The following is a 144,179-nucleotide window of genomic DNA, read 5'->3' as shown; positions in this document are numbered from 1 at the left end:
CGCGCAATTTCGAGCGAATATTTAAGAAAAGGATTTTTTTTTTCCAAGGATGTTAAAATAATTTCATATAACCCGAGGTGTGCAGTTCATTATCTAAATAAAAAGGGTGATGATGTTCCTGATTTTATTTTTAATTTTCGAATATATATTTTATAAAAACTATAACATGGACAATTTTATTGTGTACACGTACGCGTGGCACGATCCACGGTAATTATAAAAAGTATATAATACGAATATACGTACGCGTAATTCGTCCATATAATTGTAAACAATAAGTAAAAAGCGGTAGTAAAATCATGCAATAAAAACGTATTTAGTAAAATCAAGATAATTAAGCCAATAATAAAAACAGTTAAGCGACCGTGCTAGAACCACGGAATTCGGAAATGCCTAACACCTTCTTCCGGATTAACAGAATTCCTTACTCAGGATTTCTGGTTCGCAGAATAATAAACAGAGTCATATTCTCCTCGATTCAGGGATTAAAACTGGTGACTTGGGACGCCTTAAAATTCCCAGGTGGCGACTCTGAAATAATTAAATAAATCTCGTTTCGACTGTCCTTCAATTGGAGAAAACTCCCCACGCGCCCCGCGGGCGCGGTAAAAAGGAGGTGCGACAGCTCTGGCGACTCTGCTGGGGATAACTGTGTAAACTGTAACCCAGAACCATTGGTTCAGTGTTTAAAGAATTCGAGCTTAAAATATCTGTGTTAATTGGCTTTATTTACTATATGATTTTCAACTGTTTATATGCTAATATGCTGAATGTTGCTTTTTACCGCTTTAATATTATTTGAATTGTGAATATATACAACTGCTACGAAACCCCCTTCTTTCTGAGTCTTCTGAATTTATGGTGTACACGTGTGCGTGACCCACCTTTCTGTTAAAGTCATACCAAATAAGACGGAGTTGGGACAAGTAACTAGGCCAGGCAGTCTTTCATGCTCCCGGTACGTTGCCCCCACTTCGGCTCAAACTGTCCGTTTGGGTAAGCCAGGTTTAGAGCAATCAACCTCAGGTTTTACACTTAGAATAACTCAGCCATGTACCGGATCCCTAGTAGGAACGTCTATTTGCATCATACACATTTGGCCTTGGAGACTCAACACAGGGGTTGGGTCTGTCTAGGACAGGTGAACCCAAAACAAAAAGACCATCCTAATGCATCCTACTTGCTATTTGTGCATTCATTTGCCTCGAACATGCTTGTTGACCAGCTTAAATGTAATCATGGTGAGAAGAGAGGAATAAAATGGGTTGTTTTAAAATTTTCAAAAAAAAAGAAAAATAGTTTTAAATCTTGAAATAAAGGTATTTAATAAATAAAAATTTTGAAAATGATTTTTTAGTATAAATTTTCAAAATGAATTTTGACTTTATTAAAATTAAATTTCAGATACAAAATGAGCACCACACAAAGCCCTCATCCACGAGTACAGAAGAATTTCTATTTCAGCTTCAAATGTGGTGGTATGATTTAGGCGAAGATGGTCAAAAATGGGTCGTCAAGCATTTGGGAAATCTCACGGACATTATGAAAGTTAAACCCCGTGATGATCTGATTGCGGTGTTAGTAACTTTTTGGGACCCTGTTCACAATGTCTTTCGTTTCTCTGACTTCGAGCTTACTCCTACATTAGAGGAGATAGCTGGATATGCTGGTTTTGACGGAAGTCTAAGAAATCAAAGCTTGATATTCACAAAGGCTCCTTCGGTACATCGATTCTTCGGTCTTCTGAACATCAGCAGTCAAATCAGGAAAAACAATGTCATCAATGGATGTTGTTCCTTCAACTTTTTGTATTCAACGTTCGGAAAGTCAGATGGGTTCGAAATTCATGAGAAAGGCCTTACCAACAAGCAAAACAAAGACACTTGGCAGATTCACCGTCGCTTTGCCTTCATGGTGGCTTTTCTAAGAGTCATGGTCTTCCCAAACAAAGAGCGAACAATTGATATTCGCACCGCGAAAGTTGTGCAAATCCTCACCACCAAAGAAAATCACACCCTTATCCCCATCATTCTATCAAATATTTATCGGGCTTTGACTTTATGTAAATCAGGAGCAAAAGTCTTCGAAGGATGCAAAATTTTGTTGCAAATGTGGGTGATGGAACATCTCCAACAACAGCCCAAGATCATACAGTATGGGTCAAACAATGATAATTGCATCGAGAGCTATGAGGAAAGAACAAAAAATTATCAGGCTCCAGAAGGGATAGAAGCATGGGTATCTCATCTAAAGGCTTTAACGGCAAATCAGATTGAATGGACTTTGGGATGGCTGCCGATGAGGGAAGTAATACACATGTCAACCTCAAATAGTTATCTACTACTATTGGGATTGAGAAGCATTCAGCTGTATGCGCCACTAAGAGTCTTAAGGCAACTAGGGAGATATCAAGTAGTTCCTGATGATAAAGATTTGAGTATGCAAGTAATCGAATTACACCCAGAAGCCACTATTCCCGAGGCTCTAGTTCAGCAGATGTGGAATGGATGTCGATACTTAAGAAGTGATACTCAAGTCCCAGACACTGCAAAGGGTGAGATAAATCCTGGATATGCAAGGTGGTTTGAAAAACGGTCTCGCGTGGATGATGTACCGGAGCCTGAGCTAAGAAGGCCAACAAAAAGACCCCATGTTCAAGACTTCAATGATAAAATCCAAGAGCGGTTGATCTGGGTAGAAAAGGAAAAAGGGTACAAAGCAACTATCCATGCCCTAAAAGAAAATCTGAGAAGCCTCAGTTTGGAGAAAGATTTGCAAGCACAAGAAGCCGAAGGCGAGAAAAAGAGTCTAGCTTGTGAGAACGAAAATCTTCATGCTCGATTCCAAAGAATGAAAAGAGTTTCTGAGACACCAAAGAGGAACTGGAAGGATCAAAAAACCATCGCCAATCTTTTTGAAAGAATGCAAGATTATGATTCTATTCTTGCAGAAAACGAAAGGGCATTGAGCAAAGCAAAAGAAAGGATCCAGCAATTAAACGAAGAAGCCAGATCTAATAAGGAACACCAAGATAGGCAATCCAAAAAAGACAGGGCACAATTCAAGAAGGAAAAAGACCATTGGATGCGATCAGAAGACCAGCTTCGTGCGCAACTAGAAGAGGCAAGAAGATGCAATAGAGAACATCAACAAGCAGACCTCGACGGGGAAAGAGCGCAAGCAAGATTAGAGCAGGCCAGACTCCAAGCTCTATTAAAATCAGCTCTAGATCGTGAAAACCGTGTCAGATATATAGTCACCACTCGTCAGCAGCAATTGCAGAACCAAGACCAACGTCTCCAAGATTTCAGGGTACAAATCTACGACCTGGCAGTCTGCACTTCTCAAAGTTACGTAAACTGCCAAGGAATGGATTATGAAAGGTTTACAGAGCATGCACCCACTTTTGCTCGTCATCTAGCAATGGAGTTGGAAAGGATGTATCGTACGCTGGGAGGCCATCCAGGTCAAGCCCCACATTGAGCAGATAATCCAATAATTGACAACACAAGTGGAAAGTGGGGCACGTTGTGAGATGTTAAGAATTGTATCTTTTATTTTGATTTAAGTGTGTGTGTTTCAAGCCATTTTCTTAAAGTTTTCAAATGTAATTCCATCTTTGTATAATGAATAAAAGTGATTGCCTTTAAACCGAACTACGCAAGGTCTGATTCATGTAAGGGAATGATACGTAGGCAATCTCTATAAGATTCGACCACCACGATAAAAGATATATATAATAAATAGAAGTGAATAACAATAAAAATTTCAAGAAAGCTGGGACGACACAAGCGGCCGAGCAAATTCATAATAGAAAGGGATTATTTGTGTAGGAGCATTGCATCTCAACGTGTGATTATATATGTGTTAAACTCTCAAAACTAACAAGTTTGTTCATTTTCAGAATTCAAGCAGTTAGTTTCTCTAAAGAGTATACTGGCATATTATCACTATCACACAAGATCAAAAGGACCAATACCTGAAAGTATGTCTATCCCAGATGTTGACACAGGTATGGAGCTAGAGGAGATGGATGTCGGGAAAATGAAAGAAGAGATGTTTAAACTCAAGCAGCAAATGGCTGAGATGTACCAAGCCTGGTCTACAGGACAGTTACCCCCGTCTTACTCAACTAACCCTGCTCCATCAATGACCCAAACTCAGGATAATATTACCACTGAATTATCCCCAAATTTCCCCATTTACCAACACTACCGAGGCACCACCTCTCAGACACCGCAGTCTCCACCTCCGAAACCAGTTCCATATTTTCCTCCACCTATGACTCCTGTTTTCGTAGCACCTCCCCCTGCTACATTCCACAAATCTCCTAGTGAGCCTACATTCCAGGCCCAGGACAACCAATATTACCCCCCGGAGCCTACCCTCAAAGCCTCCGAAATCCATTCAATTACTCCTCGTTTTGACCTCCCAACCGAAATTGACAAGCCAGCCAAAAATGTTGAACAAGAAGAGATGTTCAGGAAGGTCAAGAGTCTAGAACAATCGTTCAGAGATATGCGAGGATTAGGCGGGCAAGTCAGTGTAGCATACAAAGATTTGTGCTTATTCCCCAATGTACAATTACCAGTTGACTTCAAAATGCCCAAATTTGACCTATACAACGGGCACGACGACCCAGTAGCCCACTTAAGGGGTTTCTGTAGCAAGATGCGAGGAGCTGGGGGAAAGGATGAATTATTGATGGCTTACTTCAGTCAAAGTTTAAGCAGATCAGCTTTGGAGTGGTATACACGCCAGGACCATGGGAGATGGTACACCTGGGATAACCTGGCACAGGCCTTCGCATACCATTTCCAATACAATTTGGAAATCATCCCAGATCGATTATCTTTGACAAAATTTGAGAAGAAACACAATGAAAGTTTCAGAGAGTATGGTTTTCGGTGGAGAGAACAGGCAGCAAGAGTGGATCCTCCTATGAAGGAGAGTGAAATGGTAGACTACTTCCTCCAAGCCTTGGAGCCAACTTACTATGCCCATCTGGTTTCAGCGGTTGGAAAATCATTCAACGAAGTGGTGAAGATGGGAGGTATGGTGGAAGAAGGTCTCAAAACAAATAAAATTATGAGCTATTCAGCAATTAAGGCAACTACTCAAGCTATTCAAGGCGGGGTAGGAGGAATCGAAAGAAAGAAGAGGGAGGAAGCAGCGGTAGTTGATTCAGGAATTTGGTCGGGACCTAGAGGTTCACCGCTTTACTATAATCAACAACGACCTCGCCAATCAACTTACCACCATGATTTATCCCAACACTACTATCACCCTTCGGAGTCTCATTTCTCTATTAACCATGCTCAAGCATACAATCAGCCACTTGTTCACGCCAATTGGCGTGCTCCTGTCATACCAAGTACTTACCCACGAGCCTATCCCGGACCAGGTTGCAGGCCGAGGCCAGCGTTCAGGGGGGAAAGAGAACAGAAAAAGAAAACTTACACTCCATTGGGAGAGTCTTAAACTAGTCTGTTCCACAGGCTGAGACAGCTAGACATGCTGAGACCAATACAATCCAAGCTACCCAATCCTCCTCCAAAGAATCTGGATTACACCATTAGCTGTGAATATTGCTCCAGTGCACCAGGCCATGACACGGAGAAATGCTGGCATTTGAAAAATGCAATACAAGAGCTGATTGATACTAATAAAATCGAGGTTCAAACCCTCGAAGCCCCAAATATCAATAGGAATCCAATGCCAGCCCATCAAGAGGCTAATATGATAGAAATCATACAAGCTGATGGGGAGACAAAGAAGCCGTCACAAACTATCATGATGATCAAGTCTCATGAAGCCAAATCAGATAAGCAATTAACAGAGGAGAAGCCGGTACCTAAGAAGAACATAAATGGTGATGGACCATCTATGATAATCGAGGAGGGATCATCGAGCAAAGTTGCCGCAAAACAAGAAAGGCCGAAAGTGATAGTACCAGGGTTGCTAACAAACCCATTGTATTCGTGGAAGGAGCCCATACAGATCGCGTCATCATCACACCTGTGACCCAGCTGCCAGCCATCAACAACAAAGCCATCCCATGGAACTATGAACAGGTGACTGTAATGTACAAGGGAAAAGAAGTCAAGGAAGAAGTGTGTGAGGTGCAAGGCTTGACTCGTTCGGGAAGATGTTTTACGCCCGAAGAGTTAAGAAAAACTAAAAATAGTCCAACACCAATAAAGAGAGCTATGACGGAAGAAGAGGCGGAAGAGTTTTTAAGAAAAATGAAACTCCATGATTATTCTGTTGTGGATCAATTAAAGAAGACGCCCGCTCAAATTTCATTGTTGTCATTACTGATTCATTTAGAGGAGCACCGTCTGGCTTTGATGAAAATGCTGAATGAGGCTCATGTTCCTGAAAAGATCTCCGTAAATCATTTAGGAAGAATAGTCAATAGAATCTTTGAGACAAACAGAATTACATTTGCTGATGATGAATTACCTGTGGAAGGTACTGAGCACAACAGAGCTCTTTACCTCATCGTGAAATGTAAAAACTCCGTAGTAACCCGGGTATTGGTTGACAATGGGTCAAGTGCAAATATCTGCCCTCTCTCCACTTTAAGCAAATTAAAAATTAAAGAGGAGAGGATCCAGAAGAATAGTATCTGCGTATGGGGATTTGACGGTGGAAGCAGAGATTCATTTGGCGACATAGTGTTGGAACTAACAATAGGGCCAGTTTAATTCACAATGGAATTTCAAGTGTTGGACATAACTGTCTCTTACAACTTGTTGTTGGGCCGACCATGGATCCATGCTGCTAAAGCAGTCCCGTCAACACTACATCAGGTTGTCAAGTTTGAATGGGATCATCAAGAAATAGTTATGCATGGGGAAGAAAGTTTAAATGCTCGCAGCAGTACCATTGTACCGGTCGAGGGAACAGAAAATGACCAGGGACCATGGGTATACCAAGTATCCGACACAGTGTCGGTAGAGAAAATTCCAGAGGGGAAATACCTTTCGAATCCAAAGATATCCTCTGCATCAGTCATGGTAGCTTATGAAATGTTAAAGATGGTTTTATACCCGGCAAATGTCTGGGCTTATCTTTGCAAGGAATTATACAACCAGTATCTCTCCCCGAGAACTGGGGAACATTCGGTTTGGGGTTCATACCCACCGTAAATGACGTGATAAAAGCCAGGAAGTTGAAACACCAAGCATGGGTTCTTCCAAAACCAGTCCCACGTCTGTCAAAATCTTTTGTCAAGATCGTCGTTAAAAACCGCCCGATAACAACAATTCCTAAATCCCGGGTCAATCCTGAGGAGGAATTAATTGAAAGATTCGCGAAATTGTTTAATGATGTGAATATGTTGGAAAGCGGAGAAGGGTGTAGCAACGCAGAAGTTCAATTCGTTGGGCCAGAAACAAAGCTTAATAATTGGAAAGCCACTCCTCTCCCCATTCGAAAGGAGTCTTGGTAGTTTATTTTGATTTTCTTTCAAGTTTGTTTGGGTTACTTCAGGGTTGTAATCCCAAAGCTTATCTTACAGTTTGTTTGAAGTGTGCAAACCTTGTTATCTTTCATCATCCAATAAAAAGCAGTTTCCTTTATATTATCATTCCTGATAGTTTTCTTTTCTTTTTCTTTTTTCCTGTACAGTTCTTTTTACGCTGGCTCTAGTGATATGGCATGCATGAGGAATCCCCAGCCCAGTCTTAAAAATCAATCTAGTTCTGAAATATTAATTCAAGAAATATATTGTGATTATGAATCAGAATATGATGAAGATGAGGTTTTTGAAGAGATTAGTAAAGAGTTAATTCACTTTGAGGAAAAAATCAAACCTAACTTGAGTGATACCGAGGACATCAATATAGGGGACACGAGTAATATCCGAGAAACTAAAATAAGTGTCCATCTGGAACCAAAGATCCGAGAGGAGTTAATTAAAGCACTCATAGAATTCAAAGATGTTTTTGCATGGTCGTATGACGACATGCCGGGCCTGAGCACTGATTTAGTGGTTCACAAATTGCCCACTGATCCAACGGTGCCTCCTGTCAAGCAAAGGCTGAGAAAATTCAAGCCTGACATGAGTGTGAGAATTAAGGAAGAAATCACCAAACAATTGGAGGCAAAGGTCATTCGAGTCACTCGATATCCTGTTTGGTTCGCTAATATCGTTCCTGTACCAAAGAAAGACAGCAAAATTAGAGTATGCGTCGACTACCGCAATCTCAACAAAGCAAGTCCAAAGGATAATTTCCCATTACCCAATATCCATATTTTGATCGACAATTGTGCCAAGCATGATATAGGATCTTTCATGGATTGTTATGCCGGGTATCATCAAATTCTAATGGATGAAGAAGACGCAGAAAAGACGGCATTCATCACACCATGGGGAACTTATTGCTACCGGGTAATGCCATTCGGTTTAAAGAACGCCGGAGCAACCTATATGAGAGCAATGACCACAGTGTTTCATGATATGATACACAAGGAGATTGAGGTATATGTGGACGATGTGATCATAAAATCAAAGCATCAGGCCGACCACGTTGGGGATTTGAGGAAGTTCTTCTTAAGACTTCGAAGGTACAACCTCAAGCTTAACCCTGCCAAATGCGCATTTGGAGTTCCATCTGGAAAATTGCTGGGATTCATAGTCAGTCGACGAGGTATCGAGCTAGACCCATCAAAAATCAAAGCCATCCAAGAATTGCCACCTCCCAGGAACAAAACTGAAGTAATGAGTTTGTTGGGAAGGTTAAATTACATCAGCAGGTTTATTGCTCAGCTCACAACAACCTGTGAACCAATTTTCAAATTGTTGAAAAAGGATGTTGCGGTCAAATGGACCGATGAGTGTCAAGAAGCGTTCGATAAGATAAAAGGGTACTTGTCAAACCCACCCGTGGTGGTCCCGCCCGAGCCAGGAAGACCTTTGATTCTTTACTTGACAGTCTTGGAAAATTCATTTGGTTGTGTATTGGGGCAACATGACCTCACTGGCAGAAAAGAACAGGTCATCTATTACCTTAGCAAGAAATTCACAGCCTATGAGGTTAAGTATACTCATCTGGAAAAGACATGTTGCGCCCTGACTTGGGTAGCTCAAAAGTTGAAACACTATTTGTCGTCCTATACTACTTACCTCATTTCTCGTCTGGATCCATTGAAATATATTTTTCAAAAGCCTATGCCAACGGGAAGACTTGCAAAGTGGCAGATATTGCTCACAGAATTTGACATCATCTATGTGACTCGGACTGCAATGAAAGCCCAAGCACTGGCTGATCATTTAGCCGAAAACCCGGTCGATGAGGAATACTAGCCATTGAAAACCTATTTTCCTGATGAAGAAACAATGCATATCGACGAGGTGGAGCGAATTGAAAAACCTGGCTGGAAACTTTTCTTTGATGGAGCCGCTAACATGAAAGGAGTCGGGATAGGAGCTGTAATCATTGTTGAAACAGGGCATCACTATCCAGTTACAGCTCAATTGCGATTTTATTGCACCAATAATATGGCTGAATATGAAGCTTGCATTTTGGGGTTAAGGCTAGCCGCAGACATGGGTATCCGAGAAATCTTGGTCATGGGAGATTCGGATCTTTTGGTACATCAAATTCAAGGAGAATGGGAAACCCGAGACTTGAAGCTCATACCATACCGACAATGTCTACATGATCTTTGTCAGCGGTTTCAATCAGTGGAATTCCGGCATATTCCGAGGATCCGTAATGAGGTTGCCGATGCATTGGCTACTTTGGCATCAATGTTGCACCATCCAGACAAAGCTTATGTGGATCCACTACATATTCGAGTCCACGACCAGCACGCTTATTGCAATATGGTCGAAGAAGAATTTGATGGTGAACCATGGTTCCACGACATCAAAGAGTATATCAGGATGGGGATATATCCCGCACAAGCCACAGGAGATCAAAAGAGGACCATTAGGCGATTAGCAAATGGATTCTTCTTAAGCGGAGGAGTTTTGTATAAAAGAACACCAGATCTTGGATTATTAAGATGCATAGATGCCAGACAAGCTACAGCTGTCATGTCTGAAGTACATTCGGGAGTTTGCGGACCCCACATGAGTGGATATATGTTGGCAAAGAAAATACTCCGAGCTGGTTATTATTGGCTTAACATGGAGCGAGATTGTATCAGTTTTGTGCGCAAGTGTCATCAATGCCAAATACACGGAGATTTGATTCATTCTCCACCATCCGAATTGCACACAATGTCGGCACCATGGCCCTTCGTTGCTTGGGGCATGGATGTGATTGGACCGATTGAGCCAGCAGCATCCAATGGGCACAGGTTCATTCTAGTAGCCATTGATTATTTTACCAAATGGGTTGAGGCCAAAACATTTAAATCAGTGACCAAGAAAGTTGTGGTCGATTTTGTCCACTCAAATATCATATGTCGATTCGGAATCCCGAAGGTGATCATCACAGATAACGGTGTTAATCTTAAAAGCAACTTAATGAAAGAAGTATGTCAACAGTTGAAGATTACACATCGCAACTCTACCCCATATCGGCCCAAGGCGAATGGAGCAGTAGAGACAGCCAACAAAAACATAAAGAAGATACTTCGGAAAATGGTAGAAGGTTCAAAACAATGGCATGAAAAGATACCATTTGCATTATTGGGATACCGCACTACTGTTCGCACTTCAGTAGGAGCAACTCCTTATTTGTTGGTATATGGCACGGAAGCAGTAATTCCTGCAGAAGTTGAGATTCCTTCCCTTCGGATCATCGCCGAAGAAAAGATTGATGATGATGAATGGGTCAAAACCCGTCTGGAACAGTTAAACTTGATTGATGAAAAACGATTGGCCGCAGTATGTCATGGTCAATTATATCAAAGAAGAATAGAAAAAGCATACAACAAAAAGGTGCGTCCACGGAAGTTTGAAGTGGGTCAGCATGTGTTGAAACGTATTCTTCCACATCAGGTTGAGGCAAAAGGCAAATTTGCCCCGAATTGGCTAGGACCATTCATTGTGACCAGAGTATTATCAAATGGTGCACTATGCTTAATAGACATTGAAGGCAAATGCATAGACATGGCAATTAATTCTGACGCGGTAAAGAGATATTATGCATAACTTTTTGAATGTTTGTATTTAGTATTATTTCGAAGATTGGAATGACAAAGGCAATTTATTCTGCTATCCAAACACTATACCATTTGTTTCCCCTTCGAGCCATATTTGTTTCTTTCTTACCCTCTCTTGGAATCAATAAAAAAAATAATAATAAAAAAATAAAAAAAAAAAAAATCATCACTATTATCTAGTGAACTACGTTTGACCTGATTCCTCAAAGAAGGATACGTAGGCGCCTCACGGCTCGGTCATAGGGTGCAATATACATAATGTGCACAAAAAGAAACATCAAGCGACCTCAATCACGAAAACTGGGGCAAGAATTGTATTGGAAATAAGAAAAGATTCCAAGAGTTGTAATTTTAAACCCATACCAAAACTGTTTAGCTTTTGATACCTTTCCATTTCCAACCACATACCAAAAAGACCTTTCGATCAATCTTAGAAAAATGCTGAGTCGAACAAATGAAGATGGTTCATAACACTCTGGTACAAACAAGAAAAGAAAGTAAAAATGAGAGAGTCTTATAAGTGAAAACCCACACGGGCACCATAAGGCGATGGAAGTTGAGAGAAAGTAAAATGAGAGAGTCTTATTGGTGAAAACCTTCGCAGGCACCATAAGGCGAAAAAGAAGTAAGAAATGAACAAATAAGGAGGGTTTATCGGAAAACTCTTTGAGATACTGCAAGTCCAACAGGTCTGCAAAATGAAAAATAAAGGACTCGGAATTACGGAAATTTTGGGGAAAACCAAAAAATGAGGCAATTGAAAGGAGATTGATTAAAAGACTGGGTTGATTAATCCAAAATGCATACCCTGATCATTGGCGCCAGTGACTCCAATCAGATAAGTTTAATCCTTTTCCAAACAGTCATCCAAATTCGGATTTTTCTTTTCATTCTATAATTGTCGAAATCAGCGTGTTTCGTCACTAATAATCTTACTTTTATAAAGCTTTGAGATAAGTTTTATTCCAAATAAATAAGAAGGAATGTCAAAGTATACTACCAAGATTCAAGGTTACATGATACATAATACGGCCATGAAAGGCGGGAGATAAAATAATAGGATATGGGTGTAAGAAAAGTGAAATCAAAAGTGGATCAGCAATGTCAGGAGGGACATATGATTACAGCTAAAAGGATTTGAAGGAAAACATACAGAAGGGAATCCTATAGTCAAGGATCAATCACAAAGACAAAACAGTCTTTTTCAACCATTCCAAGGCAATAAAACAAGACGAAGAAGAAGCCCCACCATCGGCAGGAATACCCCAGTGAACCACCCTGCTTTAAACTAACGAAGTTTTCTTTGATTTAAAACAGGGGCAAAAACAACATTGGTGTCAGGAAACACTTGGTAGAGGATAGGAGAATTAAAGAAGTCAGGCGTCCACCTGGAGAATGAGGATGAAGAGTTGAAGAAATCAGCCGTCCACCTGGAGAATGAGGATGAGAATTAAAGAAGTCAGGCGTCCACCTGGAGAATGAGGATAAGAATTAAAGAAGTCAGGCGTTCACCTGGAGAATGGGGATAAGAATTAAAGAAGTCAGGCGTCCACCTGGAGAATGAGGATGAAGAATTGAAGAAGTCAGGCGTCCACATGGAGAATGAGGATAAGAATTAAAGAAGTCAGGCGTCCACCTGGAGAATGAGGATGAAGAATTAAAGAAGTCAGGCGTCCACCTGGAGAATGAGGATGAAGAATTAAAGAAGTCAGGCGTCCACCTGGAGAATGAGGATGAGAAAAGAAGAAGTCAGGCGTCCACCTGGAGAATGAGGATGAAGAATTAAAGAAGTCAGGCGTCTACCTGGAGAATGAGGATGAAGAATTGAAGATGTCAGGCGTCCACCTGGAGAAGGAGGATAAGAATTAAAGAAGTCAGGCGTCCACCTGGAGAATGAGGATGAAGAATTAAAGAAGTCAGGCGTCCACCTGGAGAATGAGGATGAAGAATTAAAGAAGTCAGGCGTCCACCTGGAGAATGAGGATGAGAAAAAAAGAAGTCAGGCGTCCACCTGGAGAATGAGGATGAAGAAAAGAAGAAGTCAGGCGTCCACCTGGAGAATGAGGATGAAGAATTAAAGAAGTCAGGCGTCCACCTGGAGAATGAGGATAAGAATTAAAGAAGTCAGGCGTCCACCTGGAGAATGAGGATAAAGAATTAAAGAAGTCAGGCGTCCACCTGGAGAATGAGGATGAAGAATTAAAGAAGTCAGGCGTCCACCTGGAGAATGAGGATAAGAATTGAAGAAATCAGGCGTCCACCTGGAGAATGAGGATGAGAATTAAAGAAGTCAGGCGTCCACCTGGAGAATGAGGATGAGAAAAGAAGAAGTCAGGCGTCCACCTGGAGAATGAGGATGAAGAATTAAAGAAGTCAGGCGTCCACCTGGAGAATGAGGATGAAGAATTGAAGAAATCAGGCATCCACCTGGAGAATGAGGATGAGAATTAAAGAAGTCAGGCATCCACCTGGAGAATGAGGATGAGAAAAAGAAGAAGTCAGGCGTCCACCTGGAGAATGAGGATGAGAATTAAAGAAGTCAGGCGTCCACCTGGAGAATGAGGATGAGAATTAAAAAGAAGTCAGGCGTCCACCTGGAGAATGAGGATGAATAAGTTAAAAAGAAGTCAGGCGTCCACCTGGAGAACGAGGATGAAGAAAGAAAAGAAGCAGTCAAGGCACCCACCTGGAGAACGAGGGAATGCAATTGAAGTTTTGAAATCAAAAGCCCGCTCATATGATAAAGGAGCACATTTAGAATCAATAAAGCAGAGAAGTCCAACAAAATCCCCAGCAAGAAACAACAAGAGTCCCAAAAGAAAATACGGGACACAATGAAAAGGAATACGGAATAAGCCAAATGCCCAAGAGTCACCAAGATATCAAGACAACAAGAAACGCAAGGGCATGATCTAGATAAGATTTTTATAATTCATGTACCATAGTCTAGTTTAGCTTTTTTGTATTTCCTTTGAAGTAAGGTGTAATAAGGAGGTCAGCAAGCAGTAAAAACAGCACGAAGCAGCAGTAACATCACAGCCCCAAGGTAGTCCCAGCTACCCAAAACTTCCCGAACTACATTGACCTGATTCCTTTATAGCCAAGGATATGTAAGAAACCTTTGAAGCAGAGGTTCGGTCAAATCTTTCAAAAATGCTTCCCACGGAGTATTCGAACGGGCAAAAATCGCTGGTATCCGCTCACTTTATCTTTGCACGAAAACTCTTCGAGTTTCCGCACAAAGAGGGGCAGCTGTGAGCACGTGATTTTTGCCTTACGAAAACTACTCCAAAATAAATCAAAAAATAAAATAAATTTCTTTTACTGTGTAATTCTTGAATTTGCGTGGTGTTAAATATTTGTGTTATGTCCGTAAATGTTTACTTTGTCATAATAAAATGAAAATTAAAATAAAATACATGTTGCATGCATATAGGATTTAATTATGTATTTGAAAGATAATTTAAATAAAATCACCAAAATATGCATTTCGTTCTATTTTTTTTTATATTCCACTGTGTGATTAATGTTTTATCTGTATGTTGAATAGTTGTTATGAAGTGATTAATATTTTGTGTAAGGTTAAAAATTGTTTTATAATTTTTGTTAGGATTTTTTAATGATAAATAATAAAATAGAATAAAAAAAAAGAATATATAAGTTGTAAAATAAAAATTGGACCTGGATTGAAATCCAGGCCCAAATCAAATTACCCCCCCCACAGCCCAATCCAACATCCCCCTGTCCGGTCCAATTCGAACAAGCCTAAACGACGCCGCATGAGATACCTCAAACCCCACCCCTAACCCTAGCCGCCCTAGAATCCCACCGCTTGAAACCCGGCGGCATCAACGCCGCCGGTCACCAAAATAACACCCTAGAACCCCCTGAACATCCTCTACACAAATCTGACCTTAGTTTCCTTCGAATCAGACCCCAACTCTTCGAATACTAAATCAAAGGTGGGTCTGAAAACTCAAACCTTTCCAATGGCTTCCAAAATAACACCATAGTACCCCCTAGCATGCCTCGTTATGGATCTGAAGTTTGTTTGGCTCGAATCAGTTCCGAGCTTCTCGAATCTTCTTTAGAAGATTCAAAGAAGATTCGGACCAAACAAGAACAAACTCAGATCTATTCTAAACTGACACCAAATGACCCCTAGGCTACCCTCACCCGTGTTTTGTATTTGGTCCCCCCCCGAATCTGACCAAAAATGGTTAAGTCCCAAATCGAACCTTCAAAAACCCTAGAAATACCAGACTTTTGGATTTTTGCCCAAATTAGATAAAGATTGAGGTTTAATCGACCTTAGTCGAAGTATTTTCAGTGGAAAATACTTCGACTAAGGTCTGTTTGATTTCAAACAAAGTCCGAATCCAAGTTGAGTCCGAGTCGGAATAAAATTGAAGGATTCAAAGGTATTTTTTCTGTTTCTTATGTGTATTCTACATGTATTCTATGTTTGTTTCTTTAGTCTGTTTAATTTTTCATGATTTTCTAGTCAATTCTGTTATACTGTCTCATACTCGTCTATTTGATCAGAATTATACTATTGTTTCTGTTGTTTATGAATGTTCATAATATGTGTAATCGAGTCGATTAAGTTCATCGATTAGTTGTTTTGTAAATTCTTATTGTCATTAATGCTGTTTGTAATACCCTGTTTATCTGTTTGGAATTGTTTATTGTCATTGAACTCAGTCAATTAGTTCTTCCCAATTAATTGATTCTCGTTTAATAATTCAGAAAGTTTGTCAATGGTGTGTATATATTGTTTTCTGAACAGGGCATTGTCAGTATATTGACAATGCTCCTGTGTATGTTTGATCTTGATTCAATGTTTAAGTCCAGTCTGAATTGTTATAATGATTTCATTGATATGTTGTTATGGTGTTAGTTCTGAATTCAGTGTAACTTTACAAATGTTGATTAGATGTAATTGTGTTAGAAGGTTACATTCTTAGTTAGGATTCAGTCCCAAACTTTAGGATTGGTTATAGCTGCTTAAACAGATTTTAAAATCTGTATTGTTAGATTCTGAATTTAAGGCAGTAAAAACAGTAATTACAGTAGGAAATCTGGGACATTTTCTGGGATAAAACAGTAAAGGTAATGTGACATAATTGTGGGCTGAAAGTGGTTTGTTAATGGTTTTAATTTAATAGGATAGTGGGAAACAAAGGGTAATGGGCTGCTGAAAAACAGGATAATAGCACTCAATAGGATTTAAAGTATTCAAAAGTAGTTTTAATGGAAACTTTTTGATTTTAAAAGGAGAAAAGGGTCCAAGAAGCACTAAAAGAGCATAGGACCAGCCCTGTATAAATACAGGGAGCTGGACTGATTTAAGGGACAGACTTTAAGAGATTTGAAGAGAAAAAAAAATCAGATTTGAAGAGGAGAGTCCTTCAGAAGAAAAAATAGGAAGAAGAATAATAGGAAGAGAAAAATCTAATTTGAAAGGAAAAAGAAATCAGATTTTAACATTAGCCTTTCAGGAAGAAAAAGAGAGTGTGAGATTGAGAGAAAAATCAGATTTAAAGATCAGTTTTCAGAGAGATACATTTGAGAAAAACAGAAAGAAAGAAAGAGAGAAATAGAATCAGAAACAGAAATTTGAAAAGAAAACAGAAACAGAAAAAAATCAGAAACAGGAATTTGAAACAGAAAAGAAAACTGAAATCTGAAATATTGTCCTTTTGTTGAATCTGTTAGGATTTATTTGAATCCATAGTTCAGTTGAAATCTGAAGTTTTCTTTAAAAATATCGTCACTGTTCATCTGGGTTCCTCGGGTTCTGTTTGTTGCTCAAATCTGCTGAATTATTTGGCATTTTCTGCTGATTTTGTTACTGCTGAAACTTACTTCTCCTACCTTTATTTCCAGGTACTTATCTTTTAGATTCTATGTTGGAAAAGATTCAGCATGACAAATCAATGAAGCTTGAATTGCAATTCTGTTTTCCATTTGTCCAAGTTCATTAGTCTAAATTTCATTTTTTGTTAGTTAACTAGTAGTAAATTAAATTTGATAGCTATGAGTTAATTGTCTTATTTTGAAATTCATATAAAGCTTTGTAATAACGTTAGCCATTCCGAAATCTCATTAGTTTAGTCATATTTGAACTGTCAAGGTAGGAAACATGGCGTAAAGTTGGCCATTATTTAAATTTTATGGTGTTGTTAGCTAAGTAAAGAATAATGTAGAAATATCAAGAAACTACATTACTAAGATGGTATTGGTGGTATTTTTTAAATAGACGCGTGTATAACCATTGGCGAAAGGTAATACAATATAGTTTGTTACGATGTTTACAACATATAGTCAGGTTGCATGTAAGGCAATATTGTTGAATCGATTTGCATAATAATTCCCTTTCTTATCAACTTGATGCTTATCTACCATCGCAAATAAATTAATCAAAATAATTTCGCCCATTAGATAAAAATGAGTATATGAAAAATAAGATGAGATGTACAAAAACAAATTGCAACACTTTATATCAATGGTAATTAGAAATAGAATTTGCACTAAATAAAAATAATAAAAATTCTTCAAAAAAGTATTTCTTCCCTTCATAAATCATTTTTGTTAGTTTCATATGCAATTCATTCTTCGACATCATATGTATGTTGTATTTGCTAAAAATCATATTTTTCTTTTCTTCGAATTTGAATAGTGTGGATGAACATAATTAATACTCGGAAATTATAGTCAACGGACAATACTTAATAAATTGTGAATTCTTTTAAGATTTTAAAGGCATACCCTAAAATATGAATTTTACAGGAATTTCATATAAAAAATGTGTAGATATAATAAACAATTTTGTGGAAAATCCATAATATTATTACAAAAATTTTACACAATTAGGGATGTGTTCGCGTACCCTGATTATATTTTTAAAAGCAAATTCGGATTATGCGTACGCGCAATTTCGAGCGAATATTTAAGAAAAGGATTTTTTTTTTCCAAGGATGTTAAAATAATTTCATATAACCCGAGGTGTGCAGTTCATTATCTAAATAAAAAGGGTGATGATGTTCCTGATTTTATTTTTAATTTTCGAATATATATTTTATAAAAACTATAACATGGACAATTTTATTGTGTACACGTACGCGTGGCACGATCCACGGTAATTATAAAAAGTATATAATACGAATATACGTACGCGTAATTCGTCCATATAATTGTAAACAATAAGTAAAAAGCGGTAGTAAAATCATGCAATAAAAACGTATTTAGTAAAATCAAGATAATTAAGCCAATAATAAAAACAGTTAAGCGACCGTGCTAGAACCACGGAATTCGGAAATGCCTAACACCTTCTTCCGGATTAACAGAATTCCTTACTCAGGATTTCTGGTTCGCAGAATAATAAACAGAGTCATATTCTCCTCGATTCAGGGATTAAAACTGGTGACTTGGGACGCCTTAAAATTCCCAGGTGGCGACTCTGAAATAATTAAATAAATCCCGTTTCGACTGTCCTTCAATTGGAGAAAACTCCCCACGCGCCCCGCGGGCGCGGTAAAAAGGAGGTGCGACACACCAAATGGTCAAATTCGAGTGGGACAGACAAGAAATTGTGTTACATGGGGAAGATCCCTCATGCGCCATGAATGATGCCCTTGTACCCTTTATAGAGACTAAAGATGATAGGGGACCATGGGTTTATCAGGTCTTTGACACAGTTCCGGTGAGCAGGGTGCCCGAGGGTAAAAGCATGCCATGTCCCAGGATGCCAGTTGCGACCGTCATGGTAGTGTCAGAAATGCTGAATAACGAGTTCTTGCCCGGGAAAGGTTTAGGGATCGAGCTTCAGGGAATTACTCAACCTGTGTCTTTGCCCAAAAATCTGGACACCTTCGGGTTAGGGATCAAGCCAACAGCGGCAGATGTTAGAAGGGCACGTAAATTGAAGAAGAAAGCTTGGGTGCTTCCTAAACCAATTCCTCGATTGTCTAGGTCCTTCGTCAGGCCGGGTCTCAAGAAATAGTTATTGGCAAAAGTGTCAGGTTCGTTGATTGGGGCAGAGGGGAATTTGGATAAAGTGTTCGAGAGAGTATTTGCTGAAGTAAACATGGTTAAGGCCGGAGAAGGGTCAAGCGGAGCAGACATACAGTACATCGGACCACATGTCAACATCAACAATTGGGAAGCTACTCCTCTTCCAGTCCGAAGGGAGTCGTGGTAGTGGGTTTTGTTTTTCCTTTTTGTCACCTGGATTATTCCAGGGTTTGTAATCCAGTTGCTATGTTCCGTCTGTTTGGATGAGTTAAAACCTTGTTGCCTTTACATTTAATGAAATTCAATTTTCTTTGTCCCTAATTCTCTTTCCATTTTTCTTTTCTTTTCTTTCCTTGTACAGTTCTTTTTATGGTGATATCAATGACATGACATGCATGAGGAATCTTCGGCCCAGTTTTAAAAGCCAATCTAGCTTGGAAGTAGTAATACAAGAGATCGAGTGTGATGATGGGGTGGATTGTAACAATGATGAAGCTTATGAGGAAATTAGTAAAGAATTAAGTCACTTTGAAGAAAAACCCAAACCTAACCTAAATGACACAGAAGCAGTTAATCTAGGGGACCAAGACAATGTACGGGAAACTAAAATAAGTGTTCATCTGGAGCCACAACTCAAGGAGGAGATAATTAAAGTGTTGCATGAGTATAAAGATGTTTTCGCATGGTCATATGATGATATGTCGGGTCTAAGCACCGATTTGGTGGTCCATAAATTACCCACCGATCCAGCACTCCTTCCTATCAAGCAGAAGTTGAGAAAGTTCAAAACGGACATAAGTGTGAAAATCAAAGAAGAGATTACCAAGCAGTTTGAGGCAAAAGTCATTCAGGTGACACGGTACCCCACTTGGTTAGCCAATGTCGTGCCTGTGCCAAAGAAAGATGGCAAGACCAGGGTGTGCGTTGATTATCGAGACCTTAACAAGGCAAGCCCAAAAGATAATTTCCCATTGCCCAACATCCATATACTGATCGACAATTGTGCCAAACATGATATTGGATCTTTTGTGGATTGTTATGCGGGTTATCATCAGATTCTAATGGACAAGGAGGATGCAGAAAAGATGGCATTCATCACGCCGTGGGGAACGTATTGTTATCGGGTCATGCCATTTGGTTTGAAATATGCTGGGGCAACTTATATGAGGGCTATGACAACTATCTTCCATGATATGATACATAAAGAAATCGAGGTATACGTGGATGATGTGATCGTGAAGTCTAGACAGCAATCCGACCATGTCAGAGACTTGAGAAAATTCTTCCAAAGGCTTCGCAGGTACAATCTTAAGCTCAATCCTGCGAAATGTGCTTTCGGGGTGCCATCTGGGAAGTTGTTGGGATTTATAGTTAGCCGGATGGGTATTGAATTAGACCCGTCAAAGATCAAAGCTATTCAGGAGTTGCCACCTCCAAGAAACAAAACCGAGGTGATGAGTTTGTTGGGAAGACTGAACTATATCAGCAGGTTTATTGCTCACCTCACGGCAACGTGTGAACCAATTTTCAAATTTTTAAAGAAAGATGCCGCGGTCAAATGGACTGATGAATGTAAGGAGGCTTTTGATAAGATAAAGGGGTATTTGTTAAACCCACCTATGTTGGTTCCGCCAGAACCAGGGAGACCTTTGATTTTATATCTGACAGTCGTGGACAGTTCATTCGGCTGTGTATTGGGGCAACATGATGTTACGGGCAGAAAGGAGCAGGCTATCTACTATCTCAGCAAGAAGTTCACATCTTACGAGGTTAAGTATACTCATCTGGAAAGGACATGTTGTGCCCTAACTTGGGTGGCACAGAAGTTGAAACATTACTTGTCATCTTACACTACTTACCTCATATCTCGCTTGGACCCATTGAAGTATATTTTTCAGAAACCCATGCCCACAGGAAGGCTTGCTAAGTGGCAGATCTTACTTACAAAATTCGACATTATATATGTGACACGGACTGCCATGAAAGCACAGGCATTGGCCGATCATTTGGCTGAGAACCCCGTTGATGAAGATTATGAGCCTTTAAAAACTTATTTCCCTGATGAGGAGGTAATGCACGTTGATTAATTGGAACAAGCTGAGAAGTCAGGATGGACACTTTTCTTTGATGGGGCTGCAAATATGAAGGGCGTGGGAATAGGAGCAGTACTTATTTCGGAAACAGGTCAGCATTACCCTGTTACAGCTCGGCTTCGTTTCTACTGTACAAACAACATGGCAGAATATGAGGCGTGTATATTGGGATTGAGATTAGCTGTGGATATGGGTGTACGGGAAGTCTTGGTCATGGGTGACTCGGACCTACTGGTACACCAGATTCAAGGGGAATGGGAAATGCGGGACTTGAAGCTTATACCGTATCGACAGTGTCTGCATGAGCTTTGCCAGCATTTTCAGGCCATAGAGTTCAGGCATATTCCAAAGATTCATAATGAGGTTGCTGACGCTTTGGCTACTTTGGCGTCAATGTTGCACCATCCAGATAAGGCTTATGTTGATCCATTACAGATTCAGGTCTTTGATCAGCATGCTTACTGTAATGTGATAGAAGAGGAAATCAATGGAGATCCGTAGTTCTATGATATCAAAGAGTACATCAAAGTGGGTGTATATCCAACACAGGCCACCGGTGATCAGAAAAGAACAATTCGACGGTTGGCAAGTGGGTTTTTCCTTAGTGGAGGGGTACTGTACAAAAGAACACCAGATCTCAGTTTGTTGAGATGTATAGATGCACGGCAGGCCACAACTATCATGACTGAAGTGCATTCCGGAGTTTGCGGACCGCATATGAGTGGGTATGTTCTAGCATAGAAGATTCTCCGAGCGGGTTATTATTGGCTCACGATGGAGCGGGATTGTATCAGTTTTGTGCGTAAGTGTCATCAATGCCAAGTACATGGAGATTAGATTCATTCTCCGCCATCAGAACTACATACGATGTCCGCACCATGACCTTTTGTTGCGTGGGGCATGGATGTTATTGGGCCAATTGATCCAGTAGCATCAAATGGGCACAGGTTTATCTTGGTAGCTATAGATTATTTTACCAAATGGGTGGAAGCTAAGACGTTCAAGTCTGTGACTAAGAAGGCTGTAGTTGACTTCGTGCATTCAAATATCATCTGTCGATTTGGGATCCCAAAGGTAATCATCAAAGATAATGAGGCTAATCTTAATAGTCATTTGATGAAAGAGACATGTGAGTAGTTCAAGATCACTCACATGCATTCTAATCCGTACCGCCCCAAGGCAAATGGTGCGGTTGAAGCAGCCAATAAGAATATAAAGAAAATACTCCGGAAGATGGTTGAAGGGTCCAGACAATGGCACGAGAAATTGCCTTTTGCATTGTTAGGATATCGCACCACCGTTTGTACCTCGGTGGGGGCGACTCCTTACTCACTGGTATATGGTACCGAGGCAGTAATACCCGCAGAAGTGGAAATCCCATCTCTGCGAATCATTGCAGAGGCTGAGATCGATGATGACGAATGGGTGAAAAGCCGTCTTGAGCAATTGAGTTTGATCAACGAGAAGAGATTGGCATCAGTGTGTCATGGCCAACTGTACCAACGAAGAATGGCAAGAGCATACAACAAGAAAGTACGTCCAAGGAAATTTGAAGTCGGGCAATTAGTACTGAGGCGGATCTTGCCTCATTGGGCTGAGGCAAAAGGAAAATTTACCCCAAACTGTCAGGGACCATTTGCAGTAACCAGAGTGTTGTCTAACGGAGCATTGTATTTGACAGATGTGGAAGGAAAATGTGTAGAAATGGCCATCAATTCTGATGCGGTCAAGAGATACTATGTATGATTTCTTTATTTTATTTTATGAATGTATTTGTTTGTATCTGGCGTATCTTAAAGATTGAAATGATGAAGCCATTTTGTCCTGCTATCCAAACACTCTTATCCCTTGTTATCCACTTCGAGCCTTACTTATTTTTCATATCCCTCTTCCGGAATCAGCTGCGCTATCAGAGAACACAGGTGCCGAACATAAAGGACAAAAGAGAAACTAAAGGAAAAGAAAGAAAAGAAAAGAGGGAAAGAAAAGAAAAGAAAGAAAAGAAAATGAAAAGAGAAGAAAAGAAAAAAAAAGAAGAAAAGAAAAGAAAAAAAAAAGAAAAGTAAAAAGAAGAAAAGAAGAGAAGGAAAAAAGAGAAGAAAAGAAAAAGAAAGGAAAAGAAAGAAAAGCAAAAGAAAGAAAGAAAATCACAACAACAAAAGTTAAATACAGTGAACTACGTTTGACTTGATCCCGAAAGGGTACATAGGCAGCCTTACCCCGAGGTTCAGTCATACCAAAACAAAAATCCAAAAAAATCCCCAAGTAAGAAACTAGGGCAGAATTTGTGATTGTTATGAAAGTTGGATTCCGAAAGTTGTAATTTGAACCCATTCGATTTGTTTTGAGCCTTTTATACCTTTCTTTCTAAACCCAATCCAAAAGCCTACATTACAGTCCAAAGAAAGACCTTCTGATCAATCTCTAAGAAATGCAAGGTTGAGCAGGTGACGGTAATTCGTATCAGTGTCGACACTCTGGTTCAAACAAGAAAGAATGAAAGCAAAACTGAGAGAGCCTTAGCGGTGAAAACCCTCACGGGCACCGTAAGGCGACGGGAGCTGAGAGAAAAATAAATGATAGAGTCCTATTGGTGAAAACCCTCGTGGGCACCTTTAGGAGAAAGTGAGTTGGAAGATGGTTAAAAGGCAAAAGGTTTGTGAGTGGAAGAATGTTTTGTGGTACCGCAGGAAAACAAGGTTAAGGTCTGGGTAATTCAAACAATTGATGGAATTTCTGGGCAATGAAGCATGGCAACTGAGAGTTGTTTAGTCGGATTGTTTGAGCCGATTAATCCGAAATGCATGTCATGGTCATTGGTGCTAGCTGTTCCGGTCAGATAAGTTTCTTTTCTTTACTTCATTTTAGTAGTCATCTGGTTTGGATTCTTCTTATCCTTAACCTGTTAAAACCATTGCATTTCATTCTCTTTTGGGGGATTTTGTTTGTCTAAATGTTCTAATGTCAGTTATGTTCCAAAGCAAGTGGGAAAGGATTTCAAGGCTCACTACCAGCTTCCGGAATTGTAAAGCACAATGTGGTCAGAGCATGTCAAAACAACATGAGGTAAAATGGAATAAGGGAAGTCGCCGGAAGTTGCATCGGCAGAATATTTGGGAAATGTTATGGGAAATATGAAGGTTCAAGCAAAAGGGCCGGAAAGATGAGACAACAGTATGGGTACAAAGGCATTCAGGTGGTTAGAAATTGGGGGAACGTGGAAGTCGGTTGGAAAGTCAGGCATTTCCGCGGATATCGGGCAATACAAAGCAAGGCAATGGAAGGACGATGTAGTAAGAATGACATCAACTAACCACCATTTTTTTTAAAACTAACGAAATTTTCAGTGATTGAAACAGGGGCAGAAAATTGTTTGTCATGAAGAATTCGCCATGAGGGAAGAGCGGCTCGCAGGTTTAGGATAAATGCAAGTTGTCAGGAGTCCGCCTGGAGAACAGAGACATACTTTTCAAGTTTGATGTCAGGAGTCCGCCTAGAGAATAGAGACGTTCAATTTCAAATTTAGTAGTCAGGAGTCCGCCCGAAGAATGGAGACATGCAGTTTAAATTTTAAAAGTCAGGAGTCCGCCTGGAGAATGGAGACGTTCAGTTTCAAATTTAGCAATCAGGAGTCTGCCTGGAGAACGGAGTCACACAGTTCAAGTTTTGGGAAGTCGGGAGTCCGCCTGGAGAACAGAGAAACGTATTTTGAATTTCAGTAGTCAGGAGCCCGCCTGGAAAATGGAGGTGTTAGATATTTTAAGTAGTCGAAGTCAGGAGCCCGCCTCGATAATAGAGGAGTAGTTTCAATTTTAAGTTCGGCAGTCAGGAGCCCGCCTGAATAACAGAGGAATACATTCAAGTTCGAGTTTATTTAAGTTCAGCAGTTTTGAGAAAGGGAAAAACATCTCAGTCAACCAGGGAATAGCAACATGGATTTTTATCGAGAAAGAACAAGGCAACAAGGAAGTACAAGAGCAAGTTTGAAGAATTTAGATAGGATTTTTATAATTCATAGAGCATAGTTAGTTTACTTATTTTATCTTTGACACGATGTAATAAGGGAGGTCAGCAGCAGTAACAGTAACAAGCACAGTGCAGTCACAGTTCCTGGTAGTCCCAGCTACCAGACACTCCCGAACTACACTGACCTGATTCCTGTTTAGCCCAGGATATGTAGGCAACTCCGAAGCAGGATGCGGTCAAGCTTTTCAAAATGCTTCACATGGAATTTTCGAACAGGCAAAAATTGCTCGTATTTGCTCACTTGTCTTTGCCCGAAAACCTTTCGTGTTTCCGAGCAAAGAGGGGCAGCTGTGAGCACGTGATTTTTGCCCTATATATGAATAATTCCCAAAATCCCAAACAAAATAATTTTTCTTTTATTTTTACAATTTTTGTGCATTTTGGTGTCATCTTCTGATAATTGTTGCATTTTATTTGTGCTCGTTAATTTTTATAAAATACAAAAATACGCATTTTTCTGCACTTAGGATTTAATTTTATACTTAAGTATTAATTAGGGATTAACCTGTTTTGGAATAGGATACGAAGAAAATGACAAAAATAGTCCACTTTAACGTTTTTATTATTTTAATTGTGAGACAGTCGCAAATAGTTATCAAGTTAATTTTAGACGTTAATTGGTTGTAGCTTAATTGTTAGTTTAATTTCCCATCTTTGGGAAAAATAAGAAAAAATAAATACAAAAATACAAGATTGCAAAATGAAAAATGGAAAATTATTGTCAAAAGAATATAGAGGGGGTCTTGTTTGAGACCCGAAATTTGGGCCAAATGCACCAAATATTTCAGGCTCAAACGCATCAAACACTTTAAAATGAGTCCAGCCCAAGTCCCTATCCGGTCTGCCCCCCCTTTAAATGAAACGACGTCGTTTCAAAACTAACGAGGTCCGGAACTAACGAGGTTTCCAGTATATAAGTATCCAAACCGTTCCCCCCTACCCCCATTTCCATCGTCTTCTTCACCCTACCCTTCTCCCCAAACCCTAAACCGCGCCGCCCTAAAATTCCTTGTCGGCGGTGAACGCGAACTACGCCGTTCACCCTGGAATTAACACCATGGGTTCCCCTCACCCTCCTCTTGCTATTACACCCGATGGTTTGCCTCGAATAAGGCCGGAACTCTTCGAATCTTGATTTGAAGTTTTCCGGCCAGGTGACAATTTGTCCGAATCAGCCCAAAATCACACCCTACAACCCCCAGTCCTTCCTCAACACTAATCTATGGTTGTTTTCTTTCAAATCACCTTGAAACGACCCAAATCTTAGATCTAAGAATTGCTGACCAAACCCTAAAATCAAATCCTTTTGATTTCGAACTGTAGCACCCTTAACCATGTGTTCTCGTGTAAGAACACATGGTTAGGGATGTTACGCGTCAAAAATCTGAAAGGGTTCAGATGTTTACGAATGGTCGGAACCCCTTTTTGCCTTTGTGAGTTTTTCTTTTGTTTTTTTACTGCTTCTTTTGCTAGCATGATTAAAATATTATTTGCAGTCGTTGTTTCATTATTGTTTTGTTAATTTTATGGTTTAATTGTGTTAGTTTATGTCCTGTTAATTACTGTTAATTCTGAGATTGTTAGTTGGTTGAATGATTATAAGTTCATGGTTTAATAATTAGTTTTAAGTTCATTTAATGTTAATCGTGGTAGCTTAAGCTCAGTTTAATTTCATTTTAGCTTATTTGAGTTGGTTAATTGAACAGAATTGGGTCAGTCAGTCTGATTAGTTGGTTTCTGATTGCTAGCTAATTAATTTTAGTTAGTTTCTGATTGCTAGTTAATTAGTTTTTAGTTAGTTTCAGATTAGGTTAGGGTATTGGGTATAGTTGTTAAGGATAAAGGTAGGTTCAGTAATTCTGAAAGGCTTTCAGGGGTAAGCTGGGTATAGAAAAGGGCAGTTCTGATAGGAATAGTAATATCAATGTATAGGGAAGGGTAGTATGGGTATTGTATGGGTAGAGGAATGCTTTAGGGCCTTCTAGAATGGGTTTCAAGTGTAAATTTTAATAAGTGTACTGCAGTTACTTGTTTAGCAAGATATAAATAGAGGGACCAAAGTGAAAATAAAGAGGGACTAATTAGAAAATCAGAACTTAGTTTATTCTCTTTGGGTTTGCCTATAAAAGGCCATAAGATGCCTTGGGAAAGGGGGCTGCTCTCAATCTTCTGCCTTGAGCCTTAAAATTTTAATTTGAGCTTTCATTTTTATTCTGTTAGCATTTCAATTCTGAGGGTATTCAGAAAATAAAAACATCAAAATATGGAAATCTGAAACAGTTTCAGAATCCCCTTACTAGTTTTGGACTTCAGCTGTGAGGGACAGGGGTATGTTAGACTGATCTGTGGGAATTGGCTTACATTTCTGATTTTTGAAGTAGTCTGTCTGTGTTTCTGTGGCATCACATTGTTGGGTTTGTTGCTGTTGCTGTTCAAAGTACCTGACTCTTCACCTTTTCTCTATTTCACATTCCAATTTCCAGGTACATTTCCCTGAATCTCACTGATGTATGTTCGTTGAAGTTGAATTGAAGTGTTCCAAGGCCTGTTATTCAACTGAAAGTAGCCTGTATCTTTAATGATAGTAGTAGTGTAGTCTCTTGTTATGTAATTAGCAGAATGTGTATAATTAAACTTGTTCAGTAGGGTAGATTACATGTTGAATGATGCATAGTTTAGAACTGTTGAATTGGACATTTGAATAAGCTTTGAGCTTGGGCCTGGGCTGATCTGAAAATTTGTGTGAGTTCCCTTAGTCATCAGAAGCAATTAGATCTGTGTACATGACATGAAATTCATGAGCAAGTTTGATGACATTTAGCTTAGTCATTGGTATTTTGTCATTTTAGTGTAATAGAAGGTTTGCTTTTGTTTTAAGATTCTGAAATCGTTTGGAAGATCATAATTATGGTAAGTAAAGTTGGTATAGAAATCAGTTGAAAATCATGAAGCAAACTCATTCATAATTGACTTAATTCATTAAAAACAGCAGGTCGTGATAGGCAATGTGTAGGATAGATCATTTATGGATTATGAGAATTCACGTTTTCAGTATAAGGATTCATTGTTACAATAAGAATAAACCTATCTTCATTGGGCCGCTCGGATCACGCTAAGGCCACGGGCAGGCCCAATTCTCCTTTAAATTTGGTCCTTATTTTATTTCATTACAATCCATTTCCAAATTAACTAGTCTTTTAGAGGCATACAAATAAGTAGAGAATCGTAGCTATTTTGGAATTACTGCTAGCCTTGCCGGAATAAATCACGTGCGCAAACTGTCAACAGTGGGCTACTAAAATGATTAGAAATTGGGATGGCCATTTAGCAAATTCCATGGTCCTCTTTAAAATCATGTTACATTAGAATTTTTAAGCACGACCTCCTTAAGAATTACCATCCTAAACTCGGGTGTGCATTGATGCGACCCAAATCCAAATCTCGATGAAGCCGAAAGGTGTCGATAATCGCGGGTGCATTGATTGCGACGTGGTTCGAAACAAGTTTTCGTGACATCGTAATTATTATAAATAAATAATGATAGAAAAGAGGTTTTTTGCAAATTGAGACGGGCCTTACCGCACAAAATAAATAAATGTGGGGCCCTTAGTAAATAATTATCGAAATATTTAGAACTTGGAAAGGTTGTTTAGTGAATTTCACCGCCTTCCCCAAAATAACAATACGTTAGTATCTTTAGACACGATTTAATTAAATTACTTTCTTAAAATTAGAGTGCGCATTGATGAGACTCAAATCCAAATCTCGACGAAGTCAAAATGTGTTGATAACTACGGGTGCATTGATTTCGAAGTGGTACGAAACGCGTTTTCATGACGTCACAATTCTTCTAAAATATAATTATAATAAAAGCGGTTCAAAACTAATAAAAGGCACACAAGCTAGCATGTATTAAAATCAGATAAAATCAAATACAACAGTTAAGCGACCGTGCTAGAACCACGGAACCCAGGAATGCCTAACACCTTCTCCTGGGTTAACAGAATTCCTTATTCAGATTTCTAGTTCGCGTACTGTTAACAGAGTCATAATTTCCTTGGCTCGGGATTCAATCGGTGACTTGGGACACCATTAATCTCTCAAGTGGCGACTCTGAATAATTAATAATTCAATCCCGTTCCGATTTTCCTTTTAATGGAAAAACTTCTTTACGCCCTTTGCGGGGTTTAGGTAGTGAAAAAGGAGGTGTGACAGCTTATTCCCTTACAGCCCATTATCAAGTGTCTTGTGCCCAAAGGTATGGGCAACTTATAATATTCAATTAATCCCCCATGCTTTTATGTTTTGTTCCCCACTAATACTAAACAATTCATTAGTTTAGTGTTTTACAGACAACCCACTTAAACTAGCCATTTTTAACCTTTTCAATCCCCAAAATACCCTCCTAAAGCCCCTGGAATCAATATCCTACCCAATCCCTTTCACTCTGCATTGAGACCTTCAACTATAACCTATTCAAACCTACCCATTAACTAAACTGAATCCAACTAACTACCACAGCTATAACCAATTCAACTCAGTTAATAATCCATTCAACAATTCAAACTAGAACTCAGGTCAGATCAACTAGCATAAAGACTAATGCATGTGAACAAAATCCTATTGAACTACCAAGGTCAAATTTCAGACCATGATTGGCACGGATACAGGGGGATGACTAACTAAGTTCCCAATTCTAAATCAAACAAGATGCATGAAATACTCTCGCACACTGGATAGGCACAACTGCATTTACAATGTAAAATGACGAATAACAAAACAAACAAGGAATCATACATCACAGAAATGAAGCAATTTGAACCAATATTCATGGTTTTAAATTAGCCTTAAACACAAAAATGTAAGGACCTTAAGGATATACTGAATGGAACCCTACGGCTGAAAACAAAACAAACGACACCAAACAACTTGACGAGAAATACTAAAATACAGGCATGAATGGATTAATCGACGAAACTGTTTAAAACACATGTTAATCAACAGCAGGAAACTGGACCAAGAAAAGGTTCGAAAGAGGAGGGTAATTAATTGACAAACGTAGCAAGGAAAATTAATTAGGCAACAACAAACAATAATCAGAGAAGAAAAAGGAAAAAAGGAGAAATACCTCAAAAATCAGAAACCAAAATGAACTCCGTTCTCACTGACTCTTCGTCTTGAAATTTTGAAGCCAAAACGGACCATAATCGAGTGTTCTCGACGGAGAACACTCGACTAAAGTCGGTTAAGACCTCAAACCTTTAACCCTTATGGTTAACAGACTGAAGCTGGTTCCTCTAGGGTTTGCCTTCGATTTGAAATTTGAAAGGCTTTGACAAGAATTGGACAGAACCTGGGTGATATTTGGGATGGGGTTAGCTAGGTGGTTTAGTGGTGTGACTTCGGGTTTAATTAGATGAACTAGGGTTCTGGTCCGATTTTCGATCTGATATTCGAAACAAACGGCTAGGATTCGAGGGTGACGGTTAGAGGGGTTAGGTTGGGAAGGTCGAGGGGATGCTGTGGTGTAAATTTGGGGCTGTTTGGATGAACTAGGGTTAGGGGCCAGTTCTTCGATCTAAGATTCGAAGAACTCGGGGATGATTCGAGGGCGATGGGGTGGGGATTCGAAAAGAGGATGGTGAGGTGGTTCCATGGTGTAATTTTGGGACTGTTTTGACCACCAGAATCGCCGTGAGGCAATTTCCGGTGGGCGGAGGACGGTGGTTGAAGGCGGCAGACATGTTTGGTCTTTGAAGCTCAGAGACGAAGGGGAAAGGGGGGGTTTGGTTTAGGGGGCATGGGGGTAAGGAATCAAGGTTATATACGGGGGGTGTTTTAATCCTAGCCGTTGGATCAAGCCCGACCAATGGCCTAGATCAGTTTATTTAACAGACACGGCGTCGTTTGGTTTAGTGTTGGGGCGGGGTCGATCCGGGTGCAAGTGGGTCGGGCCAGGGAATGGGTAGGGCCGAGGTGATCTGGACCGTTGATCCAGTGAGATCAACGGCCCAGACTAAGACTGGCAAAAATGACGTCGTTTGGACGGTCGTGTTGCCAGCCTAATTGGACCGGGTAAACAGGGTATTTGGACTGGGCCTGGACTCTCTTTTACAATTGGCCCAGTCCGATTTTCTCTTGTTTTTCTTCTATTTTCTTTTTTTAATTCAAAATTCCTAAATTGAGTTGAAAAACCAAGATTATTTAAAAAGATATTAATTAACCCTTAACAATAATTAACACTCAAGATCGAAAAATAAAATCGCACAATTAAACAATAAAATGACAAACTACCGGAATTCATATTTTTTTGTGATTTTCATTCTTTAAAATAGGACGTGGTTTAATTAATTTAAAGATGCATAATTAATTCCTAAATGAACATGCAACACATATTTTGTATTTTTCTTATTTAAAGTAGAAACAAACATGCGCAGACAAAAATACAAATAAATTGCAAACAACACAAAGCCATTTTGTTTTGAATTTTTGGGAGTAGTTCTCATAGGGCAAAAAATAACGTGCTCACAGTTGCCCCTCTTTGTCCGAAAACACAAAATGTTTTCGTGCAAAGATAAAGTGAGCGGATACGAGCGATTTTTGCCCGTTGGGGTACTCCGTGTGAAGCATTTTAAAAGATTTGACCGAACCTCTGCTTCAAAGGTTTCCTACATATCCCTAGCTAAAAGGGAATCAGGTCAATGTAGTTCGGGAAGTTTTGGTAGCTGGGACTACCATGGGACTGGGATTTTGCTGTTACTGTTGTTGCTGCTGCTGCTGCTACTTACTGACCTCCTTGTTACACCTTGATAAAAAAAAAGAAGTTATACTAAGTTATGGCCTATGAATTACAAAGTTTTATTCTCAAACTCGGTCATGTGACTGTTGTTGCCTTATTGCTTTGCTGTATTGTTGTCTTGCGTTTCCTCTGATGTTTCTTTGCTTCTGACTTGACTCGTATTCTCTCTTGATTGCCGAATTTGAATTGCTTATTTCCTTCTTGTGAGCTTCGAATTATTCTTTCTTCGAAGCTTGAACTGCCTTCTTTTGACTAGTGTTTCCTTCCTTCCGACTTCTGAATTATAACATATGCTGGGGATTTTTTTTGTAACCCTCCGCTTTTCAAACTTCAATGTATTCCTTTGTTATACGGGCGGGCTCGCAGCTTCAAAACTTGAGAATAAAATGCCATTCCTTTCTTCAGGCGGGCTCCTGACTTCAACATAACTTTGAAAATAAAAACGCCATTCCTTTCTTCAGGCGGGCTCCTGACCTCAACACAACTTTGAAAATAAAAAAACGCCATTCCTTTCTTCAGGCGGGCTCCTGACCTCAACAACAACTTCGAAAAATAAATCGCCATTCCGTTCTTCCGGCGGGCTCCTGATTTCAACAACAACTTCGAAAAAATAAATCGTCATTCCACTCTTCAGGCGCGCTCCTAACTTCAACAACAACTTCGAAAAATAAATCACCATTCCGTTCTTCAGGCTGGCTACTGACTTCAACAACAACTTCGAAAAATAAATCGACATTCCGTTCTTCAGGCGGGCTCCTGACCTCAACAACAACTTCGAAAATAAAATCGACATTCCGTTCTTCAGGCGGGCTACTGACTTCAACAACAACTTCGAAAAATTAATTGCCATTCCGTTCTTCAGACGGGCTCCGGGCTCCGTTCCGTTCCGCTCTATCATTTTATTTTATTTTTCAGATGGGGATTGGAGTGCCGCCGATATGACTCTCTCTGCTGGGGATTCTTTCGGCTACCAATTCATTTCCAGCTTATGATCCTCTTCTCTGCTGAGGATCAGAGTGTTATCCCCGACTTCCGTTTGCGTGACTTGGCACTTCTCAGATACTGATTGGGAGGTCTTTTTTGGACATCAATATGGGTTTTTGTGCATGGCTAAAAGAAAAAGGGTAAAAGGTTCAAGATAATTTTGATGGGTAAAACATTACAACTCTTGGAATCAACTTTCTTTCCCAAAATTATAAACACAACTTCTGCCCCAGTTTTTCTTGCTTGGTAGCTGCTGGCTCAATAGGTCCAATGACATCCATGCCCCAGGCAACAAATGGTCATGGTGTTGACATTGTATGCAATTCTGTTGGCAGAGAATGAATCAAATCTCCGTGTATTTGACACTGATGGCACTTTCGCACGAAACCGATACAATCACGCTCCATAGTGAGCCAATAGTACCCTGCTCGAAGAATCTTCTTTGCCAATACATATCCGCTCATATGTGGCCCACAAACTCCAGCATGTACCTCTGTCATAACTGTCGTGGCTTGACTAGCATCTATACATCTCAGCAATCCCAAATCTGGTGTTCTTTTGTACAACACTCCTCCACTGAGGAAAAATCCATTTTCCAGTCGCCGAATGGCTCTCTTTTGATCTCCGGTGGCCTGCTCCGGGTATATCCCCATCCTGAGGTATTCCTTGACATCATAAAACCATGGCTTCGCCATCCAGTTCTTATTCAATCATGTTACAATAAGCATGCTGATCTCGGACTTGAATATGCAAAGGATCGACATAAGCTTTGTCCGGATGGTGCAACATCGATGCTAAAGTGGCCAAAGCATCGGCGACCTCATTACGAACTCTTGTGATGTATCTAAACTCCACTGATCGAAACCGTTTACTCAGATCAAGCAAGCATTGTCGATATGGTATGAGCTTCAAATCCCTTGTTTCCCATTCACCCTGAATCTGATGCACCAGGAGGTCCGAGTCTCCCAGGACCAAGACGTCCTGGACATCCATGTACGCAGCTAATCTTAAACCCAAAATGCATGCTTTGTTCTTAGCCATATTGTTGGTACAATAAAAACGAAGCTGAGCCGTAACAGGATAGTGATGCCCTGTTTCAGAAATAAGCACAGCTCCTATTCCGACTCCTTTCAAGTTAGCAGCCGCATCAAAGAAAAGTGTCCAGCTCGGTTTTTCGGCATGTTCTAGTTCATCAATGTGCATCACCTCTTCATCAGGAAAATAAGTCCTCAGTGGCTCATACTCTTCATCGACCGGGTTCTCAGCCAAATGATCGGCCAATGCCTGAGCTTTCATCGCGGTCCGAATCACATAGATTATGTCAAACTCTATGAGCAAAATCTGCCATTTTGCAAGTCTGCCTGTCGGCATAGTCTTTTGAAAGATATACTTCAATGAATCCAAGCGTGAAATAAGGTAAGTAGTGTAGGATGACAAATAATGTTTCAACTTCTGTGCCACCCAAGTTAAGGCGCAACATGTTCTTTCCAAGTGAGTGTACTTAACCTCATAAGCTGTGAACTTTTTTCTAAGATAATAGATGGCCTGCTCCTTCCTACCGGTGACATCATGCCGCCATAGTACACATCCAAACGAATTTTCCAAGACTGTCAAGTAAAGAATCAAAGGTCTCCCTGGTTCCGGCGGAACCAGCACAGGTGTGTTTGTCAAGTAACCTTTTATCTTGTCAAACGCTTCTTGACACTCATCGGTCCACTTGATCGCAGCGTCGTTCCTTAACAACTTGAAAATAGGCTCACAAGTTGTCGTGAGCTGGGCAATAAACTTGCTGATGTAGTTCAGCCTTCCTAACAGACTCATCACTTCAGTCTTGTTCCTCGAAGGGTGCAACTCTTGTATGGCTTTGATCTTTGATGGGTCCAACTCGATGCCTCGTCGACTGACTATGAATCCCAATAGTTTTCTGGATGGAACATCGAGTGCACACTTGGCGGGGTTGAGCTTGAGGTTGTACCTGCGAAGCCTCTGGAAGAATTTCCTCAAATCCCTGACGTGGTCGGCCTGATGCTTTGATATTATGATCACATCATCTACATATACCTCAATCTCCTTGTGTATCATATCATGAAACACAGTAGTCATTGCCCTCATATAGGTTTCCCCAGCATTCTTTAAACCAAATGGCATTACCCGGTAGCAATAAGTTCCCTAGGGTGTGATGAATGCCGTCTTTTCTGCATCTTCTTCATCCATTAGAATCTGATGATACATGGCATAGCAATCCACAAAAGATCCGATCTCACGCTTGGCACAATTATCGATCAAAATGTGGATGTTGGGTATTGGAAAGTTATCCTTCGGACTTGCTTTGTTGAGATTGCGGTAATCGGCACATACTCTGATCTTGCCATCCTTCTTCGGCATAGGCACAACATTAGCCAACCAAATAGGATATCGGGTGACCCGGATAACCTTTGCATCCAACTATTTGGTAACCTCTTCTTTAATATTCACACTCATATCAGTTTTGAATTTCCTCAACTTTTTCTTGCCGGGAGGGAATGCTGGATCAGTGGGCAATTTGTGGACAACTAAATCAGTGCTTAACCCTGGCATGTCGTCATATGACCACACAAAAACATCTTTGTACTCAATGAGTATTTTGATTAACCCCTCCCGGATTTTTGGCTCGAGGTGGACACTTATTTTAGTCTTTCGGAAGTTGTCTGTGTCCCCTAAATTGACGGCTTCTGTGTCATTTAAATTGGGTTTGGGTTTTTTTTCGAAGTGAATTAACTCCTTACTAATTTCTTCGAAGGCTTCATCCTCATCATCATATTCGGATTCGTAATCACAATCTACTTCTTGAACTATCATTTCAGAATCAGATTGATTTTTAAGATTGGGCTGAGAATTCCTTATACGCGCCATGTCATTAAGACCAGTATAAAGAGAACTGTACAAAAAAAGAAAAGAAGAAAAAAAAATTAAAATAAAATAAGGAATGAAGAAGAAACTTTTTATTTTATTGAATTACAGGATAACAAGGTTTTACACTTTGACGAACACAACAAAATAAAGAAATCTGGACTACAACCCTGGAATAATCCAGAAAACGGGAAGGAAAATCAGAGCCAACTACCAAGACTCCCTCCGAATGGGAAAAGGAGTAGCCATCCAATTGTTAATTTTTGCCTTTGGCCCCACAAACTGCACATCCGTCTTGTTGGACCCATCCCCAACTTCTACCATGTTGATTTCGGTGAATAATCTTTCAAAACCATCATTTAAGTCTCCATCTGCACCAATCAATGGCCCTGTAAACTTGGACAGCAATTGGTTTTTGATGATCGGCCTGACAAAAGATCTTGACAGGCGTGGGATTGGCTTGGGAAGGACCCAACCTCTTTTCTTCAACTTGCGGGCCCGTCTCACATCCGCCACTGTAGGCTTGAACCCCAACCCAAAGGTGTCCAGATTTTTGGGCAAAGAAACTGGCTGAACAATACCTTGAAGATCAGCCCCTAAACCTTTGCCTGGCACAAACCCGTTCTTCAACATCTCCGAGGCTACCATGACAGTCGCAACTGTGATCCTGGGAAGTGGAAGGTCCTCGCCTTCAAAAATTTTACCCACTGAAACCGTATCGAAAACCTGGTAAACCCACGGTCTCTTATCATCATCAGTCTCTATGAAGGGCACGATGGCATCACTTACGGCGTTTGCATTGTCTTCCCCGTGTACTATGATTTCTTGCCTATCCCACTCGAATTTGACCATCTGATGTAATGTAGAAGGCACTGCTTTGGCGGCATGGATCCAGGGTCGCCCAAACAGAAGATTATATGACACTGCTACGTCCAGCACTTGAAAATCCATGGTAAACTCGACCGGACCAATTGTTAATTCAAGTACGATGTCACCCACTGTGTCTGTACCACCACCATCAAAACCTCGAACTTGATGTTGTTCTTGTGAATTCTGTCACCATCGACTTTCAGTTTGTTCAAGGTGGTTAAAGGACAAATATTGGCACTAAAACCATTATCAATCAGTACTCGAGTGACCACCGAGTCTTCACACTTCACAGTCAGATAGAGGGCCCTATTATGTTCTGTACCTTCCACGGGCAACTCGTTGTCTGAAAAAGTGACCCTGTTGACCTCAAAAATCTTGTTTGCTATTTTCTCCAAATAGTTCACAGAGATCTTATCCGGAACGTGGGCTTCATTCAGAATTTTCATCAATACCTGGCGATTCTTATCTGAATGGATCAACAAGGATAACAATGAGATCTGTGTCGGGGTCTTCCTCAACTGCTCCACAATAGAGTAATCTTGCGCCTTCATTTTCTTTAAGAATTCTTCTGCCTCTTCCTCGGTAACTGGATTCTTTGTTGCAATTGGATTGGACCTTCTTAACTCTGCGGGTGCAAAACACCTCCCCGAACGAGTTAGACCTTGGGCTTCACACACTTCTCCTTTGACTTCTTTCCCTTTGTATATCACCGTCGCTCATTCATAATTCCAAGGAACAGCTTTGCTGTTGATCACTGGAAGCTGAGTTACCGGTTTTATAATGACAGGCTCTGTGCGAGCACCCTTCACAACCACAATAGGTTTACTTGCAACCCTTGGCACTACCACTTTAGCTTTCTCTGGTTTCACTGCAACAATGCTTGACGACCCTCTCTCGGCTACCACAACTGGCTTATCATCTACCCCTCTCAACTGGACCACTAATTTCCCAATGGTTAATTTTTCCTTTGAGCTGGTTTCGCTGGAATGGATCATCATTACCGTCTGTGAGGGCTTCCTAGGCTCCCCCTCTTTGTGTATCAACTCAATCATGTGTGTCTCATGGTGAGATGGCAGTGGATTCGGATTAATATTTGGTGCTTCTGGTGCTTGAACCTCGATGCGATGAGTATCGATAAGCTTTTGCACAGCTGTTTTCAGCTTCCAACATTTCTCTGTATCGTGCCCTGGGGCCCCTGAACAATACTCACAACTCACCGAATGGTCAAGATTTCTAGGGGGGGAATTTGGCATTTTGGGCTCAACTAGACTCAACATGCCCAACTGCCTCAATCTGTGGAAAAGACTGGTATATGATTCCCCCAGTGGAGTGAAAGTCTTTTGCTTCTGTGGCCTCTCATTCTTGAGGGCTGGGTTTGGTCAGAAACCTGTCCCGAGGGGATTTCTGTAGGCCCTTGGGGGTGGATATGTGTTTTCTGGAGCTGGGTAGGGATTTTGTGGAGATGGCGCACGCCATTGTGCGTGTGCCGGAGTTTGGGTATAGGTTTGTGCATGATGGACGGAAAAATGGGGATCTGGCGGTGGGTAGTAATGTTGTGGAGGGCTATATGGAGTATGGGGGTAATTTTGGTGGTAGGGTCGTGGTTGGCTATAGTAGGGTGACGGGCCTCTAGATCCGAACCAGGCTCCGGACTCAACAGTAGTGACATCTTCTTTCCTCTTCTTCCTAAGTACCCCCCCAGTGCTGAATAGCTCATGATTTTGTTGGACTTAAGCCCCTCCTCGACCATGCCTCCCATTTTCACAACTTCATTAAAAGATTTGCCAATTGCGTACACCAAATGGCCAAAGTAAGTCAGCTCCAGAGCCTGCAAAAAGTAATCGACCATCTCGCTTTCTTTCATTGGGGGATCTACCCTTGCTGCTTACTCCCTCCACCGGAACCCATACTCTCTAAAACATTCACTGTGCTTCTTTTCCAGTTTGGTCAGGGACAGTCAGCCCGGGATGATCTCAAGATTATATTGAAAGTGACAAGCGAATGCTTGGGCCAAATCGTCCCATGTGTACCACCTGTTATGATCTTACCTAGTATACCATTCTAGCGCTGATCCACTCAAACTTTGGCTGAAATACGCCATCAGTAATTCATCTCTTCCGCCCGCTCCCCTCATCTTGCTACAAAAACGTCTCAGATGAGCCACCGGATCACCGTGTCCATTGTACAGGTCGAACTTGGACATTTTGAACCCTGCCAGTAATTGTACATTCAGGAATAAACACAGATCTTTGTAAGCCACGCTTACCTGACCTCCTAGCCCTCTCATATCCCTGAAGGATTGCTCTATGCTTTTCATTTTTCTGAACATCTCTTCCTATTCAGGATTTCTGGCCGGTTTTTCTGCTTTCTCCGGTAGGTCAGCATGTGGATCATGTGGATAGGCTCCAGGCGCTTTGAAGGTAAGCTCCGGGGGATAATACTGGTTGTCCTGTGCTTGGAACAAAGGTTCACTCGGGGATTTTTGGAGTGCAGTTGGTGGAGATGTCACAAAGACAGGGGTGATTGGCGGAGGAGGGTATGGAACTGATTTTGGTGGTGGAGCTTGTGGCGTATGAGAAGTAGTGCCATGGTAGTGCTGATAAATGGGAAAACCCGAATCGGTGGTGGAAGGATCCTGAGACTGAGCTAATTGTGGGGTAAGAGCCGGGTTAGTAGGGTAAGTTGGCGGTGATTGCCCTTTGAACCAGGCTTGGTACATTTCGGCCATCTGTTGCTTAAGCTTGAGCATCTCCTCTTTCATTTTATAGACGTACAACTCTTCTACCTCAACACTAGTGTCAACATCTAGAATAGACATGATTTCCAGTATTGGTCCCTTCGATCTGGTTTGGTAATGGTAATGTGCCAGTATCCTCTAGATAAACTAACTGCTTGAATTCTCTGGAATCAACAAACTTGTTAGTTTTCAGAGTTTAACACATATGCGATTACACATTGGGATGCAGTGCATCTAGGCAATTAACGATTTCTATCATGCATTTCCTTCGGTTACATGCATCATTCCGGCCTCCCATAATTGTGTCCCTTTTTTAAGCTTCCTTTATTTTATCCTTCTTTATTCATTTTGCATTTTCCCTTCTTTCTTTTTTAGTGGTGGTCAAATCCTATAGAGATTGCCTACGTACAATGTCCATGTATGAATCAGACTAGGCGTAGTTCTGCCCTATAAGTGCGAAAAGCTAAGATAATAACTTCGATTTTTCATTAATAAACATTCTATTACAAACCCGATACTTTTTTGGAAAGGAAAATAACAGACTCAAAACCAAACCAAGTACAAACTCGATAACTACTGACAGACTCTGACGCGAAAAAAAGACAGACTCTAACAGACAACAGACTCTAGGAAAGAAAGAAAAATGCAGATTCAAAATATGAACACATTAAAGTTTTAAATTTGGGTGCCCGCGGGGCATCATTCAACCTCGCCGTGGGTTTAGGGGTGAGGTTCTTTTTCAGCTGTTCCAATTCATACATGATTTGCTTCACAAATATCATCACCGCCGAGAAGAAGGTAGTACGAGTCATGTTTTCACATTCCTGACATTTCCGGGTAATAGCACGAGCAATAGTAAGAATCTTGCTCTTGGTTCGGTCCTTTCCTAGGAGTAGGCGTTCTATATGATCCCCTCTAGCCTTCAAAACCCGAGAATCATGCAGATGTTGTTTCCGTAACTACTGTATTTCATCTTTCATTGAAGCCATCAGATTATAGCAGTGTTTACTCTCGGTTTCAAAAGCCTTGGCTTATTTAGCCGCCTTGCTCTCTAGGGTGACTACCTTTCTTTTTAGACCGGCAATGATCTTTTCATAATCCTTCCTCGCCTGCTATAAGTACCGTGTGCGCTCTTCGGTTCTTCTTGCCCATTGCGCCTGGAGTTGTGCTATGTTACCCTCCGATTACTTTAAGTCATTTCGGCACTCACTGATTTCTTTTTTCAACCCTTTTATTAATTGCTCATCCGATTGAATCCTTTGTTGGTTGTCGGCATCTATCCTCATTTGTCGGATTTGGGCTTTCAGCGCCTCATTTTCTTGGGCCAATTTTTTTTTTCTATCCCTGATCGGCGTCAACTTGCAGACTATTTTCAAATCCCAGGTTTTGAATCTGTTGCTTTAGCTGGCCTATTTCTGCCCTGTAACTCTCTTCTTTTGCCAACCAATCCCACTGTTCTTGCGACGCCTAGATGAACTCCTGGAGATGAAGCCTTTTGGCCGGTCTCCCAAACTTGATTTCTTTCCTAAACCAAGCAAGGTATTCCGGCAAAACTTCACCTTTGGACCGATCACGTACACATATTGGCCGTTAAGTATTGACACTCGCTCCAAATTTGTCGGACTGCTGCTTCAGGAAATTGTCAATTGGGCCCGATCTCGACTACTTGGCCACTAAGATCTTCATCTCTCGGAACTATTTGGCATCTCCCTAACTGTCTCAAGACTCGATACGGGGCATAGGGCTGAATACTCCGGAGTCCCATTAAAAGGAAATGGGGCCCAGTGGCTGGCATATATATGATTTCATCCACAGGCAACCACCCTAGTGTCCACTGTATTTGGCTGGCAGTGAGGGTTCGAAAGAATGATGTCCACGTCGTAACTCCCTCGGGTAGACTGACCCCCTTGATTCTTGTGTAGAACTCTTCTATGCAAGTTTTTTTCGAAGAACCATAACTCAAAAGCTGGGAACGGTGGCAGAGATGCTCAGTCATCCATATTTGTAACAACAAGTTACACCCCTCGAAAAAGTTCCCTCTGGCTTTGCAGGCTGTGAGAGCTCGGAAGATATCAGATACTATCATAGGCGCAAGAGAGATTTTATCTTGAGTGAGCAAGGTACTGACGACCCCGGCTATTTTCAGATCAATATTTCCGTCTTTCCGTGGAAATACCAAAAGGCCCAAAAAGGTTATCATAAACGCCACTCGTCTATGCTCGTCCCATTTCTGACGGTTACTTTTGCTGCATAACTGGTTACCCGGGTTGTTGAATCCTCCGATATGACCATATCTGTCGTATATGACGCGCGGATTACAAAAACCTGCGGCCAAATCTGAGTTATGGACCGTCCTGGGTATCTTTAACGAATCTAAAAACATATGCACAGTGACTGCTCTTGGAGAAACCAGGTATTTTTGCCTCAATGGAACTTCAGCATTTCCGATGTACTCAGCTATTTCCTCCAAAGTCGGAGTAAGTTTGAAATCGGAGAAGTGAAAGACATTGTGTGTCGGGTCCCAGCAGGTGACCAAAGCTCTTATGACATCCCCCCGAGGCTGGATTTTCAACAAACCCGTAAGACCTTTTAGATATTTCTTGACCTCATCTTGCCCTTCACCACCTAGATCATCCCACCATAGCCGCAACTTGAAAGGTATTTTAGTCATTATTGAAAAAGGTTCATTTTGCATCGTGCTCATCCTGCACATTTATTAAGGTGATTAAGAAATAAAATTTATTTGACTCAACAAATTGACTATATTTTTTTTATTTTTTTATTTTCACAGATTAAAAGGAAGACCCGGTTCCGCACACGGCTTTTCAGCACTTCGGGAACGAAGATTTTAAAGCTGGGTGAGTCAACGGGTCAAAAATCAAAAAATAACTTAAAGTGGTCGTTTATGCAAAGTCAGCCTTCCGGCGTCCCTTTCGGGAACATTCAGCTATTCTTGCCAAAAATGGCATCACCCGACTTATTTATGACGAAAAATTAAAATTTTGACATTTTTGTGGCTATTTTTGTAAAAGGGGAGGTTGGACCCGATGAGGGTTGCCTACGTATCCCGCACCCTGTGAGAATCAAACCGGCGTAGTTCGGGCCGATAAAACAAACTCTTTTTTGAAAAACAGACTCTTTTCATTGGCAAATAAAACTATATATATATATTCAACAACAGGCGGTTAACTCTCCTTAACCCTCATTTTTTTCAAAAACAGGCGATTAACTCTCCTTAACCCTCATACTGCTATTTTGCTTTCCTTAAAAAGTCAGTCAGCATGCAAGTCCAAAGCAAATAAATGCACAAGTAAAAGCAAGTAAGATGCATCAGGATGGTCATTTTCATTTTTTGGTACACCTGTCCTAGACAGACCCAACCCCTGTGTTGAGCCTCCAAAGTCAAATGCACGTGATGAAAACAAACGTTCCTACTAGGGATCCGGCATGAAGCTGAGTTATTCTAGGTTCATAACCTGGGTATTTGTTCTAGACTGTGTACCCGAGCGGACAACTCGAGTCGAGGAGGGGGCTACGTACCAGGAACCAAAAGGCCATCCGGCTTAGTAACTTGTCCGACCTCTTTCTTATTTCAGGTATTGACACTAACAGAATAGGGAGTCTCGACCAGCAAGCTCATCCCCGGAGGTAAGAAGAGAAGGGTTTCGGCACAGTTTATATACAGTTCAGATAATATCAAAGCGGTAAAAGCAGCATTTAGCACATTAGGCCCAAACATGTAACAAAATCAGATAAAGCCAAATATAACAATTTATCTAAGCTCGAATTTTGAACCCTGAACCAGAGATTCTGGGTTATAGTCCCCAGTAGAGTCGCCAGAGCCGTCACACCTCCTTTTTACCCGCGCCCGCAAAGGGGCGTAAAAGGGAGTTTTTTCCAATTAAAGGACAATCAAAACGGAATTTATTATTTAATTCAGAGTCGCCACTTAGGAGATTTATGGTGTCCCAAGTCACCGGTTGAATCCCGAATCAAGGAAAAGATTGACTCTGTATTACAGTCCGCGAACCAAAAATCCGAGTAAGGAATTCTGTTAACTCGAGAGAAGGTGTTAGGCATTCCCAATTTCCATGGTTCTAGCACGGTCGCTCAACTGACATATTCGGCTTATTTATTTGATTTTAATACATGTTGAACCTATGTGCAAATTTTAACTGCGTACCACTTTTACTAATATTATTTTTACCGAAAATTGTAACATCGTGGAAATACATCTCGAACCACGTCACATCAATGCACCCATGGTTATTGACACATTTCAACTCCGTTGAGATTTGGATTTGGGTCACATAAATGTGCACCCGAGCTTAAGAAGGTAATATTATTAAAATACGCGCCTAAAGAGACTAACGCGTTATTATTTTGGGGAAGGCCGTGAAATTCGCTAAACGGCCCATCCCGAAATCTAAGTATTTTAATATACACAATTATTGTGGGCCCCACAATTTTGCATGTTTTATTCGGCGAGGCTCATCTTTTTATTTTAAGGCCGATCCTAAAATGACTACGATTTTCTACCTTTATTGTCTCTACCGATAAAAGAGAGGTCCTAATTTATTTGTTGTTGGACTGAGGCAAACCACATAATAAATCTATACCAAAGCCATCAGGCTCTAAGATAAACCCAACGAAGAGTGTGTTACGCTCAGGCCCACGCCCGTGACGGTTTATGCGCTGATTTCAGCCTAGACCCAAATATACACGGCCATCAGAGATGGACCTGGGCTGCTTATTAAAAGACTAAAAACTATATTGAGTCAAAAAACCCTAACGCAACAATTCGAATTGAGCAATTATTCCTGAGTCATCTCAAGTTCATTTACTTGATTCAAGTTAGTATTGATTGTTTTGATTGTAGCTTCCTACTCGGGCATGCAAGTAACTGAAGGTATTTATTTGAAGGTGTTGATCAAACTAAGGGAAGTTATTAACTAAAGCAAACTACTAGACTTAACGAACCAATTTCATGAATCTGAGTACTCACGAGACCTAACGTTAATTCAACGATAACAATTCAGATGCACACATTAGCTAAGTCCATGACACTTATTCTCATGTATATGTTAAACAACGGATAGCCATATTGATTTCCAGCTCAAACTATTTTTAGTTCTAATAGTTTAAACTAAACATAATCAAGCTAAATTATGCTACAGCTAATACCATTCCAAACAATAGTCCAAAAGTCCACTACAGTTCTAATTACACAGCCCAAGTTTTAACAACAAAATACAAAACTAAACTACGTTAGGCAACCCATAACAGTTACTGTCTATGTTAACCATAAATACAACTGAAATCCAAATAAACAGGGATCTGATGAACACTTTTATATCATCAACTCCATTTCAAAGCTACATTATGGTGGATTCGAATGTGTACCTGGGATTGGAACAAAAATAAAGTAGAAGAAAAATCAGCAGCAGTAATACGAGCAGCAATATAACAGCAGTTCGCAGCAGCAATTTGAAGTTCCAAACAGCCACAAACACAACCAATTCAGCCCAAAACACACTTGAACACAGTCCGGAATGAAGTGTGAAACAACAATCACAGCAAATACCCAAATAAACTCAGAACCCCTCTAATCACACAACAGTATCAAGATTAATTCATTTCTAGTCTCAACCTACTCAATAAAGGGTTTCAAGAATTGAAAAGAAAACCAAAAGCTCACTCAAAATGCCATGAAATAGTAGTTTTATCTATATCCTATTGCCCTTTTTCCCCAGCTCTTAACTCTCTTCCTCTCTTTTAACTCTTTCTTTTTCAGATTCTCTTTCAGGTCCTAAACTCTTAAAATTCTCTCTGAAACTGTTGTTCAAACTCCCCCCCTTTCTTTTCAGGTCTGTTTTTTCCTCCCCCTCTCTATCTAAAAATGACTCTATATATAACCCCCAAGGCAGGCCTGCCCCCTCTATCTTATCAGATTTTTTGCCCATGATATTCCCTTACAGCCCATTATCAAGTGTCTTGTGCCCAAAGGTATGGGCAACTTATAATATTCAATGAATCCCCCATGCTTTTATGTTTTGTTCCCCACTAATACTAAACAAATCATTAGTTTAGTGTTTTACAGACAGCCCACTTAAACTAGCCATTTTTAACCTTTTCAATCCCCAAAATACCCTCCTAAAGCCCCTGGAATCACTCGTAGTTGGCAGGCTTAGCTAGTTTTTTCCATTTCTTGATTTTTTGATGTAATACCGGGACTGCGGATCGGAACCTTGGTGGAACAGCATCTCGACCAGCTCTTCACCTCGGCGTACTCCATCATCTCACTCACTTGTGAACTACACGTGGTCTGATTCCTTTATAGCCAAGGATATGTAGGCAGCTCAGATACCAGGGCTCGGTCACATTCCCCTCTCTCTTAGTTTTAGTCTCTTCCCAAATAAGGGTCGGGTCAAAAAACCTGTCTAGTCATTCTATGTCTGAAAACTCTTTGCGTTTCTAGTCAAAGAGGGGCAGCTGTAGACATGTGATTTTTGACCCTCCCCAAAAATTTTCATATTTTAGTACGTAAATATTTAGTTTAGTCCTAATATAGCTATATCAACTCTTTTTTACTCTTTTACTTTTATTTTATTACAAGAAAACGAAAATTACAAAAAATAATAATAATAGTTTCATTAATATTTTGTAGTTATTTTTAATCCTGAAAAATACCAAAAATAGTGTTGTTTTAATGGTCAGTCTTATTTTAATAGTTATTTTATTTAAGTAGGACTAATTAATAAATGAGATCGTATTTTAATCTCATTCGCGTGGAAAGAATAAAGCTTGGGCTCGAGCAACTCATTTTTAGGGCTAATTTTGGACCTAACCCATAATTTTCAAGCTCATACCCCTAACCTAATCCCTACCCCTATATAATAGGACCTACACCTAAAATATAAGGAGACACCTAAAACCTTACGATCCGCCGTTTTTCTCTGAAAAAAGATCAAAGACACACAAAAATTAAAAAAGACTGTAAATCAGACGTTGACCAAGACCTAGCTAAGACCTAAAAATTGGAGACTCCCCGCTCCCCCCGAAGTTCACGGCAGACCCCAAAAAGAAGAAAAACTCATCTTCTTCTTTGAAAATCCGCAGATCCCAAAAGATAGACCCATATCTCTTTCTCTTGGAGAAAACCAGCAAACTCCACCTTACAAGTTTCACCAGCAACAATAGCCATACCCCCTTTCTTCTTTTCTTCTTCCTCATCATTAATCACTAATTTTTCTTCTATTTAAACCATGTAAAAAGACTCCTTGAAATTCCATGAAAAGCCATAGAAAAGTAGCTCAAAAGCTCCGAAAAGAGAGCTGAAAAATCTGCCCAGAAATAGCCATTAAACCCAGCTGAAATCCACCACTAAACTTCCATTAAACTATCAAAAATCAGCTGCAACAGCTTGAAAAAATGCAGCAACAGTGGCTGCAAGAAACCAGTCAAAAATTGATTGTTTTAACACCTAAAACCTATCCAAAATCCATTCAATGACGAGGTATTCTTGTTCGAGTTTGAGGATTTGTCGAGGTCGACGATATTGTTCCGGTTCCGAGCTGTTATACAAGTTCTTCTTTATCAATATATTGACAAGCATTTGGCAACATTGAAGGTCTGTTTCCTTTTCATATGGTCAATTGGTTAAATTGACATCAATATATTGTATATTCCCATGATTGTAATCAAACACGGTTCTTATTGCTTTGTTTTAATTATTTTGTCTCATCTTAGTTTCTATTTTTCTTAGTTATGTTATTGACTTTGCACATAATCTGTTTGTTTAAATTGCTCAATGGTGAATTTTGTTTGATTTGCTAAATAATAGTTTAATTTGTATCATGTCTATCCTATGGTGTAGTGTAGATTGGACGTTGCTCCAAAGTTTAGGATAATAAGACTCGGGTTTGATGAAATGAGCCATAGAAAATAGGTTTAGAGTTGGACCGTTGGGTGGTTTTGAAATATAGCATTTGGACTTTGATTTAAAAATTGGAAGATTTGGACCTTAATAATTGTTGGGATTCAGTTGTTAGGCTATAGAGTGTTGGTACATGCTGACCTATTTACTTCTTTAACTAATTTACTCTATTCTCCAAAAATTCGTTCAATAACCATGACTTCACAATAATCTCAAAGTTAGAAATAATTCATAAACTTCGTAGTTTGCTTTAGGCGCGATTAATAAAATTATCGTGATCACGAGTACGGTTCTCGTGGCGTGGTCACGATGCATAGATCCTATTCGGGTGTGCATTTCATGTGACCCGACCATAACTTTGAATAATAATAAAAATAAACATATTGTAAATCGCGGGTGCATTTCATGTGGGGCGGTTTGTAATGTGTACTAAAGTGACAAGTGTACGACATCGTGACTGGTTCCAGAAATAATTCCATAATTATTTTAAAATAATTTAAAACCGGTTAGAAAGTTAGAAATGCACGATAGATTCTAAATATGTAATTAATCAGATAATTAGGCCAATTATTAATAGTTAAAGCGACCGTGCTAGAACCACGGAATCCGGGAATGCCTAACACCTTCTCCCGGGTTAACAGAATTCCTTACCCGAATTTTTGTGTTTTGCGGACTATAAAACAGAGTCAAACTTCCTCGACTCGGGATTTTAAACCGGCGACTTGGGACACCATAAATTATCCCAAGTGGCGACTCTGAATTTGAATATAAATAATCTCGTTTCGGTTTTTGTCACTTTAATTGGAAAAACTACCCTATACCCTCTCGGGTTAGAAAAAGGAGGTGTGACAATAATGATACGTACCCCAATTTTTGTTGTGTTTCAAGATTGAATTTATTTAGCCTGAGACATTTTTTATCATGGTAATCATGGTAAATCAAAGAAGCTGCACTAGTGGCTAGTGAGTTGAAAAGTTTGATAAGCCACCATCTCTTTCCAGTTGCATAATTCTTCAAGGCCTTCAGCATAATATGCAATTTGTGCTTTACCCTCCTGAGTATCATTTCCTAACATTCTGGGTTTGGAAAGATTTACAATATCTTAAAAATACGATGAATTGATTCCGAAATTGATCCAAAAGTCAAACTGTTTGAGCCTTGCACTCTAAATAGTCGTTTAAGATATCTGATTAAATTATCTTATTTTTTCCTTGAATGAGTAACTAATGACTGTATGCTTTCTTAGATAGTAAGGTAGAATTAGAACATTAGTAATTAACGTCTTCTTGATTTTCTAAGGCAACAAATATTTTGAACCAATTTATTTAAACTAATTTGGCAGATTAAATAGAACCGGAGAAAATATATTGTACTACAAGCCTGTGGATTAAAGGCTACAAATTTTGTCACGACCCAACTTTCACTGGAGCCGGGATGGCGCCTGACTCTACTTGCTAGGCAAGCTAACAGTTTCACAATATTAACGAATTCAATAAAACAGTATTTAATAAACTCAACAGCGGAAATATCATGAAATAACTATGAAACAATATTAATACCACTACAACCATCCCAATAATCTGGCATCAACGAGTACATGAGCACTGACATGGGCTGCTTTCCAGACACGCCCCATGACCCCTTGGTCGCGCCCCATGGAGGCCTTGCAAGCCTCACAATGCCTAGCGCCATGGTCGGCCCCGCGGTCTTGGCTGCGCCAAGTGACAAGCGCGCATGCGCCTCTGTCGCCCCACCAATGCCTCTCGCCAGCGCCAGTGGCTCGCCAATTACAACAGCGATGCGCGCACTGACAATGTCGCGCGCGCAGATCCTGATGTCTCGCCAGCACCCAGCTGCAGGCCCATTCTAGCAGCGCCTCGCGCACAGACCCTGATGCCAAGCACCAGCGCCCAGCCTCAGGCAAAAACAACAAGTGTCGCGCGCGCCAACAGCACCACATGCGCAGACCCTGACCCGCAAGACAAAGTTATTGCCATCGGACTTGTTTCTATATTGTAATAAACTAAGTCCTTTTCATTGTAATTATAGGCTAGTTTACATTGTTTTCATTCAGTGTGCTTCTACATCTTTATTAGGATAAGTCATGTAACTTTGGTTTATATTATTGGGGGGATCAAGCAATCAAACATTTTCAAGCAATCAATTTTCTGTACTGATGTCTCTCCCCCTCGACGCTGCATCTTTTGTAATCAGCTTTCATTCATCAATAAAATCATCATCATTCAAAACTCAATTCTCTCTCAGCTTCCGCAATTGCTCGTGACATTGGTTTTCCCCCACGGCACTGACAATCTAGTCTAGCATGCGGAGGGGGACCTCATTGGCGGACAACAACCGCACTGACATCGGTTGCTTAGCCTTACGTTGCCCTTCCAAAGAACATCAGGAAGGCGTCGTGTAACAGTTGGTATCAAAGCCTAGGCTCGACATCGAACGAGGGAACACATTTGCCATTATCACCATTTCTGACCATGGGGAATCATGGGGAGCGCCTAGCATCCCTAGAAGAGACGGTTGACCGATTACGACCCATCGTGGATACGGTGCCTGATCAAAACAACAACCTAGTGCAAAGGTTGGACGACCTGGACCGCAGAATGCGGCAGGCGGAAAATGACATGGCAAACATCAGTCGTGACTCTGAGGATGACCGGCAAACGGTAGCCATTGACACTGCCAATATTCATGGAAAATTTGAGAACCTCCAACAGGAGCGTGCCGACGATTTAGCCCATCGGGAATAAGAGGCAGACAGACTAACTGCCATGCAGCAAACCATAGACAACTTGACAGGCCAGCTCAACATTGTCAATGCTGCCCTATAGAGCCTACTTCGAGGAGGCGACAACCACATTAGGGGTGCAGCAAACCTCACCCCCATTCCACAAAAACTTAAGATATCGGAGCCAAAGCCATACAACGGATCCCGGGATGCTAAAGAAGTGGAAAACTTCATCTTTGACATCGAACAATACTTCAATGCCATGGGCCATTTGGAAGAATCCAAAAAGGTAGCAACTACGGCCATGTATCTTCAGGGCGATGCCAAACTTTGGTGGTGAGTCAAATACGAAGCCATCAGGGCCGGTGAAAATACTCTCCAGACATGGGATGAGCTGAAGGCAGCCATACACCTGTAGTTCTTCCCCGAAAATGTATAATACAATGCAAGGAGAAAGTTATGGGAGCTCCGCCACACAAGATCAGTGAGGGAGTACGTGTGCGAATTCTCTGTACTCATGCTAAACATATGCTACATGGGGGACAAAGACAAACTCTTCGCATTCATAGAAGGTTTGAAACCTCATGCCCGTATGGAACTACAAAGACAACGAGTAGACACTCTGCCCAGGGCCATTCAAGCTGTAGAATACCTTGGCGATTATCACTTGGGAACTCAAAACGACAGGCCCCAACCGCTTATCCGAGGGGGATTCAACGGGAACCATCCTAGCAATGGTGGCCCAAGCAAAAGTGGGGGAGATCGGAGTGCATCCAAAACTAAGACTCCTCCCTCCAGCAGCAATAGTGTTGCATCCATCAACAACAATCAGGGGAGAAAGCCTCCCTCAGAATGTCGTCATTGCGACGGGGCACATTGGAACAATGAATTCCCAAACATAAAGATCAATGCTCATCAAACTGTTGAGGATGAATCAGATGAATCAGACACATCAGAAGAAGACCAGGTAGGCGCCTTCAATGCAATTGTTGGCTCTATCCCACATGCCTTAGCGGGGACCAGTGCATGTCCTCCTAAGAAAATCTCAGTCCCAATCACCAAGAAAGGGAAGGAAAAGATGGACAAGAGGCCTCCTAAACAAGTGAGGACACTAATGTTCATCGAATTGAAAGTGAACGGCAAGCCCCTTCACGTATTGATAGACACGGGTGCTACCCACAACTACTTGTCTTCAACTCAGGTAGAGCGCCTGGGTCTAGTTGTGCAAAAGAGAAAAGGTCGCGTCAAGGCTATCAACTCGCTACCCCAGACATTGGGTGGAACAGCTACAAATGTCCCAGTAAAACTTGGCCCATACAAAGGAAGCGTCGACCTGCGCATCGCAATCATAGATGACTTCAACATCATAGTGGGTTTGGAGTTTATAAGGCAAACCAACACCATACCGGTACCATATGCCAACATGCTCCTGATGTTGGGAGAAAACGGGGCCAAGCCCTACACCATACCATGCATTCCCATAAAGATTGCCGCTGGAAACATCTCGGCCATGCAGTTAGAGAAGGTAGTCAACAGACATGAACCCCTGGTTCCGGCTACCCTTCGCAACAACAATTAGCCATCATGTCATCGACCTCAAAAAATTGGTGACGCTCCTCAGCGTGTGAAGATTTGTCAGCCATGCCACAAGGACAAGTCGGATCACTCATCACAGACGGGACCCTTGCAGCCATTACATGTCCCACAGAGACCATGGGAAAGGGTTTCCCTCAAATTCATCACGGGATTGCCCCAAGTCGGTAATCGTGCATCCATCTTGGTTGTCATAGATCAGTTTTCAAACTATGCAACTTTCATAGCATCCCCACAAAACATCTCAGCAAAAGATACAGCTCGACTCTTCTTCTCGCACATTGTCAAACATTGGGGCATGCCCAAAGACATTGTTAGTAGGCGCGACTCACGCTTCACTAGCAACTTTTGGACCCATCTCTTTAGGTGCTTTGGGTCAACATTGAGTCACAACTCAGACATCCATCTGCCATTGGATGGCCAGACAGACCGGTTCGATGACATGTTTGAGGAATATCTCCGCAACTTTGCAACCGGATCACAGAAGCATTGGGTGAAGCTCTTAGATGCTGCTCAATTGTGTTTCAATTCTAAAAAGAGCCATCATACAAACAAAAGCCCTTTTGAAATTGTTACCGGATAGCAACCGCTTCTCCCGCAAACGGTGAATGCATCGGCCATGCCGAAATCTCCTCGAGCTACCAACTTCTCGAGCGAATGGGAGCGCAACATGGGGATAGTGCGGAGCTATCTCGTCAAAGCCCAAGAGCGGGCAAAAAGGTTCACCGAACAAAATCTTTGCTTTGTCCAATATCAAGCAGGGGACAAAGTAATGTTATGCATCCCAAAGCGATACTTGTTTGCAGAGAGGACCCATGACCCTCGCCTACAACAAAAATACATCGGGCCCCTACCCATTGAAAAACGCATTGGGAAGTCCATATATCAGGTGAAAACTCCATCCTGGTGAAGATCCATCCAGTCTTCCATGTCAGCCGCATGAAATCATTGCATCGCTACCACAACAAGCTCAAAGAACAGAGGGGCGCAGACCTCCCAACCATAAACCACTAGAACAATCATCATCATCGTAAGGCTCCGAGGACGGTGCCAACTCAGGTGGGGGAGAATGTCATGGGCTGCTATCCAGACATGCCCCACGGCCCCTTGGTCACGCCCCATGGCGGCCTAGCAAGCCTCACAATGCCTAGCGCCATGGTCGGCCCCGTGGTCTTGGCTGAGCCAAGTGACAAGCGCGCATGCGCCTCTGTCGCCCCACAAATTCCTCTTGCCAGTGCCCAGCGGCTGGCCAATGACAACAGCGTCGCACACATTGACAATGTCGTGCGCGCAGATCCTGATGCCTCGCTAGCGCCTAGCTGCAGGCCCATTCCAGTAGCGCCTCGCGCACAGACCCTGATGCCAAGCACCAGCACCCAGCCTCAGGCAAACACAACAAGTGTCGCGCGCGCCAACATCATCGCGCGCGCAGACCCTGACCCGCAAGACAAAGTTGCTGCCATCGAACCTGTTTCTACATTGTAATAAACTAAGTCCTTTTCATTGTAATTATAAGATAGTTTACATCATTTTCATTCAGTGTGATTCTAAAGCTTTATTAGGACAAGTCATGTAACTTTGGTTTATTTTTTTAAGCATTATTAGGGGGGATCAAGCAATCAAACATTTTCAAGCAATCAATTTTCTGTACTGGTGTCTCTCCCCCTCGACACTGCATCTTTTGTAATCATCTTTCATTCATCAATAAAACCATCATCATCATTCAAAACTCAATTCTTTCTCAGCTTCCGCAATTGCTAGTGACATTGATTTTCCCGCACGGCACTGACAATCTAGTCTAGCGTGCGGAGAGGGACCTCATTGGCGGACAGCAATCGTACTGACATCGGTTGCTTAGCCTTACGTTGCCCTTCCAAAGAACATCAGGAAGGCACCGCGTAACAGCACTACCAAATATCAAAATACAAGGCCAAATTCTCAGTACAATTGTTTGAACAATAGAACAGAAATAACTAAAGTAAATGAAAGAGAACTTCAAAGTCTGCGGACGACATAGCAGTTACCTCGTAGTCTCCAAAGTTGGTATCAACACAACTCTAGCAATTACCACATCTGGAAGTACCTAGATATGCACATGAAGTGCAGAGTGTAGTATGAGTACAATCGACCCCATGTACTCAATAAGTGACAAACCTAACCTTGGGCAGAAAGCAGTGACGAACTCAGAAAAACAGTCAGAGACCAATATCAATAATCAGTAACAGCTCAGGATATAAAGGAAACAATATAGTAAATAACTCAATGATATCATGTTCAGTTCGTTCACATTACAGGAATTTAGACATGTTTTCCAAGTATAACAATTAAAGTCCAACGCGGATAAATATTTTATTTACTAGATAGTATGAGGAAAATACATCTCTATGCCTCCATGTCAAATATATATATGTCAAATCAATATCGTCACAGTGGGACTATCAAGTATGACCACACTCAATACACTCACGGTGTCTGGCATAAAACCCCTCAATATCACACACACAACAATACTCAGCATTGTACAGGTGACTGGCATAAATGCCCATCACCAAAGCACGTATAATTGTGCCTGCACTCACTATAAATGTCAGACTCCAGAGGGGCAGATCCTGGCCCAAGCGCTAATTAATAGCCAATATGGCCTTTTACGGCATGCAACACAATCCAAATCAATCAATAGCCAATATGGCATATTGCGGCGTGCAACTCAATCCATATATCACTCACAATACGGCTCTACGGCCTACATCAGTCAACAACCTCTTAAGTCTCAAGGGCTTAGAATCTCATGGAACTCATCCCAAACAGTATTACAAATGGAATACAACAACGTGTGATATAACAAACAATTAGTGTACAAAGACTGAGATATGACATGAAAATGAGAAATCATGACTGGTTAAATAACTGCAATTACAACATACAACTCAAAATAGCAAGAATATCTCCATTATTTCTCAACCAAATAAGCAAATAGCATAAACATGATTTCTAACATGAATCATAACTCAAATAATCAAGCGAGTAAAGAAAACACGAATATAATAGAGCATAATAGTAAAATAGGACTGGTAACAGTATAAAGTCCACTTAGATAATGAATACTCTGGTGCATGCATGCATGTCCGTCATTTAGCATGTGCGTCACCCCAACACATCTCATATAGCCTAGTTCTCACGGCTAATTACCCTCAAATCGAAGTTTAGATATATTAGTTACCTCAAAAATGCAAATCAATACTTCAAAAATCTCTTCCATGCGAATCGACCTCCGAACGACTCGAATCTAGTCACAAATAACTTAACATCATCAAATAATACCGTAGGAAACAACCTCAAATAATAAAACTTCAATCTTTATCAAAATCAAAAGGTCAATCCCGGACCCTCACCTCGAAACGTGACAAAACTTACAAATTCCGAACATCCATTCAATTACGAGTCCAACAATACCAATTTCACCCAATTTTGACCTCAAATCGACTTTCAAATCATCAAATTTCATTAAGAATTTTTTTTACTAAAATCCCCAATTTTTTCACTTAATTTCACCAATTAAATGCTAAAAAAGGATGGAATTATGGAATATAAACAAATCCGAGTAAAAAAATACTTACCCCAATCCAAATCCTGAAAATCTCCTCCAAAATCGCCCAAAATCGAGCTCTCTAACTTAAAATGTTATATATTAACCAAAACCCTCGCAATAATGTTAAATAGTCTGGCCATATATATTCATCACGATCGCGGGACCTACATCGCGATCGCAAAGTACAATCAATCACTGCCCCAAAAATGGCCTACACGAACGCGAGACCCAGGATGTGAATGCGGTGCACGACCATCCCGACTCTACGCGAACACGGGCGGCATCCCCCTATCGGGAAGGCTTATATCCTGACGCCCAGCTGAATTCCCCCTTCTACGCGAACGTGACTACCCTTGCGCGGTCGCGATGGCCACTACCTTCCAAAGCTTCACGAACGTGTTAACACTTCGGGAACGCATCACTACTTCACGAATGCGAAGAACATTTCGCTTTCCATCCATAACACTATATGCGATCGGTGCTCCTTTCTTGCGATCACGAAGAAACCAGACATCAGAATCAGTTATGCCAAAACATGGAGAAATGGTCTGAAATCAATCCAAAACACATCCAAGGCCCCCAGAACCCGGTCCAATCATACAAACCAATCCTAAAACATAACACGAACCTACTCGAAGCCTCAATTCACATAAAACAACATCAAAATCACGCATTGCACCTCAATTCAAGCTTAACAAACTAATGAACTTTCAACTTACAAAACTCATGCTGAATCATATCAAACCAACCCGGAATGATCTCAAATTTTACATCAAGTCTCAAATGAGACAACGGACCTATATCAACTCTCGGAACCAAAATCTGAATCCGATACGATCAAAATCAACTCCTAGTCAAACCTATCAACCTTCCGAACATTCAAATTTCCAATGTTCGCCAAAAAGCTCCCTATAAACCTATAGACCTCCATATCCAAATCTGGATACACGCCTATGTCACGACCCAAACCGATGGGCTGCGACGGGTGCCCGAGTCCTACCTGTCAAACACCCCTAAGCATGCATCTCAGATATAAACCTGAATAACATCTGCTGAATTACAGGAATAATATACATGAAGGAAACCTGCCCAAAAGGCATATGTACATGTACGTGCAACATACGTAGGGCGAGACGACAAGGCTGCTATACACAACTATATACGTCAAAACTGGAAGCCGGCAAGGCCACATACTATCCAACTAGACATATTGTCTACACGTACCAAAATCAAAAGCAGCTCCAGATCAAGTGGAGAACGACAACTCTCGATGATCAAGCATCCTAAGAAGGGGGACCGTGAGCTTGCCTACCTGCACCTGCGGGCATGAAACGCAGGCCCCGAGAAATAGGGCGTCAGTACGAAAATTGCACTGAGTATGTAAGGCATGAAAATTAGTACGTAAATGACATAAATGAAACATGGAATAAAGAAATTCATCTGTAAATCTGAATAACTTTGTAAATTTTGAAATATTTATAATGTCATGCATAGGTATGGGTGTACATAATGTTAGCAAGCCACTGAGGGCATCCCATTATATCGTCTCGGCCACTATGGGCAACATCATCAACATATACCAACTGATCAGGTGGTGGTGCGTATATAACGCCATAACCTTTTCCATATCCCATATACATATATATACGCGTATATAATGCCGCCTGGTCATGGATCAATGCACATGTATAAATGAATGAAATGCATGAAAAATATATAATAATCTCAATATTCCTTTCGGATAAACTCTTTCAATTGTATATTATTCTAAGACCCATGAACAGAAGATATAATAATATGTCACATGGGGAATCAAGAACACAGAGAACCCTAGTATTTCTATGAATAGAGTCGTTTATAAAAATCGTGTGTTTGCTCGTTTCTTCTGTATAACTTGGATCATGCCAAAAACAAATAAGGGTGACCTTAACATACCTGGAGTAGGAAAACTCCGTATAATATTCTTGGCGAAGATTGCACTGTACTCTTTTGTAATCGCAAAATTTTGATGGGATTACGTTTCTGTTACTTGAGGTATTTTGAACAAAATGAAACTCTCAGGAAGTATTTTGATGGAATTATTTTGAACTAAATGAAGTTCTGTTTCTTATTTTGGACAAAATGAAGTTCTGTTTCTTTGAAGTATTTTGGTGGAATTATTTTTGTGAATTAGGAAGAATGGAACACGTCTCTTGCTTAAGCGTGTTTAACGTTTTTGGCTTTTTTTGTCCAAATGGAAGGGACAAGATGTGATATTAAAACTTACTTGGATATTCTAATTGTCCAAATTAAGTCATTCCTTAATTTGCTGCCTTCTACCATGTTACTTTTCTTGGGGGCTTAATCTTATCTCATTTTTTTAATAATTAACTAGGTAATGTCTTGTTAGCCAATAATTAACCAATTATTCGCATAATTAAAAATTGTTTCAAATTACTAAAAAATACTACTTATTTTTAATGTACTTTATACATTATATTACCATGGTCATATGGTACCTTGCATGGTACTAGTTCATAATTATCGGGTATTATCGCTCGACCTGTATTTTATCCCAAATTGGTCACGTTCAATGAAACTTGTTTTCTTTAATTCGTGTACCCTTTATCCTTCATGACACTTACTTATTGCTTATTATAAATAGAGTAAATACGTTAACCTCAAGATAATCTTATCCCCGAGTCTACACCGATCAACTGAAGATGAAACTTTTAATGTATGAAAATGCAAGATGTAACATTCTTCCCCCTTAGAAACATTCGTCCTCGAATGTTCAACTCCCCGGGATCTATATAACTTTGGTAGGGTCGCCTTTTCAACAACGCTATTACCCACTCTTCCTGTAGAAACTCAATAATTTAACGTCATATAGGGCCATAACCATCAATAACGATAATGTCCTCACACGACCAACGACAATAACCAACACAAGAATTTATACACGTACCTTATTGTTGTGATGTCCTAATCGGACCCTTCTCCAGAGGAGTAAATAAGTAGGGATATCTATACTTCATGTCTTCCTCGGCCTCCCAAGTCATTCCTTCCACATTGTTGTTTCTCCAAAGTATTTTCACGAAGGCTACCTCCTTATTCCGTAGCTTACGGATTTGTCGGTCTAGAACGGCAACCAGAATTTCCTCGTATGATAAGTCCTCTGTAATTTGTATATCATCAGTGGGCACAACTCGAGTAGGATCGCCAATGCACTTCCGTAACAGGGATACGTGAAAAATTGAATGGACAGACTCCAATTCTGAGGGCAATTCTAACTTATAAGCTACTTAGTCACTCTTCGAATGATCCTATAAGGCCCAATATATCGTGGGCTAAGTTTTCCTTTCTTGCCAAACCTCATCACACCCTTCATAGGTGACACCTTTAAGAATACCCAGTCATTAACCCCGAACTCCAAATTTTGTCGCTGCACGTCAGAATATGACTTCTGACGACTCTGAGCTGTCACCAGTCGATCCCGGATAAGCTTTACTTTTTATTAGCTTGCTGAACCAGGTCTGGCCTATGTAATCCAGATTCTCCAACATCAAACCACCCTATAAGCGACCTACACTTCCATCCGTAAAGAGATTCGTATGGAGCCATCTGAATACTCGAATGGTAGATATTATTATATGTGAACTCAATAAGCGGTAGATTATCATCCCAGCTACCTTTGAAGTCCATTACACAAGCCCGTAACATATCCTCCAGTGTCTGAATAGTACGCTCAACCTATCCTTCTGTCTGGGGATGAAATGTTGTACTAAGACTTACTTGAGTCCCCAATCCTTTTTGGAAGGACCTCTAGAAGTTAGCTGTAAATTGAGCTCCTCTATCCAAGATAATAGAAACAGGGACATAATGAAGTCGTACTATCTCCTTAATATAAAGCCTTGCATAATCCTCTACGGAATATGTAGTCCTAACGGGCAAAAATGAGCTGACTTTGTAAGCCTATAAACAATCGCCCATATCAAATCGAACATATGTTGGGTACGAGGTAAGCATACGATGAAATCCATATTGATTACTTCCCATTTCCAAGTCGGAATCACCATAGCCTGCAATAACCTACCAGGTTTCGGATGCTTAATATTAACCTGCTGACAGTTAGGACACTGAGAAACAAACTCCGCTATATCCTTTTTCATTCCGTCCCACTAATATGCTTCCCTGATATCATGATACATCTTTGTTGCTCCTGGACGGTTAGAATAACGAGAATAGTGAGTTTCTCCCATAACCTGCCGATGCAGCCCTGCAACATTAGGCACACATAATCGCCCTCGATATTTGAGGACCACATCTTCTGTAATTTCAAATGGTGTCTTCTTCTTCTAAAGGGTGGTATCCCTATAATGAACTAATACAGGATCCTCGTATTGGCGTTTCTTTACTTCGGTTACTAAAGGGGATGTTGTCGTATACTGAATAGTAATTCCAATATCACCTGAGTCCAGAAACTGAACTCCGAGATTAGCTAGCTGATGAACCTCGTGGGTTATTCCCCTCTTTTCTAGCTATAAATATGATAGGCTACCCATAGATCTACGGCTAAAGGCGCTGGCTACTATGTTCACCTTCCCCGGATGGTATAAAATATCAACGTCATAGTATTTAAGTAGCTCCAACCATCTCCTTTGATGTAGATTCAATTCCTTTTTCTTGAAGATGTACTGGAGGCTCTTATGATCCATATAGATATCAACATGAATGCTATACAAGTAGTGCCTCCACATCTTTAGTGCATGAATCACTACGGACTAACTCTAAATCGTGGGTCGGGTAATTCTTCTCGTGCTTTCTTAGTTGTCTAGAAGCATAAGCTACAACTTTACCATGCTGCATCAGCACACAATCCAATCCAACGTCTGAAGTGTCACAATAGATAACATAACCATTGGTCCCTTCTGGGAGCGTTAGAACCGGTGTTGAAGTTAATCTATCCTTCAATGCCTGGGAACTTCGTTCGCAAGCATCGGCCCACTAAAACTTGACTCCCTCCTAAGTTAACTTATATAGGTATTCTGACCTTTCACAATTCATGAAATTTCCCTCTTCGAAGGCCCAAACTTCATCCTTTATTTATCACAACTACGCCCTTACTCCACTACCAGGGCAGCATTTCATCTATTCCAAATGTTACTAGTCTTAGACTCTTTTGAGTTCATTCAGGCTACACTGAGCCTTCTATAACTTAGAGAAACCATCAGCTCTCTTATGAGATTAACCCCAAGGACTTATACATTCTCGTCACCTTTCACTCATCTTTTCTTATCTTTCTCGTGCCTTCCTAAAACCTTGTCGCTCTACCATACTTTAGCTTGCGACCTACACACATTTATTTATACTTATTTGCAACCTTTCTTCAACTTACTTGCACCATAGGTTTCCTTATGTTATTCTGGAACATCAAGCGAGACACCACATACCACTTTGGTCAAAGGTGCTACAAGAGAAGAAAATTCAATTACAAGTTTCATGTAATAACCTGCCAAACGGAGAAGCTACGAACCTCTGTCGGTGTTGTGGGTCTAGGCCAAGTCTTCACTACCTCAATCTTTTGTATATCCATCTGGATGCCTTCACCCGAAATGATATGCCAAAGGAAAGTTATAGAGTTCAACTAGAATTCACATTTAGAGAATTTTGCATACAACTTCCCTTTTTTTGTAGAACTCTGAGCACCGTACGCAAGTGATCTGCATGCTCAACCTCTGAACGAGAATATACCAATATATATCGTCGATAAATACAATTATGAATAGATTTAAAAAGGTCATGAATACACGATTCATCAAATCCATGAACATTGCTGGGGCATTAGTCAGATCGAACGATATAATACGAAACTCAAAGTGCCTGTATCTGGTCCTAAATGCTGTCTTTGGAATATCTTTATCCTTAACTCTTACTTGATGGTACCCGGACCTCAAGTCTATCTTTGAAAAACACTTGGCACCTTGTAACTGATAAAATAAATCATCAATCCTCGGTAGCGGGTACTTATTCTAGATCGTCACCTTATTCAATTGTCTGTAATCAATACACATCCGTAAGGAACCATCTTCCTTCCTCACAAATGACACAAATGCTCCCCACGGGGATGTACTAGTTCTGATAAAGCCTTCTTCAAGTAAGTCCCTTAGTTGTTCCTTTAACTCTTTCAGCTCTGCGGGGCCATTCTATAGGGAGGAATAGATATTGGATGAGTATCTGGTAGTAGGTCAATAGCAAACTCAATTTCTCGCTCTGGCGGAAGACCCGAAAGTTCATCGAAAAAAACATCGTGAATCTCACTAACCACTGGGATGGGCTTAATGGTTGGTGACTCTACTTCCATATCCTGAACACGAACTAAGTGATAAATACAACCCTTACTGCTCATCTTCCTTGCCTTGAGATAGGAAATAAATCTACGTCTCGGCGATGCCGTATTACCTTTCCACTCCAAAATAGGCTCCCCTGAAAATTGAAATCAGACTATCTTTGATCTACACTTGATGTTAGCATAACATAAGGCCAACCAATCCATACCCATTATAATATCAAGTTCTACCCAACCGAACACCACGTACCTTATTCTTGTTTATTATCAAATCTATCTCGGGCCATTTCGGGCCACATCCATATATATAGGTAACAATATTAAAACATAACTTGCATAACTAACTTAGAAAAAGGTTTATATACATAGGGGTCGACCAGGTCGTAGACATGTCATACCCAAAACTATATACAAGATACTATTTGCAAAACCTCTAAGTAAACATAACCATAGTATATATACAAGTAGGGACAGAGCTCTCTCCTTCCTTATAAAACAACCTAACACGTGTCGAACCGTGAATTGTTAATATTCCTAGAAGAATTGGAGCTTACCAACCAAAAGCTGACACCTGGAGGAAGTCTAGAGTAGAGGGTCCTTGCCTCATCCTATATGAGAGCCTCGATCGGACACATTTCGAAGTGGAATCTTCATGTCCTTATCAGTTACCTTCCTCCTCTTGGCCCAACTACTATCTTCTTCCTCTGCGTATCCCATAACATACACCGACGAACCTTAATTGATGGACTCCCAAGACTGTGGACTATCTGGAACCTCAGAAGAGCTGGTGTCTGCAAATACCTTGACATATTTTTGAGCCTGAGGGAATCCCAGCTGTGCCAATCTATGCACTACTCCCCTCATACCCTGATCAACAGGCTGTGATAATGAAACTAAGGGCCTTGGTGAGGTCGAAACTTCCCTCACCCCATCTGCTGTCGGAGTGGTCGAAACAGCTCGAACGGATGACTCATATGGATCCTATGATGGATCCTCCTCAATAGAACCCATGATCTCCGATGGGTCTGAATCCATAGTGTAACTTATATCTTTTTCTAACACTTTCGTAGCATTCTGACCCGTACTAGCGGATTGCACCTATCATCTAGTAGTAACAGGCATCGCTAAAAATGTAAATAAGGTAAAGATTATGAGGGGATACTCATGACTCAGTTCTATCGCACAATCTGGATTAGAAAGAAAAGTAACCATCCTAAATATCTGGTAGCCTCCTGTCTATAAGTGTGGTGCACAACACACCCATAAACAAGACTCTACTACATACGGTCTATAGACAACCCTAGGACAGAACTGCTCTGATACCACTTTTGTCACAACCCAAACCAATGGGTTGTGAAGGGTGCCCGAGTCCTACCTGTCAAACACCCCTAAGCATGCATCTCAGATATAAACCTGAATAACATCTGCTGAATTACAGGAATAATATACATGAAGGAAACCTGCCCAAAAGGCATATGTACATGTACGTGCAACATACGTAGGGCGAGACGATAAGGCTGTTATACACAACTCAGACATCTAATAGAAATATAACTGTACAAAGACGGGACTGAGCCACATCATACCCATATATATACAAACATATCGTACCAAAATCAAAAGCAGCTCCGGATCAAGTGGAGCACGCTAACTCTCGTTGATCAAGGATCCTAAGAAGGGGGACCGTCAGCTTGCCTACCTGCACCTGCGGGCATGAAACGCAGGCCCCGTGAAATAGGGCGTCAATACGAAAAATGTACTGAGTATGTAAGACATGAAAATCAGTACGTAAATGACATAGATAAAACATGGAATAAAGAAATCCATCTGTAAATCTGAATAACTTTGTAAATTCCAAAATATTTATAATGTCATGCACGTGCATATAAATGTCATGTCATGTATAGGTATGTGTGTACATAATATCATCAAGCCACTGAGGGCATCCCATCATATCGTCTCGGCCACTGTGGGCGACATCATCAACATATACCAACTGATCAGGTGGTGGTACGTATATAACGCAATAACCTTTTCCATATCCCATACACATATATATACATATATATACGCGTATATAACGTCGTCTGGTCATGGGTCAATGCACATGTATAAATGAATGAAATGCATGAAAAATATATAATAATTTCAATATTCCTTTCGGATAAACTTTTTCAATTGTATATTATTCTGAGACCCATGAACAGAAGATATAATAATATGTCACATAGAGAATCAAGAACACAGAGATCCCTAGTATTTCTATGAATAGAGTCATTTATGAAAATCGCGCGTTTGCTCGTTTCTTCTGTATAACTTGGATCATGCCAAAAAGAAAGAAGGGATGGCCTTAACATACCTGTCACGCCCTAAACCTGGGGAGGCGTGGCTGGCACCCGGTGCTGTAGTGGCCCAAGCGAACTACTCTGTAATTCATTCATTCTTTTTTATAACTATCATTGGTCAACATAGCCACAACTCGTAATGTATAACTATAAGTGGGAAAACGTTGTATTAATGAATCATTTTTCGTAAAACATGAATACATATGGGTCGTCAAGGCCTCTGACATACTGTACAAAATGAACCTCTGTCTACAAAGTCTCTAAAATTATTTGACATCAAATGGGACAGGGTACCGGCCTGCCCATAAGTCTGTAGCAAAACTCTGACACGATGACTCATAGACTCGGCTGCACTCCGAATGAGGTGGAGTCTTACCGATGCTTCGCCGAATGCCAATCTCGTCTACTGTGAGGGCTCGTCAAATTGATTATCTATACCTGCAGGCATGAATGTAGCGTCCCCAACAAAAGAACGTCAGTACGAATAATGTACCGAATATGTAAGGCAATATATTGAAAGCTAAAACTGAACTGATAATATAATAACTGCAGGTAGCTGGAAGTCAAAGATAATCTGATGGTATGCTTACTTGCTGATACTGACTCAATTCTCTCAATATAATAAGTAAAATAGTTGTCCGACCCTATAAGGCTCGGTAAATATATATATAGCTATATAACTGCTCTGCCGTAGTAGGCTCGCTCATAGGCGCTCGGCTATACTAGGCTCTGTATCTCGACCAACTGGGCTCGCTCATAGGCGCTCAGCCACAGTAGGTTCGGTATATAACTTACCATCTAATCAGAGGTTGCCCAATAGGGGCCTGCCCGTCGATTATAGCTCGATGGTAATAAAAATACTATAATACTGTATATAGTAGGCTCGATGGGATATAGATTTTTTTTTATGCTTCGTTATCAAACGCGTGTAATTATGAGATCATGCCAAAATAAAATAAAGGCTTAGCCTTAACATACCCGACAAGTACACTTCTTATATCTTCATCTGGATCACCAAGTTTTTCAAGAACCACCTAAGTAGTAATTATAGTGTGTAGGATGATAAATTTTGCTTTTATAGAAGCATCTGAAGGACTAATGCAACAAGACATCTCAATTTCGGTTCTCTATCTGACGCCACATCCAGAGCCGAGAATAGAAAATCTTGGACAACATCCACACATCTAAATACTTCATATGGAAAATATAATACCTTCTCATTCTCACATGTGCCAGCAACTTTTCCACATAATTCATGTATCAACTGCAGTGCTTCTATTTTAACTACTAGAGGAGAAGTGACATGAAGAGCTCTTGTAAGAAGGATACCATACATTTCCAGATGTTGTAGAACTAGCCCAGAAGTTCATTCCTCTCATTCTCAGCCTTTTTGAGTTCATAAAATTAGATCAAGTTTGATCAATATGATTATTAATATGATCATTATCTACTATGATATCAAAATCATCCATTTCATCTGAAATGAATTTGATAAGGGGTGGAAGTACTTTATTAGAATTATCCCTAATTGAATTAGTCACTTCACTAGTTTCCATGGCTATACTGTTGGATCTCCTATGTGTTCCGCTGATTCAATGAAGACAATTATGGAGTTGAAAATGGACCCTCAAGCAGCTAAAGTACTGAGATTGCCAGAAAGGCGTGAATTTTTCTTTTAAGGGGATAAATGACAATGAAAGATGAGGTCGACTATTAAAAAAAAAACATTAAGAGTCATCACTTATAACATATATTGTTGCCACGTAATTCCCTTGTGGGGGTGTTTTAATCTTTATCTAGTTATCTTTAATTAGTTAGGTAATATCCCATTATTCAATAATTAACCAATAATCCACGTAATTAAGAATTATCTCAAATTACTTAACATACTACTCATTTTTAATATACTTTACCTGCTATCATGATCATGTGGTACCATATAAAATAAATACATATACTATTATTTTATTAAAATATCCATGTAAAAATACATATATTTCATCAACTTATAATTTTTCCAATCTCATATAAAGAGTAAAAATTCCCGTATGCTTAATTCTTAAAATGGTAAAAAAAAAACCTTATTTTTGTGTGAGAAAATAATTACTATCTTTACAATAAAGAAAAGACAAAATTACTCTTATTGTCAGTTGGCCCAACATTCTAACAAAATTGGGCCTATATTTTCTCTTCTTACCCGGTATGGCCCAGTTTATACATAAGTTGAAAAATTATTTTCATCGATTAGCCACATTACTGTCCCCACTCTTTTTCTAGATGCAGAGGAATTTTTTCCATTCCCAAATTAGTTTTCTCTTTCAGATTTTCTCCTCACCCCTCTTTCTTCGAGTTCTTCTTTAGATTTTCTTGCTCCGTTTCATCTGTATCTTCCTCTTCCACAAAATAATAATGTTGAACAATCCACACCAGATCTATCTTTTGTAGTCTTTTTCTTTTCGATTCAATGCTCGCCAAAGCCGATTCCAACTTTGACACTAGAGGATCCTTTTATTCCCGTTCGAAGAAAAAAAAAATATTGAGTGATTATTTCTTTTGATTCTTGTCTTGTATTCTAAGTTATGAAATCTCCTTTTTTTGGTAATTTTCCTTCTTCTTCTTCTTCTTCTTCTTCTTCTTCTTCTTCTTCTTCTTCTTCTCCTCATTTTTAATGACTTCCGAAGGGAGGAAGAATGATGTATATGTTGTATATAACTATATATACTTTGTATAATCATGTATAACCGTGTATACTTATGTGTATTCTCATAATTATACAGAATTATACATGATTATACACAAGTATACAAGATTATACATATTATACATATTATACAACATAGATATATTTGTGTATAATTAACGTATGACTATATATAACAATGTATATAAGGTGTTTAATAATGTAAATTTTTATTTTTTCCAGTGAAATAAGAATTTCCCTTACAAAACTTTGAATTTTGCAAAAAAAAAAAATATAGACTTTAAGGATGAATATATTTTTTACTTCAACTTCCTAATATTGTGAATTTTAGGAAATTCTATAAAGAGGGAAGTAAAAAATAAATAAGAATGAAAATGGAAAAAAGGAAAAGATAAGAATGAAAGAAAAAAGCAGAATCTGATTTAGGCGTGATTATGGGTGTAGTTGACGAAGTTCGACGAAATTTGCGACTTGTTTTCATAAAATTGATAATGTTTGTGGGCTACTGGATGAAAACTGTATTTGTGGGTTAGGCGGGTGAAAAGTACTTTCTCCAAGTGTATTTTCATGTAAATTTCCCTAAAGAAAATATCATAAACTTCCTCATATTATATGTATAATTTAAAATATATTCAAAAGTAGTAATATTAATAACTATATAAAATTATATTTTTTTCAAATTTTTTTTTTCTACAAGAAATGTTCCACTCAAAATAAATACCATATCAAAATGTATCTAACAGTATCAAGGTTGTTAATATTACGGGATGTAACAATACCTGGAGTAGGAAAACTCCGTATAATATTCTTGGCGAAGATTGTACCGTACTCTTTTGTAATCGCAAAATTTTGATGGGATTACGCTTCTGGTACTTGAGGTATTTTGAACAAAATGAAGCTCTTATGAAGTATTTTGAACCAAATGAAGTTCTGTTTCTTTGAAGTATTTTGGTGGAATTATTTTGGACGAAATGAAGTTCTGTTTTTTTGAAGTATTTTGGTGGAATTATTTTGGTGAATTAGGAAGAATGGAACACGTCTCTTGCTTAAGAGTGTTTAACGTTTTTGGCTTCTTTTTTGTTCAAATGGAAGGGACAAGATGTGATATTAAAGCTTACTTGGATATTCTAATTGTCCAAATTAAGTCATTCCTTAATTTGCTGCCTTCTGCCACGTTACCTTTTTTGGGGGTTTAATCTTATCTTATTTTTTTAATAATTAACTAGATAATGTTTCGTTAGCCGATAATTAACTAATTATCCATATAATTAAAAATTATCTCAAATTACTTAAAATACTACTTATTTTTAATATACTTTATACATTATATTACCGTGGTCATATGGTACCTTGCATGGTACTAGTTCATAATTATCGTGTATTATCGCTCGACCCGTATTTTATCCCAAATTTGTCACTTTCAATGAAACTTGTTTTCTTTAATTCATGTACCCTTTATCCTTCATGACACTTACTTATTGCTTATTATAAATAGCGTAAATACGTTAACCTCAAGATAATCTCATCTCCGAGTCTACGTCGATCAACTGAAGACGAAACTTCTAGCGTATGAAAACGCGAGATGTAACAGCCTAAGTCCAAAATCAGAATATGAAGCTATTGGAATCATCAAAAACCATTTCAGAGTCGTCTACACAAAAGTCAAACTTCCCTCAACTCTTACAACTTAAGCTTCCAACCTTGGGACTAAATGTCCCAATCCACACCAGAACCTCCCCGAAATCAATCCAACCATCCCGACTAGTCACTTAATCATAAATGAACATAAAAGAGGTAATAAATAAGAGAACGAGGCTACAATACACAAAACGCCTGACCGAATCGTTATAAATTTTCTTATAAATTACAAGAATTGAAGCGTTTCATATCAAAGTTATTTTTCTCTATAATAGTTATTGTTCATGGCTCTGTCAAGGCACTCGTGACGAATAGATCGAATACATTTAAGCTCAAAAATATAATTCAAAATTAAGTTTTTATGCTCTTGAATCAAAATAAAGTCAAGCTCAACAAAATAGTTTAAATTCCTATGGAAAAGAATGGAGATTAGATTTTAAAATTAAAATCAAATAGTATTATATTTGTTTTCTCAATCTTCTAATCTTATATATTTTCTTAACGCAAAATTTGTTGTTAGAATGTGAGTAGTAGCATGAATTCAAAATCTGAGGTGCAACGTAACACCTCTGACCAGTCTTGGAGGAGGTGATATCAGTTTGTAAAGATGGCGGCGCTCTTTTCCATTATCCATTAAAGAATTGAAGACCTTTTTTTAAGATAACGTGTCAGTCTCTGCGGGATGGACGTGTCGACACCCCACTTCTTCCTTGCTTCTTACATTTTTGGCTGCGACCCCACTCTGGAAAAAGATCTTTGCTCAGACACTTCCGTCTTCCAGCTTCCGCATTCTGCTTCCAAAATCCCCATCACTCACAAAGTAAACTCTCTCTCTCTTATTGCTTTCTTCTTTTGCCTTTTTTTTTTATTACTTTTGAACTCTGCTAAACTTCAAATTAATTATGTGCTTCTTAATTTCCTTGCTACATTCAGTGATGTGTGTGTATTTATTTATCCGTGTTTCTATTTTTTGGTCTCGGGTGGTGAGTGGGAGGGTCTTGGACCTCTTGGTTTGAAGGCTTGATAATTTGACCGTCTTAAGTGTGTCTTCCTTTCCGGTTTATCTTGAGAACTAGAAAGAACTGCATTGTCATTCACTCTTTTTCCCTTATTTTTGAAAGATTTTGTGCGGAGCGTGGATTTAAGGCTTTTCTAGTTTGGTGTGATACGTGGAAAATGTTCCTATAATAGGACAAGTTATGAGTTCCAGCTTTTACGCACTTTCAATGTAAAAGTTTTTACACCAGGTTAAGTTCCATAAACAGTCCATAATAAGTGGGAACAATAATCTGGCAGGTAACTTGCTACGACATGTTTCAATACACTGTTAGTGTAAAAATTCTTCATTGTTAGTGCATATAAGTTAAGTCCTACAAGTTATTTATAGCAATTGCCAACCTGTATAAAAGTTATGGCATCTTAGTTTGTCATTATATATGGCTGAAATTTAAGTCAATATATTGAAATACCAAAAGATTAAGCATACCTTGTTTCTGATATACATTTGAAGCCATTTGGGATGTCCCATAATGTTTTTGTCAAAAAACAAAAAAAAATCTTTAAAACTGAGTCAGTCACCATGGTGCTATTGAAAACAGAGAATTTTGAATACGGACCTATGTCAAGCCAACAGTTAATGTTGGGTTGGGGACCTCTCTTTTATCATAAGTATCACCGTTCATCCCTTTTTAGGCTTCGGAAAAGAGTCTCTTCAGAATATAAGGGACTTAGTACTAGATTTAGATTCATCATGTATACAGTTATGTCATTAATTAGGAAATTTTCATTAGTTGCCCATCCTGCAACTTATAGTGTTAGTAAATCATTGCTCCATCATACCAAAAATTTGATATTAAAAAAAGTATCGTTAAGATTAATTTCAATTTTTGCACTAATTAAGATAATTAATGATAGTGTAATTTACTTCCTAACTTGCATCTGACGAATATAAGGGGAAAAAACAAAGTTACATCTTATAGTGTAGTTGGAGAGGTGGACTGGAACAATGACGATGACTTTAAAGTTAAGAAATTGAAATTCTCTGTCAGTCTCAAGGAGCTTAGTCATAACTCATATCAAAGAAGCTTCCATTATTTGATCGAAGACATATCTTGTTGCGGAAGCCAAATGTATATAGTGTGAATAAGTCACAACTACTATACCAAAAATTATGACAGCTACCAAATAATAAATAAGATAATAAAGCAATAATAAAGGGAACACCAGAATTTACGAGGTTCGGCTAATTTTGCCTACTCCTCGGACACAACCAAATATTTTATTCCACTCCAAAAATACAAGTGAAATAATACTAAAGAGAGAAGATACAAATGCCTTAAACAGATGAGAAGGCAAATGAGAGGTGTGTTTCAATCCTAAACATTAGGCCTTCTTTTATAGGGGAAAAATCCCCCCAAACTTAACTCCCAACCAATGTGGGACTTTGGCATTTTGCCAAACTTCAACAAATCTCCACCTTGGCAAAATTCCACATTTTCAATTCTCTCTCAATAACAAATTTTGGTTGTGTCTTCATCTTCAATCTTCAGTGTTCAACAATGTTGATCAAATCCAAACAATGTTGAAACTTGACCGCAGTCACCACCTTTGTCAGCATATCAGCAGGATTCTCTGTAGTATGAATTTTCTTCACCGTGACTCCACCTTCTTCTATGATTTCTCGTACGAAATGATACCGAACATCAATGTGCTTCGTCCTTGCATGATAAACTTGGTTCTTCGCTAATTGAATAGGACTTTGACTATCACAAAAAATTGTGATACCTTTTTGTTCAACACCAAGCTCCTTTAGCAATCCTTGAAGCCAAATTGCCTCTTTCACAGCATCTGTAATAGCCATGTACTCTGCCTCTGTTGTAGACAAAGCAACTGTTGACTGCAAAGTAGACTTCCAACTAACTGGTGCCTTTGCAAAAGTAAACACATAACCAGTAGTTGATCTTCGTTTGTCCATATCACCCGCAAAATCTGAGTCACAATATCCAACTACAGACTGATTGTCTTCCTGCTCAAAAACTAACCCGACATCTACAGTATTATGAATATACCGTAGAATCCACTTCACAGCTTGCCAATGCTCCTTCCCTGGATTGTGCATATATCTGCTAATAACTCCAACAGCTTGTGAAATGTCAGGCCTTGTGCAAACCATTGCATACATCAAGCTACCAACAACATTTGCGTATGGTACCTTTGACATATACTCTCGTTCAGCTTCATCCATTGGCGACATAGTAGTACTTAGCTTAAAATGGGAAGCAAGTGGAGTACTAACTGGCTTAGTCTTGTCATCTATGCCAAAACGTTGAAGTACTCTCTTCAAATATTCCTTTTGAGATAAACAGAGTTTCTTTGAACGTCTATCTCTAATTATCTCCATGCCAAGAATTTTCTTTGCCTCACCCAAATCCTTCATCTCGAACTCCTTCTTCAGTTGAATCTTCAACTTATCAATTTCTTCCAAATTCTTGGAAGCTATCAACATATCATCAACATATAGGAGAAGATATACAAAGGAACCATCTTTAAGCTTGTGCAAATACACACAATGATCGTATTTGCTTCTCTTGTACCCTTGCCGCAACATAAACTCGTCAAATCGCTTGTACCATTGTCTAGAAGATTGTTTCAATCCGTACAACGATTTTTCAAGTTTGCACACCATATTTTCTTTTCCAGCAACTTTGAATCCTTCTGGCTGAGTCATGTAGATTTCCTCCTCCAAGTTTCCATGTAAAAACGCAGTTTTTACATCCATCTGAACTAGTTCCAAATCCAATTGTGCTACCAAAGCCAACATAATTCTAATGGAGGAATGTTTTACAACTGGAGAAAACACTTCATTGTAATCAATTCCCTCCTTTTGAGCATATCCTTTGGCCACCAATCTTGCTTTGTAGCGAACATCTAATTGGTTAGGAAATCCTTCTTTCTTTGCAAATACCCATTTGCACCCAATTGCTTTCTTTCCCTTCGGGAGATTGGCCAATCTCCATGTATGATTCTGATGAAGGGACTGTATTTCATCATTCATGGAAATCCTCCACTTATCTTCTTCTGAACTTTGGACAGCGTCTTTATAAGTAGTAGGAACATCATCAGCTACAATTGAGGTTGCACAAGCAACCGTCTCTATGAGACGAACAGGTTTCGTTATTGTTCTTTTTGGCCTGCTGGTTGCTATTGATTCAAGTTGTTGTTGAGATTCCTGAGTTGGAATCTCCTCTACTGGCTCTCCTTCCAGAGGGTAATCTTCATTTGTTTCCTCCTCTGCTTCTTGTGTAGGAAAAATAAATTTTCCCTCAAACTCCACCTGCTTAGAAGCACCTTCATTTTGTTTGGTATCTTCTGTTACCTTATTTACCATAGCAAATTCATCAAAGGTAACATCTCTGCTGAATATTACTTTCTTTGTCATAGGGCACCATAAGCGATATCCTTTGACTCCAGAAGTAATTCCCATAAAAATAGCCTTCTTTGCCCTTGGATCCAATTTTGACTCTGTCACATGATAATATGCAGTTGAGCCAAACACGTGCAAAGAGTTATAATCTACAGCAGGTTTTCCGTACCATTTTTCAAATGGTGTTTTGCCATCAATAGCAGCAGATGGTAGACGATTAATGAGGTGACATGCATATGTAATTGCCTCAGCCCAAAATTCTTTGCCCAAGCCAGCATTGGACAACATACACCGTACCTTCTCCAGCAAGGTCCGGTTCATACGTTCTGCCACTCCATTCTGTTGTGGTGTATGTCTAACAGTGAAGTGTCGGACGATGCCATCATTTTCACAGACCTTATTGAAATGATCATTTTTGTATTCACCTCCATTGTCTGTGCGAATGCACTTGATCCTCCTGCCTGTTTGATTCTCCACCATCGTCTTCCATTTGAGAAAAATTCCCAGCACTTCATCTTTGTTTTTCATTGTATACACCCACACTCTTCGAGAAAAATCATCAACAAAGGTTACAAAATAGTGCTTCCCACCCAATGAAGGTGTTTTGGAAGGACCCCAAACATCAGAGTGTACATAATCCAAAATGCCTTTAGTATTATGGATCGCTGTACCAAATTTAACCCTTATCTGTTTCCCTTTGACACAATGCTCACAAAACTCCAAGTTGCAAGCCTTTACTCCTTTTAACAATCCTTGATCTGATAGAGTTTTCAAGGATTTTCCTCCAGCATGTCCCAAGCGCATGTGCCATAGCTTGGTTGCTTCTGCCTCTTTGTCGTCACTGGATGTTACTGTCGCTGTCCCAATAACTGTACTGCCACGATAGCGGTACATATTATTATTCTTCCGATTAGCCTTCATTACCACTAGTGCACCGGAGCATACTCTCATCACTCCATTTTCTGCAATGATTTTGAACCCTTTTGATTCTAGGGCTCCCACAGAGATGGGATTCTTCTTCAAATCCGGTACATATCGAACATCTATCAATGTTCTGATCATTCCATCATGGTTCCTTAATCGTATTGAACCAATGCCATATGAGGTAAGAGGGCTGTTATCCGCTGTGTGGACGACTCCATATTCTCCTTCTTGAAATTCCACGAACCAGTCCCTGTTGGGACACATATGATAGCTACAAGCCGAGTCCATCAACCATATGTCTGAAGATGTTGATGACTCTGTTGTAACTAATGAGAAGTCTGAATCATCACAATCAGCTACATTTGAATCCATAATGGCCTTTCCATTGTTATGTTTGGCCTTATTCTTCAACTTCGGACAGTCTTTCTTCCAGTGCCCTTTTTCTCGACAAAAGGCACATTCATCTTTGCTGGGTCTGGATCTTGACTTGGATCTTCCCTTCTTTGTCCTCGTTTGATTTTGAGGACGACCCCTCACAAATAGTGTTTCTCCTTCTCCGCCCTTCTGTTTTTCTCGCTTTCTTTGTTCATAGCTGTACAAAGCCGAACAAACTTCTCTGAGAGAAACTTCGTCATTTCCATGGAGTAGAGTAGTTTCAAGGTGCTCGTACTCATCAGGAAGTGACGCCAACAACATCAAGGCCAAGTCACCATCATCATAAGTTGTATCCATATTTTGCAAATCTGTAACCAACTTATTGAAACTGGTGATATGTTCATTCATCGTGGTACCAGGAACATAGGTGAAGTGAAACAGTCTCTTCTTCATGTACAATTTATTTTGACTGTTTTTCGTCAAAAATTTATCCTCCAGTGCTTTCCATAATTTACTTGCAGAAGTTTCCTTTGTGTATGGATATTTCTGCTCTCTAGCAAGGTAGGATCGAATGGTATCGCAAGCAACACGATTGATAATTCTCCAATCTTCTTCTCCAATAACATCTGGTTTCTTTTCTTCAATGGCCAGATCTAGCCCTTGTTGAAAAAGGACATCTAGAACCTCGCCTTGCCACATCCCAAAATGTCCGGACCCGTCAAATATTTCGACCGCAAATTTCGCATTTGACACAATTCTTGTCATAAGCGAAGATGTCAATGATGACGTATTGTTGACACTTGATGTAGATTCTTCTTGTTTATTGTCTCCCATCTTTGACACAAATATTATTTAATAGCTGACGACACAAATCAAGATTATTTCCTTTCTGGTGTGGAAGATCAGACTAAGCTGCAACCACAGAGCATACTCAGACAGAACCTTGACTCAGTTACCAAGATAAATCTTTTCTGATGTGGAAGATCAGACTATGCTGCAACCACAGAGCATACTTAGACAGTATCTTGGCTCTGATACCAATTGTTGCGGAAGCCAAATGTATATAGTGTGAATAAGTCACAACTACTATACCAAAAATTATGACAGCTACCAAATAATAAATAAGACAATAAAGCAATAATAAAGGGAACACCAGAATTTACGAGGTTCGGCTAATTTTGCCTACTCCTCGGACACAACCAAATATTTTATTCCACTCCAAAAATACAAGTGAAATAATACTAAAGAGAGAAGATACAAATGCCTTAAACAGATGAGAATGCAAATGAGAGGTGTGTTTCAATCCTAAACATTAGGCCTTCTTTTATAGGGGAAAAATCCCCCCCAAACTTAACTCCCAACCAATGTGGGACTTTGGCATTTTGCCAAACTTCAACATATCTGATATCGTTTGTAAATTTGCGCTGAATTTACTCAACTTGGAAAGATGATGCTGGCTGGTGCTGGTGTAAATAGGTTGACGTTCGAATGCCATTCAGGATGTTTTCCTTCACGTATTTTTGTTAAATGTTTAGCAGATATATATTCCAAGCCTTTTTAGTGCTGAATATTACTTCTGATTCACCCGGTCTCAAGTTAGCTGGTAAACCTTGGTTTCACTGATTTTACTACACTGGACATTTTCAGAGATGACTGAACCGATTGGGTAGTGGCAAGTCTGCAACTGTTTTATTTCCTCTTGCATTATAACTAAGGACAAATGCCTTCTAGTTTTGTTGCTCCCAAGTTTGAGGAAACGGTTTTCCCAATATTTATGGTATATTTTTCTAGGTTGTGGTTCAGTGTTATTGCCTTAAACTGGTTTTCCTTATAGCGAGAAAGTTCTAAATATTGTCAAATATATCTGGTGCACTCTTATTGAAGGCTGTAATTTGTTCAGTCTGTGAATTTACATCTCTACTAGGATTTTGAGGACTTGAACGTTTATGCAGATGGCGTATATTTGACTAATTTGGGAAGTATAGATGGCACTGTTTCTTGAATTGGTCAACACTGTTATGATCGTGCTGATCAAGCCTTTGTCACTGCTCAAATTCACTTGCTTCTTTGGTGTGAGAACGATATGTATTGTTATCCAAACCTGGACAGAGCTGCTGAGAGCTGCTATGGGTTTTCATGCCAGCTTACTCTGGAGACTGATAATTTGGGCTATTGCTATTCTGTCCCTGCCAATACGAAGTTTAACTGCTCTACAGAGGGAAAGGATGGTCAGTTACATTTTGCAAGAATTTCTTGTGTTTCCTTTTAACATTTTAGTTTTTGAGATGTTGCTGAAACATGTTTTTTTTCCCCCATTTTGTATGTTATCTTTATCCTGCTGCTTCGGGTATTTATTCTTCCTCAGATTCTGGTCCGCCTCTTGTTAGTAAAAGACGCATAACAAATATACGTATGGATCAGATGTGTGTGTGTATATATATATATACCCAGTTACTCTTGTTCCCTTGTTAATTGTTTTTGATTGGAGACCCTCAGTGTTTCTCCTCAGGGGGCTTCTAGTGGAGACCTGAAGGTTCTTTTTTTCTTTTTTTTTTTTTAATTGTTCTGAATTTCATAGTTTTTAAAGGATGCTTTTATAATTTAAAAATAGCGTTCTGAAATTTGATGCTTGAATTTCAATGTCAAAATCATTTATAAGGTCCACTTGATAATGCTGTCATTAATTTTTCTTCCTCGGTATCAAAGCTTCTAAATGGAGAGATCTGCAAGCTGGAATTGTGTTAGCAGAAGAAATCTGAAGGAAGAGGAATAGGGATGTTGACAAGATGCTTTAGCTAGACCTTTTGTGGAGGGGACCCATAACCTTTTCTACCATAGAGGATCGGTTCTGCTTTTCCGTCTTATCCAACTTTTACTTTATAGCTTGCACGTAGTCCTGCATATTCTCTGTAGATTTCACAGGCAGCTCTAATTTCACCTGCTGTCTTCATGGAATGATTTCTCAAGTGAGAGAGTTATGTTTAAGTACTTTAGTATCATTACAGCACTTCCTGTCCTATTCCCCATTGAACAAAACTTTAGTGCCACATTAACTTTGAAATTCTCTGCCGTGTTAGTAGTTGAAAGCTACTAGATTCTTTCCTATAAAAATCTGTTCCACTCAAATTGGCAGGTTCTTCATTCAGACCTTGGCAGTAAAAACTTTTAGTTTATTAGGATATTACGGGATGCAAGAATTCACCTATAATGGCTGTCTTACCATACTCTCCTTATATCTAGCTTTTCCTTTTGGTTTAGTGTCACATATATCTTGTTACTGATATGTGTTAAATGTATACTCTTCATGTTGAGGAGTTATGGTATGACTTGATTTTCTCAACTGACGTGAGTAGAATACATGTGCAGCTGGAAATGCATCTTCAGCAAATGCAGACAGAGATAGAGAACCTAGTATGGGAACGGAAGGAACTTAAGAAGAGACTGCAGGTAGCCATTAAAGATAAAAAGATAATGCAGGTCATGTTAGCAGAACTTGAGGATGAACATGATGAGGCGATACTCAAAATTGAGCAACTGGAGGGCCAGGTTGATATATTTATTCCAGTTTTCTTTGTCAATTGGAGGGCCAGGTTAATATTTTATCAAGTGTTAACATTCTGATTTAACTTAGGAAGGAGAGGAGCTGAATAGACAAAGAGTTTACATAAACACCACTTCCCTCTATGAATTAGAGCTTCGTTTGGAATCTGTGTGTTTCAGGGCATTGGATGAATAATGGATGTTTAGAAATATAGGGACCAAGAATGAGAACAACGAGCCATGTGATTAATGTGACCATTCAGCATCCTGCAAATGGGTGTTGGGTCGATAGTTAATTTAGAGGACAAAGGCGAAAGGAAGGATAATACTCTATGAATAGGCAGTTCTTTGTGTTTTGCACCCTTGATGTATACACCTTTTTCTGATTTGCACCTTATCCTCTTATGTTTTACGACATACCCAGCCTATTTATTTCTTTACAAAACCATAAAAGATTGTTTTGATTTAAAAAGGGCCTTCCATATCTAGACTTCTAGGGCAAGTAAGAGCGCAAAATAGGATGCGGAATATTAGAAGAAACTTTCAGACTCATCGATCGGCTACCTTGTGCATTTATTACAAAATACTATCAGCAATATATTCAAAAAACTAGAACCTAACCAAAAGCCACAACTACATGCTTCAACGACTCATATTTCCCTTCTTGTTCTTGCTTTTTCACTTCACATCGTATTGCGTCTGAAAAGTCCTAAATAGCATTTTACTTGATTATTCTTCACCAAACCTTCCTGTTTGCGTAGCTGTGTCCTTGACGTTGATTTCTCATCCATTTCTTATGAATTTCATTATACCAAATTAACCTAGAAAAATTACGTATCAACTAATGAATGGGGTATTTAAATCTTACAGCTATTCAATTGCCCTTGGAAGTGTTTAGGACCCCAACCCAAGTTGACTAAAGTTAATAGTAAGGGAAGTCAATAAAGGCAGGGACGCAGCTTTAACTGCTCATCTACCACTATTTGCTGATTTTCCTCGTGCATTTGATCGAAAGCATGATAGTGCAGCTTTTAATTACACTATTAAACTTTTAATGTATTGTCAGCACTCACAAGTTACTTCTTTCTGTTAATTATTGAATCAATGCAACTGAGCTTGGGGTAGCTGCTGGATGTCCATCCCATTAATGTGGATGAGTTGGGATTCGTTCCTTAAGTGCTGTTTACCCTGCAATTCTTTGGGTGATGGGTGGATGTCACACTTTTGGTTTTGAATGACCTTTTTATGTTCAGATCTTTATTTCTTGCTACTTGAGAAATGTTGGACTTATTAAGAGAGACATTGAGGTAGATTGATCACTGAAAATTTGTAGCTTCGAAATCTGTTGTAATGGTCCTCTGAGTTCCAATTTTTCGTCTGCTCTTGATGATGCAACTTTTGAGACAGGAAAGACTGAATTTTGTATTTGATGTGATAGCTTCAGGATCTGAAGGCGCAAAATGAACGGTTGAAAGAAAGTCATGGTAAAGCACTTTGGGACCACAGAGACCGTGTTTATATAGGCAATGGCCAAATATTGCATGGCGACGGAATTCCATCTTGGAGATCAAGTGGCATCGAGAGTATGACCATTGACCACGAAAGAATGCAAGAGGATGTTCTGGAAGATAAAAGCAAAAGTGAAACTACATTAAACCATGATTTTATGGGAGCTAGATCCTGTCGATATGTCAAGCCATGTATTCCAACCACCTCCGACGATGTTGCCACAAGTAATGTGTTACAACAACGAAGGGAGCTAGCCTTTACACAGACCCTTTTTAGTGCAATACTGTCACTTTTAGTTGGAACGATCGTATGGAAAGATGAAGATGCATGCATGCCTCTTGTCCTCGCGCTATTTACTGTCGTTGGCATGTCCTTATGGAGTGTTGTCCAGTTTTTCTCAACCATCAAGAACAGACCCGCATCTGATGCAGTTGCTCTCTTGAGTTTTAACTGGTTTTTACTTGGAACGCTAACATATCCCACGTTACCAAGGATCACTCCTGTATTTGCACCAGCTTTATGGAGCCTCTCTGACAGGGCTGTGGAGTTGCTTGGTTTCTAATCCTAAGCATACACTACATTGCTATATTCCCTTTTCTGGAACTCAGTGTGCGTTGTTCTTGCAGCTTGTACAGTATACGTTTACATTTATCTATCTTCTTTCTTTGGGCTGTGTTATGATGAGGAGTTTGGTTTTTGCTTAAACAGTTGTACAATATCTGTCTTGGCAAGCATAAATTGTTGCGGAAGCCAAATGTATATAGTGTGAATAAGTCACAACTACTATACCAAAAATTATGACAGCCACCAAATAATTTTTAAGACAATAAAGCAACAATAAAGGGAACACCAGAATTTACGAGGTTCGGCTAATTTTGCCTACTCCTCGGACACAACCAATATTTTATTCCACTCCAAAAATACAAGTGAAATAATACTAAAGAGAGAAGATACAAATACCTTAAACAGATGAGAAGTCAAATGAGAGGTGTGTTTAAATCCTAAACATTAGGCCTTCTTTTATAGGGGGAAAATCCCCCCAAAATTCAAGAGCCCACCGATGTGGGACAAATTTGCCAAACTTCAACAAATCTCCACCTTGGCAAAATTCCACATCTTCAATTTTCTCTCAATAACAAATTTTGATTGTGTCTTCATCTTTAATCTTCAGTTTTCAACAATGTTGATCAAATCCAAACAATGTTGAAACTTGACCGCAGTCACCACCTTTGTCAGCATATCAGCAGGATTCTCTGTAGTAGGAATTTTCTTCATCGTGACTCCACCTTCTTCTATGATTTCTCGTACGAAATGATACCGAACATCAATGTGCTTCGTCCTTGCATGATACACTTGGTTCTTCGCTAATTGAATAGCACTTTGACTATCACAAAAAATTGTGATACCTTTTTGTTCAACACCAAGCTCCTTTAGCAATCCTTGAAGCCAAATTGCCTCTTTCACAGCCTCTGTAATAGCCATGTACTCTGCCTCTGTTGTAGACAAAGCAACTGTTGACTACAAAGTAGACTTCCAACTAACTGGTGCCTTTGCAAAAGTAAACACATAATCAGTAGTTGATCTTCGTTTGTCCAGATCACCCGCAAAATCTGAGTCACAATATCCAACGACAGACTGATTGTCTTCCTGCTCAAAAACTAACCCGACATCTACAGTATTATGAATATACCGTAGAATCCACTTCACAGCTTGTCAATGCTCCTTCCCTGGATTGTGCATATATCTGCTAATAACTCCAACAGCTTGTGAAATGTCAGGCCTTGTGCAAACCATTGCATACATCAAGCTACCAACAACATTTGCGTATGGTACCTTTGACATATACTTTCGTTCAGCTTCATCCATTGGCGACATAGTAGTACTTAGCTTAAAATGGGAAGCAAGTGGAGTACTAACTGGCTTAGTCTTGTCATCTATGCCAAAACGTTGAAGTACTCTCTTCAAATATTCCTTTTGAGATAAACAGAGTTTCTTTGAACGTCTATCTCTAATTATCTCCATGCCAAGAAGTTTCTTTGCCTCACCCAAATCCTTCATCTCGAACTCCTTCTTCAGTTGAATCTTCAACTTATCAATTTCTTCCAAATTCTTGGAAGCTATCAACATATCATCAACATATAGGAGAAGATATACAAAGGAACCATCTTTAAGCTTGTGCAAATACACACAATGATCGTATTTGCTTCTCTTGTACCCTTGCTGCAACATAAACTCGTCAAATCGCTTGTACCATTGACTAGAAGATTGTTTCAATCCGTACAACGATTTTTCAAGTTTGCACGCCATATTTTCTTTTCCAGCAACTTTGAATCCTTCTGGCTGAGTCATGTAGATTTCCTCCTCCAAGTTTCCATGTAAAAACGCAGTTTTTACATCCATCTGAACTAGTTCCAAATCCAATTGTGCTACCAAAGCCAACATAATTCTAATAGAGGAATGTTTTACAACTGGAGAAAACACTTCATTGTAATCAATTCCCTCCTTTTGAGCATATCCTTTGGCCACCAATCTTGCTTTGTAGCGAACATCTACTTGGTTAGGAAATCCTTCCTTCTTTGCAAATACCCATTTGCACCCAATTGCTTTCTTTCCCTTCGGGAGATTGGCCAATCTCCATGTATGATTCTGATGAAGGGACTGTATTTCATCATTCATGGCAACCCTCCACTTATCTTCTTCTGAACTTTGGACAACGTCTTTATAAGTGGTAGGAACATTATCAGCTATAATTGAGGTTGCACAAGCAACCGTCTCTATGAGACGAACAGGTTTCGTTATTGTTCTTTTTGGCCTGCTGGTTGCTATTGATTCAAGTTGTTGTTGAGGTTCCTGAGTTGGAATCTCCTCTACTGGCTCTCCTTCCAGAGGGTAATCTTCATTTGTTTCCTCCTCTGCTTCTTGTGTAGGAAAAATAAATTTTCCCTCAAACTCCACCTGCTTAGAAGCACCTTTATTTTGTTTGGTATCTTCTGTTACCTTATTTACCATAGATTCATCAAAGGTAACATCCCTGCTGAATATTACTTTCTTTGTCATAGGACACCATAAGCGATATCCTTTGACTCCAGAAGTAATTCCCATAAAAATAGCCTTCTTTGCCCTTGGATCTAATTTTGACTCCGTCACATGATAATATGCAGTTGAGCCAAACACGTGCAAAGAGTTATAATCTACAACAGGTTTTCCATACCATTTTTCAAATGGTGTCTTGCCATCAATAGCAGCAGATGGTAAGCGATTAATGAGGTGGCATGCATATGTAATTGCCTCAGCCCAAAATTCTTTGCCCAAGCCAGCATTGGACAACATACACCGTACCTTCTCCAGCAAGGTCCGGTTCATACGTTCTGCCACTCCATTCTGTTGTGGTGTATGTCTAACAGTGAAGTGTCGGACGATGCCATCATTTTCACATACCTTATTGAAATGATCATTTTTGTATTCACCTCCATTGTCTGTGCGAATACACTTGATCCTCCTGCCTGTCTGATTCTCTACCATCGTCTTCCATTTGAGAAAAATTCCCAACACTTCATCTTTGCTCTTCATTGTATACACCCATACTCTTCGGGAAAAATCATCAACAAAGGTTACAAAATAGTGCTTCCCACCTAATGAAGGTGTTTTGGAAGGACCCCAAACATCAGAGTGTACATAATCCAAAATGCCTTTAGTATTATGGATCGCTGTACCAAATTTAACCCTTGTCTGTTTCCCTTTGACACAATGCTCACAAAACTCCAAGTTGCAAGCCTTTACTCCTTTTAACAATCCTTGATCTGATAGAGTTTTCAAGGATTTTCCTCCAGCATGTCCCAAGCGCATGTGCCATAGCTTGGTTGCTTCTGCCTCTTTGTCGTCACTGGATGTCACTGTCGTTGTCCCAATAACTGTACTGCCACGATAGCGGTACATATTATTATTCTTCCGATTAGCCTTCATTACCACTAGTGCACCGGAGCATACTCTCATCACTCCATTTTCTGCAATGATTTTGAACCCTTTTGATTCCAGGGCTCCCACAGAGATGAGATTCTTCTTCAAATCCGGTACATATCGAACATCTGTTAATGTTCTGATCATTCCATCATGGTTCCTTAATCGTATTGAACCAATGCCATATGAGGTAAGAGGGTTGTTATCCGCTGTGTGGATGACTCCATATTCTCCTTCTTGAAATTCCACAAACCAGTCCCTGTTGGGACACATATGATGGCTACAAGCCGAGTCCATCAACCATATGTCTGATGATGTTAATGACTCTGTTGTAACTAATGAGAAGTCTGAATCATCACAATCAGCTACATTTGAATCCATAATGGCCTTTCCATTGTTATGTTTGGCCTTATTCTTCAACTTTGGACAGTCTTTCTTCTAGTGCCCTTTTTCTCGACAAAAGGCACATTCATCTTTGCTGGGTCTGGATCTTGACTTGGATCTTCCCTTCTTTGTCCTCGTTTGACTTTGAGGACGACCCCTCACAAATAGTGCTTCTTCTTCTCCGCCCTTCTGTTTTTCTCGCTTTCTTTGTTCATAGCTGTACAAAGCCGAACAAACTTCTCTGAGAGAAACTTCGTCATTTCCATGGAGTAGAGTAGTTTCAAGGTGCTCGTACTCATCAGGAAGTGACGCCAACAACATCAAGGCCAAGTCACCATCATCATAAGTTGTATCCATATTTTGCAAATCTGTGACCAACTTATTGAAACTGGTGATATGTTCATTCATCGTGGTACCAGGAACATAGGTGAAGTGAAACAATCTCTTCTTCATGTACAATTTATTTTGACTGTTTTTCTTCAAAAATTTATCCTCCAGTGCTTTCCATAATCTACTTGCAGAAGTTTCCTTTGTGTATGGATATTTCTGCTCTCTAGCAAGGTAGGATCGAATGGTACCGCAAGCAACACGGTTGAGAATCTTCCAATCTTCTTCTCCAATAACATCTGGTTTCTTTTCTTCAATGACCAGATCTAGCCCTTGTTGAAAAAGGACATCTAGAACCTCGCCTTGCCACATCCCAAAATGTCCGGACCCGTCAAAAATTTCTACCGCAAATTTCGCATTTGACACAATTCTTGTCATAAGCGAAGATGCCAATGATGACGTATTGTTGACACTTGATGTAGATTCTTCTTGTTTATTGTCTCCCATCTTTGACACAAATATTATTTAATAGCTGACGACACAAATCAAGATTATTTCCTTTCTGGTGTGGAAGATCAGACTAAGCTGCAACCACAGAGCATACTCAGACAGAACCTTGACTCAGTTACCAAGATAAATCTTTTCTGATGTGGAAGATCAGATTATGCTGCAACCACAGAGTATACTTAGACATTACCTTGGCTCTGATACCAATTGTTGCGGAAGCCAAATGTATATAGTGTGAATAAATCACAACTACTATACCAAAAATTATGACAGCAACCAAATAATTTTTAAGACAATAAAACAACAATAAAGGGAACACCAGAATTTACGAGGTTCGGCTAATTTTGCCTACTCCTCGGACACAACCAATATTTTATTCCACTCCAAAAATACAAGTGAAATAATACTAAAGAGAGAAGATACAAATGCCTTAAACAGATGAGAAGGCAAATGGGATATGTGTTTAAATCCTAAACATTAGGCCTTCTTTTATAGGGGGAAAATCCCCCCAAAATTCAAGAGTCCACCGATGTGGGACAAATTTGCCAAACTTCAACATAAATGAAATATTAGAGTAATAATTAACCGACGCGACAATCTTACCCCTTTGTATGGACTTCAAGTGACTATATATAAATTACCTCTATTTGTGTGGCTCATGTAGGGCGCTCTATGGCAAAAATTTACTTGCATTTTATGTTTGTACTAAACCATATTAACTTGTTATGATAAGTAATAAATTAAGGTAGAAATATATATTATTAAATAATTATGATTTAGTGATAATAGTGTACGTAAGACATTATGTATTTATTGAATTGATGTTAGACACCATGCGCAATGACTGTCATAAATGGAAACTTCTTTCTCCACGTCTGCCTCTTCCAATCTTTGCATAATATTATTTCACCTTTGTCCAATATGAAATTCCATAGACTATCCAACATTAAGTGCTGTGGTTATTATGAGGTAAAAGAGTACAACAAACTTTATTCTAACCCAGGCGACAAACGGAAACAAAATCAAGTTACTATTGTGATTAAAATGATAACGGAGTTATCATTTACGCTATCAGACAGCGAAACATTTGATATTAACTTTGCACTTGTTTAGCTTTTTGCTTATTGATATTAACTTTTCGAAAAGTTTCAAAATGAGGTTGACTCTCTATTTACCTATATAACCTGAAATTAATTCAAACACTTCATTATAATTCATTGAATCCGTATCATGTTTTACATGATTGTATTGATAAACGTAAACATATCTCTAGTACACATTCAAATGTTCATATAAATAATCGAGGCATCAAAGATATATGTTGAAACAAAATAGCTTATCTCTCTCGCAAGGATTTGCAAATTAATGAGATGAAAAATGCTTAGAGTCATTCACCTCCCAAAAAGCTTGTATTTAAATCAATCCTCATTTTCGGACCCTCCTTGTTTACCCATTATTTTGACCTTGACACCCTCGTACAATTACTAAATTGACTTTTCACTCTATTAGTTTGTCCAATCCTCGTTGAAAATAAGTAACCAACTTGTTATCTATGTAAATGGCTTTATCACCACACATTTGGATGGAAACTTGTAAGTCTCGTGATAAATTAGATTTAACATTGTTATTCTAATATGTTGAAGCAAATTACATACTACTATTTTATCAATTAATGATATCGATCATAAAAATTTAATTATAATTACCTCACAAGTAAATTAATTGTATAAATATTTCTTACGCGGACGTTGCACAGAATAGAATTTTTTTACTATATTTTAAGTACTCAATCATATAAAATGACAATTCCGAAGTGTATCAAATAGTGAGAGTCTCTGAACCGGGCCAGAAAAGTGTCCTCTTGTCCGGCCCGGAGCGTCTCTTCTGTTAAACCCCTTAAACCCTTGGACTCTCTTCCCTCATTCTTCTCAACTTCCTCTACAATGGAGTCTCTTCTAGGGTTTATCGAACCACCAGCTGACGACGAAATCGCTGAAACCAACTCTCAGGGATTCAAATTGGTTCCGTGGATAAGCTGGGATGAATGGAACTCTGTTCGAGATTCCCTTTTCTCTTCTTCTCCTCCTTCTGTTGCTTTTGCTCTTCAAAGGGTAACTAACTCCCAAAAGAAAAAACACTTTTTCCCTTCTATATTTTTTGCCCTAATAATTTTTTCTCTTGCTATAAATTTGAATTGAATACTTTTTTGGGGGAATATTAGATATCGACGTGGAGGAGCAGAGGGTGCATTCCTGTTGCAGTAGAAGTTACAGCTTCAATTATTGAAATTCAGCAAAAAGATGCTTTTTTCAGGTCACTCTTTACTGATTCAACCTTTTTTTGCCTCTTTGTGTCCCAATCTAAGTTGCTCGGACACGGGTGAGGGTGTCCGACACGGGTGCGGATCTAGAGGTCGTATCCTTCGAGGTGTAGATTCTAAGATTCGGGGATACGGATCCTAGTATGGATACGGGTACGGAGATCCGGCTAAAAATAATTCAAAAATTGTTTGACCATATCCGGTACGGATCCCATACCCACACCCGTACTAGTGTCGTGTCGACACGGGTGCGGCACCTAAACTGCCGTGTCGGAGCAACTTAGGTCAGAATAATGCCTCATTGAACTTTCCTTTTTAACCTATCCCGAAAAGAACGACAAAATAATTTAACTCTACGCTTTTCATTATAGCCATACAAATACTGGGTATGTTGTTGTTGTTGTTTAGGACCATAAGTTTCAATTTTCTGAAAATTCCTGCCTGGTCAAACAAGATCACATAAATTGGGATGGAGGGAGTATACGTTAGGAGTGAGTTGTTATGTTGATTTATCCTCTTATGTATATTGCTTGGGAGTCCTAAAATGAACATTGTTCTTGGTAATTCTTTTTTGCAGGAAGGACCTAGGTGGAAATGCTTTGCAATCAGAAGAAATGCTTTCTATGCTATATTGCATGGCAATTATGAGGTACATTTGTCACTAGTTTTTTTTTTAAAGAAAATTTTCCTCCGTTTGTGTGATTTGCGAGAATGCCCTTTTTTTTAATGGTAATATAACACCATTGTTAAAAAATTGTGATGTTATTTACACTTTGTTTTCTTTGTATTTTTAGAAGTTAAATAAATTTATTTTATTCATATACACCAAGATGGTCTAAAAAAAGTATATACGAGATAAGTGTAGGCTCAACTACATTCATCTATCAAATTTTCCCAACTATCTAATACAAACAAGTTATCCTCTCTTTATGCCAAAAAATAAAAGTGAAAAAGGGCAGCCCGGTGTACAAAGCATCCTGTGTTCACGCAGGGTCCGGGGAAGGGCCACACCCCAAAGGGGTGTGATGCAAGCACCAGTGGCTGATACCACGGCTCGTATCATTATAATAGTTGTGAAATCTTCTATTCTTTCATTATAGTACAAAAAATGACACAATCAGCAGTGTCTTCTTTGCAGTCTTGTTGGTCGAACTTCTCGTTGTACACTTTTAAGTTTATTCTTTATTTAACTTTTCATCTTTTCCCTCTTATTTGTGAGGTTGTTGTGGCTAAAATGGTGGTATATTAGGATAGCAGTTGTGTGTGGGTGAGTGCTTTGTTAGCTAGCAAAATCAGCATAATAATGATAACTACTTTTCAAGGCTTGTAAATGGCGTTGTTGAGAAGACCCGCAACAAAACAGAAATCTCTATAGGTGAGGCAGCCAATGATATTGGAATTCCACGTATGCTGATTGACGTTCGCCATGGTGAGTGTTTATGCATATTTACAACTTCAAAACTGGCAATTGTTGATTGTTAAATGTAAGTCAGCCTTATAAGAAAAGTTGTTAAAAGTGTACGTCAGTTTTCATTATCCACCGAGTTTCGAACCATGCGCCACTGGCCCTCGGAGATTTCTCGGTCATAAAAAGAAAATGTAAGTCAGTTATACATAGCATCAACGAGTAGATTTCTAACCAAAAAAAAGAGTAGAATTATTGCAGTCTTAGTGAGTGAGTAAGCTAGTAATAGAGATATAGCGATGCATCAACTTGTCCTCCTTCTGCATCTGCTGTAGGCTAAAAATAATTGGAAGCAATATACGATATGTTACTTATTGCATCAGTTAGCAATATTGGTTTGGCTGTGGCTTATGATTTTCCAACGGAAATTCAAATTTGAAAAAGTTCCTTTCTTAAAGTGGTTGCTATTTCCTTGTAGAGGGCTCTCATCGTGATCTTCCTTCACTGCAGTTGGTCCGTCTTGCCTCTACCAAGGTAGATATCTTTCTTTCCCTCTATAACCTTTTGCTTAAGTATGTATCGTTTATTATATTATTACAGTCGAAGCTATGACTTCCTGATGTTCTATTTATCAGAGAAAAAGGTTCTTGAAGTTCCATTCCACTTTGACATCTATAGTAGTATATAGTGTAGTGGTGGATTCTCTTCTAGAAATACAGAGATATTGTGGTTTGTAGTGATAAAACTAATCGGAGGAGGCCAAATTATGTTTGCTGTAATCTAAGGTCTAGCTGCAACACTAGGTGTGAGATGATTTGCTTCAGGCTCGGTGTTCAGGGTCACTTTGGAACCTGTGCTAGCAGGCTGGATAAGCTGTCCAGTAGATTAGCTGAGGTGCTGCGATTTGGCCCAAACATCACCGATATAAAAAGAGACACATGCAGCATATCCTCTTCTTTAGCCGTTTAGCGATAGATTTCTCATTCTCTAGTTATTGGAAAATGATTGATTCCTAAGTCTCTATATTATTTGTAGCTTTGTGGCTTGTGTTATTCTTGTGATGCAGTCTTTTCTGCCTTAGTAACACTTATGAGATCCTCTTGGATAACAGCAGGTTTTCCATTTTCTCTTGTTATTTCTGTAGGATCTAGGTTTTCTGCAGTATATCTCAAAAAAAATGGATATAGGTTTTCAGCAGTGATTTAAAATGAATTTGGAGCCGACTGAGTGAACTATTTGGTCTAAGAACAGACATTTCATCTCTGCTTGCATGATATCGGCTGAATAAGCTGCTTTTGAGTGGTAGATATCTTTGATCTGATCTGGACTGGGAAGCTTGCCAGTTGACAATATTATATTTTCAGGTTCTCAGACTATGAATAAATGTAAATGAGATTGACCTTAGCTTGTTTGGTTTTTCCTAGCAAGCATCAACTAGATGTGGAAGAAGATAAAACTGAAGGAAACATTTTCTGGAGGACGATTTTTTTTTTTGGGACAATGAAAATCATTGTAAAAAGATAAAATAGAGAGAACGGAAGGAAGCATGATCTTGCATCACATTTGTTATACTGAATAGCCGTGGACATTGTGGAGAAGTGTTGAAATGCTATAATGATTAGGTCATAAAGATGAAGCTCTTTGCTGGAAACCTTCCTTGCACTTGATTGCAATGGTTTAGACAACATGTGACGTAGGCATGTCCATGAGCTGGGTGGAGCAGAATCCAGCTTGTTTGCTCGGACTGGGGTGCGGGTATCCAATCTGGGTGCGGATCTAGATGTCGAGTCCTCCATAATCCAAATTTTAAGATTCCGGAGTATGGATCCAAATATACGGGTATGGGTGCGGGGATTCAACTAAAAATAATTCAAAATTCTAAAAATAGATCTATAAAAATATCCTAAATTATGAGAAATATTCTGTGGTTGTGGAGTGCAGTTAATAATTCAATCTTTCATTTTGAGAATTTCTCAAGTTGTAGGCACTAGGCACTAGCAGGCAGCATCTAAAAGTCAATCTTTCATTTTTCATTTTTCCTCAAATTTGTCCATGGATTGTGGTCAAAGTACCCGATCTCGATTGACCAATACGAAACCCACACCCTGACCAGTACCAATGTCGTGTCAACACGGGTGCGGCGGCTAAAATGAAGAGTCTTTACAACATAGGCGACTATTGAGCATCCCGTGGCCTTGTTATAATTCCAAGCGCATGTGGGTTTTGGCTGGACAAAGTTGTTCTATCTTTTTCTTTTTCTTTCCCCATACCAATAATTCAAATTTCTATCCTTGAACCTTGTACAATCTTTTGAATCACTTCAAGGCCTTTAGCTACTGTCATTTGTTCATGATTCATCCATCCAAACTCTATACTTCTACAATTGATTAAATTAAAGCTAGAAAAGGTAATCTATTTTATAGAATGGAGAATAAGGAGTAAACCAAAAATAGAACATGGTGACGAGTAGACATTAAGTTTCTTTTCCTCATGTCTGTAAGAGTGAGTCAACTGACAAACAGAAAGTCCCAGCTGGATCATGTTTTAAATGATGTCAATAATTTCAGGCACTTGACTGGTTGAAATCATATTATTGGGAACCGCAAAGCAAAGCAATTCGAAGGGATCCAACAGCCAATCTGAGGAAAGAAATCAAACACAGATTACTAGAGATGGCTTCCTTAGTGGAAATGAAGCAGACTACTAGATCAAGTACTTCAGAAAAGCGTGAGTGAAGTTCTAACCTCTTGTTATATTATGGTGGTTTTGCCTAGTGATATTATCCATTGTTTAATCTTCTTGCATGAGGATTATGATCTCCTTGATGTCTGGTACATTAACATAGTATGTTTGTAAGCACCTGTAGGTGTGGTGCAGAGTATACGAATATAATCTAAATTAAAACCATCAAAGCACATTGTATGAATGTAAATATCACCATTACAACTGTCCTTGACGTGTTTTCATTATTTTTTTCATGTTTGAAAATGATTAATGGTCACATCAATAGTTTCACTTTCAAATACATATCTACATAACAAACTAAACAATCATTCAAAAATTCCATCACTAAATTTGCTACACAATTCACTTTCAATGAAGAGAAAGCTCTTTCCGCTTGCAACATCGACCGGTAATATCATACAATCACTAGATGTTAATGATTTGTCTATTGTATTAAGTTTCGCAGATCACGATTTGCACCAGGTTAGTAACTAATAGAAAAGAAAATTAAAAAGTAACATTTGCTTAGAACAACACCCATTATTTTTCTTGTCTTATTTTTCTCTCTGTACTTCCACCTCTGAGACATTCAGGGGATGGCAACTGGATTTCACTAGATGGCACATCACTGAATGGAACCTCTATTTTGCTCTTAAATCTCATTGAACTATTTCTTTTCATTGAGGTGCAGGTTCTTTCTCCTCATCTTGGTAAAACATAAAAGATATCGTGATTTTGTTGATAGTTAGTTTTCCTGATGTTTCTGTAGAAGTTTTGATTCTAATCACTGGAGGATTCCATTTTTCGTCATAGATATTTTGCTTGAACAAGTGTTCACGGCTGCGTAAACTTTGTTCTTGCTGTCTATTGCGAAGTTATTGTCATAGTTTGATACTGTTTCACGCCTGTATGTGTTGAATGGTTTTGAGTTGGTCCTGCAGCTGGAATTGTTCTCATTAAAAACAAAGGAAAAGGAAAAGGAAGTATACTTTGTGCATGGAGTTGATTGACATTATGATCAGCCAATACAACTTCTTGCTGGGCTTACTCTTTTGTTCCCCTTTTCCTTTTGATAAGATAAGTAGTGCAAAATTTCCGCTTTTCTCCTAGTTTTCCGATAAGTTTGGTTCAATTATACAGGAATCAGGCCGGCGCAGCTTTGTGCAAGAAACAAGTTTCTCCCTGTCACCTCTGGGTTGCTACCATGTTCTGGTAATTTTATTCAGCTTCAAGCCTCTAAGTCCACGGTTCATGTCTGTGGCAGTGTTGCTGCATCTACTTTTATGAAGTGTGCTTTAGAACAATTTCTCTACCTGTTTTGAAAATCTATCGCACACGAAAGTTTGCCACTTACAGTGATTTGCTGTTGTTAGAGATAGCTATGTAATTGTCCCACATTGGAATAGGAGTAGTATCCCCTTTGTATAGAGTAGCTATAAATAGCACCTCTTGTATTGCATCACATACAATATCAATATATCATATAAATAGCACCTAAGGATTATATTTATTGTTAGAGATAGCTATGTAATTGTCCCACATTGGAATAGGAGTAGTATCCCCTTTGTATAGAGTAGCTATAAATAGCACCTCTTGTATTGCATCACATACAATATCAATATATCATATAAATAGCACCTAAGGATTATATTTATTGTTAGAGATAGCTATGTAATTGTCCCACATTGGAATAGGAGTAGTATCCCCTTTGTATAGAGTAGCTATAAATAGCACCTCTTGTATTGCATCACATACAATATCAATATATCGTATTTTCTCCCGTGCCTTCTCACATGGTATCAGAGCTATCGTGAGAGATTTATCGCTGTGCATAAATTCCAGCGATTCCGGGAAGTAAAATCAGTCACCGGAACCCTTTTTTTCCGACGACTTTCAAAGTTGTTTTGCGTCTGTTTTGTCTCGGTCAGTGTTGCGCACAAAATCCAACACTACCACAAGAGTAGTCACTGTCCGGCGACCAAATCCCAGTGAAAATCTTCGGCGGTACCGTAGCTGTCCAAAGAAAATTTTCCGGCGAAGTTCCAACGTTGCGTGGGCCACCTTCCGGCCATTTTTTGGCGACGACTCTTCAGGACAGATTGTTTCCCTTGCAATTTCGAGCCTACCATCCAGGTTACACCAAATTCCGACCACTTTTTTATTTTTCCGGCGTGAATAGTGATTTCAAAAAGTTGACTTCCGGCCATTTTTTGAAAAAAGTTCCTTCAGAACAGTTGGGTCTTCTGGTAATTCCGATCCTACCCCTACTGTTTTTATTTCATTCCGACCACTTTGAATATTTTCCGGCTGCAACAGTAACTTTCCAACTGCTACAGTAGTTTACTATTCTGGTTCAGTGTTCCTTACTCTATTTTCAGTGGATTACAGTTGATTATTTCTCTTATTTGGTAATAATTTACAAGATGTCTTTGGGAATTGATGTTTTTGGGTCTAAAAGCATGAGTTCTGGAAACTCTAATGTTATGATTACCTCGGAACCTTTAATGGGAGGTTCAAACTACTTAGCTTGGGCTTCATCTGTCGAGTTGTGGTGTAAAGGTCAAGGTGTGCAAGATCATCTGATTAAACAGTCTAGCGAAGGAGATGAAAAGGCGATAGCGCTTTGGGCAAAAATTGATGCTCAATTATGTAGCATCTTGTGGCGTTCTATTGATTCTAAGTTGATGCCTTTGTTTCGGCCATTCCAGACATGTTATTTGGTTTGGGCAAAGGCTCGTACGTTATACACTAATGATATATCTCGCTTCTATGATGTGATATCACGGATGACAAACTTAAAGAAGCAAGAATTAGATATGTCTACTTACTTGGGTCAGGTACAGGCAGTCATGGAGGAATTTGAGACATTGATGCCAGTTTCTGCTAGTGTGTCAAAACAACAAGAGCAGCGACAGAAAATGTTTCTAGTTCTTACACTCGCTGGACTTCCTCATGATCTTGATTCAGTACGAGACCAGATTTTGGCGAGTCCGATTGTCCCTACAGTTGATGAATTATTCTCTCGATTACTTCGCCTTGCTGCAGCACCAAGTCGCCCAGTGATTTCATCACAGATACTTGATTCCTCTTCCTCTGTTCTTGCATCCCAGACAGTGGATGTTCGGGCATCTCAAGCTATGGAGAATAGATGAGGAGGCGGTCGTTTTGGGAGATCTAGACCCAAGTGTTCTTATTGTCACAAACTTGGACACACTCGCGAAATGTGTTATTCCTTAAATGGCCGTCCACCCAAAAATGCCTACGTTGCTCAGAGCGAGACTACAGGTAACCAGGGCTTTTCTGTATCTAAAGAAGAATATAATGAGCTCCTTCAGTATCGAGCAAGTAAGCAAACATCTCCACAAGTAGCCTCAGTTGCCCAGACTGACACTCCTATTGCTGGTAATTCTTTTGCTTGTGTTTCCCAGTCTAGTACTCTTGGACCATGGGTCATGGACTCAGGCGCTTCTGATCATATCTCTGGTAATAAATCACTTTTGTCGAATATTGTATATTCACAGTCTCTTCCTACTGTTACTTTAGCCAATGGATGTCAAACTAAGGCACAAGGAGTTGGACAAGCCAACCCATTGTCTTCTATCACCCTAGATTCCGTTCTTTATGTACTTGGTTGTCCTTTTAGTCTTGCATCTGTTAGTCGTTTGACTCGTGCCCTCAATTGTGGTATATATTTTATTGATGTTTCTTTTATTATGCAGGACCGCAGTACGGGACGAACAATTGGTACAGGTCGTGAATCAGAAGGTCTTTACTACCTTAACTCGCTCAGTCCTTCCACAACATGTCTAGTTACAGATCCTCCAGATCTAATCCACAGACGTTTAGGACATCCGAGTTTATCCAAACTTCAAAAGATGGTGCCTAGTTTATCCAGTTTGTCTAGATTAGATTGTGAGTCGTGTCAGCTTGGGAAACATACCCGAGCTTCCTTTACACGTAGTGTTGAGAGTCATGCAGAGTCTGTTTTCTCCTTGGTTCATTCTGATATATGGGGTCCTAGTAGAGTCAGTTCAACCTTGGGATTTCGTTATTTTGTTAGCTTTATTGATGATTACTCAAGATGTACTTGGCTTTTCTTAATGAAAGATCGTTCTGAGTTATTCTCTATATTCCAGAGTTTTTGTGCTGAAATCAAAAACCAATTTGGTGTCTCTATCCGCATTTTTCGCAGTGATAATGCCTTAGAATATGTATCTTCTCAGTTTCAGCAGTTTATGTCTTCTCATGGAATTATTCATCAGACATCTTGTCCTTATACCCCTCAGCAAAATGGGGTTGCAGAAAGAAAGAATAGGCACCTTATTGAGACTGCTCGCACACTTCTAATTGAGTCTCGTGTTCCGCTGCGTTCTTGGGGCGATGCAGTTCTCACAGCTTGTTATTTGATTAATAGGATGCCTTCATCTCCCATCAAGGGTCAGATTCCACATTCAATATTGTTTCCCCAGTCAGCCTTATACCCTCTTCCACCTCAGGTTTTTGGGAGCACATGTTTTGTTCATAACTTAGCCCCGGGGAAAGATAAGTTAGCTCCTCGTGCTCTCAAGTGTGTCTTCCTTGGTTATTCTCGTGTTCAGAAGAGATATCGTTGTTATGCACCTGATCTTCATAGGTACCTTATGTCAGCTGACGTCACATTTTTCGAGTCTAAACCTTTCTTCACAACTGATGTCACTTCTGCTGACCACCATGACATATCTGAGGTCTTACCTATACTGACTTTTGAGGAGTTTAGTAATCCTCCTCCACCTTCAACCATAGAGGTTTCACCCATACCAACTTTTGAGGAGTCCAGTGTTATCCCTCCTAGTTCCCCAGCCACAGGAACACAACTCTTGACTTATCATCGTCGTTTGCGCCCTACATCAGGCCCATCTGGTTCTCGTCCTGCACCTGACACGGCTCCTACTGCGGATCCTGCTCCTAGTACACCGATTGCACTTCGAAAAAGTATACGGACCACACTAAACCCTAATCCTCATTATGTTGGTTTGAGTTATCATCGTCTGTCATCTCCCCATTATGCTTTTATATCTTCATTGTCCTCGGTTTCCATCCTTAAGTCTACAGGTGAAGCATTGTCTCATCCAGGATGGCGACAGGCTATGAGTGACGAGATGTCTGCTTTACATACAAGTGGTACATGAGAGCTTGTTCCTCTTCCTTCAGGTAAATCTACCGCTGGTTGTCGTTGGGTTTATGCAGTCAAAGTTGGTCCCGATGGCCAAATTGATCGACTTAAGGCACGTCTTGTTGCCAAAGGATACACTCAAATATTTAGGCTAGATTACAGTGATACCTTCTCTCCAGTGGCTAAAGTGGCATCAGTTCGCCTTTTTCTATCCATGGCTGCAGTTCGTCATTGGTCCCTCTATCAGTTGGACATTAAGAATGTCTTTCTTCATGGTGATCTTGAGGATGAGGTTTATATGGAGCAACCACCTGGTTTTATTGCTCAGGGGGAGTCTCGTGGCCTTGTATGTCGCTTGCGTCGGTCACTTTATGGTCTAAAGCAGTCTCCTCGAGCCTGGTTGTAAGTTCAGCACGGTTATCCAGGAGTTTGGCATGACTCGTAGTGAAGCTGATCACTCTGTGTTTTATTGCCACTCTGCTTCAAGTCTATGTATTTATCTGGTAGTCTATGTTGATGATATTGTTATTACGGGCAATGATCAGGATGGTATTACTAATCTGAAGCAGCATCTCTTCCAGCACTTTCAAACTAAGGATCTAGGCAGATTGAAGTACTTTCTAGGTATTGAGGTTGCTCAATCTAGCTCAGGTATTGTTATTTCTCAAAGGAAATATGTGTTAGACATTCTTGAGGAAACAGGGATGACAGGTTGCAGACCTGTTGACACGCCGATGGATCCGAATTCTAAACTTCTGCCTGGACAGGGGGAGCCGCTTAGCGATCCTGCAAGCTATAGGCGGCTGGTTGGTAAATTAAATTATCTCACAGTGACTAGGCCCGACATTTCTTATCCTGTGAGTGTTGTAAGTCAGTTTATGAATTCTCCCTGTGATAGTCATTGGGATGCAGTTGTCCGCATTATCCGGTATATAAAATCGGCTCCAGGTAAAGGATTACTGTTTGAGGATCGAGGTCACGAGCAGATCGTTGGGTACTCGGATGCTGATTGGGCAGGATCACCTTCTGATAGACGTTCTACGTGTGGATATTGTGTTTTAGTAGGAGGAAATTTGGTGTCCTGGAAAAGTAAGAAACAGAATGTAGTTGCTCGGTCTAGTGCAGAAGCTGAATACCGAGCAATGGCTATGGCAACATGTGAACTAGTCTGGACCAAACAATTGCTCAAGGAGTTGAAATTTAGTGAAATCAGTCGGATGAAACTTGTGTGCGATAATCAAGCTGCACTTCATATTGCATCAAATCCGGTGTTTCATGAGAGAACTAAACACATTGAGATTGATTGTTACTTCGTCAGAGAAAAGATACTCTCAGGAGATATTACTACGAAGTTTGTGAGATCGAATGATCAACTTGCAGATATTTTCACCAAGTCCCTCACTAGTCCTCGCATTGATTATATATGTAACAAGCTCGGTACATATGATTTATATGCTCCGGCTTGAGGGGGAGTGTTAGAGATAGCTATGTAATTGTCCCACATTGGAATAGGAGTAGTATCCCCTTTGTATAGAGTAGCTATAAATAGCACCTCTTGTATTGCATCACATACAATATCAATATATCATATTTTCTCCCATGCCTTCTCACAGCTCTTTCCTCCTTTGTAGCTATTTTAGGAAAACTGAGGATTCAACATTGGAACTATTAAAGCTTCGTACAGTGACAATTTTATGCATTGAGTGCATTAGCAAGTTGATGCTTTGAAAAGATTAGTGTATCCTTTGAGGATTACAAATGCTCACAGTCACATCCTTTAGGATTCAGGACTGTTACCACCATTTAGGTTCTTTCGAAGGTTCTATTTATTGTAGAGTTTAGCATCTTGTTTGGTCAATTAACTCTCGTGCAGTGATATCTGTATAAATACTGTGTGGCTTGAAAATTAAAATGGTACTTAGAATATAGAGTTGCTTCCTGCAAAGTTTGTTATGTATGATGCTTAATTGATGAAAGCGATTTGCTGATTATTGATGGCATATGCTTTAGCATCTGCATATTTATTTTGTTTTAGGTGATCTTAAGTTTTCTGGAATAATTTGTGTTTCAGGTTCTAAGAAACAGCTTACCAGAGCTACCAAAGCCGTTCTTCGGTTATATACTTCCTCTTCTTCCGAAGTGATATCTGTGCTTTTGGAACTTATGCTGCAGCCATTAGATTCCCCAAATGGGGAGTTAGTGAACGCTTTGAAATTCCATGATATCATTGACAGCCACAGTGCATATGATTATTGGAAACCAATACTGAAAAAACTGTCAAATAGAGAACCAGAGTTGCTTCTGACTCTTCTGCAGGCAGCTCTTGACAAAATCGAGACTCTGGAGGCCATGAAACATGAACTTGGTAAGTGAAATTCTGGTTTGAGACGTCTAAGGAAGCATTTTTTAGACTTTCGTTATTACTTGTGCTTGGTCTTGTTGTAAGATGCACTTAGTAATATACCTGGGACTCAGGAACATGGAATTATGCATGTTCTAGTATGCAGTCAACTTTGAAATTGATAAACTAGGCGCTGGGAGCTACATTAAATAGTGTGTTCTGACTGTATTTCCTTTCAGATCTCGTTTCATCTATGCTAAATATTCCAAATGCTTCAAGCAGTCGGTTGGTTCGCAAACTAGTGATACAGGCATTATATATACAGGGATGATATGTATAAAAACTGTTCAGTGGAGATTCTAATACCAAATTGCAGAATTAGCTTTAAATGTTTTATATAGTAATACAAGGCGCCTTACTTCAATTGTATTTTCTCACTTTAGGTGCTCTTACCAAATATGAATATTCTTATTCGATATTCTATCCATTATCTTATAAGTTATCCAAGTAGTATTATTTATGGAAAAATGAAAATGGTGACCAGACATTATACTAATAATGCAGAGCGGCTAGAATGATTGTATTAGTAAGGCTAAGTTTTATGCCAAGTTATTTCTTACATGAGAGACCAGACAAGCCACGGGTGTTTTAGTTCATCAGAGTACATTTGAAGTTGAATCTTAGTTGAACCAGAGTTGCTATGATGCTTCTCTAGTTTTATTTTAATTTTATTTGCTTGATTAACAAAATGGGTTTTAGCGTATTATTGATGACTTGTTTCTCTAATGAATCAGTGTCAGGTGAAAATTGCTTTTCAGGAAATGAAAATGAATCTCTCCGACTTCAACTATTATTCTATCTATGTGAAGAGGTAGTTGGAAATCTGAAGACACTGAAGCCTCTTAACCGTAGTGATTCTGCTGCTGACAGGGAAGATTCTTCAAGAAAACTTGGTCTTCCAGAGGCAACGCTGCAACAAATATTACGTAAATGTTTACTTTTGTCCTCTCACACCAATAATCAGCTGATGGATTCAGTTCTTGTCATTGCTCAGATTATGGGAAGGAATTCTTTATTCCATAAGTTAAATAAGCTCTGCTCACTGAGCGTATTTGATTCAGAGATTATTCACTCGGATCCTTCCACCAGTAGTTCAGAAAGCTTCCTACTATCCAAGGGGGAAGATTCTCTTCGCCAGGCTGCTCAGAAGCTTGAATTAATTAAGCACCAAGTTGTGAAGGGCAATAACGTGAAGACAGCAGATGCCGGGAGCAGATGGGTAGTTGCAGAAGCATGGAAACCATGCCCCACTGGTATGCTGCCCCACACATTTGGTTCTACTGGCCGTCTTCCGATTCTTGATTTTGTTGATGATTCAGCAGAAGTTGCAAAATCATCCGACAATGATATCCCAGAAACTGATAAATGTGGATGCAAGCGGGATGCTTCCTCTGCGATTGAATGCTTGGACGACCATCCTAATATGAAGAAAATGAGGAAGACAGAGGAGCCTGGTGATAGCAACAACGACAGGGATTTTCTCTCGGATAAAAATGACAACGACGACATGCCTTTGGAAGGTTCAAAAGGCCACCTGCTGATTGGTGGAGTGTGGAGAAAGGTTTCAAAGGAGGAGCTGCATGATATTGCAAGAGCTGTGAAGATTTTGATTTAATCAAAGCCTTGTGAGACGGCTTCGCTTTGGCAGGGGGGTGAGAGCAAAATGAAAAGGTCTCTGTTTCTGTTGCACGTCTGCCATCAATTTTGCAGCTTGTAAATTTTTTGTCAGTGGATTTTGCTTGTAATCTCCAAGAAATTTTAATTTATCTGTTACCTGCTTGACACCACTGTTAAATTTTATAGATTAATAATACAAATTTGATTATGCTAAAATTGGCATTGTTTTATGCTAAAATCTAAGTGTAATATTAATACTTTTATTTATTTTTATTTTTTTGGAAAAAGAGAAATTTCATTAATAACAGTTATGGAGGCATTACATCATTATTAGTAATAGTCGGGATAATACTAAGATTTCCAAGCACTGCTAGTGTATTACATTAGAGCTAGATACTAGTCTAGTAATAGATGCTTCGTTTTTGTCATCATGGATCACCCTCTTTACTGTATCCGGAGGTGAGTGCAAAATAGTTGTAGTAGAGCTTAGGTGTTGTTGCTTGGAGCCCAATTTACACAAAAAGTGCGCTACTTTGTTGTCTTCACGGAAGTTGTGCCAGACCACTGGATTCCCCAATTTCTTCAACAAGTACCTGCATTTCAAGATAATATTAGTATAAGCAGGAGAGATATTGTGTTGAAGCAGCTGGATTATGTCCGTTGAGTTAGTGTCAATCTCCAGTGGTGCTAGTCTTTTGTCATGTGCCAATTTTAAACCTGCATGAAGTGCTTGTAATTCTGCATGAGTAGAGTTGTAGGCTTTGATTTTGTTAGTAAATCCTACAATCATGTCTTCGCGACTATTTCTTATTATACCCCTAATGGCTCCCGTGTTTTGGTTACTCACGGAAGCATCTATGTTTAATTTGTAGTTGTGGGGTGGTGGTGGGTTCCATTTAATGTGTACCGGAATTTTGTGTGTTGTGCATTTGTAATTGGAGGCTAGTAATTTAAACTCAATAGCTCGTGTGTTAATCATATGATAATTTAGGTTGTTTGGGTAATTGTGGAAGCAATTGTTGTTTCTATTTAACCAAAGGTGTCATATTGCAAAAGGAAAAACATCCTCCCAAGTAATGGAGTTGTGATTAACCGGTACTTGAAGATCTTTGATAGCTAAAAGCCAGTGTTTGTTGTGGGGGATGGTGTTGATGTCAATGCCTGTGCTGTCACAAATTGAGCATGCTATAGTGCATTCCAGGAAGATATGAGTTATGATTTCTTCTGCCATCTTACAAATCAAGCAAGTATTGTCAATTGAGACACCAATTTGGTGAAGGTAGGAGTTAGTGGGTGGCCTATTTTTTAAGCATTGCCATAGGAAAAATTTGATTTTGTTTAGGGTATGCAGTTTCCAGATCCAATCATAGTCAGTGGTCTTTTGGATGTGTTGGTGAAGTAATTTGTAAACTGAGTAGGTTGTGAAGGTGCCATTTGTGTTGAGTATCCAAATGGGTGTGTCTACTGCAAGGGGGTTTTGTGAAAAAGGGATGGGTGATGTCAGTAGTAATATTTTTGGGTAGCTCGAATGATATTTTGGACCAGTTCCACTGATTGTTTAGCCAGATCTAGTCAAGGGTTAAGTTGCTATCATTTTTGTTAAGAGGACCCTGAATGATTGAGCGGATGTTTATTTTGTTTGGGGTCCAACAACCATAGTAGAAGTTTATGGATTTACCATTGCCAATATCCCAAGACAATCCTTTGTTGATGGTTTCCCATCCTTTTAGTACATTTTGCCAATGAAGGAGGTGGTCTTGATATTAGGCTTATTGTTTTTTTTTTTTGAATTAGAGTATCTACCCACATTGTTGATGGATTGGTAAATAGTCTCCATGCAAGTCCCGCTCGAATGGCCTGGTTTTTGTGCCATGCCTTGGGTATCCCTAGGCCACCTAACTCTTTTGGAAGGGTTACAACATCCCACGAAATGTAGTGTATCTTTTTTTTAGTTGTAGTTGTCCCCCATATAAAATCACGCTGGATTTTATCAATTTGGTGAAGTACCTTTTTTTGAAGGGATATGTACTGCATATTATGGTTAGGGATAGCATTGAGGGCAGCTTTTGCAAGGGTTGCTCGTCCCGTAAGAGTGAGAAAATTTGTTTTCCAGTTAGAGAGCTTGTTTCTCATATTGTCAATTATAAATTGGAAATCAGATGGTTTGAGCTTGTTATTGGTAATTGGGAAACCCAAGTACTTTCCAAATTGGTTGGTTGGGTTAACGTTAAAAAGATCTATTGCATAGTCTTTTATGGCAGTTGGGCAGTTACTGGAGAAGAGAATTTTGGATTTGGTATTGTTAATTTTGTGGCCTGATAGGGAACAAAAGGTTGCTAAGGAGTGGTGAATTGTATTGATAGTTTTTCTATTTGCTTGGGCCATGAATGTCAAGTCATCTGCGTAAAAGATATGTGATACATGAGGTCCTTCTGGTCCAATTTTAATGGGGTTTCACAGGGTAAGGTCCACTTGGTGATGTATATAAATTGAGAGTAATTCCATGGTTAAAATGAACAGATAGGGGGATAGGGAATCCCCTTTTCTAATCCCCCTCGAGGGTTCAAAGAAGTTTGTTTGAGCACCATTTACTAAGAATGTTATTCTACTTATGACTATGCAGTTCATGATCAGGGATGTGATTTTTGGTGGGAATTTGAAGAAAACAAGGGACTTGTAGACAAACAACCATTCTAGCCTGTCAAAGGCTTTTTCAAGGTCGATTTTAATAATTAGTTGTCATTCATCCCTTTTCTTTTTTTGAACTGGTTTATAACTTCTTGTATAATAATGGCATTATCACATGTTCACCTACCTTTTAAGAAGTTGACCTGACATGGGCTGATTAATTCAGGAAGGAAGGGTTTGATCCTGTTAACAATTATTTTGGTGATTATTTTGTATGTGGTGTTGCAGAGACCTATTGGTCAGAAATTATTAAGGTTATTTGCATGTTTGAATTTGGAAATGAGGCATAGTAAGGTTTGATTTATTTCCCCGGGGATTCTAGATAGGGAGAAGATTTCTTTACATAATCGTGTGACAGAGGGTCCCACAATATTCCAGTGACGTTGATAGAATATTGGGTGCATCCCATCTGGTCCTGGGGCTTTGTATGGCTTGAATGAATATACTGCAGAAATGATTTCTTGGGTAGCTAGTGGCCTATCTAAGGAGGAGAGATCTATATTCGAGAAATTTGTGTGGGCACTTTTAATAGTATTCCACTCCGATAGTGTATTACTGGTAGTGAATATATCTTTGAAATATTGGTGTGTATGTTCAATGATTTTTTGGTGATGCGTAATCCAATTATCCGCATTATCTTTAAAAAAGGATATACTGTTACGCCTTCGCCTATTTAGGACAGATATGTGAAAGAATTTAGTATTTGTGTCGCCCTCATTGAGCCAATTCATGCGTGATCTAATCTTCCAGTGATCTTCTTCCAGTCGAAGGATGTTGTTACACTCATTAATTAGTGTGTGCTCTAAAATTTTATGGAAAGTGCTATAGGTATAGCTTGCCGAGTTTTGGATTCCCTTAATTCTAGCCAGTAACCTTTTTTTATTGGCAAAGATATTACCAAAATTTTGAGTACTCCATTCACTGACATTATTTTTGAAACAAATTAGGGCATCATTGAGGTTTCTATTATCCCAGCTTTTCTCAATGACTTTACTAAACTCAGGGTGGCTTAGCCAATATTTTTCGGGTCTAAATGGCTTATTTGGAATTTTCCTAGTATTAGTAAGTCTGAGTAGTAAAGGATTATGGTCTGAGTATGTCTTAAGGGAGGTGAGTAACTAACACTGAAGGGTATTGTTCCAGCCAAGATTCGTTTGCAAGGCATCGATCAAGTCTTTCTAGTATAAGACCTTGCCTCCTATTTCTGTGGTTGGACCACGTGTACCGACAACCTTTGAATCCTAGGTCAATTAAGTTGCAGTAGCTTATACAAGACCTAAATTTGGAGGATCTATTCTTATTAATATTCCTTCCTCCCCATTTCTCATTTTGATTTAGGACATCGTTAAAGTCACCACCTATTAGCCAAGGTCCTTTGTAATTGTCAAAAATATTCTTTAGGCTATTCCATAACTCTAACCTATTTGATAAATAGTTACTAGCATAAATTGAACTAAAAAGCCAAGGGTTGTGATTTGGTAATACCTAGACTAGAGCATGAAGTTCCTGATCAGTCTGTCTAACATGCTTCACTGCTACCATTATGACTACCCACATGATGACCATACCACCAGCTCTGCCAACCGCTGGTATTTCTATTGAGTTCAAGAAATTGAAATTTGTCCTAAGAGTTGCATGGTTGTCTATTTTTGTTTCCAGTAGGGCCACCATGCATGGGTTGTAGTTATTAATGAGTTCCTTAAAGTTGCGTCTGAAGTCTACATTTTTTGCGCCTCTTACGTTCCAAATGATTATACTGGTGGGTGTATTCATGATAGGAGAGTAATTTTGGAGAATAGTTGCATGGTTATTTCCCTTCATGAAGGGGCTGTCCCTCAGAGTAGGGTTCAGTAGCACTGCATACTTTGCTGTTGCAGTATTGATCGATGGAGTTATCTCTATTGAGCACCTTTGTAGTGCCACTGGGCATCGTAGTATGTATTTCTTGTCCTCCCTCTCCGGGAATAACATAAGGGTTATATCTCTTATGGTTGAGATTTATGTGAATGAACTTCTTCCCGAAGGGTGGGGGTCACAACTTCTTCTGCTTTTGCACTTCCTGGTCCAGATTTGGACCTTGTTCCATCGGAGGGGCCACATGGGGATGGGGCTAGTCTTGTTGAGGTGTCCAAGGAAAAAATAGAGGGTTCATTTCTGTCACCTCCTGTGATGGAAAAAGGGTAGTTCGAACATTTGGTTCATGTTCAGGAGGGGGTTGAAGTGCTGTGGAAGGTTCCAATAGTTGTGCATTGTGTGGTAAAGAGCAGGGGCTACTGCTGGGGTTAGGGGGTCGAGAATATTTGCCATCCACATATGGTTCATGTAATTGTCCATGGCCATTCTCATCCCCTCTGCCACTACTTGTGCTAGAAAGTTTGGATTTTGGAAAATCACCATGACTTCCTGTCCCTCTATCAACATGGAGAAGAAGAGAGCTTGGCCTTGGAGACCCTGTTCGATCCATGAGGTAGGTTGGTGGTCCCGGTGTTGTGGTTGGGTTGCATAGACTAGGTTTGGAATGTGCATGGGGTTGTTTGGATTGTTGAAGTTCATCGTGGGAGCTTGAAATGAGCTCCTGGGCACTTTATGAGTTAGTAGTGCCAGACGTGACCTTTTGTTTAAAGGTAATAGTATATTTGGCATTTTGTTGTTGTGAAGTATTTATTTTTAATTTTCCGGAGGGCTGCTGTAAAGATAGGGGAATGATTGTGTATCTTTTGTTGTAGATTCAAATTGAGTGTGATTGGTTGGATTAGGCGTGTGAGAGTATATAGTGTTTGTTTGGTTAGGCGTGTCCATAGGTGTGTCCATTTGGACAATGTCCACTGACAAGTGTTTGCATGTGTGTTGGAAATTATGTTTCCATGAACTCATTTTCCTTCAATTGGAAGAAAATATTTTCCCTGCCAGGAGCGAAAATATTTTCCAATCTTCACTGTCCTATTCCCCACCGTCACCAATCCCCACCCATCCCTACCCCCTACCCCCACCCCATGCCCACACCTACTTACAACCCAACCCTATTCCACCCCCTGCCCTACCCCCACCACTCGCACCCCACCCACCTTGCCCCCACTCCACCCCCTGCCCCACCCCCACCCAACTCCTTACCCTCACCTTCGCCCCCAAACCCCCCACCCTGTGCCCCTTTCCCCCTTCTCGCCCCCTCCCCCAAACCTCCCATCACTCCATAGTGTTTGCCTAAATTATACCCGTATTTTCTTAAATTAATATTTTTTACTCACTAATCAAACACACAAAAGTATTTTTTGAAAATATTCTCTACTCACCAATCAAACATGGAAAAATATAAGTGATAAAACCATCATTGTCAAGGAAGACATTTTCCTCCGTACCAAATACACAAAATTCGGCTTCAAATGAGAAATTCAAGATTTGTTTATCCAATTTTTGTTTATTATCCCATATCTTTCATCATTTCATTTTCCTCTTAAAAATGTTGTTTACTGGACATAATTGAAAGTGGTAATCATGAAATTTATGTATCATATTTGCTATGTTAAGCTAGGTATATTTGAGGCCTAAAGTTATCCAGACCTGTTCTGGTTCTTCTTAGGTCTCTCCATATTCTTTTTATATATACATATATACATAGCATATCAATTTCTAATACAGCAAACGGTGATTTTGAGATTGAAAGCTCTATGCCTTATTTCACAGGATTTTCTGGAAGAATTCTCGACAATCAACATCATGGCGAAAATACTACACCTCAAAATGGCACAGAGAGTGCAATTGAGACAATTGTCAATCTTCTCATTCGCTATACGACGGTGGGTGCCATAGGCATGGGTGTGGTCTAATTTTCTGGACTGGAAGCAAATTAAACTCGCTTGGAAATGGAGCAAGATTCACAAGAATACATGTAAGGAATCTCGAGAAAGCTGAGGCAAGTCCAACAAGAAATCAATCAAATCAAGGCATGGATTTCAAATTATCAAGCATTTGGGAGACAATGCGTGTGGATGGGGCTCTGGTCAAGGCAATTAACTATGACTGAGGCCAGTTGATGCTCGAAGATGTAAACACATTGCTGACTAAGGTCGCAAAGGATTTCTCGCGGTATTTTGGCATTGAAAATTGTAATTTCAGGTTATTATATTTATAGTAGTGAATTTGCCCGCGGTCATACACCTTCGTCTAAAATACACGCAAAAAATAATCCAAGAAGCTGACAGCCAATTATTCTAATCTTCTTTGTACTATTGGAAGCATTTGCTTTTAAGGCAGAGAATAATGGCATAAAACACAAACATATAAGGGATGCATTTGCAGCTGTAATTTGAAGATAGACGGAATAATCGAGAGCTCGTCATACGCAAATCAGAACATCTGACATACAACATATTTGTCAAAGGCAAACCAGAATATCTAATATACATATTTTACATAGTCAGGCCTCAAGGGTAAAGCAATACAGTTCTCTCGAGCAAAGTAATGTTTATTTTTGCTTTCAAGTAAATGTGGTACTAATATTTCCACTCATAAGGGTTTACTAAGGCCCTTAGATGAAAACTCATGCAGTATTGTTAGTTTTCTTCTAAATGTATAATATTAGAAAATAGCAGAGAGCCGATGAATATTTATCTAAGAAAAAAATTTGGGGAAAACAAAAAAAAAAGAGAGAAGAAAATATACATATGTAGATTTTTACACCAAAAGCATTTATGGTCGAGGAAAATTTAGGATGAATAGACTTGACCCATTAGCCATGGTGTTGGTCCCTTTAGTTTCACTTTTGCTTCCGAATTCACATTTGCTTCATAAAGAATCTGTTACCATTTGAAATGGTAACTTCAATGTCAGTCTGTCATATTGGCAATTTAATTTTCCTATCCAACTTCCATGGCAAAGGCATTTGAAGGGAAAAAATTGAGGCTAAAAGTCAATACCTGATGCATAATGCACCAGAAATTAAACACCAAAATTATTGCTAAAAAAAGAAAGACCATATATATTTTACATTGGGATCAAATATTTTAAACACATTAGTTCGGATACAATCAAAATAATAGGCTAAAATCAGTTTCAATCTTTTAATTTTTACGTTCCTTGAAACAGGAAAAAAATACCCTGGTTTTCTATTGATGGTATGAGCATCAGCATATGAGGAGGTAAACCCAATACATTTCCTTGGTTCTCCACTTGTTCAACATCTGCATTAATTCCACCATTTCCCCTAGTGTAACGAACAAAAATAGTGTCATCTTGATTCCTACTTCATCTTTATCATGGCAGTTGCAGCATATAATGTTGTCCTAGCCAAAGAATAAGTGAATACCACAATAATGTATCTCTAGCTCTTTGTTTTGTTACGCTTAATTCATACACATAGTCATGATTATTTTCTCTCTTGATGCGACACTAAAGCTAAAACTTTCAAATTAGAATTACTGTTTTCGAACAAAAATATAACTAAGATCTTTAATACAGTTCCATTAAAAATCCATTAACCGAGCCAAAATCATCCTTCATCAGCTTTCAACTTTGACCATTAAATCTTTCTATCCTGGCTGAAACCAACCTCAAGCATAACTACAGGAGAGTAAACTTAAATTAACATTCATCACACCAAACTGTGCACTGATTCGCCGGGTTGAAATTATGCAATATTTATATTATCATTAAAAGACAAAAGATCTAAAATATTCAGTATCCGGACATGTTATCATCATCCTCCAAGTAGCAATACCACATTGAGCATCATGGAATTGTGAATTAAAGAAAAACAATGATTTGCTAATGGAAAAATAACTCTAAAACAATAATCATAACCAAAAGAAATTTCATATTACTTGTCCAATACTTCCAAAAAGTTCTTGGAGTTCTTCAACGGTAACATCAGAAATATTTGAGTTACTGGGCTACCCTGACCACCACCACGGACATCAGATCAAAAATTTCCACCATTACCAACATGGCTAGCAGTTGAGGGGATATGATGCAGGTCCACTACTGTAACTTTCAGGCAGAGTAATTGCATCTTTGGTATAGTCGGCGAAAGCTGTGAATTGGTAAAATCACAAAATGAGAATTTACTTCCTAACCTGAAGCTTATGCAATGTCATTAAACAGGAAAAAGGAATTAAATATAAGAATTATAACTATAATTATGTGAAGATTAAAATGGAGTGTCCTTTCGGGGATAGAAGATTGAAAATAAACCAAGTTGCAATTGCGAATAATTCTATATTATGGTAGGATATGGCAGATTGAGGACATTAGAACAATTTTAATCATTCAAACAACAACAATCATTAACACTAATATAACCAAAAGCTATGTCTAGATTAAACTAATTATCTTTTGTCTTCTACATTTAGGTTTTTTTCTTAGCGCAAAGTAAACGGCAACTCCGAATAGCTGCTATTATCAAAGAAAAATTGTTGCAATTTCTTGGTAGAAGAACACAACTGCAAGTAAAGTTAAATAACTTAACCAAAATTAATGTGTTTCGAACCTCACAATGGGGAAATCGAGAGGAGAACGGCGAGTCGTCTTCTCTTTTTCCCGCGCCATAAGCACGATTTGTGAAGTCGCTGAAAGGACAATTCATATGTCCGTCTCCCAAAAAGCATATAAACAACGGTTTAGAGAAAAAAAGGAATTAAATATAAAACCAATGAATGATAACAATGGTTGATCTTTTGCTACAAAAACTGGAAAAAAATACTTCTCTGTGATTGAACCTGCAAGAGAAAGTAAAGACAGATCACCAAAAGCTTAAATATTTTGGTGACGGCATGTATTGATAAAACAGGCCAAGATCGTTTTTCCTGTTAAAATAAATAAATCAAAAGAGCAAAACCTGAAGAATATCAGATTTGAAGCAAGAATTTTTTATTGAATTAAAAAGAAAAATGAAAAAAAAAAATAAGATACCCGTCTTTTCCCCCTTAGATTACCAAGTTGAGTTGAATTCCAAGTCATATCACATACAGTGCAATTTTGACATGGACCTTGATGGATTTCAAGAAGAAAAGTCGAACTCTCTTTTTATCCATGGAGGAAAAGTGGAACCCTCTTTTTATCCATGGAGAGAAAAAAGAGATATTAGCGTTTGAAATTGTTGTCATTCAAAGAGGAAGAAGAAAGGGTTTTGGTAGAAATTAATGGGCTATTACTACCAATGAAGGAAGAATGAAACGGTTGGGTTTCTCAATAAAATTAATAGTTAATAGGTAAAAGAAAGAAGAAGAAATTTATTACTCCATTGAACTGAATAAGGTAAATAGGAAAAAAGAAGAGAAAACTAAAAAAACGGAGAAAAAAGATAAAGGCAGTTGTTGATCAATTAGGCATGCCACATCAGCAAGCTAACATCCCTGTTGTATATATAGACTAGTAAAATTGTCCGTGCTTTGGGCGGTAGTAAAAAAAATGCTGACATAATTTTTTCCTAATATTTGAGTATTAAAAACATTTAGTCCTTAAGAGCAAATATGGAGTAGATTTCATGTTTTAACCCATGTTATCACTAACACTTATTTTTACTTATTTCTTTAATTCATTACATGAGCATATTTTGCTTTTTCTAAATCTTCCTTTTCTTTTTCTTCTTCTGCATTGAAAGTAACTAAGAGCCCATATGAACATAATTTTTTTTTTCTTTTTTTCAAAAAAGTTTCACCTTTTTTCGAAATCAGTATTTGTTCATAAAATTTTCAATTTTCACTTGAAGATGCATTTTGAAAATTTTCGAAAATTTGAAAAATTTCAAAAAGCTGTTTTTCAAAATTTTCACTCAAATCACTTACAAAACTTCAAAAACAACCCAAACTGAAATTTATGTCCAAATACAACTCTAAATTTCAAATATCATTTTCATTTGAAAAAAATTATACCATTTTTTTAAATTTTACAATTCTTATGTCCAAACGCCTACTAAAGAGACCCCAAAGCATAACAATAGTATGCAAGTAAAGGGATTCAAAGTATTAATGAGCCGATACAGTTCAGGGAATTGATTGATTGGTCGTATGCATTATTCATTTTTCAATGCCAAAAAATTTGAATGAACCGCCTTGTCCTGTATGTAAAAAAATTGTAATATATATCATAAGCTAAAGAAATTTTAGATGCAAAAACTTAAGCACCTTTTCTGCTGGCACCCAAATGTATATGTATTCCAGCAATCACCATAATTTAAAGGATCAATACAAGAAGAAGTTTTTGATGGCTTCCCAGTTATCAATCAACATTTAATTTATTAACAAATGTATTAACTGAAAATTAGTAAATATAATAATTGGGGGGAGGGGGGAGTTAAAAAATAATTAATAATTATAAATAAATAAAAAAAGAGATAGAGAGTTGGAGCGATCTCTTTTTGAAAAAAGAATTGCCAAGTGAGATTCATATATGCATATATACCACAAACTTCATAATTGTTTTCTTTAACTTCTATAACTTCTTTTTTATCCATTGTTCCAACAGAATGAGGCGGACAATTGTCATTCTGGATAACTTATTTAGTCCTTTACATAATATTTTTTCAAATAACACCTTCAGTCAATTATATATTATAACGTGGCAGAAATTGAGGAAGATAAAGGGTTTTCGATCAAGAAATTAAAATATGCCAAGAAGAAAATAAATGAAAAAGCTAAGAATTTAAAAAGGGATGAGAGATATTTTTTATCATGTGGTTAGTTTGACGTGTTGATCTTATGTAAAAAAAACCCTAGAAAATAGATTGAAGACAAAGAATGAAGCTGCAAACTCTTGTTTCTATTACTTTTTCCTTCAACAGTTGAATTCTCAAGTGGGATGGTACGTGTACATGATTGCATCTATTTACAAACATCAAGACAGTCATGAGCATAGGAAAGTTGAGGCGGCATCTGCCGCGAGGTTTTACTTCCGGTGGTGGGCACCTTTCTCATTTCTGCAAAATTAAAATTACATACAAAGAAGAATAGCAATACTTTAATTTAAGCAATCATATCATTGTTAATAATTTCATAAAACGAAGAAGAGCGATATCGCAAGACAGAATAAATGGAGACATACCTGTACTGTAGTGTGTTTAAAATTGATGCACTTTCCAATTTCCATGGGTAGATATGGAAGAAGAAAGGCGGTGAAATACCTGGTCATTATATTTGGAAGCCTAAACTAAATGTAATTAATTTGAGTTTGACTTTTTAGAAGCATAACGGTTAGCATTTTACATTACTTACCAATGTGACCTTTCATATTAGCATTTTACGTTACCAATGTGACCCTTCAGAAGCAAAACTATTAGTCTTTTTCCGAACCTGTTTTTATAGCAGAATGAAGAAGAAATGCAGGAAAAAAGAAAAAATAGATAAATACTAATGCTAATCTGTCATGACCCCAAATCGGCCCGGTCGTGATGGCGCCTCTCGTGAAGACAAGGCCAGCCGACACAACACTCACCTTAACCCTTTAAGCATTAAGAGTTATTTTTAAGTCTATAAATTAAACAATGTTTCATAATAAAATCCTGGAATAACAGTGCGGAATAAAATATCAGTCCGACATCGGGGTGTCACTAGTCATGAGCAACTATCAAGGTCTGAATACAACAAAAGTCTAAAAATGTACTAAATACAGTAACAATAATGAGGGGAAGGAAGAAGTGTTGCGAACGTCATGCAGCCACCTTGCTAACTCTGATGACTCCGCGGCTGAGCTATCAACACCCGCTACCGGGTTCCGATATACCTGAATCTGCACACGAGATGCAGGGAGTAATGTGAGTACTCCAACCCAGTAAGAAATAAGAGTAAATAAAGGCTGAGCAGTAGGAAACAATGAATCCACATTTACGCTGGGTTCAATAAACACAACAGGATTTCAAATCATAATACGAGTCAATCTTCCCTTTTAAAATCCATCTTTTAGTAAAAATCATCTTTGAAATACCTTCCAACAGTTTCAGTAGGGGTTCAATACCATTTAAAATAATAATAGAGATTAAAGTCATAATCGGCCCCTCGGGCAAAGCATAGTTCGTAAAACAGCCCCTCGGGCAAAACAGTAATCACAAACACTTCATAACTTGAAAATCTCAGTGGAAATAACCAATGTCAAATCAGTGATTAATTTCTGAACATCTCATAAACCCCAGTTTAAATAAAAGTTATTTTAAAACATTTGTGCAACTTTCCGACAGAGGCTCAATATAAAGATGAGTGAAAACAGTCAATAAATCAACATATTCGATAGAAACACATTTTAAGAGGAGTGAAATCAATAAGTCCATAAACAGGCCTCTCAGACAAAACACCACTCATATGCATGTATATATCTATCGACCCTCGAGATAGCCTCTCTGTCACTCGTGACTCAACTCTTACCAATCAGTACTCGCACTCAGCATTCACGCTCAATTGGTACCATATAGTAACCACTGCGGCGTGCAGCCCGATCCGTATATCTCTCACAATAATTGAAATCAATGTAACCGCTGTGGCGTGCAGCCCGATCCATGCATCGTTGTGGCGCACAGCCCGATCCATATAAATAGTCGACTGTGCTCACTAGGGGTGCAGACTCCGAAGGGGCTCCTACAGCCCAAGCGCTATATTGCTGCGGCGCGCAGCCCGATCCATATAAGTATCGCTGCGACGTCTAGCCCGATCCATATACACACACACATATATATATAAATATATATATATATATATATATACATTGTTGCGGCGTGCAGCCCGATCCATAGATATATAATCCTCACAACTAGGCCCTCGGCCTCTCTCAGTCATTAACCTCACCATCAGACTCTCAATCTATCTTTCAAACATGACTGAGAATATACTTTCAAACAAATAGAGTGATGAAAGATAGTAAAAATGCCCCTAAGGGTCTCAACAAGTCGGCACAAGGCCCTACATGGCATACATCCCAAAAATATAATAATGTCAAACAATTAACTATCAAATACGCATTAAAATATTCGTTCGGGATGGACTAGGTCACAATCCCCAGCGGTGCTCTACCCCACGCTCGTCATCCAGCGTGCAAGTCACCTCAAAGTAACACAACGACGTATAATCCGGGGTTTCAAACCCTCAGGACAGTATTTACAATCATAACTTACCTCGAACCGGCTAATTCTCTAGCTCGCGATGCCTTTGTATCTCAAATCGACCTTCGAATGCCTCGAATGTAGCCACAATAATTCGATTCAGTTAATAAAAATTAGGAATTAATTCTATATGAAATTCTACATTTTCCATTAAAAATCCGAAATTGCACTCAAAATTCGCCCGTGGAACCCACATCTCGGAACCCGACAAAAATTACGGAATATGAAACCTCATCCAACCACGAGTCCAACCATACCAATTTTACTAAAATCCGACATTAACTCGACCCTCAAATCTTCAAATTAAACCAAGAGGGTTTTCAAGATTTTCCCAACTAAAATCACCAATTAAATGCCAAAACTAATAATAGATTCGGGTAATCCAACCAAAATTAAGTTAAGAACACTTACCCCATTGTTTTCTCTGAAAATCTCCCGAAATTCGCCTCTCCCCGAGCTCCAATTTGGTAAAAATGGAAAATGGGATTCGTCCCATTTTCCAGAACTTAACATTCTGTCCGGTACTGTTCACACTGTTCACGACTGTTCACGGGGTACTATTCACGGGGTACTGTACACGGTAATGTTTACGCAAGTGCGGTCACTGTTAACACGTGCGAAAAATGCAGAAACTGCCGAGAAAATTGCAACAGCTTTTCTTTTCACTAAAAAGGCTCTAACCCCATCATACGAACTCAGAATTCGATGATTCTTGTTCCTATGAGTCACAAATAATAATACGAACATAGACCTTCAGTCGAAACTCAATTCGGAGCTTATTTGCTCAGTTCAATACCCATTTCGCTCGTTAAACAATTAACGCATGTTTCGTGTCAAAAACCCAATCGCGACTTGATGAAATTTGACCAAACTTTCCAGATCAGTCCTATAATTCATTATCAAAATTCTGGAAGTCTCGAAATCAAATTTTAATCTCTAGAACTAAAAATGGATCTTTGGATCATTACATGCTTATGCTCAAAACGGCAAAATCTTCCAAAAAATCTTCCAAAACTTATCCGAGACTCATGGGACCCTGACCAAACATGCCAACACACCCCATAACATAATTCAAACTTGTTCCAACCTTCGGAACACTCAAAACAATATCAAATCACCCTCGGATTCAAGCCTAAGAATTCTAAAACTTCCGAAATCCGAATTCGATCAAAAAGTCGACCAAATGACGTCCAAATGACCTGAAATTTTGCACACACATCACAAATGACATAACGAAGCTACAGCAACTCTCGGAATTCCATTCCGACCCTCGGATCAAAATCTCACCTATCAACTGGAATTCGCCAAAATATTAACTTTGCCAATTCAAGCCAAATCCTTCCACGGACTTCCAAAATGCATTCCGATCACGCTCCTATGTCATAAATCACCCAACGAAGCTATCCAAATCATAAAATTTCCGATCCGAGCCCATATACAAATAAGTCAACTCTTAGTCAAACCTTTCAAATTCAAAGCGTTCAACTGAGGCTGTTCCTTCAAATTCATTCCGATTTTTCCTGAAAACCAAAACCAACGATCTACATCAGTCATAATACGTTACACGGGGCAAGTCATGCCCGGGAACTGGCGATCAAAGTGCAAAAGTTCAAAACGACCGGTCGAGTCGTTACATAATCATAGGAAATGCCACGTCACTTTTTTTTATTCTCAACTTTATATTTATATATAGATATAGATATATAGATATGTACACTAATTATGCCTTAAGAGACTCCAACGTTGTGGCTGAATTTGTTTTTGCTTGCTAATTATCTGTTAATTAATAATATTATTTCCTCACTCGTATTCACTACTGTAAAAAAAAAAAAACTAAGTATATTCAATCTCATATAGAAATTCAAACTAGATTGGATAAAGTGATTTAACACAAGCCAGTTTTATTAGAACAAAAAGCTTTATCTTAAAAATTGAACACGTGTTTTAAATGATAAATATAATAATTTGATATTTATCATCTACTGAATTACAAGTCCTGCATGATACACCTTTATATCTTACTAGTATTAGTACTCGCGCGGTTGCGCGAATATTAATCATGTCAAATATTTAAGTTATTTGGATTGTATGTAAATAATCTTAAAATTTACACTTTCTCAGTAAATATAAATAATCATTGGATATTAACTACATGAAAAAATTAACCATTTCTTCTGTTTTTCTTTTTTGATACCATTCTTGCCGGTGTCATTTGATCCTAAAAATAATCAGGAAGCAAAATAATAACTCCTATTTATGGCAAAACAATCAAATGTTGAAACAATGAATGACTCTTTGGATAAGACTTAACCCTTTTATTACTACTTGAACTCTTATTTGGTGTGTTGATATCTCTTAAAAATATTTCTTTCTTAAAATTTCAGTTTCTAAAATATTATTTTTCAATAATAATTATTTTTATAATAATGTAATTGAAAATATTATTCTTAATTCAAAACTTATTTTAGTTGGCTATCTAAAAACATAAACAAATTCTTTAGCTAGTGAATTTTTGTTACTCCATTTTGATATTTGACATTAACCATGTTAAATATTTGATTTATTTGAATTATATGTAAATAACCTTAACATTTAAACCTTCTAAATAATTATAGATAATCGTTAGATATTAATTAAGAAACACTACATGAAAAAAGACTAACATTTTCTCAATTCTGGTAGTGATAATTTTATTTTTGCATTATTCTCATAGGTATCATTGGAACCTAAAAATAGCCGTAAAATAATAACTCCTATTTATGGCAAAGCACAAAGGTTGACACGATATAAACGATTCTTTGATTACGACGTGACTCTTATACTACGACTTGAACTCTTATTTGGTATGATTTTATCTTTCAAAAAATATTTCTATTTTGAAATTCAATTTCTAAAACTTTATAAATATATTATAATAATGATTATCTTTACAATGATGCAAGTGAAGATATTATCCTTAATTTAAAGTTTACTTTAATCGGCCATCTAAAAATTTAAATGATTCTTTGGCCGGATTTATTTCATTATGACTCCACTTTAAGTTTATCGATATCTCTAACTCCAAAATTAAAATTTTAATACCCTATATATACAAAAAATTTGTTCTTTGAATCATTAAATGTTAAATTAGTTGATTATTATTATAAAGCATTGCATATATTGTCTTAAAATTGTCAAGTAGTTTATCTTTTGACACCATACTTAGCTTAACCTCAATGCAAACTACTCAAATTGCATTCCAATTCAAATTCGAATATCATATCAATTTGTTAATAATAGTGATTTTTTAAAAATGACACATAATGTAAATTTTAAAAAATATTCTAAGATATCCTTATCTTATATCTATGTATTTGAGTTGAAAAATATATATTTGAAATCGATGAGATTAACTTTCAAAATTTTTATACTAAACAAAGATGAAACATAAGAAGAAATTTGTTGTCATCTTTTATTTTTCGTTTTTAGATTTTTCTAACATTTTTTTCAATATATATTTTCTTTTATCTTATTTTTTATGTCACTATTTCTTTTGTTACAAAAAATTAAATTATTTCATTATAAAAGGATGAGTTTTAATAAAAATTGTCTACATATGAACTTTAATTATAGTTTTAGTCTTTAGTTGAAATTATTTCATATTTTTCTTTTGGCTTTATCTAATCAGCCTAAATAGGTGCTTACCAGACCACTTAAATTAAAAAAATTGAATGATGTATAATTTATATATAATCGTGTGTTGTCGGTATATCATCTATTTATATTAGCTATAAAAAGTAAGCAATAAATATGACCAAATAATAAATATTCCATAAGATTTTGGTTTTTTGAATTTATCCATTATATAACTTCTATTATAATAATTTTAAAACTTTCTACTAATGTTCAAAAATATATTTTTTTTATTATCTTTGAAATAAAAAAAGTAAATAATTTTTTCGAAATAATTTGTTTACATTTAAAAAAAAATATTTCACGTCATACTAATTTTTCTTTATATATACTTTTTGTTACACTTAAAAGTCGTTATAGAAACTATCAATTATAAGTCAATTTATCTCTTGTTGAGCTTGAAAAAAAACCCTTTCCCATAATCTAATGATTCAAAACTAATATTCTACAACGAAAAAAATATTATACCCTTGTAATATTGGCTTGACTACAGCTAAAGGGGTTTCAGCTTATACTCTTAAATTCCTTGAATGTGCTAAATTGAAATTAATGATAGCAATTGTATAGCCAAAGTTTTGTTATTTGTTTGATGTCCATTTATGCAAACTAACTCTTCAAACAAATATTCTTTATGAAGAAAAAACAAACAACTTTTTTTTTTTTTTAATATTGACCGATTTTGTGATGTTTCTTTCTCCAGCATGTATATTTACTTTATTATATATGTAAGTAAATTTTTATTTGGTTTTGTAAACTCTTTTCTGTTATTTAGATAAACATAGACGTGTAGCCTATATATTACACTTATTTTAAAAGAATTTCATTTTATTCAAATTTAGCTACAGTGTTTCAAAGAACTATACTTATAAGATTTTAAATGTAAAAGAGTTTTATAGTTATATGGAGTAGTTTTTTTTTTGCTAGAGGCGAAGTAGTATTTGAATAATTAGAAAAAATAATAAAAGTTCTTAACATGATTGCATATGATTATTAACCGAATTAAGTATGATAACATGATAAAAAAAGATAAATTTTATTTTTAATTTAAATTTGAATTTTAGAACTTTATCTATAAATTCAAAGTTATCTATTAATTCAAATTCCGTATATATATATATATATTATATTATATTATATTATATTATATTATATTATATTATATTATATTATATTATATTATATTATATTATATTATATTATATTATATTATATTATATTATATTATATTATATTATATTATATTATATTATATTATATTATATTATATTATATTATATTATATTATATTATATTATATTATATTATATTATATTATATTATATTACATTTATTAGCTTGCCACTTGGCTTAACCATAATATCAATTATATATGGTAACTTGCTTTGATATATATATACTCTTTGTTACACTTAAAAGTTGTTATAGAAACTATCAGTTAGAAGCCAATTTATCTCTTGTTGAGTTTGAAAAGAAAACCCTTTCACATAATCTAATAATTCAAAGCCAATATTCTACAATGAAAAAAATATTATACCCTTGTAATAGTGGCTTGAATACAGCTAAATGAAGGGGTTTCAGCTTATACCCTTAAATTCCTTGAATGTGCTAAATTGAAATTAATGATAGCAATTGTATAGCCAAGTTTTGTTATTTGTTTGATGTCCATTTATGCAAATTGACTTTTCAAACAAATATTCTTTAAGAAGAAAAAACAAACAATTTTTTTTTTAATATTGACTGATTTTGTGATGTTTTTTTCTTCAACATGTATGTTTAATTTATTATATATGTAAGTAAACTTTTATTTGATTTTGTAAACTCTTTTTTGTTATTTAGATAAACATAGACGTGTAGCCTATATATTACATTTATTTTAAAAGAATTTCATTTTATTCAAATCTAGCTATAGTGTTTCAAAGAATTATACTTATAGGATTTTAAATGTGAAAGAGTTTTATAGTTATATGGAGTACTTTTTTTTTTTTTTTTTTGCTAGAGGCGAAGTAGTATTTGAATAATTAGAAAAAATAACAAAAGTTCCTAACATGATTGCACATGATCATTAACCGAATTAAGTATGATAACATGATAAACAAAAGATAAATTTTATTTTTAATTTAAATTCGAATTTTATAACTTTATCTATAAATTCAAAGTTATCTTTAATTTCAAATTCCGTATGTATATATATTGTGTGTGTGTGTGTGTATATTTAACTAAAATAGTCAAATATAGAATAATATTATATTATATTATATTATATTATATTATATTATATTATATTATATTATATTATATTATATTATATTATATTATATTATATTATATTATATTATATTATATTATATTATATTATATTATATTATATTATATTATATTATATTATATTATATTATATTATATTATATTATATTATATATAAAAACAAAACTATTTACCCTTGTCTATTCATTTATTTTTCTACCCATAAACTAATTACATTTCCTACCCATAGTAGTTTTTGTGGGGAATTTTTTCTTTATTCTCCCATTCTCTTTTATTTCTATGCTTCTTTTCTTTTTTTTTTCTTTTTTTCTTTTCTCCTTTTCTTTTTTCTCGTTTTCTTCTTATTTTTTTCTTTTTTCCTTTTCTAATTTCATTTAACTTCTTTTTTATATTCTTTTTATCTTCATAATCTAATTTCATTTACTGTTTTCACTATTTTTTATTATTCTTTTTTTATACTATTACTAAAGAAAAATCAAATTGTGTATCAATTAAATATAGCTAATACAACCAAAAAATAACTAACATATGATACCAGTATAGTATATAGCTATACCAACGGGGTATATAATTATACGCAAAGAGGTAAAAAAAAATTTAATTCAATTATTAAACTGAAATAATATCAGTTGTCAATAAGAATTTCAAAAAATTCTTAAAGGATCTAATTGTAAGAGTATACAGTTACATTATACAGCATACTATAATATTTTTTTTTTTGCATTTTCAATGTACCCCTCACGCTGGGTAAAAGCTTAAAGTAAATTAAAAGGGAAAAGACAAGTGAATTCACGTGTAATAAGTATACTATTATAGTACATTGTATACTATTACAACATACTGTTACAGTATATTGCATATTATTACAGTATACTATAATAATATATTGTATACTATAATAGTATACTGTTGCTGTATAATATAGACTCCTATAGTATATTATATACTGTAGCGGTATACTATTAGGTAACTGTGTTCTTTTTTGATTATTGCAATATACCGTTGCAGTATATTGTAAACTATAATAGAATATTGTTGCAGTATATATACTCCTACTGCATATTGTATACCGTAGCGGTATACTGTAGCTGTGTTCTTCTTCGATTTTCAGCTGAAAATTTCAATCTCAATCACCTCAAATCCGCTCCAAATGCTATCAAATTTCAGTATGAACTTTTAGAAGGTACTATAAACAATATTTAACAACACCCATTTTGAATCAAACAAGAAATCTTCAACTGTTGTTTACAACACATTGGTGGAGCTCACAACAGGGAAAAATTGAATTGGAAAAATGAAGAATAAATAAATAAATTCTTGCTTGTTTAGTAGGAAAACAGCTCCTAGTTTATTATCCTACTTGCTACTAGCACTAACGCTTATTATAGGCGGTGGCAACGCCACAAACATTATGTGGAAAGAGAACTTTTATGGTATCTCTCTTTTTTCCACAGAAGATGAAATGGTTGATGGATAAGCTTTTTCCTCGTTAATGGTGTCCAAATTTTTTTTTTAGCGGATCCTTAATTCACCACAGGGATGAACTTTTTCTTCTGTTGAGAACCTCATGTTACCTAGGTGTTACGTTGAAAATAATCGGGTAAATAGTTTGAGTCCTATGGGTAGCAGTAGTAAATAGTTTGGGCTTGGGTATTAAAAGATAAATAGTTGGAATTTTTACCTTCTATAGCAAAGGTTAACACCTTATTTATTTTAAATAAATACCATTTAAAAAAAATTATATTCTATAGATATCTTTTAAGGTTATAACGAAATATTTAATTTTGGTTACCTCCTAACCCTAAGCCAGTAAATACACTAATCAGTTACATAATTTTCTTTCTCTCTCTACTTTGATACATCTCATTCTCTTCTCCCTTCTTCGATTATTCCAAAACCATTTTTAACTACTCATGTAAACCCTATACATCCTCTCAACCGGCAGAAACCCCATATAATATTTTACCACTTTGACACTATAAGCTCCGTAAAATACTATTTAGTGTGGAGAAGATTACTTCTTGGTAAGACATCTACATATTATATATCTATTTTTGTCAAATCCCAGTCGATTAATACGTATAAAAGTTTTGAATTTCTGAGAGTAACTACAGTGATTCCATCGGAGAGCGACATCAGTGTTTAATTTTGGATCCATCGGAGAGCGACAATGATTCCGGTGGCATAACGAGGAAGATTCGCCGGAAATTAGGGTTTGTTCTTGAACAAAGACGACGGAGTTTGGGGCTAAGCAACTTGATTTTCTGTTAATATATTTCAATGTTTTTTCATGCATTTCATTGTATTCATTGTCTTTTTTTTTCCATTGTAATTCAATGTATCTCGTTGTATTCTATGTATTTCATTGTATTCACTGTCTCGCTATATGCCATGAATGTATTCATATATTTTTTAATAGAAGTAATTCATCATCATTCGGTTAGGATCAATCTAAACCAACCCATCATATTATGTATACGATTCAACATGCCAACTATTAAACAACTTATTAGAAATATAAGACAACCAATCAGAAATGTCACGAAATCCCCCGCTCTTCGGGGGCGTCCTCAGCGTCGAGGAACATGTACTAGGGTGTATGTGCGACTCGTTTAGATCATGAGCTGACACAAAAGCAAGAAAACGACTTTTACAGTATCAATGATTAGTACCGGTGAATGAGATAGGATGGAAGAAGGAACTCCATTCATTATTTAAAAAAAATTCTATCATATCCCTCTATTGTGTATGAAGTTTATGGTTTCCGTTGGTGTAAATCCAATCACCTGAATTTAAGATGATAAGAAATTCTCCATTGGTAACAAATGGTTATCCATTAAGCGGAGGAAATCTTATTTAAAAAGCATAAAATATAAAGATTAGGCAGGCTCCCACTCTGGCAAGAACGGACTAAGAGGGTCAGCTACCCAGCAAACTTTCATAATTAAATAATGTTACTGTATAGGTAGATCTGATTGTGAAAGACCTATTACTGGATAATTCATGGGTAGAGCCAAAGAGTGTGAACTATACAAGTTCCCAATAACATCAATTAGTTGATTAAATATTAAATTAAAGTATAAAGTAAAGGCTCTGGTGTATAGAGAAGACCTCACCGTTTAAGAAGTAACCATAGAAACGAAGGAACCCACTATTTATTTTGATTTCTTTTATTTACTAGATTTTTGATACCTAGGAAAATACAATTTTTTATTTCTTTCTTATTTCGCAGTGAAATACCTAAAAAAAAAAATCGTGGTCGGGAAGGTTAGAGTAGCCAAAGCCATTGGAATTTTTATTTTATACATTGGAAAAATCCGTTTTGTTATTAATAGACTAGGAAGGGGGAAAAGAATAACTGAAAGAAAGGCAATCGATTAGTTATTCGTCAAAGTTTCATTTATTCAATGACCAGAATTAAACGGGGATATATAGCTCGGAGACGTAGAACAAAAATTTGTTTATTTGCATCAAGCTTTTGGGGGGCTCATTCAAGGCTTACTCGAACTATTACTCAACAGAAAATAAGAGCTTTAGTTTCGGCTCATCGGGATAGGGATAGGAAAAAGAGAGATTTTCGTCGTTTGTGGATCACTCGGATAAACGCAGTAATTCGCGAAAGGGGAGTATCCTATAGTTATAGTAGATTAATACACGATCTGTACAAGAGACAGTTGCTTCTTAACCGTAAAATACTTGCACAAATAGCTATATCAAATAGGAATTGTCTTTATATGATTTTGAACGAAATCATAAAGGAAGTAGATTGGAAAAAATCCACCAGAATAATTTAAATGGAGTTCCTCGGAGAATGAACTCCGGGAAGGTAGAGTAGAAATTTCTATGAGAAAATATGCTAAAGTAGTCAAAATGAATGAACACGTTCAATTCAATAAAAAAGAAATCTTTTTTTCCGATTCATTTTTTTTCTTACGACACGATACTCAAATCTAGAGTCACTCAAATCTAGATTCTTGTAATTATGATTCAAGTGAAGAAAAAGTAAGCCTATTTATTTCGGGCTTTAAAACCAGTAGTTCTAGCGGTCGACTCGGTTCTTTCAAATTGTTTCTCATTATTGAGAAAGGGTAACAAAGATAAAATACGAGCTTGTTTTATAGCAAGAGTAATTAATCGTTGTTGTTTCAAGGTCAATCTATTCACTCGTCTTGATAATATTTTTCCTTGTTCACTAATAAATCGACTAATTAAACTCATGTTTCTATAATCAATTCGATCCCCCGATTGAATCGGGGGCAAACGCCTACAAAAGGATCACTTGAATTTAAGAAAAGGTCGCTTGGATTTATCCACGGTTTGTTTGTTTAATTTATTCCTTATCCCTAAAATCCTATTTCTTAATTCTAATTCAGTTTAAATCCACCCAAAATAGGATTTTAAAAAAATAAGATTTGTTTATTTTCTATTTAAATATGTTATATATATAATGTCATTTTTCCCCTTCCTTGAAAGGGTAAGACACAAGTACTTGGTTCGCTCTATTTCTTTATCTCCCCATGAATCGTATGTTTGTAACAATAGGGACATAATTTTTTCAATTCTAATCGATTAGGCGTATTGTGCCGGTTCTTTTGAGTAATATATCTGGAAATACCTTTTGATAACTTATCAACACTGTTTCGGACACAACTAGTACATTCCAAAATCACCGTTACTCGGATATCTTTTCCCTTGGCCATGAACCTCCTTTGGATTTTTGATTAACTCAACTCTTCTATTTTCGATTCAAAACGAAGAAAGGATAAAATAGAAGTTACTAACTTGAAATCCAATTCTAAAAGTAAAAGATTAAAATCAAGAAAATAAAGTAATAGTAAAGCAAAGTCATAGTAAAATACAACGATTTTTCTAAAGTATATTTCAAATTGAAGTAATCATTTAAGTATCTTGTATAATACTCTTGCCCTAGATCTTCTATTCTACCCCCATTCCTCTATTATTAATATTCAGTTAATTCGAACTTGAGCCCGAATGTTGAATCCACTTTTTTATTCTTTCTCTTTCCTCCCTTATTCTAAAAAGGGAAAAAAGAGAAAAGAAGGGGAGAGGGATTCATCACCAATATTTGATTGGATCTCTAATCTTCTTCATTCCTTCCCATGACAATAACTAGAATGAAAAAAGGGGAATGTCAACGCATCCGGGAAAAAACGATTAATCTCTATCAATAGACCTGCTAAAGCCCCGAAACATAGCGTACTTAGTACTGGTGCCACAGAGAGATATGTTTTTAGATCTTGCATTAAAAAACCTCCTTCTTTTGTATTATTTGTTGGAATAGATAATACATATATAATCAGATGCATATGTAGTTAAGGATTGCTTAGAGTTGGACACAGAATTCCTAATTCAAATTGCAATGTACAATGATTCGGGAAATAAGATTTTCCTTTTCTTAAAACAGAAAAAAAAACATCCCCTTCTTTCTTACCGAGAATTCCCGAAAAATACTAATTGATTTTTACGACGGGTTCTGTATTTATATATTTTGTATATAATTGTATATAAGTATTTTCTATATAATCTATAAGAGAAGTCTTTTCCTTTTATTTTACTATTATATGTTAAATGAGACCAAAAAGACGAAATGAGCAGAAAATTTGTATATATTAATGGAGGAAATAACCATGTGGAAAACGAGACAGGAATTCTCTACAATTACACTGTGGAACAATTGAAGGGATGTGGCGCAACTTGGTAGCGCGTTTGTTTTGGGTACAAAATGTCACAGGTTCAAATCCTGTCATCCCCTGTGAAAGCCTCACGACCTGGTGGTCGGCGTAACAATAATGACATTTGTCGATATGCTACCGCCTGTTTACTAAGATCATCATAGATTATTAATGCGTGCATTCCATTATCGCGGAAATTTAATTAATATAATTTATGTATTCAGATGTTATATAATTTTTCTGAAGATTGCTATGTTTTTGAGGTATTTTTCGGTTGAGAATCTTTTTTATAACTGAAAATACAAAATTTGTGTGTTATAATTGAGTTTGTTGAGTTATATTAGGAGTCTATTATGTTAATTGATTCACTTTCCCTTTTAAAAACAGTGTAATCCCCTATTTCACGCCGTGAATACAGTCGAATACAATAATCTGTCCAGCTGTAATCCCATGTTTCACTCCATGAATACAGTCGAATACACTCGAATACAACAACTGATTAGCTGGACTGTATTCATGAATACAATAGCTTAAATACATCAAATACATCTTATAACCACATAAAAGGTATCTATAATCCGTAATATAACAAATGGTATCTATAGATGACTAATTACTACTAAAAGATAGTGCTTTATGAAAATTTCTCTTTCCTATATGGCATAGGAATGTAAAAATTCCAAAATTTAAGCTTCATCTTGATGGGAGATCGTTTCAAGAATGATTTCAGCTGTTGGACATGCAATTGCACCTGACCAAGCCACATACTCCAAATCTAGGGGTAATGTGGCTTTAATATATATATATATATATATAAATATAGATTACTAAAATAAAATGCCTCCATATATTGAGAATACGCACAATCTAGACTGACTCGATGCTTTTCCAGTATGTAGCAGCTGCAGGAACAGCACAGGTAATCTAATACCACAATCACTTTTGCCTAGCAAAATTAAAAGACGTGGTATTTTGGATATGTTTCTTTGCCAACAGCAGTGAGAGAAAGCGGCTTCAGTCACGTGATCCAACTTGAGTTTAATCGCCCCCAACTTAAATCAGATATCAAACCATAGGCTCTGTTTGCTATTCGATTCCTCATATTGGAAGTATTGCTCTTTTCCTTCAATTTTTCATCCTAAGATAATTTCACATTCATCCTTCAGAATATCTTCTGCTGAATACTTTTTAAGGATTTTCTCCCATATTGAGTACTTTTCCCTCAACATCTGATAAAATAAAGATTCCCTGGGCTATTTAACATTTGGGGTGAAGTAGACAGAAAAAAGAAGTAGCTGCAATAATATACTATGAGTAGCTAGCATTCCACCTAGGGCCTAGCAGGATCACAATGGACTAGGTAGATTTCTACTATATATAATAACATCCCATTATCCGCAAAAACGTTTCTGGCTATTTCAGATAGGAAGTTATCCGAATAAAGGCTTTCTTGGAATCTCAATCTTCCATCAAAAAGGAAAAGTTCCTCTCAAATCAATTATTCTGCACTGCGGAGCCCTCAGCTTTCATCTGCATGAAAACAAAATAGTCTCAGCTATAAGGTGACAAGTGATGATGTCCATCTCATTGAAGAAGTATTAGGCATGTGCCTAATAAGAGTTTTCTTTGGTTTGGTAGCCAACCTTGTTGACTTGGTTTGGTTGGTAGCCAACTTTGTTGAATTGTGAAAAATGTGTGTAAATTGTCAAATATTGTAGGCTTTAGAGGGTGAAGCTTTGGCTATAAAAGGAGAGCTTCAACTCTCATTTCTTCACACCAACAAAGAGAGAAAGAAAGAGTGAGGTTTCACAGACAAGGTATAAGAAAATAGTCTGTGAAGAAAATAGAGAGTGAACGATATTGTAGTGAGGTGGGAATATCAAAAGAGGGTTATTTCTTTTGAGTGTTGTAGTGGTCTTTGGAGTATTTACCTCCGACCTACAAAGTGTAAAATTCCTTACTATAGTGATATCAGTTGCTCCTCTCGGGGTCGTGGTTTTTTTCCCTTATTCAGAAGGGTTTTCCACGTAAAAATTTTGGTGTCATTGTTACTCTTTTATTCTTGTTAATTACCGTATCTCGGTGCTACATTATTATTCCGCTTTATTACCGTGAATATTATTTTGGTAAGGGGTTTATTCCCAACAATTGGTATCAGAGCACAGGTTCTGCTCATTCACTGAAATACTATTCACTGTCGGTAGTACTATACTTGGTGAAAAATAAAAATGTCCGGAGTAAAGTACGAGGTAGCAAAATTCAACGGAGATAACGGTTTCTCAACATGGCAAAGAAGAATGAGAGATCTGCTCATCCAACAAGGATTACACAAGGTTCTAGATGTTGATTCCAAAAAGCCTGATACCATGAAAGTTGAGGATTGGGCTGACTTGGATGAAAGAGCTGCTAGTGCAATCAGGTTGCACTTATCAGATGATGTGGTAAATAACATCATTGATGAAGACACTGCACGTGGAATTTGGACAAGGTTGGAAAGCCTATACATGTCCAAAACGCTGACAAATAAATTGTACCTGAAGAAGCAGTTATACGCCCTACACATGAGTGAAGGTACGAATTTTTTGTCACATTTAAATGTGTTTAACGGAATAATCACACAGCTTGCCAACCTCGGAGTGAAAATCGAGGAAGAAGATAAAGCCATCTTGCTATTGAACTCATTGCCATCTTCGTACGATAATTTGGCAACAACCATCCTGCACGGTAAGACTACTATTGAGTTGAAAGATGTCACATCGGCTCTTCTACTCAATGAGAAGATGAGAAAGAAGCCTGAAAATCAAGGACAGGCTCTCATCACAGAAGGTAGAGGCAGGAGTTATCAAAGGAGTTCGAACAACTATGGTAGATCCGGAGCTCGTGGGAAGTCAAAGAACCGATCCAAATCAAGAGTCAGAAATTGCTACAACTGTAATCAACCAGGTCACTTCAAAAGAGATTGCCCAAATCCAAGGAAGGGCAAAGGTGAAACCAGTGGCCAGAAGAATGACGACAACACAGCCGCCATGGTGCAAAATAATGATAATGTTGTCCTCTTTATAAATGAGGAAGAGGAATGCATGCACCTGTCAGGTCCAGAGTCGGAATGGGTGGTTGACACAGCGGCATCTCACCATGCCACACCGGTAAGAGATCTTTTTTGCAGATATGTAGCAGGTGATTTCGGCACAGTGAAAATGGGTAACACAAGTTACTCAAAGATTGCGGGGATTGGTGACATTTGTATCAAGACAAATGTCGGATGCACATTGGTTCTAAAGGATGTGCGGCATGTACCTGATTTGCGGATGAACTTGATCTCGGGAATTGCTTTAGACCGAGATGGATACGAGAGTTATTTTGCAAATCAAAAGTGGAGACTCACTAAGGGATCATTGGTGATTGCAAAGGGAGTTGCTCGTGGCACGTTGTACAGGACAAATGCAGAAATATGCCAAGGTGAATTGAACGCGGCACAAGATGAGATTTCTGTAGATTTATGGCACAAAAAAATGGGTCATATGAGCGAGAAGGGATTGCAGATTCTTGCCAAGAAATCACTCATTTCTTATGCCAAAGGTACAACTGTAAAACCTTGTGACTACTGTTTATTTGGTAAGCAGCATAGAGTCTCATTTCAGACATCGTCTGAAAGAAAATTGAATATACTTGATTTAGTATATTCTGATGTTTGCGGCCCAATGGAAATTGAATCAATGGGCGGTAACAAATATTTTGTTACTTTTATTGATGATGCTTCACGAAAATTATGGGTTTATATTTTGAAAACCAAAGATCAGGTGTTTCAAGTTTTCCAGAAGTTTCATGCTCTAGTAGAAAGGGAGACGGGTCGAAAGCTAAAGCGCCTCCGAAGTGACAATGGAGGTGAGTACACTTCAAGGGAATTTGAAGAGTATTGTTCAAGTCATGGGATCAGACATGAAAAGACAGTTCCTGGAACCCCACAGCACAATGGCGTAGCCGAGAGGATGAACCGCACCATTGTGGAGAAGGTGAGAAGCATGCTCAGAATGGCTAAACTGCCTAAGTCATTCTGGGGTGAAGCAGTTCAGACAGCCTGTTACCTGATCAATAGGAGTCCATCAGTTCCGTTGGCGTTTGAAATCCCAGAGAGAGTTTGGACCAACAAGGAGGTGTCCTACTCGCATCTGAAGGTGTTCGGTTGCAGAGCTTTTGCACATGTACCAAAAGAGCAGAGAACAAAGCTGGATGATAAATCTGTTCCCTGCAATTTATCGGATATGGAGATGAAGAGTTCGGGTACAGACTGTGGGATCCTGTAAAGAAGAAGGTCAACAGAAGCAGAGATGTAGTCTTCCGAGAAAGTGAAGTTGGAACTGCTGCTGATATGTTAGAAAAGGCGAAAAATGGTATAATTCCTAACTTTGTTACTATTCCTTCTACTTCTAACAATCCCACAAGTGCAGAAAGTACAACCGACGAGGTTGCCGAGCAGGTGGAGCAACCTGGTGAGGTTATTGAGCAGGGGGAGCAACTTGATGAAGGTGTCGAGGAAGTGGAGCACCCCACTCAGGGAGAAGAACAACATCAACCTCTGAGGAGATCAGAGAGGCCAAGGGTAGAGTCACGCAGGTACCCTTCCACAGAGTATGTCCTCATCAGTGATGAGGGGGAGCCAGAAAGTCTTAAGGAGGTGTTGTCTCATCCAGAAAAGAACCAGTGGATGAAAGCTATGCAAGAAGAGATGGAATCTCTCCAGAAAAATGGCACATACAAGCTGGTTGAACTTCCAAAGGGTAAAAGACCACTCAAATGCAAATGGGTCTTTAAACTCAAGAAAGATGGAGATGGCAAGCTGGTCAGATACAAAGCTCGATTGGTGGTTAAAGGCTTCGAACAGAAGAAAAGTATTGATTTTGACGAAATTTTCTCCCCCGTTGTTAAAATGACTTCTATTCGAACAATTTTGAGCTTAGCAGCTAGCCTAGATCTTGAAGTGGAGCAGTTGGATGTGAAAACTGCATTTCTTCATGGAGATTTGGAAGAGGAGATTTATATGGAGCAACCAGAAGGATTTGAAGTAGCTGGAAAGAAACACATGGTGTGCAAATTGAATAAGAGTCTTTATGGATTGAAGCAGGCACCAAGAAACACATGTACTGGAAAGTACATGAAGTTTGATTCATTCATGAAAAGTCAAACATACCTAAAGACCTATTCTGATCCATGTGTATACTTCAAAAGATTTTCTGAGAATAACTTTATTATATTGTTGTTGTATGTGGATGACATGCTAATTGTAGGAAAAGACAAGGGGTTGATAGCAAAGTTGAAAGGAGATCTGTCCAAGTCATTTGATATGAAGGACTTGGGCCCAGCACAACAAATTCTAGGGATGAAGATAGTTCGAGAGAGAACAAGTAGAAAGTTGTGGCTATCTCAGGAGAAGTACATTGAACGTGTACTAGAACGCTTCAACATGAAGAATGCTAAGCCAGTCAGCACACCTCTTGCTGGTCATCTAAAGTTGAGTAAAAAGATGTGTCCTACAACAGTGGAAGAGAAAGGGAACATGGCTAAAGTTCCTTATTCTTCAGCAGTCGGAAGCTTGATGTATGCAATGGTATGTACTAGACCTGATATTGCTCACGCAGTTGGTGTTGTCAGCAGGTTTCTTGAAAATCCTGGAAAGGAACATTGGGAAGCAGTCAAGTGGATACTCAGGTACCTGAGAGGTACCACGGGAGATTGTTTGTACTTTGGAGGATCTGATCCAATCTTGAAGGGCTATACAGATGCTGATATGGCAGGTGACATTGACAACAGAAAATCCAGTACTGGATATTTGTTTACATTTTCAAGGGGAGCTATATCATGGCAGTCTAAGTTGCAAAAGTGCGTTGCACTTTCAACAACTGAAGCAGAGTACATTGCTGCTACAGAAACTGGCAAGGAGATGATATGGCTCAAGCGATTCCTTCAAGAGCTTGGATTGCATCAGAAGGAGTATGTCGTCTATTGTGACAGTCAAAGTGCAATAGACCTTAGCAAGAACTCTATGTACCATGCAAGGACCAAACACATTGATGTGAGATATCATTGGATTCGAGAAATGGTAGATGATGAATCTCTAAAAGTCTTGAAGATTTCTACAAATGAGAATCCCGCAGATATGTTGACCAAGGTGGTACCAAGGAACAAGTTCGAGCTATGCAAAGAACTTGTCGGCATGCATTCAAACTAGAAGACAGTGCTACCTCCTCTGGATGAATGAGACTGGAGGGGAGATTGATGATGTCCATCTCATTGAAGAAGTATTAGGCATGTGCCTAATAAGAGTTTTCTTTGGTTTGGTAGCCAACCTTGTTGACTTGGTTTGGTTGGTAGCCAACCTTGTTGACTTGGTTTGGTTGGTAGCCAACTTTGTTGAATTGTGAAAAATGTGTGTAAATTGTCAAATATTGTAGGCTTTAGAGGGTGAAACTTTGGCTATAAAAGGAGAGCTTCAACTCTCATTTCTTCACACCAACAAAGAGAGAAAGAAAGAGTGAGGTTTCACAGACAAGGTATAAGAAAATAGTCTGTGAAGAAAATAGAGAGTGAGCGATATTGTAGTGAGGTGGGAATATCAAAAGAGGGTTATTTCTTTTGAGTGTTGTAGTGGTCTTTGGAGTATTTACCTCCGACCTACAAAGTGTAAAATTCCTTACTATAGTGATATCAGTTGCTCCTCTCGGGGTCGTGGTTTTTTTCCCTTATTCAGAAGGGTTTTCCACGTAAAAATTTTGGTGTCATTGTTACTCTTTTATTCTTGTTAATTACCGTATCTCGGTGCTACATTATTATTCCGCTTTATTACCGTGAATATTATTTTGGTAAGGGGTTTATTCCCAACAACAAGAGAGTTAAATTACAGAGAACAGAAAAGAGATGTTAGCAAAGACCTCAATGGAACATCTAAATAAGAATGGTGCAAACACGGAAAGGCTTTGAGTTAAATATTCCAATACATCAAATGCCAGACTTTGAGTTATGATCTAGACTAGAGAATCATCAACCAGAAGATAATGCAATAACTAGAAGAACGATGCTATGATAATTGAAATAGAAGTCTAGCTTTGACTACATAATGCTGGTGATGTTTCGACCAAGTTTTGAGCAACATGACTTCTTTCCCACCGCAAAAGGAAGAGAAAGTTTTTAGCTGTGCTTTAATTTTGGATGTTAAACATTGAGAGTTTTGAGTTGGAGAACAAAAGGTACCAAATATCAGCAGAAAAGTGAACCTTTCATTCCTTCAGCATGGAAAATATACATATAAGAAATTTAACAGAGAGACAGATCCTGATGAAACTCCATAAAAGCAAGCACAAAATCGCACAAGTCTCTGCTCAAACCATTCTGGTCATTTGCAAATAAAGTTTGCCATTGCCGAATTAATTCCACATCTTCATTTTTTTTCTGAGCTATACCATCTAAGGATAATGTTGTATAGACTGAAGAAATGTGAATAAGATGTTAATAACCAATAATCAAGAAGTAGGAGCGTCCATTGACAGGTGACCCCTGTGATATGCAATCAACTTCTGCCTTTGATGTGAAGCAGCAAGGCAGAAGGGCCATTACCCAGGTTTGACACTTAGGACTCTTCACACCCACATGCTATTTCAACTGTTGGTGTCACTTGATAGTCAGATTAACCTAACAAGCAACTATTGAAGAGCTTTTGAATAAGTTTCTATTTTAGCCAATGAAATTATTATCTCCTTGCCTACTCTTACCTGATGGCATGTTCAGTTCAAAGATAATGTTCAAGGCTACGGCCACGCTGTATACCTTATTGGATAGTCCCGGCCTCTAGCCTAAGAGCTCCTTTCACGCACGTCAGTTGCCTAATAGGTAGAAGTTAGTCCGCATCCGCAAACTTTGTGTGTATTGTTGTTGTGACAGATTTTCTGGAGTAGATAGCTATTGGCTTTGACAGTGAATCTCAAGACTGTTTTGACTAGATTCTGTATCCAATGAAAAGATGTTTCATGCTATCTTAGTACTAAACTATAAGCCTGAAAATACTGTTTTCATGCCATAACAAGTCTCATCAACGTCAACTATCAATCTATCACGAGTTGAAGGAATGAGTACCTATACATTCATTGCCTCTATTAAAGGGTAACCCATAAATCCAGCTATATAAAATTGTCAGAAGTGACAAACCAAAAGCAACCACTCTATAGCTTCAAAAACCATATAGAGGACCCAGAAACATAATCGGGTTCTGTTCCTCTGGCTCGTCAAGACCCTCACCCAGTAATATTTCTTGTCTTTTGCTAATCAAGTTTGCTTTGGAGTTAATTTTCCCCACGAGGTATTGAGGACCACTGAACCACAAGCAGGTCTGAAGCTCATTGGGCGTGGTTATCAAAATCTAAGTTGCTCCGACACGGCAGTTTAGGTGCCGCACCCGTGTCGACACGACACTAGTACGGGTGTGGGTATGGGATCCGTACCTGATATGGTCAAACAATTTTGGGTACTTTGACCACGACGGACTGAAAAATTCGAGACGAGATATAATTTGATTCCCAAAATCAGAACCAAAACTAGGGTAAATTTGAAGAAAATAGTATACCTTGTCTAAAAAATTAATCCTTTACTTATCTACAACTTGAGAATAAAAAGAAAATCCACACTTTACAAGCTATACGTAAGTATTCTACAAAATTTCTCATAATTTAGAGATATTTTTATTTTTTGAATTATTTTTAGCCGGATCCCCGTACCCGTATCCGTATCCCCAAATCTTAGAATCTACATCTCGAAGGATACGACCTCTAGACCCTCACCCGTGTCCGAGCAACTTAGATCAATATCTGTTTTCATTTTTTGGGTCGAAAGAGAAACATATGAGATCTGAGTTCACAACGACAAGGTTCTTTTCTAGTTCAATAACAAGACTGAACATCATCAGTCAATTCTGAAGTAAGAGAGAGATAGACATTCAAAGAGCTTCACATGGATCATCAGCCCCCTTTTCCTGTTAGCGACTAGGACCAAGTTGGCTCATTAATATGTGTACCAAAAGTGCTGAGCCAATTCAACATTTTATCTTCCACCTATTTCTTGGTTGCAATTTGAGAAATGGCTTCCTTCTTTTTCTTTTATAAATAACGTATGATATGTACCATAATGACCCTGCTCGTAGTAACTGCACAAAGTTTAAAACTCAATCTGCTCACCAGCACAACAGCTTAAAGAAGAACCCCACATTTTAATGTGAGCTAGAAGACTACGTGTAGCAGAAAAGAGAATTGGTTTGATATATCTGTATTAAGTCATCCGTCTCCACTTCTAGCATTTAATCAGCAAGAACTAAATATGAAAGAAACGAATGGATGAGAGCAGAAGAATCAGTGATTACCGCATTACGACGCTGTTTATCAAACCAGCTTTTGGTAGACATCAAGGCATTCACTAAATCTGACTCCAAGGAAGTCAAGTGGCTATCAGGTTCACGCACATCCATAAAATAAGCATCATAGCCTGTAACAAGAGACAATTGAATTGACAAAAGATCACGAGCTAAATTTGATAGGGCAGGATATTTAGGACTTGCAGCTTTCCACCAACTCAACTCATCAAAGTTCTTAGTCCAAGGCACAATAGGTTCTTCTAGATAGCAGTCAATTTCTGACTTTGGTGGCTGACTAGTTGTTTCGATGAATTTGCTAAACTCTTCTGAACAGTCAAATCCAAAACTAGGATCATCAACAATTTCCGTTGGTTCAAGAAGATCTTCACCCGTATCAGAATCGTCATCGCTCATAGGATACTCCATTGTGGACCTGTGCACCACATAGTCATCGAGAAGGCTTCAGATTGCCTCCAAGATAGATGCGAGCGGTAAATGACCGTTATCTTCATACTTCAAGAAACAGAACTCTATGTACTTCACTTTGTAGCGTGGATCCATAATAGTAGCTAGAGCCAACACCAAATATATATTCTTCCAATACTTGTCAAACTTTTTCAGCATAATATTGGCTAAATTTCTGACAAATTCATCTGAACTCACAAACTCTTTCATCAGATTAAATCGAAGCTTATTGAGATTGTGGAAGTAGAGACCTGCAGTGGGACATTTTGACATAAATAGCACTTCTGCTGCAGTATAGACATGTCCTACAAGTTTACATACTCCCCTAACTTTCTCCCACTCTTGGGGCGAAGGTATATCATAATCCTTATAATCACCTTTCAAGTATTCTCCTTTAGCCTCTAACTCCAAAGCTTCCTTTAATTTATGAAATGTCACATTCCAAACTGGTAGTGATTTGCCCCAAAATACTATGAGTCGAATGTCACTGATTAAATCCTCTATCATCCCAAATGCTTTTTTCACCATTGAACTAAAAATGTCTGCACAACAAGACACGCGAAACAATTGTCCATCTAATTGGAGTCTTTTCTTTTCAAGAAGTTTACTTTTAATGACCTCAATAATCTCATCAAAGTCCAGATAGCTATGCACAGTGACAGCAGATACTTTATCTTCAATACCAAAATCCGAAAGACACTTAATTGTCTCACTAATGTAATCGTCATACGCACCAAAAGATCTAACGTTAATAACCCAACTCCTTAGCTTCCAGTCTTCATCAATGAAATGAACTCTTAAACAAATGAAGTCAAAACAATTTTCCTCAAAATCCGAGGAATGCCAGTAGCCAAAGTCATGGAACTTGTTATACGTTAACCTCTCAACTGAGAGGCTAACCCGTCCATTCAAGCTTCTCAAATTTTCTTTAACTCTCGCTTTCTCTTCCTCATACAATTTCAAGCAATACCGTGAGAGAATGGCAGATGAAAACAAACGAGTTTGTGGATTAAGATAAGCAATTAAGTTTTTGAAGTTAACGTTTTCTATTGACTTTGGAGATATACCAGATTGACAGAAAAACCTTGCCATAGCTCGATAAGCTGTTTCTTCCTTGAAAACATGCTCTTTCCAAAAGTTACTACTGCCCGCTTCCCTGAGATTTGCATTTCTTGGTCCACACTCATGAACTTTTCCATTCCTTGGTTCATCTGGAAAACGAAACAAATAACTAATACCACGCCATTTGGTTGGAGGGATTATGAAAAACAGCGCCAACATAAAATTCCGTATAAAATAATTGTGTTTGGTGGGAAGATTAGAAAAATAATCCCCGATAACTTATGCAGCATTTGGTTGACCATGAAGGAAATAAAATGATCCCCGCATAACTAATTTTGGTTGACGATATTAAACAATAACCACATTAAGTTATGTAGGAATTGATATATCAAAATCATAAGGGATAGAGTTTGAAAATATAAACTTGTATAAGCAATACTGGGATACAAGTATTTAAAGACAAAAATCTCCTTAAAGTAAGTACTCCCTATATTTTACTCCCTGTATTATCATTCACCACATAATAACTCCTTCATTATTCACCTAATAATTATCATTTCTAATTTTATTCACAACATAATAATCCTTGCATCATAATATCGCATAACTAGTATGTGAACCAAACGACCTGTTAATGTGTAGTAACACTTGCATTATCACAGTGGAAGACAAATAAATCTAGTAAAAGAAAAGAAGAATTGAACCAGATCCAGGAAAGAAGTCACAGAGTGTTTTCCGCTTTCCGTTGGTCATTTCCAGTTTCATAAAACTGCAGTTAAGAAAAATCAAATTAGATGGTTGAAGCATATTATGATGTCAAATTTTTAGATGTAGGTACAATATAAAAAAAAATGCCCAAATTGAAAGTTCTTTTCTTCAATTAAAACATAAAAAATTCTAGAAAATAGACACAGAAAAATTGAAATAAGATGGGTTTAACACTAGGAAAAAAAACAAGTAAGTCACACAATTTTGGAAGGAAGAAGTAGTTTTACTCCTTTGTTTCTACACTTAAAATAAAAGTAAAAAAGAGACGAATCTTGGGGGGAAAAGACGAGCTTGAGAGTTTAAGTGTTATATCAAAATTCAAACGACGACTTAAAGGAACAGCAAACTGGTAATTTATCAAGAGCGTTTACAACCTTATTATAGAGCCCTTTTTTAAGTATGGAACCCTAGAAAAACAGTTTTAAAAGAAAGCCATAAGTGCATGATTGATATAACATCATATAAGAAAAACTTGGAAATATTTATTATTCGGAAGAACAATGATAAGAGATGAGTAAAGATTGAAGACCTGCTTTCTATGGAGAAACAGAGCTTTGTCAAATGAAGTACCAAGAACAAAGTTATGGTGTCTGTAGATATGGTATGCTCATATTTGGGGGGAACCGGCAGTTAGAGCTCCATTTAAAAACTTAAACCTAAAATACTCACTTTTAAAAAGGCAAAAATGCATCCCGCCACTTAAACTTGCACCCGATTGTCATGCCGACACAGACAAATTCAGGATTTGGAGGTTCGAGTGCCACACTACTTTGAACGTAAATATATTGCTATTTATACGGTCCAATAAATAGGGTATAATTTGGTCGGTTTGATCCATTTGAGCTTCAATTCCGCTTATTCGTCGTTTTTGTTCAAATTAAAAGAACATGTATAATTATGACAACTTTGCGCAAATTATAAAATTATCAAAAATATTACTAATGTTATAAATATAAATCTTTCAATTACAATTATGCTCAACGAGTTTTCATATTCTGAAGACGATAGATGATGACATCATTAGTTACATTGCAAATACTTCACGTTTTCTTAGTGAAATATTAAAATAACCACGTAAATTTAAAAGACTATAATATAGTCAATTTTCATCATTTTCTAAAATATAAACTTTTTTTTATCATTTATATTTTACTATTTAAACATATTTTATTAATATTTATGTGATTCGTTAAAACTGTATGGTACTTATTAATATGAAGGTTGTGCATACCCAGGATTTGTACTTAAAGAAAAAGAGAAAAAGTCAAGAATTAATTAAACTAAATAAAATTCACCTAAGATTAATTAAGAATAGCAAGTCCGAAGTTTTTTTCTTTCTAAAAGGTATATTAGCAGCAAGGAAAAAGAGCAAAATATATGTAAAATGTCTATTTTCCGAAAGTCAAAAGAGCGAAATACACAGAAAAATATGAATTAAAAACAATTACCAAAAAGAAAAATATGAAATAAAAAAAATGCTTTTCCTTCAAGTCAAAAAGAGCAAAATCAAAGTCAAACAAACAAACTCACATCATTTAAGAGGAATTCCTAGCCCTTTGCCAGTGACACCATGCGACGCTTTGTTACTGCGGGTGCCATATTTGATGTATATATCAATTTTATATGTATATAAATGGCAAAATACATGTGTTACCACCTGAACTATGGACCAAATCTCCCTTACACACTTTCTGTAGACGATAATAATATTACACACGCAACCTTTCTAAAGTGTAGCTAGTACACACCATTTTTTCCAGATGGCATGCGCGTGTTTAACTAAAACATTGTGCGCGTATAACCTCTAAAATTTTATTCAGATCCTTAATTAAATGCCACATGTCATAATTTTTTTCCTTATATCTTTTCTTAATATGATAGTAAAAAGAAACTAGAAAAGGGGAAACCAGATCTGGCTTTCTTTTTTGTTCCTTGTCATCCCAGCTTAGATCCATCCTCCCACTTTCCCCCACCCCCCTACACAAAAAAAAAATATTTTACATTTCTTCCCCAAATCACCTTCCGGCAAACTCTCACTACAATAATTAAAGCCAATTTAAAGTGGGTTTTGCATTTGTAGTTATAATCCAGCTTGATATTATGTTTCTTCCCATGTATAAAAAGAATCATAACAAACATTTAAAGTATTTTCCTCTTCAATTGCTGCTGGATTTCTCGTTTTCAAACAAAGGTTTCTTTTTTTAAATAGGTGTGGAGAAGGGGGACTGTGGTATTTGTTGATTTGTTTTGAACATTAATGGTGATGGTGGTAGCTACGACGTTGGTGGCAGCTATGGCGGTAACAACAGTGATAAGGTGGTGATAATGGAGGAAGGAAAAATTATTTTAATTTTTGGTGAAGAAGATGAGAAACGTGGGGGGGGGGGGTGGGGGGGCATTGTTTCTTTTTTGTTTGTTTTCTTTTAAATATTATCAATTGGTGTAAATTTAGTATTTTCTTTTTTTTCTTGAGTTAGGACACGTGTCACGACCTTATTGGCGCGTGACCTCACACATATTTTGAAAAGCTGGTCAAGAAAAAAAGTGGTGTGTATTAGCTACACTTTAGAAAGGTTGCGTGTGTAATATTATTATCGTCCACAAAAAGTGTGTAAGGGGGATTTGGGCCATAGGTTAGGTGGGTACTTATGTATTTTGCCTATATAAAATATAGACATTGTCTCGACCGAAGCTTGTGGGGTGGCGTGCCACTCTCTCTCTACAACGCAGATCTGCCACTACATGCCGGTAAATAAACTTTCAAAATTCCCACATAAACACTTCAACTACAACATAAGTGAACTAATATAAATTCACAAACGTGGCAATCCAATCAGCAAAAAACTAATTAAAACTTACCACGTGTAAGACGCAAAAACACCCTAAGCATCGACTATTTCCCATTCTTTTTTGACCTAAAGACCCTAAGCTACTCTCATTTTTTTTTCATTTTTCATTTGTCTCTCTCTAATTGAACTCTACATTTTCAATTGTCTGCTCAAATGGAGTGTACGATTGTCATAGGATTTTTTGCCTATTAGATCATCTGCATATTTTGTTTATATTTTTTTCAAAATCGGTTCCAAAACTAGAATCTATTAGGTTCGTGTACCGTTGATTTCTCCTTCACCAGAAACGTAGAAGTCATTCAAGGTTTGATTGTAGTCTTTCATGAAATTTTTGGTTATTTTCATGTGTTTTTACGCGTTATTGATATTTTATATGATAGATATGTTTTGCATGCATGCAATGGTTCTTTCGTTATTAGGGTTTAAAATTAGAGCATTTTGGAATAATACACTAAATTCTAATTTTTATTCTGAATTTTACTATTGTAACTGCTGACACTGATGAAATGCATGTTATTCAATTCAACAAATAGGCAAATGATATTGGGTACTTAGGTGTGGAGAAATTTGCATGTCAAGTCAATAAAAATGGAGCATTTTGATTTATTAAGTATGATGCTAATGTGTTAGAATTCTACAAAAACCTTTAGGATAAGAATTTTATTGATGTTTATTTATGTCACACAGTTAATATACCATGTGTTGATATTGAATTGGATGAAATATAAAGTAGTGGCGTGGACCCCAATGATATTCCATATGACCAATATAACGATCCTACCGGTCGTTTTTGAGCTTTAGCATTCCATCTGGTGGTTTGAGACTTTGAGTAGTTTCATATTGTGTATTATGACTTGCGTATATGGTTGGTTTCGATTTTTGAGCGGTTCGGGATTGATTTGGAAGAATGATTCTCATTTTAGAAGCTTTAAGTTGGAAGAGTTGACCAAGGTTTGACTTTTGGGTAAACAAACTCAGAATCGGAGTTTAATTATTCTAATAAGTTTGTATGATAGTTTTGGACATTTCCACAAAGTTTGGTTAAATTTCGATGAGTTTTGGATAAGTTTGGGTTGTATGGCGATTGTTTTCGACTTCGACGTCGATTTGAGCATAAAGGTTACCATATCGAGCAAACGTCCATTGATTCGTGTTTTGACTAAATCATTATATTCGTATCATAATTTTGGAACTATAGCAACTGAAATCATCAAGTAACGACATCATATGAGGAATTTATGGTCATTTTACTAAGAATTGGGTTGCCAGATTTTCCAAATTAATTACGAAATTGCCATTGAATTCATATTTAAAAATTTACACTATTTCCAAATATTGAAACCAATATATCTCCTTCATTATAAGGTTAAATGGAGTGATTCAAAAGCCTAACTTGACTGGACTTTCACGATGAATCCATCGGAGACATCAAAAGCGAGTTTCGGATTGTTTGGCACAAGAAATGAGGTAGAACAACTGGGTATTTTTTGCTATTAATGTTGGTTGAGTTTTTCTCATCTTGAAAGTTTGGGATTAGGAGATTCAAGGATGTTTTTCAAGTTTCTTCCGTGGGGTAAGGTCTAAACCATAACCTAAGTATTTCCCTTTGATTCATTCCCTTGGTTTAAATATTAATCTATGATTTTAATTGAAAATCCATTTAAATCTTTGAATCAAGACCTAGGGTTATGTACGAAATTTTAAAAATTAAAAATGAGTTAGAGGCGCCACCCAAAGCAATGATTGTTGCTTGGAAAGACAGTTCAAATGAGGACATTGATGATGATGCTGAACGAGCTCTTATAGCAATTCGAGAATCTGAAGATGAACCTGATGAAGAATCTGAGATAAGTTTTTCTGACCTTAAAGATAAAATCAAACTCCTTTCTAAAGATAGACTATCAGAATTGTTGCTAACTTTAATTGATGAATATAAGAATATAAGTTCTGAAAATGACACGACCCAAGTTCTTCCTCCGTGAACTGTCATGATGGCGCCTAGTCTCTATGACTAGGTAAGCCTAACAATTTACAGAAAAAGTAGATAAAGATACAAAACTAGCAATTTACGGGGAACATAATAAAGAAGTTTAAAATGACGCTCGGCATATATAATATCACTCTCTCAGACTGAACAAAAATACTCCAAAAACCCGAAATCTCATGAATCACAAGCTAAAGAAATACATAGTGTTCTAACTCCAGAAGTCTAAGCAAAAGTAAATACAAGAAGTCTATAGCTAAAAGGGAGAATAGAGAGGGACTTCTAGGTTTGCGGACGCGGCAGATATACTTTGAAGTCTCTGAATCGCCCCGCCTCACGGGTAGTATGACTGAGCAGAAGAACCTGGATCTGCACACGAAAAAAACATGTGCAGAAAAGGGCATGAGTACACCACAACGGTACCCAGTAAGTGCCAAGCCTAACCTCGGTCGAGTAGTGACGAGGAAGGTCAGGGCCCTACTGGATCTATATATAACAAGGTAAAAGAACGTGAAATGAGACAATATAATTAAAGATGATAACAGTCAATAAAGATGAAATCACATGAAGAAATAACTCAATACACGGAGATAGCAACAGGGGATCTACCAGGATAACGTCCCGTAGTCCCAAACATAAATGTGCAGAGGATCTCCCAGGATATCATCCCATAGTCCAAATCGTAAATGTGCAGGGGGATCTCTCAGAATACCGATCCATAATCCCAAAATATCCAGTACAGGGGGATCTCCCGGGATATCGTCCCGTAGTCCCAATTATAAATGTGCAGGGAGATCTCCCAGAATACCGATCCGAAGTCCCAAAGTAAACATACATGGGGATCTCCCGGAATACTTGTTTGAACAAAAAGTTTAAGACTCTTTTGCCAACTTCAATTATCAATAATAAAGAAGGTAAATCTTAGCCAAGCATAATTAACTTCAGATTTAAATGTATACAGCGGGAAATAACGAAAGGTAGGAACATCTCAAATTTATCGATGTCATAATCTTATATCAAATACTAGAAAAATAGGTTTACATTCTAAGCAAAAAAGAATTGTAAGTGAAAGAGTAGAGAGGAAAAAGTGAAGCGACTGTTCATCTGTGAGAAATTCTTCCCCCCTCCATTTGAGCTTAATATATATATATATATATATATATATAGTTCCTAGAACTTTTATTCAATGGTCTTTGAACAACATGTTTTCTTGCGACTGTCCCTTTCATCATCTCTTGAACACAGTATTGACTTGACATATGCTCTCGATGATTTTACCCCGAGGACGGTCGAGGTGTTCTTTGCTATTTCTCCACCTGGCTGGGATCCCGGCTTGATCGACCTCCTATCATTCCTATTGGGGGCAACCACTACGATCAGATTTTGACCCATACAGTTAGTCCCTCCGTCCGTTGAGGTTGCCTCTGAGCGGGTTCGATAGGCGGACTCTGTCGACTCAAAAGTTAGGAGAAATCTGAATGTTTACGCCTTGAGCGAGGTTTTTAGGTTGAGGCGATGGTGTGATGCTTCAACGATACCCTTGGACCTGTTCGGAGTTGAATTGTTATGTTGATTCAAAACGTCGCTTGTAGTTACTGTCATTATGACATACGTTCCCTATGGGTTGAACCGTTTCATGTACCCTATCAGTTTTGATTGGCGACTCTTGGATATACCGCTCGGGTAATTTATGTTCCTATAAATAGGAGGAACACACCATTCTATTGCCACACTTTTCGATCTATCAGAGAATTTTTCTAGTCTTTACCTTATCCGATACCTCAGATTTTTAGTTCACTCTCCTGTTAGTCGGAAATTGACGTCATCGTCTTCCCTCTTACTTCCCCTGCTCATTCACTCTGTTCAATCTAGATAAATGGCTGGTACTTCTTCCCGCACTGACAGACTTTCCAAAGTTTCGATGCCAGAAAATAATACTCTTGCTCCCGGAGGAGTGGAGATGGCGGAGGATGAGGGGGTTCCAATTGTGGCCGAAATATTGCCCCATCCAGGGAAGCCATGGACCGATTTTAACAGCCCTGCTGGAGAGGAACCAGAGCATGTTTCCTCTATTATGGATGAAACGGCGATTGCGGAGCTTAAGACCAAATGGGGTATTCCGCACCATATTGAGATGTTTCCGGCGGTGGGAGACGATATTGTTCATTTTGACCACCCAGGATATTGTGTGTTCTATGCATATCCTTTTATTGTTGGGTATATGCTTCCTCTCCCTTCCTTGATGGTAGACTTCTGCCATCTACGAGGTATGATCGACTTAACTTTTGA

At 38.2% G+C, this 144,179-nt stretch overlaps 2 protein-coding genes, 1 long non-coding RNA gene, 1 other non-coding gene and 1 pseudogene across 10 annotated transcripts; 3 read left to right on the top strand and 2 right to left on the bottom strand.

Moving 5' to 3' along the window:
• The first annotated feature begins 46,573 nt into the window (after positions 1-46,573).
• Positions 46,574-79,860, top strand: LOC107803641 (uncharacterized). Of its 3 annotated transcripts, XM_016627405.2 has the most exons (5): positions 46,576-47,168; positions 68,932-69,231; positions 76,086-76,361; positions 77,500-77,679; positions 79,112-79,860. In XM_016627405.2, the coding sequence occupies exons 3-5, from the start codon at positions 76,119-76,121 to the stop codon at positions 79,742-79,744; spliced, it is 1,056 nt and encodes a 351-aa protein (XP_016482891.1). In that variant the 5' UTR covers positions 46,576-47,168; positions 68,932-69,231; positions 76,086-76,118; the 3' UTR covers positions 79,745-79,860. The 3 variants fall into 3 exon arrangements, with proteins under 3 accessions (XP_016482892.1, XP_016482891.1, XP_016482890.1); XM_016627406.2 differs by lacking the exon at positions 68,932-69,231 and having other exon boundaries at positions 46,574-47,168; positions 79,118-79,860; XM_016627404.2 differs by lacking the exon at positions 68,932-69,231 and having other exon boundaries at positions 46,577-47,168.
• Positions 79,861-86,161: 6,301 nt separating this feature from the next.
• Positions 86,162-100,214, top strand: LOC107760939 (uncharacterized). 4 transcript variants are annotated; one of them, XM_075253704.1, is made up of 10 exons: positions 86,162-86,468; positions 86,579-86,670; positions 87,255-87,326; positions 88,000-88,106; positions 88,561-88,616; positions 90,650-90,809; positions 91,947-92,018; positions 98,030-98,323; positions 99,094-99,612; positions 99,682-100,214. In XM_075253704.1, the coding sequence occupies exons 1-10, from the start codon at positions 86,301-86,303 to the stop codon at positions 99,972-99,974; spliced, it is 1,833 nt and encodes a 610-aa protein (XP_075109805.1). In that variant the 5' UTR covers positions 86,162-86,300; the 3' UTR covers positions 99,975-100,214. The 4 variants fall into 4 exon arrangements, with proteins under 4 accessions (XP_075109805.1, XP_075109801.1, XP_075109798.1 ...); XM_075253700.1 differs by having other exon boundaries at positions 99,100-100,214; XM_075253697.1 differs by having other exon boundaries at positions 99,094-100,214.
• Positions 100,215-108,281: 8,067 nt separating this feature from the next.
• LOC107832460 (uncharacterized) lies at positions 108,282-109,892 on the bottom strand. Of its 2 annotated transcripts, none has more exons than XR_001658578.2 (3): positions 109,568-109,892; positions 109,146-109,461; positions 108,282-108,689 (listed from the first exon to the last, which is right to left on the bottom strand). It is a non-coding gene; the product is annotated as an uncharacterized LOC107832460 (long non-coding RNA). The 2 variants fall into 2 exon arrangements; XR_001658577.2 differs by having other exon boundaries at positions 109,146-109,374; positions 109,568-109,880.
• Positions 109,893-125,377: 15,485 nt separating this feature from the next.
• TRNAP-UGG (transfer RNA proline (anticodon UGG)) lies at positions 125,378-125,451 on the top strand. Its single transcript has one exon. It is a non-coding gene; the product is annotated as a tRNA-Pro (tRNA).
• A 751-nt stretch (positions 125,452-126,202) lies between these two features.
• On the bottom strand, positions 126,203-137,513 carry LOC107758948 (zinc finger BED domain-containing protein RICESLEEPER 1-like; annotated as a pseudogene).
• Positions 137,514-144,179: the final 6,666 nt, after the last annotated feature.

Source organism: Nicotiana tabacum, chromosome 1 (genome assembly GCF_000715075.1).
Source record: "Nicotiana tabacum cultivar K326 chromosome 1, ASM71507v2, whole genome shotgun sequence".
Taxonomy (NCBI): Eukaryota; Viridiplantae; Streptophyta; class Magnoliopsida; order Solanales; family Solanaceae; genus Nicotiana; species Nicotiana tabacum.
This window is presented reverse-complemented; position numbering and strand designations above follow the sequence as displayed.

Excerpts from the sequence above, each read along its gene's own strand:
- LOC107803641 (XM_016627405.2), top strand. The coding sequence starts at position 76,119 with ATGGCACTGTTTCTTGAATTGGTCAACACTGTTATGATCGTGCTGATC. Across the intron at positions 76,362-77,499 it reads CTCTACAGAGGGAAAGGATG|CTGGAAATGCATCTTCAGCA; the intron begins GTCAGTTACATT and ends ATACATGTGCAG. Across the intron at positions 77,680-79,111 it reads TTGAGCAACTGGAGGGCCAG|CTTCAGGATCTGAAGGCGCA; the intron begins GTTGATATATTT and ends TTGATGTGATAG.
- LOC107760939 (XM_075253697.1), top strand. The coding sequence starts at position 86,301 with ATGGAGTCTCTTCTAGGGTTTATCGAACCACCAGCTGACGACGAAATC. Across the intron at positions 86,469-86,578 it reads TTGCTTTTGCTCTTCAAAGG|ATATCGACGTGGAGGAGCAG; the intron begins GTAACTAACTCC and ends GGGGAATATTAG. Across the intron at positions 87,327-87,999 it reads TATTGCATGGCAATTATGAG|GCTTGTAAATGGCGTTGTTG; the intron begins GTACATTTGTCA and ends CTACTTTTCAAG.